The 144179-nt window shown below is 40.6% G+C and overlaps 1 protein-coding gene across 1 annotated transcript; it reads left to right on the plus strand.

Moving 5' to 3' along the window:
• Positions 1 to 4650: 4650 nt before the first annotated feature.
• Positions 4651 to 102809, plus strand: LOC124613384. Its single transcript, XM_047142087.1, has 3 exons — positions 4651 to 4755; positions 86238 to 86681; positions 101970 to 102809. The coding sequence occupies exons 1-3, from the start codon at positions 4651 to 4653 to the stop codon at positions 102807 to 102809; spliced, it is 1389 nt and encodes a 462-aa protein (XP_046998043.1).
• The last annotated feature ends 41370 nt before the right edge of the window (positions 102810 to 144179 follow it).

A 144179-nucleotide genomic window follows, 5' to 3' on the forward strand; every position in this document is an offset into this window, starting at 1 on the left:
TCTCAAGAAATCTGAAAGGATCTTAAATGATGCACCACATGAATGTATTGGTGTAGCTCTGAGAGAGACTGTGGCAGAGAAAATTAGGAGACAGGACACAAGATAAAACTGAATAATACCCTCCCCATTGTGACATTACAGCCTTTATCACTGCGATTTTTAACATGTAAAAGTTTTTTTTTCTGTATTTGCGTCAGTATGTGCGAACTTCTAACACATACCAATGAATGTTGTAACCAGATATCTTTGCCGCACTCCTGAAAAGTGCAGAATATCACGATAGCTATAAACTGTTATACGCTGCTATCGATCAGTAAAAAAAACGATGCACTTATGTTTCAAAATAACAATTGCCAATTTTTTCTTCTGCAGGGAGCCGCGCCGCTCTCTAGCTGTTCTGTGAATGTGTTGCGAGTTGGACGCAAAAGTATTGTGCTCCATACTGATATAATCATTTTATTGTAACTTTGAGAGTTTAAGTGATTAAAAAATATATGTAGCCACAAACAAGCGAGAATGTATATCATGAAAATTCGCTCCACCGCCACAATGGGTGGCCATGTTAATGTAAGTTTCCGTTTCATAATATAATACTTGAAGCCTTGAAGTTTATTTAATTTCAAAGAAAATCTCTCAACCTTATTTTAATTAATTATACTTTTGATAATCTTTCCTGTTTAAAAGATTTATGCAGCTTATGATCCAGCGTGCGTTCTGTCGGAACAGGAGGCTGTCGTGACGACATCGTTATAGTATTTATTCCAAGTTCTTTCAGTTCCGTTTATATGTTCGTACAAATCCAATTAGTTGGTCCCTTAGGTTTCTTTCATGTAACTTCCGTCTGTTTTCTCCGCGCGATCTTCCTCCGATATAAAATTTCTGTTCATTTTTTTTTAGTAATTTTCGATATCGCGAATGAGAAAAGACAGCCGCCTCCTGCTCCGAGCGGACCACCACGACTTTTCTAACGTCGGAGAGTACCGCACGAATTTTCCGCTAAAAGGTAATAGAATTTCTTACAGCTGGATCAATTACACATGTTGCTGCTGTTCTCCGACAAATCTGGTGTGATTAATAGTAATTTATTCTGTCACGACAAAAAGAACCAATTTTATTTTCACCAAAGCAAGAAAGCTTTCAATTAAATTACTAGAAAAAAAAATCATACCAGATCTGGCGCCCGAACAGGGACCTGACTAAAATATTGAAAGTGTCACGGTACTAATATATGATTGTCTTATTTCATGTATCGCTCTTTGGAACCCAATGCTGCATAAAATTACGGATGAGCAATAAATATACGCAATCTTGAAGGACGCGGTATTTACACAAATATCTTGGGATTTAATGAGACGCAGATTTGCAGTTTTGAAGACAACGCCGAGTGAGTACCAAATTTTCGTTTGCCATAGTTCTGTCTAAAGAGTAGCTCATTGACCTTCAAATTCGACCTCACTCTATCCTTTCTGTAGCTTAACGTAAAAAACCATTTTTTTTTCTACATAAATATTTGAACATTTTCTGTAACCTTTTGCTTGGCCTATTTGTTTTATACTGTAGTTAGTATTCTCGTGTAAGTTCAAGATGGATGCCATTTCAGTCTTTTCTGTGTAACAGCGTTGGCAATCAATTGTTTCAACGGCGTTGACTCCATCTTGTCTTTTTTCTACAGACGTGTGTCAGTTATTACCCACGTAACATTAGACATTTGACGAACGCGCCGCGACTTTAACTTGCGCGGCAAGAATAATTGACAATCAGAATTTCAGTTGGCAGTACCCATTTTAAGTTGGCAATAGTTGAATTTCATTATGGCGGACGGACAATCTAGCGCGAACTCTGCAGACGAAAGCGACGGCACTGTTAACAAACATTACCGACTCCGCTCACGCGGAACAACGGCCAGGACAGACGACAGACAAGAGGTAGCTAACGTGGACGACACTCAGCAGGAAACACCCACCTCCCCGATAACGGTATCAGTTGACATTGTCAAAATGTTACAGGAATTGATATTAGACAGACAGGAGAGGGAACAGCGCGAACGTGATCGCGAACAACGTGAGAAAGACAGAGACAAGTTTTTATCAGAGTGAAAACGGATATGACAACACAGATTGACTCAGTTAGGAATGACGTAAATACCATAATTGATACGAAAGTAGGTACCCTCACTACGCAAGTAGGCTCTCTCACAGCACAGATAGATTCGGTTAAGGGTGACGTCACGGCACAGATAGATTCGGTTAAGGGTGACGTCACGGCACAGATAGAGTCGGTTAAGGGTGACGTCACGGCACAGATAGATTCGGTTAAGGGTGACGTCACGGCACAGATAGATTCGGTTAAGGGTGACGTCACGGAGCAAGTAACCACTTTGACAACCCAGATAAGCACTCTGAATAACAAAATTGAGAACATCGGTCGGAATCTCACAACTCAAATCGAAGCGTGTCGCAAAGAAACCGATTCGGTAAAACTTGCGTATAAAACAGTTGCACGACAGGTAGACGAGTTAGCGACAGCGGTAGCCACTGTAGAATCAAAAGTAAGTGCAATGGCGAATGACATTTTGGACCGAACTATTGACGAAAGAGTTAACAGTAGTGTTGCTTCGCTCACTAAAGCACTTACCGAACATTACAAAGAATGGATTGATGTACAAGAGAAGCTAGTTGAGGAGAAGGTTACACGTGACTTGAAAGATGTTGTTAAATCCGCAACCTTAGACATATTATCTGCACCCGGCAGTTCAGGAGACACTGTTTGTACTGAACTAGGCCAAATTAGACGAGTGTTTACCCGGGATTTGCCGGAATGGCGGAAGCAAGTAACAGATGAGATATCCGACTTGAAACAGCAAATTCAAACACTACAGTATGATAACCAGAGTGACGGGAAACACTCACTACCTTCTGAGCCAGATGAACATCAATACCAGACAACACAACAACACAACACACCACAGTACATTCCGCGACTGAAAAATGAATTTAACGATTCACACAACAACAACACTGAACAATTGATACTCACAACCCTCATGAAAGAGGAGAGTGTATTGAAACACAGAGTTTTTCAACCATTCCAACCGGAAAAGCGAAATATTCATCCAGTCGTTTTCCTAAAGAACTTTTCAGGAGTCTTTCCAGCTGCCTGGAATGACAAACAGAGAATACAATTCATTACCGGATACATACAAGGAGAAAGTGCTATATGGGGAACCGAGATGGTTGATAAGTGCAAAACATTTAGCGAGTTTGAGAAAAACATTTTAAGCAAATTTTGGAGCGCAGGTGTTCAGCAACGCCTACGCAAAGAGGTCTATAACGCCGAACCTTCCCATTCGAACAGTGGCGGACTTCGCCGGTACTTTGAAAAGTACTTGGGAAAGATACAATATTGGGACACTCCCATAACAACAAAAGATGTTATTATGATCCTTAAGTCAAAACTACCCATTTCCATACGCGAAAAATTAGTGAACGTGTCAGAGGAAGATCAGGACGCATTTTTATCCGTCCTTGATTCGCTCGATCTTATACACGAAGACGCGCGTGCGAATGCTAACCGTAAGAACAACAACGCAGGCACGTATTCGAATGGAAACGGTAGTAATGGAAATGGTTCACACGAAACACAATACGGAAACAAACAGTACAATAACCGCAATAGAGGCCGAAACAATGGTTACCGTAATGGTAAACACAAAAACAAGCATTACGGCAACCAACGGTACAATCCAATATACAACACGCAACAACAGTATTACGGGAATGCCCCATACCAATCAAACAATAACGGTAGTAACTTCTACGAGAATGGGAACAAATACAAGGGTAAACGTTGCAACAATCAAAATTGCGGAGGTCAGCTACCTCCACCACAACCCTATGGGCAGCCACAACACCAGCAACAACAGCAATACACGCCTCAGCAACAACCATTCATGCAACAACAACAGTACACGCCACCACAACAGGACTTTAGATACAATAACAATAAACCAAGAAAACAATATAATCCACCGGTATATTTTACGCAGGCAAGTAATGTACCGATTTTTCAGCCTGGTAATCAAGTGCATTACCAACAAGGGTTTGATACAAATCAACAAACACAATGGGCAAAAAACCAGCGAGAATGGTCAAGTGATGTGACAGAAGAATCAAATCAGTCGCATCACAAGAAAGCGGAAAACTAAAGGCAGCACCTTTTCGCCTCCTTGGGGATGCTGCGGGACATAATGGGGGCAAACTCGACCTTGAACGACTTAACGTAATACGTTATGATCGCGACACTGACTTGAGAGACGATTTGTTGCAGGAAAATATTGAGACAGACTTGAATGACGTATGGGAAGACGAAGTACAAGCAATGACTAAAATTTACATAGCCAATACACCAATAGATGCTATTATTGATACTGGTGCAAACGTAAATGCTTTATCACTATGTATGTTTAAGAAAGTTTCTGCAGGGATGAAAATTTTAACGTTACCAGTACAAGGTTGTTCAGTAACAGGAGCGGTAGGATCTTTATCACAGCGAGTCAATTTGCAAGCTCAGGTACCGATAAGGATTAATTCTACTTCTTTCATGTGTGTATTTCTAGTAGTTAAGAATTTGTCAGTGTCATGCTTATTAGGAATGGAGTTCCTGAGGAAGAATAAGGCAGTGATTGATATAGAAAAGGGTATCTGTACAATCCGAGTAGGTGAACAGGAGGTAACGCTGCAATTGTTGCGCGCCAAGGTAAAAAGAGTTAACACTGAGCACAAAGTTAAGGTACGCAGACTGGTACAGCGAATGTTTTTGAACCAAGCACACATGACAAGACAGGGTAACAGTTGGACGGATTTTGATACTGATGACGGACTTCCGACTAGAGAAGAGATTTTGAATAAAGTAAGCGAATCAAGTGAACTTGATTACATACAAAGGCAAGATTTGCTGCACTTACTTATGAGGTATCTTCATGTCTTTTCTTCGAAACCTGGAGTAATACGTGACTACGAATATGACATGAAGGTCGCTCCCCATTCTACTTTTTGCAAGACAACGTACTCTGTCCCGTATGCAAGGCGCGAGGCTGTGAAAAATGAAATACGTAAAATGCTTAAGTGGGAGATCATTGAACCGTAGCCGGCCGAAGTGGCCGCGCGGTTCTGGCGCTGCAGTCTGGAACCGCGAGACCGCTACGGTCGCAGGTTCGAATCCTGCCTCGGGCATGGATGTGTGTGATGTCCTTAGGTTAGTTAGGTTTAACTAGTTCTAAGTTCTAGGGGACTAATGACCTCAGCAGTTGAGTCCCATAGTGCTCAGAGCCATTTGAACCATTTGAACCATTGAACCGTCAGACTCACCTTACAGTAGTCCGTTATTGCCAGTTTTGAAGCAGGATGGTAGTGTACGTATAGTTTTGGATGCAAGAAACATAAATAAAATAATTATTCCAGTAAGAACTCGATCTGAGGCTATGGATGAACAATTACAAAGGTTTCATGGAGTAAAATTCCTCACATCGGTAGACTTGAGATCGAGCTACTGGCAGGTCAAGATGACATCACAGTCTCGAAAATATACAGCGTTTATATTTGCAGGTAGATCATACCAATTCAAAGTAGTTCCATTTGGTTTGAATGTGAGTTCAGGCGTATTCATAGCTGCACTTGATCATGTATTAGGACCTGAACTGTTGGATCGAGTAACAGTGTATGTTGATGACTTACTGATTGCTACGAAATCTTGGGAAGAACATTTAGACATAATAAGCAAAGTTTTCCAGAGGTTTGTTGACTATGGAGTCACAGCTAATCTACATAAGTCTAAATTTGGTAAAAGCAAGATTAAATTTTTAGGACATCTTGTATCATCACAGGGAATTACCCCAGATCCAGACAAACTAGCAGCTATTAAAAACTTTCCTGTGCCCTCTTCTAAACGCCAGTTGAAAGGCTTCCTCGGAATGACTTCCTTTTTCAGAAAGTTTATTTCGGACCAGTCGATGAACAGTCAAGCATTGCATGATCTTTTAAAGAAAAATACTCACTGGCATTGGACGCCAGAGTGTCAGGCAGATTTTGATCGCATTAAACAAGCACTTCTTAACAGCAATATTTTGTTCCATCCAGACATGGATAAAGAATTCTGTATTTCGTCAGATGCTTCATTTCAGGGGCTTGGTTCTTGTTTGTTTCAAATAGAAGTAATTGATGGAAAAGAAGAGATAAGAGTTATCAGCTTTGCAAGTAGGGTTCTCACAGAATGTGAGAGGTCATACTCGGTGACAGAGTTGGAGGCTCTGGTCGTTGTATGGTCCTTTAAAAGGTTCAATTACTACATCCATGGTCGGAAAATTAAGGTCTTTTCTGATCACCAAGCTCTTAGTTTCTTGCTCTCGTGTAAACTTCTTCATCCTCGTCTTACACGATAGAGTCTCTTCTTGCAAGAGTATGATTTCGAAATAGTATACATCAAGGGTAAAAACAACATTATCGCGGATGCTTTGTCACGCATGCCGCAAGGACTTCCCGAGTCCAGTGAACTTATCGAGCAGACGTCTAACTACCGAATTCTTCTAATGAAAGACCCACTACATAGAAAGTATTTCCTTCAGCTCTGCAAGCAGATGCGCATACTCCAAGAAACAGATCCCAAATGGCGTAAGATCAAACAACTTCTTCTAACAAAACCCGATCACCACTTGTCCAAATTTTATAAACTAGACAACGATGTTTTATTCCATCGAACGTCCCTCCTCTCTGGTAGATGGTGTGTGTGTATACCACACGCATACGTTGAACACCTTATCTGGTACACACATCTTTCCTGGGGTCATTATGGACCTGAAAAATGCAAACGAAAGATTTCTGCCTATTGCTATGTACCAAACTTGCACCATCGAATCCATAAGTTGTTAAGTACATGTCTTATCTGCCAGAAGGCAAAACCCTTCAACCATTCGAACCTAATTCCTCTGAATCCAATTATTACTGAGAGACCAAATCAAGTTCTGACCCTTGATCTCGCCGGCCCCCTGCCGCAAGGGAGGGGAGGGGTGAAATACCTAGTCGCATTGTTGGATCTTTTCACAAAACATGTGAGACTTTATGCAGTGAAATCATCCAGTGCACTTCCGATCATCCGTCGAATCGAACAAGACTATTTTCCTCGATTTGGCAAGTCGGAGGCCATTCTATCAGATAATGCATCGAATTTCACTGGCAGACAATGGCGCAATTTTCTTGCCAGACATGGCATCAAACAAATACTTATATCTCGTTTCAGACCGCAATCTAATCCCACCGAACGTATCTTCAAAGAGTTCAATAGATTCATTCGAACCTACATACCTAATAGACAAACCCGTTGGATTGACTTTGTATCTTCATTCGAGCAGATTGTCAACAATCTTCCACACTTCTCAACTGGATTTACACCTGCGGAATTAATGACGAGTCATCGGGAAAGAAATGAATGGTTAGATCCCATACCTAAAATTGTAGAACCAGAATTAGATTTAGATGCAAAACTTAGGCAAGCATTGGTATCCTTAGCTGTACAGGCGAATCTACGCAAGAAGTCTTATGACAAGAAAGTATCTAAGGCTCTTACATATGATATTAATGAAAAGGTGCTTTTACGGACACATTTTAAGCCATCGAAGTTGTTGAAAAGAAATCGGAAATGGAGGCTATTGTACGACGGACCATTTGTAGTAATTAGAAAACCACATACAGGATGTTATCTAATGGCGGATCCAGCATCTGGCAGAATTAAAGGATTGTATCACCACCAGGATCTCAAGAAGTATAACGAGGCAAAGTAACGAGCAAAGGAACATTAGCCTAAGGTTTAACCTGCGAAACACCTCGGTATTCAAACACACCAATACGAGTACTCACACTTTGGCGAAAAACTATGGAGGTAATTGAAGATTTGATTTATTATGGCGTACGAAAAAGAAAGCACATTCCATTTGAGAGGACAGATTCTCAGTTAGTTTTAAGTTAGTCATAGGTGTAAGCAGTCCAAGTTGGCTGTTGGCATTGAGGAATGCCGTTATTGGTGAAAGGAGATACGGAAGGAAGTAGCAGATTGCCACCTTCCAACTCCAATGAATATATATGTATGTGAAATATTAGGTTAAGCAATTTCTTTTTTAGCCCTCAAGATGGAATGTTAGTCTTTAAGTGTACAGAGTACAGCCTATTGCGTGTAAACTGTGCGTTATTGTAACACCGCCATGAACTATACCTTTTGTTAGCGCGATCTTTAGAATTAAACAGATTTGTGTAGCCAAGTGTTTGAACTGTCAAAAGCAGTAAATAACAGAGAGAGTATCACGTAGTATTTGATAGTTTTCAGGAGATTCAATCTCAGATTCAAAGTATCATCTACGAACAGTAAGCCTCATAAAGATTTAATAGCTAAGCAACAAAGCATTTCTTTATTGTGTTTTACAACAACTGTTAGGTCATGTAGTCGAGAGTGCCACTACATCGAAACATATACGTCGTACTGACAAGCCTGGAGTATTCCTGATGGTAAATGTTTCTTCTTTAAACATGTAAGATGCACTAAAGTAATTAGCTATTTCACAGCCAAGCCCGACAATCGCCCAGAAGGAAGCGTGAGAAACTAGAAAGCTGTCACCAGATATGACTCACATTATAATATAATAAAACTAAGATCTGATATTAGATTAAAGAATAGCCACTTGAAGGCACACGTGACGCATGTCATGCATCTAAGGTCACAAAAATATCCTAGTGTAGTTGTGCTAGAATTTGTATATGTATACAGTGTATTTATGTTCATATTTGATCCTCTCTTCTTCCACTTCCCCATCCTATCCCATTAAAAAAAAAATTGAGGATTAGAATTTGACAGGCTCATCTGAGTGCTCTTTAGACGGTTGAAGTGGAAACGAAATTTGTGGGAGAGATCCGTTAGCGAAAGTTTTGTTCTAATCGCGTATCGCGAGTAGCAATGTTGAGAGATTATAATACATTCCGCGAGTAGCACTTGCAGCCAGTAACTTTATGAAGCATGAATCTTCCGGAGAGAAATGCATGAGTATGCTCGACCAGTAGAGACAGAATTTGTTCAATCTGTGCTCTACATAAACAGTGATACTAAATTTTGAAGAGAAACGAAATAACAAGCTGCTTAAAAGATTTGTTTTAAGAAAAATTTTACCTTTGTAAAAGGGAGAGAGAATAACCGAAATAATCGTGCCTTGATGCACAAGTAGTGGTATTCAATACGCTAATCCGGCGTGGCGTGACTGAAAAGGTTAACAGAATTTGTGACTGTAAGCAAACTTAAGAAATGTATGTATCTATGTATGTAATTTATGGACATTGTTTAATCTTGTAATGTATTTACCTGTGAGTAACTTGAACTGTGAACTTTGAAATCGCAATGTGAGATGGGAGATGTGAATTTGCAGACACTCTAAGACGTTCTAAACAAAATGCGAGTGATAAAGTGTACAAAATACGTGTGCAGTGACATGTGTGCACGCAAGTGCAGGTAGTGACAGCGATCACAGCAAAGCATTTTGCAAACTATATGTAAAACGTTGACTTCACTTACCTGTGTGTAAGCAGCATGGCGGGTCGCAGGGACTGTCGTGTGAAATCCTCGAAACAGACGGTGGTATTTTCTACCCAAGTTTTCGATACGCCGATCGACGATGGAGAAAGGACACTAGACGTGTGTTTTCCGCGTGTTCTCATTTTAGCAGAGCGCGAGTGACACACGTTAAACTTCATACGAGCATACACGAGCGCGTGTTGCACTGGACTAGTAACCGGCAACAGCGCGGAGCTGCTTGCAATTGGACTCAACAATTAACATTTGAAACACAACCGACGCGCGCGCTGTGGAGGCGTCTCATTGACCTTAGAATGTTTTCCGTCTCACAACTACGCAAGAGACATTGCTAAAGCTATCACAGTGAAACTTAATTATGAACTTTATTTATTCTGTAAAACGAGAAGTCTTAGCTTCAAATTAATTTCCATTTAATCAGTCACGTCGGATATTTTGCGATAGATAGTTAAATAAAGACAAGGCATTACTGAGCACTGAAACGTTAACTGGAGGGGAAGGTTATCAATCCTGTCCAGAATCCTATAAAACCTTTACCTGTAAGTCTACATTATAGCACGAACCTAACACAGGTTTCTTTCTGTTTATTTGCATGTAAACGACATGACGCTTGATGCGAGACACTAGAGAGGCAACACGAGCGAACACAAAAAAAAAGGACGCTACCCAGGGTCGTGACCTCTAGGACGACGCCGCTCACCGAACGAGAATAGACGTTGCAGACTCCGGTTAAGTGAGCGCGTGACAAATAAAAGTGTACAGTGTAGTGTCAAGTGAAACGTCCTGATTAACAACGACATTCTAAAAGAATCTAATGAAACGGATAAAAAAAACATTACGAGACCAAACAGGTCACAGACAATTTTAGAGGACTGTTTAAGTAATTATTTCAATGTATCTGTGTATGTTTGTCTACTGACATGTTTTGTTTTCTATATAGAGTATTATTCATTTATCTTTGTGTGTGTTAGACTTAAGATTGTTTTTCGTCATATTTTGTTTCACAGTAACAGCAATTAAGATGACAGTGCAAGGACACCTTACAATGAACTGAGAGAAGTGCCAAAGTGCACAAAAGACACTGAAAGACTTTATTTGTTTTCATAACTGTACTGGAAGCATAAAAAACCTAGATGACAAACTCATTCCAATTTTATGTTAGAACGAAAGTAAACAGATGATAAAACACAGTAATGTCTTGAAACTACATGTGAGTCCTGATGATCCTTCCGGAATCATCATGCCTCACATGGGAGGCATTGTGACATTACAGCCTTTATCACTGCGATTTTTAACATGTAAAAGTTTTTTTTCTGTATTTGCGTCAGTATGTACGAACTTCTAACACATACTAATGAATGTTGTAACCAGATATCTTTGCCGCGCTCCTGAAAAGCGCAGAATATAACTGTTATACGCTGCTATCGATCAGTAAAAAAAAAACGATGCACTTATATTTCAAAATAACAATTGCCAATTTTTTCTTCTGCAGGGAGCCGCGCCGCTCTCTAGCTGTTCTGTGAATGTGTTGCGAGTTGGACGCAAAAGTATTGTGCTCCATACTGATATAATCATTTTATTGTAACTTTGAAGTTTAAGTGATTAAAAAATATATGTAGCCACAAACAAGCGAGAATGTATATCATGAAAATTCGCTCCACCGCCACAATGGGTGGCCATGTTAATGTAAGTTTCCGTTTCATAATATAATACTTGAAGCCTTGAAGTTTATTTAATTTCAAAGAAAATCTCTCAACCTTATTTTAATTAATTATACTTTTGATAATCTTTCCTGTTTAAAAGATTTATGCAGCTTATGATCCAGCGTGTGTTCTGTCGGAACAGGAGGCTGTCGTGACGACATCGTTATAGTATTTATTCCAAGTTCTTTCAGTTCCGTTTATATGTTCGTACAAATCCAATTAGTTGGTCCCTTAGGTTTCTTTCATGTAACTTCCGTCTGTTTTCTCCGCGCGATCTTCCTCCGAAATAAAATTTCTGTTCATTTTTTTTAGTAATTTTCGATATCGCGAATGAGAAAAGACAGCCGCCTCCTGCTCCGAGCGGAACACCACGACTTTTCTAACGTCGGAGAGTACCGCACGAATTTTCCGCTAAAAGGTAATAGAATTTCTTACAGCTGGATCAATTACACATGTTGCTGCTGTTCTCCGACAAATCTGGTGTGATTAATAGTAATTTATTCTGTCACGACAAAAAGAACCAATTTTATTTTTACCAAAGCAAGAAACCTTTCAATTAAATTACTAAAAAAAAATCATACCAGATCATTATGGCCAGATTACATTAAAGCTTCAATCATACGAGAATGAAGTTGTTTGGGTGGAACATATTGTCATAACAAGCACTTCAAATGGATCATGTTTCTCAAGAAATCTGAAAGGATCTTAAATGATGCACCACATGAATGTATTGGTGTAGCTCTGAGAGAGACTGTGGCAGAGAAAATTAGGAGACAGGACACAAGATAAAACTGAATAATACCCTCCCCATGAAGGGTGGAAGAGAGAGATATCTACGTTGGTAGATATGAATCTGAAGAGAAGGATCTTAAGAAAGGGAATTTCAGCTCAATGAGGGTATTGTTCAGAGTCATTGTAGAGTAGGTGTTCAGAGGACTTAATAAAAACTGAAAAGGGTGATAAGCATATACAAAAATTGTTTCACCTTTATGAGGAACCTTCTGAAATAAGAGTGTTATCACAACCTTTTTGGTGATACTAAAAGAAGTGTATACTGACAGAGAAGTGGTAAAATATCATTTGAATGATATAAGGAAACATAGAAAAGCTATATGGAAATTATAGGTAAAAACAACCATTTGAAGAAACTGCATCATTGATTGTTGTGTTTTCTAATTGTTCTAATGCAAGGATGTCTAGGGATGTAACAGACACCAATGAGGATGCTATGAATATAGAAGATTTGAAGATAAGACAATACCATTTATTATCAAAGAATTAGGCACCAAACAGTTTTTGAAATCATTATGGCCAAGCACAAAGATGATAAGGCAGAAAACAGGTTATCTGGAGAAAGTATAGCATAGGAAGTATTTTATAAAAATGAAAACATAGTTGCTAATTTGAAATGGAGTATGGCTAAAATGTAGGAAGGAATATAAGAAAAATAAGTTTGAGGTATTAGAAAGATGATCAAGAGCATAACAAAAGTATTATAACTAATTGTGTTTCAGTGAAGAAGCAGTGTACATTGCTAGAGGTATTCATCGAAGCTACATGGCACAAGGGAAGAGTATTATATCAAATCTTAGTTACTGTAAGTAAGTTTATGGTTACTTTATTACAATGTTATAATTTTGTGTAGTGTAAACTTGTTATGTGACCTTGCTACACTTAATGTAGTACTGGCATTTAGTGCAAGGAGGCTTAAAGGTTTTAGATACTGCAATACTTTTCTTTATGTGCCTTTAATTTAGATTGTGTGTTGTTCTGAAATGGGTAGTCCTCTTGAAGTTGGCTCGATATGGAAACATTCAGGGGAAGATTTAGGTAATCTCAATAGCCTATTTCATACAACAAATTTACTCCCCATGGGGGTCTGAGGCTGAATAGTTTATGTCACTACAATCATTTAAGTTGTTGGTTAATTCAAAGGAAGAAGTAATGGAACTGAAAGGAAGTAGTACCTGATTAATAATAGTGGATTCTGATGTGGAGATAATTAATTACTGCCTGGGACAGTGTTATATCAGAGTGTATCAATTGTCCAGGAGGCATTTGTATGATGGCAGTATGCCCTGGAAAACTATTTAATGTTACTGACCATTTAGAGGAGACTAAGTTACCAATCTCCCTACATGCCTATCATCTTAATCAATTCAATAGGTTTAATCGAAGGAGGCAGAGAGAGGCGTGCTTCATCTACAGTGGATGTTAGTGAGGGACAGTTTTAGGAGAACATGGAGGTATGAAGGTAGATAATGTTTCATTTAGTGTGAGTATTTAAGTATTTCAAAGAACATCAAAGTTATTTTTTTTTACTACTGAGTTTAAGGAGAAACAGTAGTAAATATGACTAATGCTTTTTAAAATCAGTTTTTCAGACATTTAAATTATTTACTAGAAATGTTTAAGAGCACACTGAGCAACTTTCGTCTTACTGTTCATAATAATAATTTCAGACAGTATTGCATTATATAGGTTCTTTGAATATTATTTAAAACCACCAGTACTTGTATGTTATGAATGAGGGAAATCTTTGCGAAGCCCTCATCAAAGACTAAGGTGTTGCTACATTCTCTTTTCAGTTTATTTGTTCCTTGATGATTCATGTTATTACTAGTGAAAATTAGTTTTATGTTAACTGTTATTAATCCTGTGCAGCAAAATCAATAATGTGTGGTGTGCAGTTAGTTGTTATTGTTAACCTGAACTGGGCAGTATCTTTCATAGTGGGCAATCAATTGTCGATCCTATATTATGAATGTGCAGCGACGCTTTCTGTTGCATTTATGTTTGCAGTTAATTAGTGTGCTGATTGAGTTCTAATATTGCTTCACAACACAATGTAAGTTACACTGATGACATTAATTAATCAAAAACAAATGCATTAGAATGGGGCATTTGCCATTAATAATAAATGAAAAGGATTAGGTACACCAGCTGCAGGAATGTAATTACAGTATATTATAATAGCTTTTATTTCCACAAAATATGTAAGTTTTGGACCAAGGCTAAACTGATTTTAGCTTCCTCCAACAAATCTAATTTTGAAACAGTTAAAACACTTCCATCTCACACTAGTATTAAATGGATAATTACAATATTCCCAGTGTATTAACAACTATGTCGCAGTTGCTTTCTTGGAATTTGTCACTTTGAGACTAATGTAACAGTAACAAGCAGACTTTTACTTGGGGTGCATTAGTGACTTTCGTTACCAGACATTATGTGGATGGTGAGCTGACATAGAGAGTCATGTAGTGCTTCATTAATTTCCAGGAGTTGGGTGTTTTGTTTAAGCTCCAGTGGCTGTTGTATCCATTGCTGCATCCAGACAGGACCTCTAGCATTAGCAGTGATGACACCAACTGATGGTCATTGCTTACATAATATAACAGCAGACACTGAAGTGTCTCTTGTTAGGCCTAGCAGTGAAGCATCCCCAGTAAGAGACTAACACTCCCCTGGTACTGTACAATGATTTCTTCGATTGTATGCTTCCATCTGATTGGTCAACAGATTCCTCATCTCACTTATTTCCATTCTGGTAGTCTGAATCTATTGGCACTCCCCGAATTTGCCGCCTGAATGAATGACAGACTGTAAGAGTTCCCAACTCTTCTGGAAATACACAAAATGGGAAACATAGAGGTGGAAACCTCTTGGCCACTACAGTACTCTGGCAGCTTGTTGAAAAACTCACACATTAGTACAAGAAAACACTGTTTGTAAATTCGACTGGGAAGCACCCAAATACAGATTATGTTCTCTGGGTACCCATATGCCAACAGCTATTCACTGAAAAAAGTTGAGCAATGGCAGTCCTGAATTAGGCAGACAGGCAGGTCCATGTGCAAGCAAAGCAGCAGGTAGCAACAAAGTCCAAATCACACACTAAGAGAAAACTGCACAGTGCAGAGAGCTCAGTGTAAACATCAGCCAGTAGCGCCAAGTGATACAGCGAGAGTCTGTGGTAGCCCTTAAATCTGCCACAAGTCTTATGATCTGTGACCACATGATTGTGCCTGTATCCTTCAGGACTCGGAAATGTAACTTAACATATGCTTAATTATAGGGTTTGTTCTATTAATATTTCCTGCATGATTACAAGGGTAACTACATTTGTAATGTTGTAGTACCACAACTATCATAGAATCCACCAGTCTCACATCATACAATGTAAGTTTTCACGGCCGATACTGTCTTCACTTAAAACTTCCATGCTGACAGGCCGTGGTCGAAGTATAAAACTCTCCCCTAACGTTTCCTCTGCGACTGCGGGAAAAATCCTCGGAGGTACAGCGGCGAACTGCGAAGGTGACGTGAGGAAGCGCTGATTATATAGGCAGTACAGAGGGCGCCACTGTCAATCACGTGGCGTCCGGTATGAGATTGTCTCTGGTATTGCCAACATTCTCGATTGAAAGTAATCGATCGTCACACTTGCGGTGCAACGCTGACATCCAAATTTTATCCAGTTTAACACCTTCGTCTTTCCTGTTAAAATTATTACGGTGTTTATCAATCTCGATAGCCTCTCTATACATGGGTCCATAATAATGCGAGGTTTTTGATATGACGCTTGTCTCACTGAATTTTATTTCATTATCACCTTCCTGGTAAACATGTTCCGCTACGGCCGATTTATCCGAGTAACCCAGACGGCAATTCCTCTTATGTTCAACAAGACGGGTGTTCACACTTCTCTTTGTTGTACCGATGTAAACCTGTCCACAATCACAAGGAATTTTATATACCCCCAGTGTAGCCAGAGGGTGTCGTGCATCCTTTGCCGATCTTGAATATTCTTTTATTTTCCTGGTGGGTCTGAAAATAGTTTCCACCCCATACTTGCTTAAAACTTTCGCGATGCGATCTGTGACCTTACTAATGAACGGAAGAAAAACTTTGCCCTTGGACGACTGTTGTTCATCGTTGCTCTGCCTAGAGTGAAGTGTTCGATTTATATCCTTGCTGGAATAGCCATTCTTCATCAAAGTTGACTATAGATTTTCAGTCTCATGTTTTAAATAAACAGGTTCACAAATTTTGTACGCCCTGTCTTCACAGTTCTCATTAACCTCTTTTTTTGTCCAGGGTGGTGGTTTGAATCTTTATGTAGATAACAATCAGTATGTGTTGCCTTTCTATACACCTTAAGGCCCAACGTGCCGTGCCGTCGTTTAATCACAGACACATCCAGGAAATTCGATTTCCCATTCCTTTCCGTCTCCATAGTAAATTGGATTTTCGGATTAATGCTGTTTAAATGTGTCAGGAAGGCATCCAACTCCTCTGCTCCGTGTATTCGTACTACAAACGTGTCATGGACATAGCGATACCATTCGTCTCCAACTGACTACTGGAACACAACGACCCGGAAATACTACCGGTCGCTCCAGAGATGGTACGATGCTGCACTTATCGATTCACGCTGCTGCTGCTACTCATGGACAAGTAAGGCAGGAAGTTAGTGACCCCAAGTAAATGGAATAAGAAAATGAGGCGGCAATACCGTAAGAAAAGATGACAAGCAATAAACGGGATAAACACGAGCCTTGCACGGCTCAACCTCCCCCCTCAAACATCAACCCCGGGGGTGACATAGCAAAATGAAATTGACCGGCAGCTCCTTAACGAAAGCAAGACAATGGGCATGAGAAAGCCGCAAGCGAGACGTTCGCTTGTACCCGTCCATGCAGAGGGAACTCGCCCATTGGCTGATGACATCCCTGCACCACGAACGAACCGTCCCAAGTCCCTCAAGATAACTAGTTCAAGTCCCTTTGCTAGGTCAAAAGCGAAAGCGAGACACCCGCTCGAAACCAAAACACATGCCGACAGGCAACCCGACATCCCTGCACTGATGAAGGTACCGAGCTAAGTCTCGGAAAATGACAAGTAAAAGTACTATTCACAGTCGGGAACGAGAAGAGCTATCGGAAGTAATGCATTAACTATGCCCGCACCCTATCTAGCTGGCTGTCACTAGTTTGGGTTCCCCTCAAAACACACATAGTGTGCTCAAGGTCTCTAATAGCCGCAAACAAAATTCAATTGCTGCTTCTGTCTCACCCACCACAGCCGACATGACGTCAACAGGATGAAGAACGATAGTGCTCAAAAGGGATTCTAATTCCGGAACACTGCCCTCAATCGGCTAGTGCCTTATTGTCAACTCGTAAACAAGGTGGTCCTTTCTGAGCAGGCCAATCACTGGACACTGACTGCCATTACGATAAGCGCTTGAAACAAGTAACAGACAAAACAATTTGGTGCCACAGAACACAAACGAAACAAGAGTGAAACTAACAGCAACTACACTACTGGCCATTAAAATTGCTACACCACGAAGATGACGTGGTACAGACACGAAATTTAACCGACAGGAAGAAGATGCTGTGATATGCAAATTATTAGCTTTTCAGAGCATTCACACAAGACTGGCGCCGGTGGCGACACCTACAACGTGCTGACATGAGGAAAGTTTCCAACCGATTTCTCATACACAAACAGCAGTTGACCAGCGTTGCGTGATAAATGTTGTTGTAATACCTCGTGTAAGGAGGAGAAATGCCTATCATCACATTTCCGACTTTGATAAAGGTCGGATTGTAGCTTATCGCGATTGCGGTTTATCGTATCGTGACATTGCTGCTCGCGTTGGTCGAGATCCAATGACTGTTAGCAGAATATGGAATCGGTGGGTTCAGGAGGGTAATACGGAACTAGCAGTCGAGATGACAGGCATCTTATCCGCATGGCTGTAACGGATCGTGCAGCCACGTCTCGATCCCTGAGTCAACAGATGGGGACGTTTGCAAGACAACAACCATCTGCACGAACAGTTCGACGACGTTTGCAGCAGCATGGACTATCAGCTTGGAGACCATGGGTGCGGTTACCCTTGACGCTGCATGATAGACAGGAGCGCCTGCGATGGTGTTCTCAACGACGAACCTGGGAGCACGAATGGCAAAACGTCATTTTTTCGGATGAATACAGGTTCTGTTTACAGCATCATGATGGACGCATCCGTGTAAGGCGACATCGCGGTGAAAGCACAATGGAAGCGTGTATTCAAAATGCTTAGGGCTTTAAGTTCTACGGTTTAAGCTAGGCCTCGGGATTAAATTCTTCAAGTGATGTCCAAGTGATTGGCTAAACGCCAGAAGTTAGGCAAATGCCCATAAATTGAAAATCTGCAAACCAAATAAAAATTCCACACGTATAGACGTCAACATCCATATACATACTCCTCAAGCCACCGTACAGTGCGTGGCGGAGGGTACCATATACGACTATTCGTCATTTTCTTTCCTGTTGCAATCACAGAAATAGCGTGGACAAATGGCTGTTTGTATACTTCCTGTGTTGTTGTTGTGGTCTTCAATCCAAAGATTGGTTTGATGCAGCTCTCCACACTACTCTACACTGTGCAAGCCTCTTCATCTCCGAGTAACTACTGCAACACACGTCCTTCTGAATCTGCTTAGCGTATTCATCTCTTAACCTCCCTCTACAGTTTTTACACCCCACTCTTCCCTTCAGTAGTAAATTGGTGATCCCTTGAGGCCTCAGAATGTGCCCTACCAACCAATCTCTCCTTCTGGTCAGGTAGTGCTACACAATTCTTCTCTCCCTAATTCTATTCAGTACCTCCTGTTTAGTTACGTGAGCTACACATCTAATCTTGAGCATACATTTCAGCTTAGCACCACATTTCAACTTGCATTCTCTTCCTGTCTAAACTGTTTATCGCCCATGTTTCACGTTCATACATGGCTACATTGCATAAAAATACTTTCAGAAGGGACTTCCTGACTTTTAAATCCGTACTCGATGTTAGCAAATTTCACTTCATCATGAGCGCTTTTCTTCCCAATTACCATTTTACATTTTATATCCTCCCTACTTCGACCATGATCAGTTATTATGCTTCCCAAATAGCAAAACTCATCTACTACTTCAACTGTGTCGTTTCCTAATCTAATTCCCTCAGCATCACCTTATTTAATTCGGACAAACTGCATTATCCTCGTTTTCTTTTGTTGATGGTGATCTTATAACCTCTTTTCAAGGCCTTTTTCATTCCGTTTGACTGCTCTTTCAAGTCCTTTACTGTCTTTGAAAGAATTACAATGTCGTCGGCAAACCTGAAAGTTTTTATTTCTTCTTTCTGGACTTTAATTCCTTCTCCGTAAGAACAATCATTTTTCTTATTTCTGTATTCCTTACGCGAAGTGTACGTTGGTGGCAGTAGATATGTTCTGTAGTCAGCTTCAAATGACGGTCTTCTAAATTTTCTGAAAGTGAGTCCTCGAAAAGAACGTCGCCTTCCCTCCACAGATTCCTGTCTGTGTTCCGGAAGCATCTCCGTAATACTTGCATGTTATCCGAATCTACCAATAACAAATGTAGCAGCCCGCCTCTGAACTGCTTCGGTATCTTCCGACGTGATGCGGATCCAAAACACTCGATCAGTACTCAAGAATTGGTCATACTATGGTCCTAAATTCTGCCTCCTTTACAGATGAATCACTCTTTCCTAAATTTCTGATTACTAATAGAAGTCGACTCTTCACCTTCCCTACTACAGTCCTGATATACTAGTTCCATTTCATATGGCTTTGGAACCTTATGCAATGATAATTAATCGATGTGACACTCGAGCGACACACTACTAATGCTGTATTCGAACTTTACAGGTTGGTTTTTCCTAGTCATCTGCATTATTTTACATTTTGCTACATTTAGAACGAGCTGCTATTCATCACACTAACTAGAAATTTGTCTATCTTATATCCTCCTACAGTCAGTCAACGACATTACGATACACCACAACATCATCAGCAAACACGCACTGCGAAGGAATTATCCGAATGTGACGGATATCAGCAGATGTGATGTACAGGTACAGACAAACAAATGATTATAATTTCAGAAAAATTGTATGATTCCTTCAAGGGGAAGAGCTCCACAAATTTAGCATGTCAATAACACATTGGTTCACCTCTGGCCCTTATGCAAGCCGTTATTCGGCTTCACACTGATTGGTAAGAGTTTTTCGATGTAGAACTGAGGGATGTCGTGCCAAATTCTGTCAATTGGCGCTTTAGATCGTCAAAATGTTGAGTTTGTAGGAGGCTCTTGCCCCTAATGCTACAAACGTTCTCAGCTGGGGAAACATCCGGCTACCTTGTTGGCCAAGGCAGGGTTTGACAGGCACGAAGACAAGCGATAGAAAATCGCCGTGGGCGGGCTGGCATTATCTTGCTGGAATGTAAGCCCGGGACGGCTTTCCATGAAGGGCAACAAAACGGGGCGTAGGATGTCGTCGACGTACGGTTGTGCTGTAGTTGTAAATTTTTGTTAGTTACATATATACAGCTGCTTACAGAGGTAAGTTTCCATCTCGTGTGTTGGTACGCCAGTCGCTATGGGTTTATTTATAGACAACTAATTTGTTTTGTAAAGTTGTGTTTGAGTTTATGTAATTGAATTTTTCATTTCTGGTTGTCATTTGACTGCCAGTTCTATGTTTTCATTTAAGCTTGCCACACTATTTAGATATTCTGAGTATGCCAATATGGTATTGGTCTACGGCTATTGTACAGAAGATGCTTCTGCGATTTGTAGAGTATACGGTTATCGATTTCCTAACCGCAGGCTACGAGATTCAAGAGAGTCTGCTGCAATGAAGCGCCCTGCAATAATCTTTCATCTGAACTAGTAAAAGAAGAGAATATTGGTAAAGCAGAAGGCATTATGCAGTTTTTAGAATGGAGTCCTTCAACGATCACACTTATAATTTCTACATATATAGATGTTCCACATACAGAAATATGACAGACATCACGTATGCGCAGCCCTAACCTTATAATTTACAGCAGATACTCCGCCTTCACATTAGAGATGAAAGTATGTCACTAGAATGGTGTTGTTGACTAATTGCGAATAGCATAGTAGTCCCAGTAATACTGTTTACTTCTTAAGCGTGAAATACAGAAGAATCGAAAAGAAAATTGAGGAACAGACACATGAGTATCAGTTTCGCCTTAGGAAAGACAGTTTCAGCAGACACGCAAACCTTATTTTATGCTAGGTGATGTAAAAAATAAAAAAAAATTAAATAAAAAAATCTCTAAAAAAATTTAGTTTGATAGGATTTGTCGACCTAACGAACATTTTCGACGGCGTAAAATACTGTGAAATGCTTCATATTCTCAGCAACATAGCGATAAGCAATAGAGAATGTCAGATAATATGTAATATTTACGAGAAGCTAGAGGAAACAATAAGAAATCACTTGCAGAAATCAGTTATTGAACAACCGTAAATTTATGAAATAATTTTATTATGCTACAATTTTCGATGCCTCATTGGCACTTTCCTCAGGCTCTTATACACGATTAGAGATAAACTGTCCTCACGTTTGTATTTGCTAAAGGCTCTTCACAAAAGGCGCGAAAGCTTCTCACATCTAACGACAAATGAGCGCAGAACATGAACAGAAAATAAGGACTAAATTAGAAGCAGTAGCGGGTGTTTAGGTTCTTTAAATGACCTACGAATAAATAAATATTCAAGCCGTTTCCCTACGGCGAAGATATCGTAGAGACGCATGATTATGTTTACCCTGACAGAAAATTGAAGACCAAAGGTAGCACTTGTCCTATGTACCTCATTTGACATTTTTCACCGATCTTGGTGTCTGTCGGTCTTCTGAGTTGGTGTGAGAAAGACGCATGTGATTGAGTCTCTGTATTTTGTTAAGTAAAATTTCTAACATGCGGAAGTCGCAAGTTTTCATTGTACTACCGAGTTACGTCCTAATTCCCTTTTCCCGAAGCGACGAGAACTGCATTTTTACACGGACACATTTGGAGACGAGATTATTTACGGAGGGAGAATAACAACCGCAGCCACGCCAGTGTTGTTCTACATCGTTGGGGAGAAAAAGTAAATTACCAAGCTGCACACTAAAACTACAAGATTAACATTTATCTAATGTTTTAGAACGCATCTATGCATGCGCGCGTTTCTAGGCAGACAACTTTGGGTGCGGTTGCCGGTAATTACTGCATATCGTATATCTCTCCCAACCAATATACAGAAAAAAGATCGAAATCTTAACACCAGAATTGAGGGCCACGTGGAAAACGAAGTGAAGGCTTTATAATAGTACTCGTATTTAAAAAAAAAAGTAATATTATATTTATCACTTTTGCTGGTGGCAAAGCTTTTGAAATGATAAAATGTTGCATAGAAAATTTATACTTGTGGTTAATGAAATTATACACTGCGCCAACCAGCATCAGATTCCCATCTGACCGACGAGAACATTGACCGATGGCATTGCTTAGAGGCCAGTGACCGATCTAAAAATTACGCAGTTTGCGTAATTACAGTGCCCGGATACTTATAGAAAAGACCGGTATAAGACATCTGAGGGAAGGTGAAATAAAAGTTTCGTAAAGTAATAGCCGATTGAACACTAGTAGCGTTCGGCAATGGCCACCAAACAATTCGTCGGCAACTCTCCTTCGCTGTAACCTGAAAACGTTTTAAACTGCAGCATAGTAACTTGATATGTGGAATTAATGAAAAACGAAAGTAGGTACTTAAATAAAGCACGGCTTTTGTAATTCAATTAGCGTAATAATTTGACCAAAAGTTACAAATACGAGAGTGACAATTACATTTTGTGGAACAACCATCGAAAACAAACGATTGGCTCTGAGCACTATGGGACTTAACATCTTAGGTCATCAGTCCCCTAGAACTTAGAACTACTTAAACCTAACTAACCTAAGGACATCACACACATCCATGCCCGAGGCAGGATTCGAACCTGCGACCGTAGCAGTCCTGCGGTTCCGGACTGATGCGCCTAGAACCGCACGGCCACCACGGCCAAAACAAACGATTGAGAGAGAGAGAGAGAGAGAGAGAGAGAGAGAGAGAGAGCTCACAGCTTTAATATAATAGAAAAACAAATTACGATGACTGCCTTCAACTTGCTTTAGAGTTTCGATACATAAACATTTCTATGGAACATTCTTTATCGGAACAGCAAAAAAATACATTCCTTGCATTAAATCGTGACCTTTTCTCCTTACTTTACACAGAGAAAATTTACTCTCAATGTATTTTAGCCTTAATTAAAAGATTGGGGCATATTCTATTAATTATTCAAAAAAAGCAACATTTCAGCTTTCTGCTACGTTGGAAGCAAAATGTCCTTGACAAACTAAGGAAAACGAAAGTAGCGGAAATAGCATTTCTCACTAAAATAAGTCCACAAGTATAAAACAGAAGCAGTGATTTGAAGAACAAAATTCAAGGAATACACTATCAGAAGTCATTACAGCGAAATATGTCACGGAATGTGTGAAAGAAAGAGAGGTGTTATAAAGGATGTTGAAAATTAGGTGGTCTGATAAGAAATGAGAAATATTTTAGTTCAAGTATCAAGAAAGGAAATATGTGGAAAAAACCGCCTAGAACAAGCGTCAGGATGTGTGTTATGACACTCAGGAATAATCTCCGTAGAAGAAAAAATCTGTGGGACAGAACAGAGTTGGATGGAATACCGCCAACAAATAAATGAGGGCGTTGGGGTATGCACAACTCTGAGGTGAGGAAACTCCCACAGCTAAGGCGTCACACCGAGAGAATCACGTGAAGGATTATTTCACACAAGTATTTAGTAGAGATTATTGGAGAAAGATCCATCAAGAAATCTTGTGCCGGGTGTGGAACCAATAAAGTTTGTTTAAAATGTATGCAGATATGGTTACGATCGATTCTTCGCCTGTATTTGTACACTATATCTCAATCTTCTGCGTTTCGATATTTGACGTCCGCCTTCGCATTATTCTTCTGTAGAAAGAAACTTTATGTCTTACAGAATTCACTGTAGTAGCAGTCATAATTTTGAGTGTAGTTTTGTGAGTCCTTTTTTTCTTTAAATGTGTTAATAGATCATTGTGAGGTTAGTGCTTAAAGATAATGTTACATCGGTGATGTGAGTACGTCGCCTGATACTTGTTTTACAATGTGATATTCTTTTCACCCATTTGTAGTAATTTGCTCTTCTGGCCTGAGGCTTCATACGAGCAGGACAAAAATTTTGACCACACCTATTCTTCACATTTATAAGGGTAGAGAGAGTAAGTAATTTGTATTTGTGCGACGCATTTCCAACTTTGCAGAATAACTTTCATTGTAGCGTGTTAAATAGAAAATGCTACATACGGGCAGAGAGAGATGCAAGTCTTTGCCGCTACTACGATCAGCATTAGTAGTAATTATTTATTACCATTATATGCAACAGGCTATTGTCTTGTAATGGAACTCCACCTCGTCTAATATTTGTAACTGAGCGTGTTTTATCAGCCGTCTTCGTCAAGTCATAAGCTGTTTCAGAATGTTTAATGAACACGTGTCCCTTTATCCGCCGAATGTTTTCTTCTTCCAGATAACTTTATTTTACATTGTGGTTTTCGTAATGTCGATTACATGTGAATTTGTCTAAGGTTTGCATATCTTGGGGCAAAATGTGGAATTTATTATAATCATCTATTTTGTGCTGCATGTTTCTGTATGCAGTGTAAAACTACGAGTACAGCTGTGCAGTTTGTAAAATAAAAAATAAATAAATAAAACAGTGTAATCAAAGCTTGACACAGGAATATTCGACCCAATCAGTGTGGAACTCTAACTACTATGTGAAGTGATTAGTAATGGGGTTTCCCATGAATTGTTGAGATTGTGCGAATGTTTTTGTAGGAAAGCAGGGTGGTGTAATTCTTTCGTTATATTTTTACTCCTAACTACGATATATTCACGTTCATTGTAAATAAGCAACAATTTCCTTATACCTATGAAGCTCCAACATAATTTCTGTTTTTCAGCCCTGTGTGAGCAGTGTTCGTTGATTTACTTGTAAGACAACCTGTAGAGTACCAATAATATCAGGTGATCATTAGAGAATATCTCTCTAGGAGAATTACAGAATATTACGATCCACTCTCCACCATAATTCTGTAATAAAGCACATTGCTTGGAAAAGCCGATCGTGTAAACTTGTACGTATTAGAAGACACTTTCCTAGTGAATATGAAACAAACAAACTTTTGCCCTGCAGCTTCTCTCACATATGTGTTTGATTCATATGTTGCATATATCTCCCACTCTCCCCTCGCACTATGAACTTTCTCCTTCCCCCCTATTTCTGTCCATCTCATTCTCCCCCTCCACCTCCTCAGCACAGCTCCTACACCCTCGCATTCTCTCTCCGATCATCTTCTGTACACATATTTCTCTGTCCCGATCTGTTCTTCTCTCTCTATCTCCTTCTCGCCTTCCCCTTGTCTATTTCCACCTTCCCTCTGTCTGGCTATCTCTTACCTTCCCACCGCTCTGCCCATCTACTCCTGCCCCCCCCCCCTTCTCTCTGTCCATCTCCTCCACTCTCAGTCACTTTGCACATGTCTTCCTCCACCTCTCATTTTCCATCTTTTGTAGTCTCCTCCTTTGTCGATCTCTTCCTGGTTCCTCTTTTTCTGCCCATATCCTCCTGCTCATCTCCCTATCGACCTCCACTTGACCCCTCTTCCTATCCACCTCATACATACCATTTCTCTCTATTTGTCCCTTCCTCCCCACCTCTCCCAATTCACTGCCTCTTGCTTGTTCTTCCTATCCATCGTCCCCACCCCCACCCTCTCTCCCCACCTGCCTCCTCTTCATTGTCTCTCAGTGCCTCCCTTCCTTTGCCTCTCTCTCTCCTTCTCCTTCCTGCCCCCTCTGTATGTCCAACCCCTCCTGCCTCTTCCCCCTTCCTGCCCATCGCCATCCACACACACAATCTCTGCAAAACAGATCGATAAAACAAACAAGTATTACCTTCACAGTGCACCAATTATGAAGGGCAATCTTAACATTGCCCTAGAAAACCGTTTGTCGCTCCTGACATGTAGGCTGCATTGCAGAGTTAGTTGAGAAGACAGGCTGAAGCTATTCCCACGCAATATACTTCTCATGCAAGGCATCTAATATAGCAGGAGCCGAAAAAAGGTTTTTGGTGGTGTTCCTGCGTCTAACGGTGTTTGATGGTTATGAAACCCTCAGTGCTGATAATTGTGAAGTATGCTGTTTGTATACCACATTTGGTTGAAACATGAGAAGGCCATATCTTGGACACACACGCACACACACACACACACACACACACACACACACACATACATTCCTTCTGATCACCATAATTAGGGGTTGTTCCGCAACCTCTTGTGTCATTTGACGCCATACTTTATTTGCTGATTCTCTGCTCCTTGGTCGCATGCTATGAACACTTCCCCTTATTTTAATTACCGCTGATAACTCATCACACTACTAACCTTAACCTACCCATCCATAGCTCGTTTTGGAATCTCAACGCTTTCCGTCCCTTTCCATTTCTAGAAAGCTCTGGAAATCCATTTTACATCGATAGTACTTACTAAGAAAGTGTAATTAAGATATAACGCTTTTATATGGAGCAGTCAATGAAATTATTTCTCCGCTGACCCTTAAATTTTAAGTGAGAAATAGTACCCATATCGACAGTAATAATACGAGAAAAGAACCAGCCGTCCTCTAGTCTTTACTTTCTGGAGCCTAAACTCTTTATATCAAATCTGCACAAAATATTCTTGCACTGAATACAGAAAGCAGAATCGTATGGTATTGTTAGCTAGGGATCCAAGGGTTTTTAAACTGAATATCCAAAGAAAGGTTTCTTCCTCCACAAACAATGGCACCCCTCTATGCAGTGTGTGACAGTCGTGTCTTAAGTTTATCTGTTGCGTGTAAGAGACTATGACGGGCGTATGTAAGGTGTGGAGTCATGCTGTGTAGTATGATGATGAGATATGGAGAATACGTAACCTGGTGCTAGTATATAGCGCACTTCTCGCCGGTAGTATCAAGGTGATCTCCAGGCGCAATCGTCCACTTCGATGGATAGTAGTGATGCATGCCCTCTTTTCATGAGAGAGAGTGCGAAAAGGAACGTTGAATCACATCATCTCCACCTCTTCCTGATGAAATACTGGAGTTGAAAATTTGCCCAACACTAGGATTCAAACTGGCTGCCTTTGAGCAGAGCACAGGCGTGCGCCAGTATTCTCGGCTGCGGTCGATATTCCTAAAGTCGAGTACTTAACTAGTAGACCATAGTGGCATAGAAACACAGAATATTAATCTCAAAGATTTATTTACTGGAGATGTAAGGCACTGAATACATTCAATACCTTTTGCTTAGGAATTCTAAACGTTATTACAGCAACCAGGTTTAAGCGAAAGACCACGAATTCTTCAGCAGTAGAAACACCGTCGTACAAGCAGCCATCTAGTGTCGTTTCGTCTCCATCCCAGCCATCAAAAGGTAAGAACTCGAGCATCAGATCTATTTCCTCCTCGAGATCAGTTTCGAGTTCTTCAGCGTAAAAGTCCCATTCGCAATCCAAGTCCGTATACATAGCCAGTCTAAAAAGAAAAAAAAAGCTTTATATTGCTATGGATTCTATTAATAATAATCCGATTACATTCACACAATAATCTATGTCATTCGCGTTTGTAGTATTGTGAAACTAAAGTACTATAGAAACTGCGGAAATGATAACATTCGCCTAGTGCAAACTTCGCACAACGAAAATACGTAATATTCTTTGACTATAATATGAATGAGTCAACTCATACAAATACATGGATGTAACAGTTTTAGGGTAATGAAATGGAATTATTACGCAGTCTTATTGTTTGTCGTTGGTACAGCAGGTGGCTGATTTTAATTCGTAGGTAAGGTGGCAGGAAAATGCAATGAGTCTCAAAGGAAACGGGTTCAATACACTCGCACGACCCATCCTAAATATTGCTCAACTATGCAGTGCTCGCGGCAAACAGAGCACGTTGAGCATATGTGTGGAAGGACAGCAGAAATCATCACAGGTCTGTTTCGCCCATGGAAGAGAATCACAGTATGCTAGAGGACTTGAACTATCAGATGCTAGAAGGTAGACGCAAATATCCTGTAGACGCCTGCTTAGGGAGTTTCAAAAACCAATCTTAAGCGAGCATCTAGAAATATATCGGGTGTTTCAAAATGGATATCGTTGTTTTAAGGCTTTTTAGCACTTATTAAATTGAATTCAAAATTCTAAATAATTATCTAGACGTATCAGGGGGTCCTATATCACTCTAGCTGCACACGCCCCAGACCATTACACAGCCTCCACCAGCTTGAACAGCCGGCTGCTGACATGCGGGGTGCATGGATTCATGAGGTTGTCTCCATACCAGTACACGTTCATCCGCTCGACACAATTTGAAACGACTCTCGTCCGACCATACAACATGTTTCCAGACATCAGCAGTCCAATGTTGGTGTTGACGGGCCCAGGCGAGGCTTAAAGGATGTGCCGCGCAGTCATCAAGGCTACACGAGTGCGCCTTCGGCTCCGAAAAGACATATCGATTATGTTTCGTTGAATGGTTCGCACGCTGACACTTGTTGATGTCCCAGCATTGAAATCTGCGGAATGGTTGCACTTTTGTCACGTTGAACGATTCTCTTCAGTCGTCGTTGGTCCCTTTCTTGCAGGATCTTTTTCCACCTGCAGCGATTTTGGAGATTTGATGTTTTACCGGATTCTTGATATTCACGGTACACTCGTGAGGTGGACGTACGGGAAATTTCCACTTCATCACTACCTCAGAGGTGCTACGTGCCATCGCTCCTGCACTGACTATAACGCAACGTTCAAACTTGCTTAAATCTTGATAAAATGCCACTGTAGCAGCAGTAACCGAAATAACTGTGCCAGACACTTGGTGTCTTATATAGGCGTTGCCGATCGCAACACGATATTCTGCCTTTTAAATATCTATATTTTAGCAGTCATGCCTATACTAGTTTGTTTGGCACACTTCAGTGTAATAATCGCGTGACGTCTGGTCGGTGAACGTAGGGCCCAAGCTAAACAAGATATCATTTGGTCCCTTGTGGCCGATTCAGTAGTCGGATACAGCGTCGTTTAATGAACTAAACATATGTATATGGAATATCAGACCTGTAAGACTGGACTGCAGAGCTTTTATCAGAGAGAGCTAAGCATGACGTTCTGATTGGACAGAAGTTTACAGACGTAAAAGCAGCATCGGGCGTGCCCCAAGGGACTGCCATAAAACCATTACTTTTCACAATACCTATAAATGACCTAGTAGATGACGTCGTATGTTCCATGAGACTTTTCAGGAACGATTCTGTCGCTAGAAATTTGTAGTGAAATGCGGGAAGACTTGCTGGGGATCGACGTTTGGTTCAGTGAGGGCAATGGAGCCTCATTATAAACCAAGGTTATGAATTTCGAATACATAAACTGCAAGGCTTCTTATTGTGTGATTACAAAATCGCAGAACAAAGACTGTTACCCCCTTCAAATATCTAGGAATATACGTACAGAGCGATCTGATGTGGAACGGCCACTTAAAAATCACGAGTAAGGCAGATACCTGGCGGACATTTATCGGAAGAATGTTCATAAATACCTATCAAGCAATGAAAATACACTACTGGCCAATAAAATTGCTACACCAAGAAAAAAAGCAGATGATAAACGGGTATTCATTGGACAAATATATTATACTAGTACTGACATGTGATTACATTTTCACGCAATTTGGGTGCATAGATCCTGAGAAATCAGTACCCAGAACAACCATCTCTAACCGTAATAACGGCCTTGATACGCCAGGGCATAGGGTCAAACAGAGCTTGGATGGCGTGTACAGGTACAGCTGCCCATACAGCTTCAACACGATACCACCGTTCATCAAGAGTAGCGACTGGCGTATTGTGAGGAGCCAGTTGCTCGGCCACCATTGACCTGATGTTGACAATTGGTGAGAAATCTGGAGGATATGCTGGCCAGAGCAGCAGTCGAACATTTTCTGTATCCAGAAACGCCCGTACAGGACCTGCAATATGCGGTCGTGCATTATCCTGCTGAAATGTAGGGTTTCGCAGGGATCGAATGAACGGTAGAGCCAAGGGTCGTAACACATCTGAAATGCAACGGCCACTGTTCAAAGTGCCGTCAATGCGAAAAAGAGGTGACCGAGACGTGTAACCAATGGCATCCCATGCCATCAAGCCGGGTGATACGCCAGTATGGCGATGACGAATACACGCATCCAACGTGCGTTCACCGCGATGTCGCCAAACACGGATGCGACCATCATGGTGCTGCAAACAGAACCTGGTTTCATCCGAAAAAATGACGTTTTGCCATTCGTGAACCCAGGTTCGTCGTTGAGTACACCATCGCAGGCCCTCCTGTCTGTGATGTAGCGTCAAGGGTAACCGCAGCCATGGTCTCCGAGCTGATAGTCCATGCTGCTGCAAACGTCGTCGAACTGTTCGTGCAGATGGTTGTTGTCTTGCAAACGTCCCCATCTGTTGACTCAGGGATCGCACGCTGCTGCACATCCGTTACAGCCATGCGAATAAGATGCCTGTCATCTCGACTGCTAGTGATACTAGGCCGTTGGGATCCAGCACGGCGTTCCGTATTACCCTCCTGAACCCACCGATTCCATATTCTGCTAACAGTCATTGGATCTCGACCAAAGCGAGCAGCAATGTCGCGATATGATAAACCGCAATCGCGATAGGCTACAATCCGATCTTTATCAAAGTCGGAAACGTGATGATAGGCATTTCTCCTCCTTACACGAGGCATCACAACAACGTTTCACCAGGTAACGCCGGTCAACTGCTGTTTGTGTATGAGAAATCGGTTGGAAACTTTCCTCATGGCAGCAAGTTTGAGGTGTCGCCACCGGCGCCAACCTTGTGTGAATGCTCTGAAAAGCTAATCATTTGCATATCCCAGCATCTTCTTCCTGTCGGTTAAATTTCGGGTCTGTAGAACGTCATCTTCACGGTGTAGCAATTTTAATGGCCAGTAGTGTAGTAAGCACGTAAGGATCATGGAGATTCTCAGCTAAATTCAGTAGTAGACGTTGTAAGATAGGAGCTTTGCATCACGTTGTGGTCTACTGGTAATGTTCGAAGACCGAATATTGATAGAAAGGCCAACCAGCATAATGTTTCATCCCTATGTATACCTCTGCGAAAACCATGAAGATAAAATGAGAGAGATTCGAGGCCACACCAGGCATAACAGTTTCGTGAGCCACATGTGACTGGAAATGAAAAGGAAGATGTGACAGTGATAAATAAAGTACCCTTCACCAGCAACCCTAAGGCTGATTGTGGAGTATAAGTGTGGATATAGATATAGTAGAACCAAATGCGTAATGAGTTATGCCAGTGAGGCGGCGCACCATCTTGCTGCCAAAAAAGTTCTTTGGTTCAGCTTTTGACAATTCATGAAGTAGCCATAGTTCCAGCGCATCAAGAAGAGAAACATCAGTTACAATTGACTCGCCGAAAAAGAGAGGCTCATGAAGGTTCTGCCAGCACATGCCACAAAAAATATTCAATTTAGGAGACCCTCGTTGCAGATGTATTATATCTTGGCGATGTGCTGACCCCCGGATGTGCACATTGTGTGTGCTCCCATTTCTGCTTTACTGAACTGTCGATTCATCACTGATGACGGCTGGATTCAGAAAATTTTCGTTATGCAGCACCATTCGTTTGCAATGTTGGCGCGTAAACCGTAGTACGTAGGCTTTAGAGCTTGCAACAACAACAAAGGATAAAGACGCAGTGGTAAGCATCTCCTTAAAAGTCTCCACACAGACGTCAATGGAATTCCTAATTCCCGACTGGCCTTCCGAAGGGTTTACACGTGGAAAAGTGTCTCACTTACCAACACGTTCTTCTGTCTCTCCTGATCGCGCCCTGTTCTTCAGTTTGCGAAAACAGCCGTTGTCTTTATATTGGTGATGGATGATCACAATGCTAGGTAATGCGGAATGCACATTGCACCGTGACAATACATTCAGCCGTTCAAACTGTAAAACACGAAATACTTTCTGTTCACGAGTCACCATCTTTGCTACTACCGCTTTCTAACGGAAGATACAGGAAAACTGACCATGCGCATGCAAATAGGTACATAAACAAAACGGTTTAACTTGGTCTTTCATTCGACATATTATTGATAATTCAAAGTTGAAAGTAGTAAATGCAACAAAGCCTTAAAACCTCGATATTCACATTGAAACATTCAGTACTACAACACCCTGTGTATCGCTGTCCTAGGCAGGTTAGTCTAGTTACAGCGCGCACAGAGGCGTCTAAACAGTAATTTTTTCCCGAGCTCTATACGGGAAGAAGCCGCAGCAACTGGTTCAGTGGGAAGTACTGGCTGGTTGTAACTAAAGTGCAGCTACTCACAGAGTTCCAGTGTCGTCTGTAACTATTGTATGGCAGCGAGACGTGGTAGATGCTCTAATGCATTAATCCGGAACCGTTTTACGCTCAAAAAATTGTTCTCGTTTCGGCCACCAAGTGCAAATCTGGCGCTGTGATTGCAAGAAAGACGTATAGAAATGTTTCTATACGCAATGGGCTAAGAATGATATATGGTCAGAAAAGGACAAACAATCGGAAAGACATGATCTTGGTATTATTATTAACCGCCACTTACACAACTTGTTCAATACGAGGACTGGAGACGTCGACGAGATGCTGTATCCGTAAACAAGCGTGATCAACAGTTTCTCACAGCAGTTCTGGTGGAATATGAGCAATGTGTTTCTATGCGAGTATACTGGCCTTCAGATCAGGTAGAGGTCGACATATTCCTGGAAATGCATTCTTTTAGATAGCCTCAGACCCAAAAGTCACATGGATCCGGAGATAACAGGTTCGTGGGAGGCTGCATTAAGCACATCTTTCACTGGGCGAGCGATATGTGGTTGTTGCCCCATCCTGCATGAAAACAATGGTTTCCATACTGTTGCGCTCTTCCAAACAGGAATCGGTTGCTATATACGGTGGTCTTGATAACGTGCATACATCACGATACACCAGTCAGATCCACTGGGTGTAGTATCTACAAAGAAAGGACCGAGAAGAAATGCGGTTGTGAATCCACATCACACAGCCACATGCGTCAAGTACAGTGTTTCTTCCTGTACAACACGCAGATTAACATTACTCCGATTTCGGCCGATATGTGTATTCACTGCGCTCTGTAGTACAAAACGTACCTCGTCACTCCTTAAAATATAGTCCAGCCACATGTCATCATATTCGATGTGTGCTAGAAACCGACGAACAAATTCACAATGTTGTTGCCGATCGTAAGTTTGCAGCTGCTGCACCTGGTGGATCTTGTACGGGTATCAGTGGAAAACAACCCACAAAACGTTCCGTACTTTTGACCACGGGTTGGACAATTCTTGACACTTCACGAGCACTAACCCAGCACTACACGAGGCCAGTTACTGGAGCGGAAACCTCGTCAACAATTTCCATCTGGATAGGACGCTTTCCTCTTCAAGATGCCACACCAAACTCAGCCGTGTTTTCGAATTTCATTTGATCTTCTTCAAAACATTTCATGAAACTACGCCTCTCGTCTATCCTTTCAGTCGGCACACTAACTGCTGCCGTTCACATAAAAACTCTTACTAACACTGCACGGTTTCTTCTCTAGACAGCCATACTATTCACTCACGTTATGGCTTGTCAACCGGCAGCGTTGATATCACACCGGCATACAGACAGTGTACAGCGCCAGATTTGCGCCTGGTGGACACAACAGTAGATAATTTGTTTTTCCTCACTAACGAATTACCATGTCTACCAAATTTCGCTGCCACATGATAATTACAGTCGAAATCGGACCTCCTTTAGTGGCTGCACTTTAATTATAGTCGCCCAGTACCCTCTCTCATGCACTACACAGTGGTCTGCAGAATATGGATGTGGCACTACAGAAAATATCGAATTTCACTTTTCCTCGTTCTTGGATAAAGTAAATTCTCACAGAATTTTATTTCGAGCAAATATCTTTAACAGCTTTTGAGTTACGAGTTTTTGAGATTTGATGTTGGAGTATACGTGTCTGAAAGAGAAAGTCTATGCCGTTTTCTGCATTGGAGACGTGACTGTCGGTCGTTTTGAAGATTGAATATAATGTTTTTGATTATTGGATGACATTAATCCTTACCAAATACAAGCAGTTTCGTCACTGCAGTAGGTCCCCAAAAACAAATTCCTTTTGCATTCATTGTCTTTATATATAAATCTCTCCTTCTAATGAATTAATCCTGGAGGGCACAGCCGTGGTAGAACAGTGTTGGTGGACTGTAACTGTGCAAAACGTCGATGTTATAGGACGCCCCAGCTCTGTGAATAAACCGACTGCGGAAAGGAAGGGGATCTACAGTTAAACGTGGAATCCAAACCATGACTCGTTACTGAGGAGTCATCACATCACTGGGAGGTGAAGTCTAAGTAAAAACGAACAAAAACTTCGTGTGGCTCGATCTGGGGGATTCGATCTCGCGACCTATCGATTTTTAGGCACGCGTATCACAACTACACCACCAGGACAGACTTGACGTTTGCCAAACCACTGTTGCAGGACGCACTATGAAATAAGTGCACTTCTGCCTGTGAGGCACCTATGCGCTCTACACAATGAGGTGGTATGGCATGGGATAGCGGTGTGCGCACATACAGATGGCAGTAGTATCGCGTACACAAGGTATAAAAGCCAGTACATAGGCGGAGCTGCCATTTGTTCTGAGGTGATTCATGTGAAAAAGTTTCCAATGTGATTGTGGCCTCCCGGCAGGAGTTAACAGACACTGAACGTGGACTTTTAGTTGGAGTTACACATATGAGACACTCCATTTCGGATATCGTTATATTCCAAGATATACAGTGGTAAGAGTGTGACGAGAATACTACATTTCAGTAATTACCTCTCACTATGTACAAAGAAGTGTCCAGCGGCCTTCACTTAACGACAGACAACAGCGGCCTTTGCGTAGAGTCGTCAGTGCTAACAGACAAGCAACACTGCGTGAAATGACAGGAGAAGTTAATGTTGGATGTACGATTTATCCGTTAGGACAGTACGGCGACATTTGGAGTTAATGGGCTATGGCAGCAGATGACCAACGCGAGTGCCTTTGCTAACAGCACATCACGTGCAGCGACTCTCCTGGGCTCGAGACCGTATCGGTTGGATCCTGGTCAGGCAAGTCCCTATTTCTGTTGGCAAGAGCTGATGGAAGGATTCGAGAACACGATGACCCCACGAAGCAACGGACCCAAGTTGTCAACGAGGCACTGTGCAACCTGGTGGTAGCTCCACAATGGTGTGAGCTGTGTTTACATGGATTGGACTGGGTGTCCTGGCCTAACACAACCGATCATTAGATGGAAATGGTTAAGTGTGGCTATTTGGAGACCGTTTTCAGCCATTCATGGATTTCACGTTCCCATACGACGATGGGCCACAATCGTGCGCGATTGGTTTGGTGAACGTTCTGGAGAATTTGGGCGAATGATTTGACTAGGCAGATCGCCCGACGTGCAACCCATGGAACATAATGGGACATAATCAAGAGGTCAGTTCGTGCACAAAATCCTGCATCGGCATCACTTTTGCAATTATGGACGGCTGTAGAGGCTGCTTGGCTCAATATTTTTGCATGGGACTCCTAACGATTTGTTGAGTACATGCAACGTCGACCTAGTGCACTACGCAGGGCAAATGTAGGTCTGACATGATATAATGAGGTATTCCACAACTACTGTCACCTCGGAGTACATAAGTAGCATAAATCTGAAAAAGCAGCTTAACTGTACTATACATTCGGTGGCAGAAGTCGCCACAACAGCAGTATTCTTCAGTTGGCATCACGAGGCTAAGTGCCTCCCATTCCAGTACCGCCATGGAGAAGATCCAAAACAGTACCCAGAACTGAATTGAAGTCCTCCTCATGGCAGTCAGGCATTTTGATCTCTCAGCTAAGTTGGTGCTTCGTTCAAATTTCACATGGTTTCCGTTTATCACTTCTGGGGTATACCGCGATAATTTATTTGCGAAAATTATGACCTTTTTCTCCTGAGTCCATCATTGCCATACTGCACAAGCTCTTTGTATGTAATAAACACACCACAGATACCATGCATCGGTCTTTTTCTGTTAATGTTAGATATGGAGTTCTTCTAGAAGTCTTACTAGGGATCATGGCCACTCTCGCAAAGTTCAATACGACAAGGAAACAGCGAAAAAGTTAGGGCCCATCGTATGTGAAATTTACGCAACTAACAAAATCTGCTACTTCACATTACTTACTACAGAAAAAAGGAACTCTTGTTACTTACTTCATCATCCATGGAAGCAGTAATTGCCACACCAGCCTGAAAAAGGAGAGGAAAGAACATTCATTTTTGTAACGATTGACAAAAGAAATATTATTTAAGCGGTTATTGTGACTAAAAATAAATACTATGTGGCAGTGATTACAAAATTTATTCCGTTATGGCTTCAATATCGCAAATCATTAGCACAACTGATTTATAATAACAATTACTAACTAAATCATTTTCAGACTTCAGATGGACAAGTTTAGAATAAAATACAGTAAAATACATAAATTAACGAGATTTAAGATCCTGCATTTGTTCCAATTTATATCGAGTATTTAGTTTCGTATGATGATTCCGAAGCACACTAACACAATCACTGACGTAAATGATGTAACAAGGTAATGGCAACAGGAGATCATGTAGTGAAATTATAGAGAATTCCAATGCACTTATGGTAGTATTTCTATAAGAAAACTTGAAACATACTTGACTTACAGACCGAAGTCCCTTACATAAGAAGTTGTTTTTTCTAAAGCATATTGCAGATGATACACTTTACGTCTTTGTGGCATTGGAGGAATAGAGGATAATACAGGGTGCGGCAAATAAAATAGGCCCCGACGAGTAGATAAGCTTGGACGTGAATATATGCATATAACCACACCCAGTGTGGTTATATGCATTGGATGGAGCAACTGCCCATACAGCCGGCCGAATCTTGGAGCACATTTGTACAATCTTCACCTCTGATGGAGTTCTAGGCAGAGGTCAGTCTGGTCACAGCCCTAGCTGGTCACCCAGATCACCTGATATGTCAGTGTGCGATTAATTTGGGTGGAAAGCCCTCAAGTCTAAGGAATATCGCAAAAACCCTCATAGCTTAGTATTTTTTCCGTTTTCATCAACTGTAGTCGTGTATAATGATATAAGAAGCAATCACCTGCATAAAATAAATGAAATGTAATTTCTTTCATGCAATGGGTTTTTATTATTTCATTATACAGGGTGTTACAAAAAGGTACTGCCAAATTTTCAGGAAACATTCCTCACACACAAAGAAAGAAAATATGTTATGTGGACATGTGTCCGGAAACGCTTACTTTCCATGTTAGAGCTCATTTTATTACTTCTCTTCAAATCACATTAATCATTGAATGGAAACACACAGCAACAGAACTTACCAGCGTGACTTCAAACACTTTGTTACAGGAAATGTTCAAAATGTCCTCCGTTAGCAAGGATACATGCATCCACCCTCCGTCGCATGGAATCCCTGATGCGCTGATGCAGCCCTGGAGAATGGCGTATTGTATCACAGCCGTCCACAATACGAGCACGAATAGTCTCTACATTTGGTACCGGGGTTGCGTAGACAAGAGCTTTCAAATGCCCCCATAAATGAAAGTCAAGAGGGTTGAGGACAGGGCAGCGTGGAGGCCATGGAATTGGTCTGCGTCTACCAATCCATTGGTCACCGAATCTGTTGTTGAGAAGCGTACGAACACTTCGACTGTAATGTGCAGGAGCTCCATCGTGCATGAACCACATGTTGTGTCGCACTTGTAAAGGCACATGTTCTAGCAGCACAGGTAGAGTATCCCGTATGAAATCATGGCGGTGAATCGAGGAAGTACTCTACATACTGACGAAACTAAAATGAGCTCTAACATGGAAATTAAGCGTTTCAGGACACATGTCCACATAACATCTTTTCTTTATTTGTGTGTGAGGAATGTTTCCTGAAAGTTTGGCCGTACCTTTTTGTAACACCCTGTATAACCCTCGTAGTCTTAAAGAACAGCAGCAGACCATTTCGCATGAGATTGCAGCAATTCCAGCAGCTCAGCTTCGATCCGCCTTCTGCAACTTGCTGACCAGCACGCAAAAGTGCCAAGCTATGAATAATGGTCACATTGAACTTAGTCAGGTTAGCACTATATTTCCTGTCCTCTGCTGTGTATCTTTGTACCCTTGAACTCTGTTTTCTAGGCCAATTTTATTTCCCCCAGTCCCCCTTTATTACGCCGTACGGTGCTATTACACGGGATGCACGTCAACGAACTGAGAAACTGATGCTACAAATGCTGCCACATACTTGGTGAATATTGTGATGGACAGGTTTTTTGTTGGCAATGAAAGTGACCCCTCCTGCCTCCTCTTCTCATCAAATATATGTTTTCTTTTGAGAACTCTATATATTATAAAGATACACCAAAACTCTTATAAGTCTTTGTTGTGTGTAATCAGTCTTTTGAATGGTTTGATACGAGCCGGTACAATTTCCTCTCCTGATCATTCATATCAGAGTTGCATTTGCACCTAAAGTCCTCATATTATTTGTTGGACGTATTATAGTCTCTTTCTTTCCTTAAGGTTTTTACCCTCTCATGATCCCTCGAGCAGCATGGAAGTAATTCCTTGATGTCTTAACACTAATTCCACCATCGTATTCCTTCTTGTTGTCAGTGTTACGCATATGTTCTTTTCTTCACCGATTCTCCAGAGAATCTTCTCATTCCTTATCCTATCAGTCCGCCTGGTTTTCAACAGTCTGCACCACATCTCAGATGTTTCGATTCTCTTCTTTTTTGGTTTCGCCACAGTCCATACAATGTAGTGCTATAAACGAATATTCACAAAAATTCCTCCTTCAAATTAAGGCTTGTATTTGAGCAAGTTTTGGTCTCTTTTGCCCAAGAATGTTTATTTAGCCTGCGATAGTATGATCTTTACGTACTTCTTGCTTCGTACGTCATGTGTGTTTTTGCTTCAAAGACAGCATATTTCGTTCACTTCGGCTGCTTCGTGGTCCCCAGTTTTCATTTTTAGTTTACGGCTTATCTCAATTATGTGTGGTCATTAGACTGTTAACTCATTTCAGCAAATCCTGAAATACTTTTGCACATTCATTGAGGACTGCAGCGTCGTCAGCGAATCTTATCATTGATATCCCACTTTTGAACCTTTCTTATATTTCAGTCATTGCTTCTTCCATGAAATGAGTGTGCAGTAGTGGCGAAAGACTTCATCCCTGTCTTCCACCCTTTTTAATCAGGGAACTTCGTTCCCAGTCTTCCATACTTCTCGTTCCCGCTTGACTTTTGCACAAGTTGTATATTAGCTGTCTTTCCCTAAGGCTTACTCCTATTTTCCTTAGAATGTCGAACATCTTGCACCATTTTACACTGTCGAACTCTTTTTCTAGGTCAACAAAGGCTGTGAACGTGACTTGATTTTTCAAACTGCGTCTGTAGTACCTTCAACTTTCAGAAAGTCAAGCTGATCATCATATAACAGTCCCCCGAATCTTTTTTCCGTTTTTCTGAGTATTATTCGTGTCTTCAACTTGGATGCATGACCTGTTAAGTTGATTGTGCGATGGTTCGGGCTCTATTCTTACCCTTGCTACCTCATGATTCAGCGGATGATATTTTTTTCTAGTCTCAAATATTCTACACACAAACTTGTGAGACAACCGTTATTATATATACACAACAGGCCATTAAAATTGCTACACCACGATGATGACGTGCTACAGACGCGAAATTTAACTGACAGCAAGAAGATGCTGTGATATGCAAATGATTAGCTTTTCAGAGCATTCACACAAGGTTAGCGCCGGTGGCGACACCTACAACGTGCTGACATGAGGAAAGTCTGCAACCGATTTCTCATACATAAACAGTACTTGACCGGCGTTGCCTGGTGAAACGTTATTGTGATACCTCGTTAAGGAGGAGAAATGCGTACCATCACGTTTCCGACTTTGGTAAAGGCCGGATTGTGGCCTATCGCGATTGCGGTTTATCGTATCGCGACATTGCTGCTCGCGTTGGGCCAGATCCAATGACTGTTAGCAGAATATGGAATCGGTGGGTTCAGGAGGGTAATACGGAACGCCGGGCTGGATCCCAACGGCCTCGTATCAGTAGCAATCGAGATGACAGGTATCTAATCCTCATGGATGTAACGGATCGTGCAGCCACGTCTCGATCCCTGAGTCAACAGATGGGGACATACGCAAAACAACAACCATCTGCACGAACAGTTCGATGACGTCTGCAGCAGCATGGACTAATAGCTCGGAGACCATGGCTGCGGTTACCCTTGACGCTGCATCACAGACAGGAGCGCCTGCGATGGTGTACTCAACGACGAACCTGGGTGCACGAATGGCAAAACATCATTTTTTCGGATGAATCCTGGTTCTGTTTACAGTATCATGATGGTCGCATCGATGTTTGGCGACATCGTCGAGAACGCACATTGGAAGCGTATATTCGTCATTGTCAAACTGGCGTATCATCCGGCGTGATGGTATGGGGTGCCATTGGTTACACGTCTCGGTCACATCTTGTTCGGATTGACTGCTCTTTGAACAGTGGACGTTACATTTGAGATGTGGTACGATCCGTGGTTCTACCCTTCATTCGATCCCTGCGGAACCCCACTTTTGAGCAGGATAATGCACGACCGCATGTTGCAGGTTCTGTACGAGCCTTTCTGGACACAGAAAATGTTCGACTGCTGCCCTGGGCAGCACTTTCTCCAGATCTCTCATCAATTGAAGACGTCTGGTCAATGGTGGCCGAGCAAGTCACTCGTGACAATACGCCAGTCACTACTCTTGATGAACTGCGGTATCGTGTTGAAGCTGCATGGGCAGCTGTACCTGTACACGCCATCCAAGCTCTGTTTGACTCAAAGCCCAGGTGTATCAAGGCCGTTATTACTGCCAGAGGTGGTTGTTCTGGATACTGATTTCTCAGGATCTATGCACCCAAATTGCGTGAAAATGTAATCACATGTCAGTACTAGTATAATATATTTGTGCAATGAACACCCGTTTATCATGTGCATTTCTTCTTGATGTAACAATTTTAATGGCCGGTAGTGTATTTACGTCGCCAGTGACGTCGGTACAAGAAATACCGTACGGAGGACGGGAACACGATAAGAAGTGCGTCAATCTGCCGTCACCATTGCCGTCTAGCATGTTGCTGCACATTCGTCAAAGGCAGGCGGAGAAGTGGACAACGCGCGCGTAACCCGCCGCAATAAACGGCAACCGACTGTCAGACCTGATAGTGCGCGATGTGTTACGCTATCCCACTGTTGCGCCAGTTTCGAGCAGGACGCAGATCTGCCCTGCAGTGCCATTCGGATGAGGTGTAGATCTTCTCAGGGTGTGCTCTGGGTCAGCAATTTCCCGGATGGATGCATCACATTCTCTCATGCTAATAATGCGCCCTCTTTCAAACTCACTGATCTGACAGTAAGGTCCGCGCATACGTCTGTGAGGAATCCTGCACCTCTGCCCAAGTCACACTGATCCATTGCCTTCGGTTTATAGCGACAACGAGAGCCGCAGACGTATTTTACAAGTACAGTCGAGCGTCGATTATCCAATGTAATTGCGGGACATGGGTGTTTGGAAAACTGGTTTGTTTGGATAATCGAACTGTACAGAATGGAACCTGAGATAGGGTCTTACGATCTCTTTTGTTTAAACCACTTGTAAACAGCATCATCTAGATCTGTGTTAGTGGCGAGCTTCATAGTTTTACGGCTTGTTGATCCATCAGTAGAATCAAGCATAGCTATAAAATTTGCTATGCTCGTCTTTTGTTTTTTTTGTATCCGTAATTGTCGACTTCCCCACCTTGTACTCTTTGGATAAAGTGGTTGCAGATTCACCGTCTTCCAACCTTTTAGTAATCTCGTACGTGTCCCTCATAGAAAGGACAACACATTTACATTTAAGCATTTTGTATCGTCAAGTTCACTTCTCCACGCAGCAGCACATAAGTGGTCGTAACAGAGAACAGAAGGTGACTGAGAATCTCTTATTGGGGGCGCACAATCCTTCAAACTGCGTGGAGCCGCACGCCTCAACTCTAAGCTGGCGCAGCTGTTGCTGTGAACTGCTTTGATACTGCCGCTACTTCTACTGCCAGTGCCAAGCCGACAGAAGTGTGCTGATTGTTGAAACCCAGCGACTGGCGGCTTGGTCAGTCAGCAGCGCCTTGTGAAGGCCCCATTAGAAGCAATGTTCCGCCAGCCGTGGCCCAGTGCGGTGAGGCGACTACTGTGGGAAACTTGGTTTGGGAGTGAGGGGGATGATGGACGGTAGGGTGGGAGGGTAAGAGGTGCGAGCGAGTACACGGTTCGGTTAAGCGGTCGTTCGGTTGACCAACGTTCGGATAATCGACACTCTACTGTAGGTGGTTTTGCGCCGCGATATCGCTGTCGAACTTGAACCAGCGGGCCAACATAGTTCAAATGCTACCCATTTCTGCAGAACATTCTAATGTACGTATCCTGTGAACATGAACGTCCAATCTATACTCGTTTAAGGTGATCTCTTTTTTTGAACGTGGTCCATTGGTCCATAGAAAGTGACCGGGCCACATATATCACGAAATAAGCATCAAACGAAAAAACTACATAGAACGAAACTCGTCTAGCTTGAACGGGCAAACCAGATGGCGCTATGATTGCCCCGCTAGATGGCGCTGTCATAGGTCAAACGGATATCGACTACGTTTTTTTAAGTAGGAACCCTCATTTTTTATTACAAATTCGTGTAGTACGTAAAGACATGTGAATGTTTTAGTTGGAACACTTGTTTCTCATGTGATAGATGGCGCTGTAATAGTCACAAACGTATAAGTACGTGGTATCACGTAACATTCCACCAGTGCGGACGGTATTTGCTTTGTGATACATTACCCGTGTTAAAATGGACCGTTTACCAATTGCGGAAAAAGTCGATTTCGTGTTGATGTATGGCTATTCTGATCAAAATGCCCAATGGGCGTGTGCTATGTATGCTGCTAGGTATCCTGGACGACATTATCCACGAGTCCGGAGCGTTCGCCGGATAGTTACGTTATTTAAGGAAACACGAAGTGTTCAGCCACATGTGAAACGTCAACCACGACCTGCAACAAATGATCGTGCACAAGTAGGTGTTTTAGCTGCTGGCGCGGCTAATCCGCACATCACATCAGTAGCAGACAAACTGCTCCAGAATCGGGAATCTCAAAAACGTCACTGTTGAGAATGCTACATCAACATCGATTGCACCCGTACCATATTTCTATGCACCAGAAATTGCATGGCGACAACTTTGAACGTCGTGTACAGTTCTGCCACTGGGCATAAGAGAAATTATGGGACGATGACAGATTTTTTGCACGCGTTCTATTTAGCGACCAAGCCTCATTCACCGACAGGGGTAACGTAAAGCTGCATAATATGCACTATTAGGCAACGGAAAATCCACGATGGCTGCAAAAAGTGGAACATCAGCAACCTTGGCGGGCTAATGTATGGTGCAGCATTATGGGAGGAAGGATAATTGGCCCCCATTTTAACGATGGCAATCTAGATGGTACAATGTATGCTGATTTCCTACGTAATGTGCTACCGATGTTACTACAAGATGCTTCACTGCATGACAGAATGGCGATGTATTTCCAAGATGATGGATGTCGGGCACATAGCTCGCGTGCGGTTGATGTGGTATTGAATAGCATATTTCGTGACAGGTGGATTGGTGGTCGATGCACCATACAATGGCCTGCACGATCACCGGATCTGATGTCCCCGGATTTCTTTCTGTAGGGAAAGTTGAAGGATATATGCTATCGTGATCCACCGACAACGCCTGACAACATGAGTCAGCACATTGTCAATGCATGTGCGAACATTACGGAAGCCGAACTACTCACTGTTGAGAGGACATCATATTGAGGTTGACGGACATCATTTTGAGCATTTAATTCATTAATGTGGTATTTACAGGTAACCACGCGGTAACAGCATGCGTTCTCAGAAATGATATATTCACAAAGGTACATGTATGACATTCGAACAACCGAAATAAAATGTTCAAACGTACATACGTTCTGTATTTTAATTTAAAAAACCTACCTGTTACCATTTTTCGTCTAAAATTGTGAGCCATATGTGATTATTACAGCGTCATCTAACATAAAGCGAAAAAAGTGGTCCACTTAAAACGTTCGTATTTCTTCACTTGCTACAGAGATATGTAATAAAAAATGGGAGGTCTTTTGGAATCATCTAGATGACATTCAGAAAATACCAGATAAAACATCATCATTCTTCTTGGAGACTTTAATGCACAGATTGGCAAAGAAAAAAGATATAAGAAAATATTTGAAGACTATCCTGCACACAAGGGAACAAACAGAAATGGTGTAAGGCTAGTAGAACTTCGCCAAGCACACAATTTAATTCTTAAATCCATAGCTTTCAAGAAACTACCACGAAGACAAAGGACGTGGATATCCCCAAATCCTAGCGTTGGGGAATTTCAACTTGATCATGTGGCAATCAAGAAGATTTATAGCAAAGAAATCATGAATGTTAGGATACTCAGGGGTGCAAACTTGGATTCAGACCACTACCTTTCTAAAATTAAGTTCAAAGTCATTTCAAACAGGAAAAGCAACATGAAACTAATTAAGGGCCGGAAGTACAACATGGGAGAGATATAAAAATGAGATGAATCCACAAAAGCAATAGAAACCGTTCAGACACTAAGCTGGGAGTATATCAACGAAAACCTCATTACTACAGCCGAACGGATAGCACCTGACATAAAAAGTAAAGTGTTCGCTGGAATGTGATGCCCTCATTGAAACAAGAAAACAGGCATGGCAAAACTGACAATCACAGAAAACAGAAGAAAGGAGATTGAATTTCATTACAGTTAGAAAACTGGTAGATTAAGATATAAAAAGGATTAAGAAGACCCATGAAAACAAAACTCTCCTCCAAATTTATGAAGAATTTGCTAAAAACAACACAAGACGCTTTTACAGAGCCTTCAAACAAAGGTTATCAAGATACAAAGCACCCACCTTCCAAATTCGAGATGTAAATGGGACCATCACTCACAATAACACGGAAAATTTCAAAATACTAGCAGGCTAGAATGAGATTTTCACTCTGCAGCGGAGTGTGCGCTGATATGAAACTTCCTGGAAGATTAAAACTGTGTGCCGGACTGAGACTCGAATTCGGGATCTTTGCCTTTCGCGGGCAAGTGCTCTACCAACTGAGCTACCCAAGCACGACTCAGGCCCCGTCCTCACACCTGTGATCCATTACAGTTCCATTAATATACTGGCAATAAATCACAGGAAACAGTAATAGGCGAAAGTACTTAGGGTTAACCGTCTGAAGCGGCCTAAACTAGAACAATGGCGTATAGCTAACAGTAGGAAAAAGCGGGTAACACACAGAGGTTAATTGAAAGAAACTTAAGAAACTTTAATTCATCTACGAAAGAAGTGGCATAAGAGACAAGCTTTCGACGGAATATTGAGTATTGATCAATGGGGGTTGGGTTGTTTGGGGGAAGAGACCAAACAGCGAGGTCACCGATCTTATCGGATTGGGGAAGGATGCGGAAGGAAATCAGCAGTGCCCTTTCAAAGGAACCATCCCGGCATTTGCTAGGAGCGATTTTAGGGAAATCATGGAAAACCTAAATCAGGATGGACTGACGCTGGATTGAACCGTGCTAACCACTGCGCCACCTCGCTCGGTTGATTATTGGGCTGAGAACCTTATCAGGGTGGGTGTAGAAGAAGGTGATACAGAAGCTTCAACGAGAGCGGCTCATGCCATTAGGACTCTCATGTGGGAGGTCGACGGTTCAAATCTCCTTCCACCCATTCAGATTTAGATTATAGGAGATTTCTCTAAATCGCTCCAGGCAAATACGTTTCCCTCGAGAAGGACACCACCAATTTGCTTCCCCATCCTTTCGTAATCCGTCTGCATTGTTGACAGGACGTTAAACACTAATCTTCCTCGTTTCGTTAGGTTAGGATTCATTGACCAAGCCGTAAGCGTTACGGAGATGCTTAACAAACACCAACAGGTGTGTCTTGCAAAATGGATAATTTTAAATTTGAAATTCCGAGAGCTTACGTTCCAAGAAGAAGACATCTCGCAAAATGACCACTAAGAGAGCTCAAACGGAGGTTTGCAGACAATTTCCCCACACTCAACATGGGAACAGAACTCGTTAGGGGTGGGAGAGAGGGTGAAGGGTGAAGTTTGATAGTGTTACCAGAAGCCCCCTCCTCCACTGTCTGCCAGGTAGGTTTGCGGATTTGGTTTAGGTATAGAAGCGGAAACAACTACCTCTGGTTGTTACCGTTACGTATCATTTTATTTCGAATAATTTATACGTGGTTTCTGTATCTTCGATACTCGATCGAATTAGATTCCAGGGACACTTTAACTCGTACTTTAACCATCGCTGTAGTTATTTTAGTTCTACTCGCTGGCTATAAGAAATTGTAGAACGAGCGAAGGCTATTATAGAACCCCACTCAAGCCTTGGTCAACTTCTGCTTGGGCAAAACTTCAGCATTAGCGTTCATTGTGTCCATTAATTAGAATAAAGCCTGAGAAATATTTCATGCGAGAGTTGCTGGTAAGTTTTCAGGGTTGTACGGACGTGATCTAAGAAACTTTTCGGTTCCTGACGTTTCGTCCAGAGCTGCGTTCAACGTCTTCGGAGGGGTCCCTGGCGATACACAGTCTTGCCGACTGTGAGCTTAGTTGTGCGGAATGCATTCCAAAACCATCAAAAGAATGTATAGTGTGAGCGTATTTATAATTATGAATTATTCACCATTTCACCACTATTCACTCACTAACCGTAATTTTATAGCAGTGGATTCCATGTGCTATTATAGCATTACTCGTGAACGACGACGTCTCACTGAGCATTCCAGAATGATTCTCCCTTAAATCGAAACTATAGACACCCAACATATTTTAGGGCTTTCCAACGATATTTCCAACTCCGTACAGTGTATGATAAGACTTTCATCAATCAGAATACGGCTAAACACATCGCCGAAATGTAGCATCAAATTTGACGTGGAGCGCACATAATGAAGCATCCGAAGTTGTCAGTAACGTGTCTATGTTTGCGAAACGGCGTTTTGTGTCTAAACTACATTTTTAGTGCACGCGGAGGCGATGTTGGCACGATTTACCGGGGAACTGTTAGGTTGTCCTTGAGTTGCGATCTTACGGAAAAGCTTAAATTGAAAATAATATAACTATTAACAATGAAATGGGGTAGCTGTGTATCTATTACTGATATTGAATATGTAGCGTCCCAAGTATCTGAAAAATCGTTTGATTGCAGATCAGCTAAACATTCGTATTATAATTTCTTTATAATCATGTTTGTACTTGTGACCAATACACAGCGAATTTTTGACATCGGAAAAGCTGTTTTGCTTTGAGTAATCATAATCGATTACAATCATTCCAACTGTACATATGTACCGTATCGATGTAGTTTCACAGCAAGTGCTGGATTTATCTTTGTTTTTCTTTTGTTCTTTTTTTGGGTCTTATGGGAGCAAACTACTGAGGTCATCGGTCCCTAAGCTTACGGACTACTTAATCAAACTTCAACTAACTTATGCGAAGAACAACACACACACCCGTGCCCGAGGGAGGACTCGAACCTCCGACGGGGGGAGCCGTGTCGACCGTGACAAGGCGCCTGAGACCGCGCGACTAAGTGGTGGATTGATAAAGCAGGTTGACACACTACTTCTTTACGTGTTGCCGTCCTACGCAGTGTACTCTTTGTAGTGTCAGAATGTCGAGCTTGATCGTTTAACTGGTGTGATTGGAGTAAATGCTTCCTGTGCATTTCCCGCTCATCCTATAAAGTAGAGCATAGGAGCAAAAGTACGAGGGCCGTTCAGAAAGTAACCTCCGGTTGATTAAAAAAAATACACCAAGTTAAATAAAAATATTTTAATATATACATCTTACAACTACATCTTTGCACTATTTTTCTACATAGTCTCCATAGCGATTGAGGCACTTATCGTATCTCTTCACAAGCTTTGAAATTCCTTCTGCATAAAAATCACCCGCTTGTGCCTGAAGCCAGCCTGTGACCGCATCTTTGAGCTCTTCGTCGTCATCAAACCGCTGTGACCCGAGCCATTTCTTCAAATGCATGAAGAGGTGATAATCACTTGGCGCCAGGTCTGGGCTGTAAGGTGGATGGTTGATAACGTCCCACTTGAAGGACTCAAGAAGGGCCGTTGTTCTGCGAGCAGAGTGAGGACGGGCGTTATCGTGCAAAAAAACGATACCGGAAGTCAGCATACCACGGCGTTTGTTCTGTATAGCCCGTCGTAACTTTTTTATTGTTTCACAGTACACGTCTTGATTAATGGTCGTACCACGTTCCATGAATTCAACCAACAACACCCCTTTGGCATCCCAAAACACCGTTGCCATCAGTTTTCTGGCAGAAAAATCTTGCGAGGCTTTTCTTGGTTTGGTAGGCGAATTTGAATGTGCCCACATCTTTGATTGTTCTTTTGTCTCAGGATTCACGTACTTAATCCAGGTTTCGTCACCGGTCACGATTCTGTTTAACAATGGTTCTCCTTCGTCCTCATAACGTGACAGAAAGTCTAATGCAGAGGCCATTCTTTGAGTTTTGTGGTGGTCGGTAAGAATTTTGGGCACCCATCGTGCACAGAACTTACGGTAACCTAATCTTGCTGTCACTATCTCGTACAAGAGAGTCTTAGAAATCTGTGGAAAACCAGTAGACAACTCCGACATTGAGAAACGTCGATTTTCACGAACTTTTGCATCAACTGTCTGAACGAGTTCGTCAGTCACCAATGATGGTCTACCACTCCTCTCTTCATCATGAACGTTTTCTCGTCCACTTTTAAATAAACGTACCCATTCACGGACAACTCCTTCACTCATAACTCTTGGTCCGTACACGGCACAAAGCTCACGATGAATAGCTGCTGCAGAATATCCTTTGGCTGTAAAAAACCTTATGACAGCACGCACTTCACATTTGGCGGGGTTTTCTATTGCAGCACACATTTCAAACTGCCACAAAAACTAAACTAGCGCAGGTACGACGTTCACTCGACCACGGCTTGATGCCGACTGACGTGTTGAGTGCGTGAACGCACAGATGGCGTCGCTACTCCCCCCACAACCCGCACTGTGACCAATCGGAGGTTACTTTCTGAACCGCCCTCGTATGTACCCTTCACTTATGTTCTCAAAAACGTAATGTGAGAGCCTTTATATACATAGAGACAAAAAGCTCTGTTTTTTCACCAGACAGTAAGTATCAAGCTGATGTCGCCGAATAATGCTGAGCGGGGGGAATAATATGCATATCTACAGAAATATTCTCGAAATTACACAGAAGAAACTTCGAAATGAGTCATTTGTGACCGTTAAAGAAGTTACTCATATTACCCTTTGAAATTTCGCTGTAACTGCTGTAAGCAGTTGAAAGCATTTCTTAGTGGCTGCTATTTACGTCCGCGCGTTTTCAGCAAATTCTGATTCGGCGCATCTCAAAATTTCCCTAAGTTCCAGCTCTCAATGCAAGATCCTTACACGGTCAGAAATTTATCGTAAACATTTACCAATATTTTCGCATTGGGTACGAGACATGAGCGCTGTTCCTCTCGCACGCTAGGGAAGCCTAGTCAGCTGAGGATTAGCCCATGGTCCGATTTCACCCGTCAAGATGTCGAGCGCGAGGTAGACCAGCGCGGACGTAAACAATCATAAGAAACACTTGAAATACACTCATGCTCATGAATTAAGGATAATTGCAGAATGTGGTGCCACACAACGCGGCAGGACACAAAACTGTCGCCAATAGCACAGGCACATAGGGAAGACACACGACACGGATCTGTAAGTCCACGGTATTGGTGATAAGTTGAGAAAACAGTCCCGAAAGACATGTGTTATAAAACGCCACTGTTTCCTGCGCATGTACCCCCGACATCAGTATGGGATATGATCACTATGCACACGTACACAGGACGCACAACGGGTTGGCATACTCAGGATCAGGTGGTCGAGCAGCTGCTGGGGTATAACCTCCCATTCTTGCACCAGTGCCTGTCAGAGCTCCTGAAGTGTCTAGGGGTTTGAAGACGTGCACCGATACTTCGATCGAGAGCATCCCAGACGTGCTCAATGGGGTGTAGGTATGGAGAACGGGCAGCCCACTCCATTCGCCTGATATCTTCTGTTTCAAGGTACTCCTCCACTATGGCAGCTCGGTGGGGCCGTGCGTTATGATCCATCAGGACAAAGGTGGGACTCACTGCACCCCTGAAAAGTCGGACATAATGCAAAATGACGTCCCTATACACCTGACCTGTTACAGTTCCTCTGTCGAAGACACGCATGGGTGTATGTGCACCAATCATAATCCCACCCCACACCTGCAAACCACGACCTCCATAGAGGTCCCTTTCAAGGACATTAAGGGGTTGGTATCTGGTTCCTGGTTCACACCAGATGAAAACACCGCGAGAATCACTGTTCAGGCTATACCTGGACTCGCCCGTGAACATAACCTGGGACCCCTGTTCCATTGACCGTGTACTGTGTTCTTGACACCGGGCTTTACGGGCTTTCCTGTGACCAGAGGTCAGTGTAATGCACCTTGCAGGTCTCTGGGAGAGTAAACCATGCCTGTTCAGACGTCTGTAGACTGTGTGTCTGGAGACAACTGTTGCTGTGGCTGCGGTAAGGTCTCGAGCAAGGCCACCTGCAGTACCCTGTGACCGTCTGCGGGCACTGATGGTGAGATATCGTTGTGTTGTACACTGTCGACGTCCCATACTGTAGCGCATGGACACGTTTCTGTCTGCTGGAATCGTTGCCATAATCCTGAGATCACACTTTGTGGCACACGGAGGGCCAGTGCAACGACCTGCTGTGTGTGACCAGCCTCCAGTCGTCCAAGTTTTCTACCCTTCACAAAGTCATCAATATGTGTTCTTTGAGCCATTAGCACGTCTGAAAACGTTTGTACACTTACTCGCTGCACCGTACTCTGACATGCACCAACACACCTCTGCGTAAGTGGACTGCTGCCAGCACCACTGTGCGACAACTGCAGGTCAAATGCACCGCATGGCCACTCCCCGAGGTGATTTAAAGCCACAAACCGCCCACCAGAGCGTTGTTTCACCAAGTATCAGCATTATCCTTAATTTATGAGCATGAGTGTTCAAAATGGTTCAAATGGCTCTGAGCACTATGGGACTTAACTTCTTTGGTCATCAGTCCCCTAGAACTTAGAACTACTTAAACCTAACTAACCTAAGGACAACACACACATCTATGCCCGAGGCAGGATTCGAACCTGCGACCGTAGCGCCTAGAACCGCATGGCCACTGCGGCCCGCTAGCATGAGTGTATTTCAGTCACGTAATGAAATAAAATTACCGGCTAATCGTGGGAATTAGAGGTTTTTGGGCTGGGACTAAGTGGAAGTACTATAATAAGACGAACAGCTTTTTGAGACAACCACAGAATCGAATTTAACGCAGAGGAATTCCTGCAGAATAAACCGAACAAAATATCCGATAAAGAGACAAGTGGAATCGATAATTTCACACTACCTATATAGCTGAAACAAAGATAGCGAAACCTGACAACCCTCCTCCCCCACCCCCCTCCCCCTTCTACAAAAAGAAATCATAATAATTAGTATCACTTTACTGACTTCGCCTATCTAGCGCAAACGGAGACAGAGATACCAGACAAATGATCCCGCTCCTCCCCTCCCCCCCCCCTCCCTCCCACACACACACACACACACACACACAAAACAATAATAATCAGTATAGCGATTTTCACTGGACGTATATAGCTCAGACTCAGACATCAATACCAATTTTCAGAATCCCTGATCTAAAACTAACCAAATACAAATTTCAAAACTCAATTCAAAGATATTTCCCTTCCATTTACCAACTACAATCTCTCAATGAATAAAGAAAAGTCATAAAACGTACTTACCAACCATATTAATCAAGGCCTCACAAACAAAACACACACACACACACACACACACACACACACACACGCACAAACCGCACTACTAACAACAAAATATTCAGATACAACTCCGAGGCAAAACTCCATACAAAGCAACGACAAACATCATCCAATCTAAAAAAAAAAAAATTGGCCATGTGCGTGTGGGACTAGCGCACTGAAGGTTCGGTACAAACTTAATTATGTATATAGACAGTTAGTCAAATCCGAGAATCGAGGATCTTGATGATATTTGCCCGTTGCCGACATTGACAGTGACAAAACTTTCAGTCATGTTTAAATTTCAATATTCGAGTTGGATACGAAATGATCAAAGAGATTTTTTTTTCGTGTGATATAGTTATAAACTCGCAATTTTTGGATTTTTCCCTTTAGTTGTACTGCGAAACTTTATTTCTTGCCAAATTTCGTGATTCTAGGTCGACTCGAAATGCCTTGTAGTTTTTGATGAGTGAGACTGCGAGTATCAAAATACACTAAGGTGACCAAAAGTCATGGGATCCCTCCTAATACCGTGCCGGACGTCCTTTTGCCTGGAGTAGTGCAGTAGCTTAAATGGCATGGACTCAACAAGCTGTTAGAAGACCCTGGAGAAATTCCGAGCAATGCTCCCTCTAGAACCGCCCATAATTGCGAAGCTGTTGTCGGAAGAGGGATTCTGTGCTCAAGATTATGTCCCGCAAATATTTGATAGGTTTCACGACGGGCGATCTGGTTGGCCAAATCATCCGCTCTCGAATTGTCCAGAAAGTCCTTCAAACCTATCGCGAACAGTAATGACAATGTGTAGGTTAAGCTATAAAAATTTCATTGTCGTTAGGGAACGTGAAGTCGATGAATGGCTGCAGATGGTCTCCAAGTAGCCGATCATAACCATTTATAGTCAATAATTTGGGTCTAGTGAAGTAGGGCATACAACCCGTCGGCTTTGACCAATGACGTCACATGTTAGTCATAGATAGTAATGTCTTCACTTCGAGGCATAGATAATAAAACAGTTCTGTGTTCCGGATAAGCGGTATCATTGTACATTAAAATAATTGAATGTGATTCTAAAAGCTATCGCTTCGTATTGCTTAAAATATTCTTCGTGTGATCTAATTAAAGTAATTGGTTGTTTCTTATTCATTCGGTACTTAATTTCATTCGTAGTGATATTGAGGTAATCTGGACTATTAGTTTCTTATTTCAGAATAATTTTTAGTGTCTTATTTTCGTTTGTAGGAATGAATTTGTCTGTTGCAATGAACCTTGATGAATTACGACAAGCTATGGGCGAAGACATGTTGACCATAATTTGTATCTTGCAGATGTGTGGTCTTATTGCTGAATACGTTCGATGTCGTGAGTGCGGCGAACATATGCGCCTCACCAGTGTATCTCGTCACTGTACTCACGACTTATTTGTATGGAGGTGCAGCAGAGATAAGTTGTGGCGATCCATTAGGAGGGGAACGTGGTTCGAGAGATCTAAGCTCGCCCCAAGAGACATTATGAAAATCGGTCACTTTTGGGGTTTAAGATATCCTGTGTGGCTCTGTGGGCATGAATGTCGTGTGAGTAAGCGTACGGCAGTGGACTAGTACTCTTTTTGAAGGGAAGTTTGTGGGGAATACATGAAATATAGGCGGTTGGCGGTCGTTTGGGGGGGGGGGGGGGGAGGGGAGTGTTATGGTTGAAATTGACGAATCACATTTTGGCAAAACGAAGTACAACAGGGGGGAACCTCCGGTGGGATTATGGGTTTGGGGGGCAGTAGTTTCAGGTCAGCATTGTGACGATGTAGTGTTCAAAGTAGCACTGAATAGAAGTCAGGAAGTTTTGGTTAGCTTAATTGAAGATCTCGTTGCAGAGGTTTCTATTGTTGTTTCAGACGGGTTTTCTTCATATAGGGATTTAGGGGACAGGGGTTATCAACATCTTGTAGTAAACCACAACAATGAGTTTGGATCATTATCCACAGGGGCTTGCACAAATAGTATAGAGGGTTATTTGTCAGCGGTGAAATCTCTTGTAGGGAAAGGGAAACGTCAGATTTCGACACTTCAAAGCCACCTAGACGACTATTCGTGGAAGCACGGTATTCCGCGGGCATATTGCCCGTTTAAATATTTTATTAAACATGATGGCAAAATGTACCATCCCAAATATCTGAACTAATTTCACATTGTCTGTGTGTGTGTGTGTGTGTGTGTGTGTGTGTGTGTGTGTTTGTGTGTGTGTTTTTGTAATGTTGTGTTTGTTGTGAATGTGGGTATAGAAATTTCTCAGCTGTCGATCTTCTTTCGTTTTCCAGCACTAGTATCAGTACAATATTTTCGAATCTGTACTTGCTATATTAAAGGCGAAACCCCCGACACAACTAAAATTTGTATCCCGTCCTTCACCTCTACACCGACACTATATAGGTCAATTGGAGAGCAAGGTACAAATGTTGCGTATAGCTATATAGCTCAAGTAAACAATGGGATACTATTAGCGTCTAAGGTGACAAAAGAAAATTACCCCATAGTGAAGTACGGGATATAAATTGTATATGTGTCGTCTTATTGCCTCATCGCGTAGTTCAACTGAGGTACAGGTTGCAAATGTAACGTATGTCTATTTCCACCTTTTCGTTGGCAGTGTACATATATAGAGGTCAACGGAAGTATGGTATACAAATATTACGTACGAAGCTCCTTCTGTCATCAGTAGTACTGATATGTACATAAGACTAGACTGTTAGTAATAGCGGAGACGAAATGAACAACCCAATTACAATTTGTATCCCGTATTCCATTTAGGTTTTACTTAATCAGAGGAGACATCGTTCAAGTGAACAACAGGACAGTAATGCTAGTCGAAACGAAGAAATCGACGTACGCCAAACTTGTATTCCGTACTGTACTTAAGCAATACAGTTCGAATGAGCTTCGATATACAACTCATATACATGTGACGTGATGTATTCTTTGATACTAATATATATCATTAATTTTTTTCCATTTTATTATCCGGAGAAATAATAAGATACAAACACGCGATATCGTTAACATGAAAATACCACTGGCCCTTATATATGTCAACTATAGCTTTCGTTTCTCGCATTCCTTTGTTTCTGAACATTCTACTCAGCTCTTTCATCTTTGTCGTAAATGCTCTCTGGCAAATTCTGACGTCATTTTTCAAAGCCAACGGGTTGTATCCCCTGCTTCATTAGACCCAATAATTGACAACTTGGGTCCACGTTTTCGTGGGGTCTGCGCTACACTCTAATCCTACCGTCAGGCCTTACCAACAGAAATCGGGACAGATATGACCGTGCACGGTATTCCGTTCGTCTAGGGTCCAACCGCTACGGTCACGAGCCAAGGAAAGGAGCTGTAGGCGACGTCGTACTTTTGCCAAGGGCACTCGCGTCGGTCGTTTGTTGCCATAGAGAAATACCGCCAAAATTCGCCGCACTGTGCTGAAGGGTACGCTCGTTGTACGTCCTACATTTATTTCTGCGGTTCTTTTACTCAGTGATGGTTGTGTATTAGCAATGACAAATCTACGCAAAAGCTGCTGATCTCGGTAGTTAAATGAAGGCCGTCGGCCACTGCGTTGTCCATGGTGAGAGATAATGCCTCAAATTTAGTATTCTCGGCACGATCTTGACAATGCGGGATACTGAATTCAAAAATGGTTCAAAAGGCTCTGAGCACTATGGGACTTAACTGCTGTGGTCATCAGTCCCCTAGAACTTGGCACTGCTTAAACCTAACTAACCTAAGGACATCACACACATCCATGCCCGAGGCAGGATTCGAACCTGCGACCGTTGCGGTGGCGCCGTTCCAGACTGTAGCGCCTAGAACCGCTCGGCCACTCCGGCCGCCGATACTGAATTCCCTAAAGATTTCCGAAATGGAATTTCCAACACGTCTAGCTCCCACTGACATTCCCCTTTCAAAGTCAGTTAATTCCCGTCGTGCGGCCATAGTCACGTCGGAAATCTTTTCACATGAATCACCTGAGTACAAATGAGAGCTCCGTCGATGCATTGCCCTTTTAAAACTTGTGTACGCGATACTACTGCCATCTTTGTTTCTGCGTATCGCTATTCCATGACTTTTGTCGCCTCAGTGTTTGTGACATAATGGGAGGTATCTTTTGTCTGCTTTGACTAAGAAGCTTCACTTTTTTACGGCCCCAAGGGGCCGGATACCTTAATAAATTGCAACTTCATACGTCCGCCCGCTCCCGAGAAGAAAGGTTTTGATAGTCGGATGGACAGACAGACAGCATGACGAACGGACGACAGAGTGATCCTATAGGGGTTCCGTTTGTACGGACTTTGTTTGTACCTAAAAAATTGCAAATGAAAACTAACACGAAAAAGAAAAACCACGACTGCCCAAGACGCCCGGGTTCCCGGATTCAATTCCCGACGGGGTCAGGGATTTTCTCTGCCTCGTGATGACTGGGTGTTGTGTGATGTCCTCAGGTTAGTTAGGTTTAAGTAGTTCTAAGTTCTAGGGGACTGATGACGATAGACGTTAAGTCCCATAGTGCTCAGAGCCATTTTAACCATTTTTGAACTGCCAAAGACTTGATCCCATTCAACTAAACCTTTACTGTAAACCAAATCATAAACACAAACATCCACCGCAAGAGTCCGCCACCGCTAACAATAAAAGGCCCGCTACAAATCAGTCCACTTCAAATACGCTTTGATACCATTCAACGGAACCGTTACTATAAACCAAATTCCGCCATAAGAGTTCGCCACCGCTAGCAATAAATCGCCCCCTAGAAATCAATCCATTGCAAATATTCAGCGCCTTCATCACGTCACATTCTGAGAAAAGCTACAAAACTTGTAAGTAGCAAGATTACTACTTTGATCACTACTCGTTTCACTCGCAATAATTTGAGCTGTGTTCTGAGGTTCCTACCTAACCTCACCCTCGAAGAAACCTACCACATTCGAAAAACAACCAAATATGTGTGAGAAACATGATTGTTCCTAGCTTCACTAATCGTTTCATTCTCAATAATTTCAGCTATGGTATTAGGTTACTGATCAACTTCACCCTCGGAAATCGTGCATTATCCTGGAAGGAACAGCCAAATATTTGTGGAACAAAGATAATAAGTACCATTGCTAGTTGTTTCTGTAGGAACAGTTTCATTGGTGCTTTCATTTTCCTGCCTAACTACACCGTTCCAACTCACTACATGTTTGGAATAAACAGTACAGTTCGCACCAGTTACTAAGGCAACTACAGATAAGATTTACTAGCAGACTGCTCACGTCCTTCACAACGTAAATTCATGACCTCACACAGAATGTCACTGGTCGAAGCCAACGAGTGGAATAAAAAAAAAAAAGAAAATGGTTCATATGGCTCTGAGCACTATGGTATTTGAATTCTTAGGTCATCAGTCCCCTAGAACTTAGAACTACTTAAGCCTAACTAACCTATGGACATCACAGACATCCATGCCAGAGGCAGGATTCGAGCCTGCGACCGTAGCGGTCGCGTGGTTGCAGAATGTAGCGCCTAAAGCTACTCGGCCACCCCGGCCGGCGAGTGGAATCGGACCGTGCCCCTGACCCATCAGTTATACTATTAAAGAGCTGCAGCCACATCGCACGACTGCGAGAACGCAATGTGCTGAGTGTGAATGTCGTGTGACTAGGGCCTCCCGTCGGGTAGACCGTCCGCCGGGTGCAAGTATTTTGATTTGACGCCACTTCGGCGACTTGCGCGCCGATGGGGATGAAATGATGATGATTAGGACAACACAACACCGAGTCCCTGAGCGGAGAAAAATCTCCGGCCCAGCCGGGAATCGAACCTGGATCCTTAGGCTTGACATTCTGTCGCGCTGACCACTCAACTACCGGGGGGCGGACGGCACGCTGTGCTGACAGTGTGGGACTGCAAATCGTGCGGCTCTGCAGGCGCTCGCGGCGACTTACCAGAAGAGAAGGCCGGCGGCTAAATCACGAAGCGCAGCGCTGAGCAGGGCGAACATAGCGGTTCACAGGCTTAGCACCAAGTGTTTCCGTGGTTACCGCGGCTGCATCTCCATTGTTGGAACAGAAGACGGCAGCGACGACCGCGAGTGTTTGGAGCCAGCCAGCTCGTTTCCTGGCAATCATGTCCGCTGCACGGAGCTACTGTACGGTGTCCTAATACGTATTACAGAAGAATGATGTCTGTCAATTCGTGAGTCATAGGTATCTCCTTTTCTCGTGATTACGTAACATGGCTTACCGAAGCCCAAACCAAGAAGCTTCGTGCATCTTGAACCAAGTCAGGACGAGGACCCAAAGCAGCAAGTGCCGTACCGAGGTGAAAAAGTGCAGAAGATTTCAATAGTGGAAGCAATGAAACAGAGAATGCGAAATGACAGAGAAGTATCACCCATCCCCAAAGATCGAGGCTACTACAGAAATTGTTATAAATAGATGCATAAAGTATTAAACAGCTATACATTAACAAAAGTATAACACACAGTAACTCACCGTTACACCTTTTTATATATTAGTTTCGTCGTCCTGTCCCTTTTTTTGGCCGTAAACATCGATAACACGAGATATGAACTCCTGATATTTGGTTGAAACTTTCACAGTTTCTTCCTGTGCTACCAAAATCGCCAAGTTTGACAGTACGTCATTTGTCAATATGTTGCGAAGGTAGGTTTTACCGCGTTTTAATGTATTCATGCTACTTTTGCAAGACGTAGTGGTTGCAGCAATTGCAAGAAGCAACGACAGTAATTTCACATATTCAGAGAACACGTTTCTTAATCCATTGTTTGTAATGGATTAAGGAGGTCCTTAGGCTGTAGACATTTATCATGTAAACAAACGAAAGTTCTCCTTTCAATTTTTCAGAGTCATAGAAACGATATATTTTAAGCTCTTTTTAAACTTCTCATATCGGGCAATATTTTGGCCTACTATAATCTGAGAACTTTTTCTCATTTACAAGTTCTGTAAGATATGCTTCATGAAAGTCCTGGAATCTATTTTACATATTTACTACTACTGTGCAAATTATGTATTTCGAATGCTAGCCTTCTCAATTTCTGAATTCTTTCTTCTGTTTCGTTAAAATTAATTTCGCGTTATCCTGCTGAAATTATAAGTCTCCACTATGCATTTCAGAATAATTACGTCATATCTTAATCGTTCAACAGCCGTAATGCAGTTTCCAATGTTTTACTTTGCAATATGTCAAACACTGTACTTGTATGCTGGAAAATCGAATAGTACGGCTGCAGCAGAAAAAGTTTGATCATCCAGCATACTATTTAGCCCTATTGCTCGTGTAACGAATTATCATCCCACCCTTCACTGTTCACCACATCATTAAGTGCAGCTCGCAGGAATGTGTAATGAAGAATAATGGTTTGTACAGGGCATGAAGAAGAGAAATTTGTTAACATCGAGTATATATTTATGTGTCAGGAAGTCGTTTCTGAAAGTATTTGTATGGCGTGTAGCCATGTATGGAAGTGAAACATGGACAATAAATAGTTTAGACAAGAAGAGAATAGAAGCTTTCGAAATGTGCTGCAGATGAATGCTGAAGATTAGATGTGTAGATCACATAACTAATGAGGTGGTATTGAATAGAATTGGGGAGAAGAGGAATTTGTGGCACAACTTGACTAGAGGAAGGGATCGGTTGGTAGGACATGTTCTGAGCCATCAAGGAATCACCGATTTGGTATTGGAGGGCAGTGTGGAGGGTAAAAATCGTACAGGGATACCAAGAGATGAATACACTAAGCAGATGCAGAAGGATGTAGCTTGCAGTAGGTACTGGGATATGAAGAAGCTTAGACAGTATAGAGTAGCATGGAGAGCTGCATCAAACCAGTCTCAGTACTGAGGACCACAACATCAACAACAACAACAGGGCATGAATGAAAATTCCATCTACTTTCACAAAGGCTTGGTTGTTTACATCCCCTTTCCCGCAGAAGTTCATTTCTTTTACTAGAACGACTAAAATGCGTGAAATTCTGATAGATTCGCCACAAAAATTTTTACTTGCGTTATTTTTGCAAGTATAGAGGAGGACTAGGTTCAGTTGATGTGCGTAGCAATAAGTAAAGAGAGCATGACGATATGCTTGTTTCCCAGTAGAATACACAGTAACTTTTCGCTGCCATTTCACTGCAGCTGCTACATGGTGGGACACTAATCTGTTTTAATCGATATTTCAACTACTTAGCACTTGCAATAAAACAGTGACTATGCCTTGTGCACTCTGGTCTTTGGATAGATCATAAAAACCTAAGAATTTCTCTTGTATTTATCTTGATACGTTATTTGCAAAAACCAAAAATTACACTCATTTGACCTTTAGGTGAGACTACCGTTGTTTCGTAGGATGGTACCGATATAAAGGTACTATATTTAACTTCACTTGGAATTTGTTCTTTAATAACATCCGTAATACAAGCTATTACTTCATTCTGTGTGTACCTTACTCCATCGAATGCAAAATGATATTTCTTGTATGGATCTCCTTCTGCCAAGAAATTCAAAAGTTCTAAATAATTTTCTTTATTTACAGATACCTCAGATCCTTCATGACATCGAAGAGCTAACTCTAGCCCTGCTAAAAGGCATATAGCCGAAATAAGCCTCTTCATTATACGTGTGTTTCGGTCAAACTTCTCGCAGTGTTTCAAACCTTCCAGTCCCGTTGCATCTAAAAGAACATTGTCAGTTCTTACTGCACGTAGCTGACAGTATTTGACAGCCGCTGTAATAAGTGAAATGCAACATTCATGCTTTATAGCTTTCGAAAGTAAAGTTTGAATATTCTCTTCACCTGCTCCTCACTTACGCCATTCAAAACGGTTTTTCCTTACAAGGCTGACACTTAGCCACTTTTTTGAATTGTACCATTGTGCTTGGAAGCGTCTTACAAATTTTCCGTAAGGTTTTTCAATAGACAGACATGGCGTCGGGTTTCGTTTTTTCTCCAGGAGATTATCTTCCAACGAAAGATGTGAGAAGAATTCAGTGCTTACAATTAAAAAATTTAGTGGATCTTATGAAATAAACGCGAACATGACTGTTAGAGGTAGTCAGAAATTCTGTGCGTTACAAGGTATTAATTTAAATACACTACTGGCCATTGAAATTGCTACACATATAAGAAAAGCAGATGATAATCGGATATTCATTGGACAAATATATTATACTACAACTGACATGTGATTACATTTTCAAGCAATTTGGGTGCATAGATCCTGAGAAATCAGTACCCACAACAACCACCTCTGGCTTTTTGGCTCTGAGCACTATAGGACTTCACATCTATGGTCATCAGTCCCCTATAACTTAGAACTACTTCGACCTAACTAACCTAAGGACATCACACAATACCCACTCATCACGAGGCAGAGAAAATCCCTGATCCCGCCGGGAATCGAACCCGGGAACCCGGGCGTGGGAAGCGAGAACGCTACCGCACGACCACGAGCTGCGGACAACCACCTCTGGCCGTAATAACTGACTTGATACGCCAGGGCACTGAGTCAAACAGAGCTTGGCTGCGGCTTCAACATGATACCACAGTTCATCAAGAGTAGTGACTGGCGTATTGTGACGAGCCAGTTGCTCGCCCACCATTGACCAGACGTATTCAGTTGCCGAGAGATGTGGAGAATGTGCTGGCCAGGGTAGCAGTCGAACATTTTCTGTATCTATAAAGGCCCGTAGAGGATCTGCAACATGTGTTCGTGCATTATCCTGCTGAAATGTAGGGTATCGTAGGGATCAAATGAGGGTGGAGCCACCGGTCTGAGATGTAACGTGCACTGTTAAAAGTGCCGTCAATGCGAACAAGATGTGACCGAGACGTGTAACCAATGGCACACCATACCATCACGCCGGGTGATACGCCTGTATGTCGATGACGAATACACCCTTCCAATTTCCGTTCACCGCGATGTCGCCAAACACGGATGCGACCATCACGATGGTGTAAACAGAACCTGGATTAATCCGAAAAACTGATGTTTTGCCATTCGTGCACCCAGGTTCGTCGTTGAGTACACCATCGCAGGCGCTCCTTTCTGTGATGCAGCATCAAGAGTAACCATAGCCATAGTCTCCGAGTTAATAGTGCATGCTGCTGCTAACGTCGTCGAACTCTTCGTGCAGATGGTTGCTGTCTTGCAAAGGTCCCCATCTGTTGACTCAGGGAGCGAGTCGTGGCTGCACGACCCGTTACAGCTATGCTGTTTAGATGACTGTCATCTCGACTGTTAGTGATACGAGGCAGTTGGGATCCAGCACGGAGTTCCGTATTATCCTCCTGAACCCACCGATTCCATATTCTACGAACAGTCATTGGATCTCGACCAACGTGAGCAGCAATGTCGCGATACGATAATCCGCAATCGCGATAGGCTAAAATCCGACATTTATCAAAGTCGGAAACATGATGGTACGCATTTCTCTTCGTTTCACGGGGCATCACAACAACGTTTCACCAGGCAACGCCGGTCATCTGCTGTTTGTGTATGAGAAATCGGTTGGAAACTTTCCTCATGTCAGCACGTTGTAGGTGTCGCCACCGGCGCCAACCTTTTGTGAATGCTCTGAAAAGCTAATCATTTGCATATCACAGCATCTTCTTCCTGTCGGTTAAATTTCGCGTCTGTAGCATGTTATCTCTTGGTGTAGCAATTTTAATGGCCGGTAGTGTATTAGTCGGTCATTGTCCATCTTCATGAAATGTCTGAAAAAATGAGAATCGTCTCTTGTTAATGGTTGAGGTCGACGAGGTAGACCTCGTTGGCCTCCTGCAGGGCCATGACGGCGGAGCTCTGGAAGAGTAGGTCGGTCTTTGAAGTCCTGGGCGATCTCGCGCACTAGGCGCTGGAAGGACAGCTTGCGGATGAGCAGCTCTGTGCTCTTTCGGTGGCGGCGGTTTTCTCGCAGGGCGACGGTGCCCGGCCTGTAGCCGTGGGGCTCCTTGACGCCGCCGGTGGCGTGCGCGCTCTTCCTCGCCGCCTTGGTGGCGAGCTGTTTGAGCGGCGCCTTTCCGCCGGTGGACTTGTGGGCGGCTTGCGTTGTGCGGGACATGACGACAGCGGTAGCGAGACGGAGCGGAGCGGCGTTGAGATGCGTGCGTGACGCCGTCTGTTACTTACTCCTTTTTAACTACAAAATTCCATTACAGGTACCACCAGGAGCATGTACACTATTGTTGATACGAAAACCTACAGACACAGTACGGAACTACCAATGTTTGAAATAAGTAACACTGCTAAATTTTAATCTGAGGAACAGTGAAAATACATACGGTATTCCCTATCATCCTGAAACCACATACAGCGATGCATTCACATTTATTTGCTATGAACTGTGAATGCCTTCTTGTTATTTGTGTTTAAAATAAACACTTAAATTAAAAGTTGATGCCTTCTCACTCTGCCCGGCTTGCTGCTACCGTGCTAGATAATGCGAAGCAGAGCTATCTGTTAGGGAATTGCTGAACGACTTGTCATTGCACTTAGGTGTGTATCCACCTACTGGCGAGAATTTGAAACAACTCAGACGTCAGCTTTTAAGAACCATAATCACGCTGTAGATACCCCATGCCGCCCCGTGAAAGAAACGGTCTTACTACGCATTCTCGTAACAAGCACGGGATTCCGAGTTGCTATTGGTTGCAAAGCTGGAGGACTGATGCATTATACTGGTGGGAGCATATGCCAAATTCAAACGTAAAATGTTTGAAAACATTTACGAGGGTATGTGATCAGACCGGATTAAATTCAAAAAATGGTTCAAATGGCTCTGAGCACTATGGGACTTAACAGCTGTGGTCATCAGTCCCCCAGAACTTAGAACTACTTAAACCTAACATAAGGACATGACACACATCCATGCCCGAGGCAGGAATCGAACCTGCGACCGCAGCAGTCGCACGGTTCCGGACTGCGCGCCTAGAACCGCGAGACCACCGCGGCCGGCAGATTAAATTCAGTGTGGAGGAATTATATTGGAATTTTTTGGGTAACCTGAGCCTTAGAGCCTTAGTGGACGCTTCGCCATTGCTGTTAATAAACTTGTAACGTGTTATATTTTTTATAGGTGTCTGCCTTAATAAGCCACCTGTATTACCGACACATCGCAAGTTTCTGTCGTTTTGTATCTGGCCCTCACCAAACAACAGCCCTCTTGTAGATCTTAAATAACACAGGCCAATGTTGCTAAAGTTTCTTTTATGGAAATAGTTTGTTTTCGTCCTTTTTGGTGAGCTGAATCATAATACGTTAGGAAATAAACCATATCACCCTTCGCCAGGCACCTAATTATTAATTGCAGAGTAATCTTGTGGATGTAGATGTAGATTTTTTCCGCTTGACACTCAATATTTACAAATTCAAGTGATAGTAACTGGAAAAGTTGATATTTCGGTTACAAGGTTGCTCATGTTGTTATACATCGTAACTATCATGACATGCTCTATGGTTCTTCTTGGTTGGACCTGACGTTAGAAAAATGAATTTCGATTCCAAATTTGAAGAAGACATTACCTTGAGTGAGAGGGATGCTTAGATATCATTCAAGGACGTTGTTGCTCAGTTCTTACGCAACGCAAGAAAGTAAGATTATATTTCTGTTGTAAAAGAAAGAAGTTTTGTCGTCTGAGGACCTCAATATTTACTTTTGCTATCTTCTTGTCGGAGAATCTGTACCAAGCGACACGATACGAGAAATAAATACGTGACATCTGCACGAACCATCTGAAGATTAGCCTAAAATGGCTAGAAGACTAGTTTATGGATATAAACAACTAGTTCAAAAGTGAGTGGTCACAATTATCTGCTCTGATATTCAACTATCTCAATACTTCGCGTTGCTCAGGTATATATTTATTCCAATTTTCTGTTAATCAATCACCTTCTTCTCCCCTCTCAGACCATCTCATATTCCACCCCCTCTCTGTCCATTTCTTCGGCCGGCCGCGGTGGTCTCGCGGTTCTAGGCGCGCAGTCCGGAACCGCGCGGCCGCTACGGTCGCAGGTTCGAATCCTGCCTCGGGCATGGATGTGTGTGATGTCCTTAGGTTAGTTAGGTTTAAGTAGTTCTAAGTTCTAGGGGACTGATGACCACAGCTGTTAAGTCCCATAATGCTCAGAGCCATTTGAACCATTTGAACCATTTCTTCTTCCCCTCTCTCTGTCGATTCCCTCCCCCCTCCTCTCCTTGTTCATCTCCTCCTCTTTCCTCTCTCTATACATCTCCTCCTCTCCCCCTCTCTGTCCACCCTTCCCTCTTCCTTTCTCTGTCCATTTTCTCCTCCCTCTGCCTGTTCATCTACTCCACCCCTCTCTCTGCTTATCTCTTCCTCCACCTGTCTCTGTTAATCTCCTGCTCTTTCCTCCCTCTGTCCATTCCCCCTCCTCTTCCTTTTATATGTTCCTTCCCCCCTCAACCTGTTTTCATCTCCTCCTTCCCCTCTCTAGTGCCCAATTACTCCTCTCTCCATCTGTCTCCAAGCTATCACTCTTACCCCAATAGGAGGCTGGAGGTTCTTACTGCCATGGTTTTTCTTTTCACGTCGTAACTTATATGTGTACTAAATTTGGTTGAAATACCTCCAAGGATTTAGAATGAGCTCTGTACCAATGGCTTTGTGTGCATACGCAAATGTCAAATATATTTCACTTACGTTTTACAAATTTCACACGTAATTGTACACATAGTTCACTCGTATCTCTAGCGAATTTCATCCTGAATTTTCATTTTCATACAGCTTAAAGTTTATAACTTCGCACCTTAGGAACTATATACTGTACAATGACATTGTTTTACAGGTGCTATGTATGGCTACTGTCTCCCAAATGTGTTGCGAATATAATTAGTGGTATAAATGTAATAAATGAAAATTCATGCACGAAGCCGCAGTTTTTTCAAACTTTCAGTACTTGACGTCATATCTCCTGAACTACGTGTCGTAAATAATACATTTTTCTAGCTACGATTCAGCGGCGTATTTGAATGCTGTCTGCGAAATCTGTTGTGGATAGAGTTAACAGTAAAGAAGTTATGCCTCGCGGTATAGCCGCGCTGTCTGAGGCGACTTGTCACGGTCAGTGCGGCTCCCCCCGTAGAAGGTTCGAGTTCTCCCTCGGGCATGGGTGTGTGTGTTGTCCATAGCGTAAGATAGTTTCAGTTAGATTAAGTAGTGTGTAGGCTTAGGTACCGATGACCTCAGCACTTTGTTCCCGTAAAACCTTACCAAAAATTTAAAAAGAAGTTATAAATTAAAATATCATTTATGATGCTGCAGTTTTTCATGAATCTCAGTATTTGACGTAATGTCTACTAAGCTAAGGTGTCACACACCGGTATAATTTTGCTAGGACATTCAGTGGCATAAGTGAATACTGTCTGCAGAAAGTGTCGCAAATAAAGTTAGTAGCAAAGAAGTAATAAATTAAAATTTCATGACTAATGCGGCAGTTTTACTGCATGAACATCGAAAATGACGTAAGCAATAAACATTTACACTTTCCTGGCAGTTGTAAATGGGAAAAAGCTTTGGAAAGGTTTGAAATAATGTCTGAAGTTTGTTGCAGTCACTAAGTGCTCTCATTCTCATATACTGGATGATTAAATTATGGCTATTCGCACGTTGTGGGACCCCACGGCTTCGATGATTCCCAGTAAGTAACACGTGTACCTACTTTAGTGTAAATCGGTCCATTGGTTTAAGGGGAGATGTGGAACGTGTACAGGGTGTTACAAAAAAGTACGGCCAAACTTTCAGGAAACATTCCTCACACACAAGGAAAGAAAATATGTTATGTGGACATGTGTCCGGAAACACTTACTTTCCATGTTAGAGCTCATTTTATTACTTCTCTTCAAATCACATTAATCATGGAATGGAAACACACAGCAACAGAACGTACCAGCGTGACTTCAAACACTTTGTTACAGGAAATGTTCAAAATGTCCTCCGTTAGCGAGGATACATGCATCCACCCTCCGTCGCATGGAATTCCTGATGCGCTGATGCAGCCCTGGAGAATGGCGTATTGTATCACAGCCGTCCACAGTACGAGCACGAAGAGTCTCTACATTTGGTACCGGTGTTGCGTAGACAGGAGATTTCAAATGCCCCCGTAAATGAAAGTCAAGAGGGTTGAGGTCAGGGCAGCGTGGAGGCCATGGAATTGGTCCGCCTCTAACCAATCCATCGGTCACCTGATCCGTTGTTGAGAAGCGTACGAACACTTCGACTGAAATGTGCAGGAGCTCCATCGTGCATGAACCACATGTTGTGTCGTACTTGTAAAGGCACATGTTCTAGCAGCACAGGTAGAGTATCCCGTATGAAATCATGATAACGTGCTCCATTGAGCGTAGGTGGAAGAACATGGGCCCAATCAAGACATCACCAACAATGCCTGCCCAAACTTTCACAGAAAATCTGTGTTGATGACGTGATTGCACAATTGCGTGCGGATTCTCGTCAGCCCACACATGTTGATTGTGAAAATTTACAATTTGTTCACGTTGGAATGAAGCCTCATCCGTAAAGAGAACACCTGCACTGAATGAGGACTGACACATTGTTGGATGAACCATTCGCAGAAGTGTACCCGTGGGGGCCAATCAGCTGCTGATAGTGCCTGCACACGCTGTACATGGTACGGAAACAACTGGTTCTCCCGTAGCACTCTCCATACAGTGACGTGGTCAACGTTACCTTGTACAGCAGCAACTTCTCTGACGCTGGCTTTAGGGTTATCGTCAACTACACGAAGAATTGCCTTGTCCATTGCAGGTGTCCTCGTCGTTCTAGGTTTTCCCCAGTCGCGAGTCATAGGCTAGAATGTTCCGTGCTCCATAAAACGCCGATCAATTGCTTCGAACGTCTTCCTGTCGGGACACCTTCGTTCTGGAAATCTGTCTCGATACAAACGTACCGCGCCACGGCTATTGCCCCGTGCTAACCCATACATCAAATGGGCATCTGTCAACTCCGCATTTGTAAACATTGCACTGACTGCAAAACCACGTTCGTGATGAACACTAACCTGTTGATGCTACGTACTGATGTGCTTGATACTAGTACTGTAGAGCAATGAGTCGCATGTCAACACAAGCACCGAAGTCAACATTACCTTCCTTCAATTGGGCCAACTGGCGGTGAATCGAGGAAGTACACTACATACTGACGAAAGTAAAATGAGCTCTAACATGGAAATTAAGCGTTTCCGGACACATGTCCACATAACATCTTTTCTTTATTTGTGTGTGAGGAATGTTTCCTTAAAGTTTGGCCGTACTTTTTGTAACACCATATATATATATGATGGTCCATCATAAGTTTCGGATGAGATTATCTCGAAAACTATACATCCGGTAAAAATGGTGGGTAAGGCGAGTTCGTAAGCTCAAAAGAGGACATCAAATGATAATACACGTGACCTCCGGCCCCCACCCCCTTGGGTGGAGCGGGTTGGCAACTTTTAAATCTTAAATGAAAACACCCATTTTTTGTTGCAGGTTCGGATTATCCATAAAAAAATAATCAAGTTTTGTCTGAAACATTTTTTTAAATCATTGACAAATGGCGCTGAAATCGAGAAAAAAGGTAAAATTGGGGAATAACTCTGATTTATTTAGAATTATCCGAGAAAGACGCATCAAATCGATAAAAATGTGCACCAATTCTTTCGTTACGCCAAATTAAGCTATTTTTGTACAAAATGTACTGTATCCTACTTTTAGCGTTACCCAGGAGCAACGACACGGACGTAGTAGAATAATGTTCCCAGGGGGTGCTTCATTAGTGTGAATCCCTTGCCTCTCACACGTTGAGGTGCTTCATTAGTGTGTCCCCCCTTACCTGTCACAATTTGGGGTGCTTAATTAATGAAATTAGCCACGAAGAAATTGATCAAAATTATCCCCATTTGCTTCAATGCATAAAGTCAATCGTCTGCGAAAGTTGTCCACAGTTTTGAGCAGCACATCCCGTGGTATGGCTGTACACGCTCTGCGAATGCGTTGCTCCATATCGTTTCTGGTTGCGGGCTGTCTTTTATAATCCCAGTAACATTTCGGTCAAAAAAAATACCGTCCTATCAAGTGACCGTTTAAAATTCCACACCAGACCATTAACGACCATTTGTGTTGATTGTTAATGGGTCTGTGCCAGTGTGGATTGACAGCGGACCAATAATGACAACCATGATGATTTAATTCGCCATTATTTTGAATGTGGCTTCATAGGTGAACATAACGTATCTAAGAAAATCATTGTCTCCTCTTATTATTTCCAACGCCCAATGACAGAAGTCTACGCGTATTTGCATATCTTTCGGCGTTAATGCCTGTGTCAGTGCGATATGATACGCATGATATTTATGTGCCTTCAAAATCCTCAAAATAGATGATTTCGGCATTTTATTTTGTCTCTGAATCGCACGATTGCTAATTTCGGGATCCAGTTGAACACAGGCGAGAACGGGATGGGCACGAGCGTCACTTTCGTTGTATTCGCGATGACGAGGTGGACGGTGCATGTATCCATTTAGAGCTCGATGAGTGCAATTTCGAATAATGTTTTCGCTTGGATGTCATCTGTTTGGGACACGATCCGCATACAATTGCGCAGCTGCAGCGTAAGTGTTATGGCATTCACCTGAAAATTAACATCACAGGAACAGTCTCTGCAGGAGGATAGTGAGCCATGTTGCGCTAATGAATAATTTACTTTCGTCAGTTGATGTTTATGATTCACAATCTGAAAGTGAAGTGACGTCTGATCGCATTGCATCGACCTTTATACTGAGCCATAGTTAGCTGTTTGGCCACGGAATCGCCACAGTCGGGTGAGTAATGCAATTGTGAAGAGTTCCCTAACGACATTTTGATACTATTCCGCCTCCCTCCATCAAAAACAGTGGTGGGTAGGATACATTTTGTAAAAAAAAAATAAAAAAAGAACAACCTGGCGTAATGAAAGAATTAGTGCATTTTGTATCGATTTGATGCGTTCTTCCCGGATCATTCTAAATAAATCGGAGTTCTTCCCCATTTTAATTTTTCTTGATTTCAGCGCCATCTGTCAATGGTTTAAAAAATGTTTCAGACAAAACTTGATTGTTTTTTTGTGGAGAATCGGAATCTGCATTAAAAAAGGGGGTTTCCGTTTAAAATTTCAAAGTTGCCCTGCGCTCACCCAAGGGGGCGGGGGCTGGGGGTCATGTGTAGTAAATTTGATGTCCCCTTTTAGCTTACAAACGTGTCTTCTTTTCTTACCCACTATTTCTACCCAATGTATAGTTTTCGGTCAACTGCTGTTTCTGTATGAGGAACCGGTTGGAATATTTCCTCATGTCAGCACGTCGTAGGTGTCGCCACCGGAACCAACCTTGTGTGAATGCTCTGAACAGCTAATCATTTAGCATATCACAGCATCTTCTTGCTGTCGGTTAAATTTCGCTCTGTAGCACGTTATATTCCTGGTACAGCAATTTTAATGGCCAGTAATATTGGCCATTCCTCCTCGGACGCCCTGTACACAAAACCCTTCTTTGTGAATATGTTTATTTATTATGAAAAACTATGTCAACATCGCTACGCTCGTTTCCCAGACTAGCCTTCACATGTGACAGAAGAAATGTTGCAGTGGACCTTAACTTATAATACGTGTAGATGGATAGTGTATAAAACCATACTGTTGATTATATATATATATATATATATTACTTAATAAACAGTTACTTTTTGTACACTATCCATCTACATGCATTATAAATTAAAGTCCACTGCAACTTTTCTTCTGTCACATGCGAATGCTAATCTGGGAAACAAACGTATTGACGTTGACATAGCTTTTCATAATAAATAGATTCCCGAAGAAGGGTTTTGTGTACAGGGTGTCCGAGGAGGAATGGCCAATATTCTAAGAAATAATGCGAACGGTCATCCGAAGCAAAAAAGTCTAGTAAACATGGGCTGTAAAATGCATACCCTAAGAACTACGAGCCCTTCTTCGTCTTCAACACTGAAACAGATCTCGTCTAGTGCAAGCTCTTTTCTTTACATATTTTGAGAGGAGGCAGTATGGACTAAAACAAGAAAAAAATCCACTACACATGGGCTCTGAAGTGTATACCTGAATAGCAATCGGCTCTTGTTCATTTTCACGTCTGTGGAACACATCTCTTCCATTGAACAAGTGTGCGTAGCTCTTAATCGGTGCGCTTTAAACCCCATGTTTGCAAGACTTTTTTTGCATTGCAAGACCGTTTCTGCCATATATCTGAATATTTATTACCGGTACGCCAGACATGTAGTCCGGCTGCAGCTAGTTAGCGTTACCCATGCGGAGGCGGGGTGGATCGCTAACTGTGGGTAAGTTTAATTTTTATTAAAATTATTAGTCAAGATGCTTTAGCGCCACTGTTATTGCCAGCCAACTTATCTGTTCATAACACCTCATTTCGTAGCTTATTATGAAATTGAAAAAGCACTTGTCGGAGGCAACATTTTTACTTGCATATTTCATATGCAAACAATATTCCTACACTCCACCTTGCTTAAATGATCGCAGTCTCGTTAAATACTAGATCTGGACGGAATATAGTAGTCATCTGTTATCTACGGACAACTGAAATGGGTTTCTATGCAATTTCTTATTCTAAAAGTCTAGATTGTTAGTTTTGAAAGTTCCCATCTTTGTAATGCGTTATTTTGCGCCACATACAAAGAACAAAAACAGGATTTGAAATAGCGTCACCTTACCTGCTGCTGTATTCGCCTCTTATTGAAAGAAAGTGTAAGGAATTAAAAATAGTTTCAAAGTTAGAGTTACTCACACTGATCTCGGTTTAGTCAACATTCTAATTTATAATCTACCGTTTGATGATCCTAACGACATTCTACGGAGCACTATAGAACCATACGGAACAACCCTACAGACTGCCAAAGAGAAATGGCAAGGGAAAAGGTCTTTTAATGTGCAAAACAGCGTGAAACTGGTGCGCGAGGACCTCTGCAAACACATTCCATCCTATCACGCATGTTATGAAAAATGTGTAGGAGAAGATTTTACCCGCAAATACAACAAGCTTTTGACTAGCCACCACCAATTTTTTGACTAGCCATCACCAACTCTTGCTAAGAAATACAAAATCAAGCTAAGTCACTCATACTTCAAGCGAACTGTATACTGTTGAAGCGAATATGGAGTACACATAGTTATGCAAGAAATCGATTACCATTGGTAAGGACGAAAAAAATCTCTAACATCACTAGAACCGCCATAAATATGATATACGTCGAGCACCCTTTTACGGCTAGATAGGAAATATTTGCCCGACGCTAAAAACAACGACTTTGGCTGACTTGCAAGGTGTTTGATATTTGAAATTAATTCTCTCCAAAATCAAGGGCACTAGTATGCAGGAATTTATCGACTTTTTGTCATTAGAGCACTGGAGTCTCCAACGACATTTAAGAGCCAGGCCGTTTTGACTATATTACCCACTTCACTGTTAACCCGTTTACTCGTTTGTGCACACAGAATGTGGTACAAAGGTGCGAAAAATAACACTGCGAGACTTGATGCAGACATTGAATTTATTGTGTTGCTAACGAGCCGGCCGGGGTGGCCGAGCGATTCTAGGCGCCACAGTCTGGAACCGCGCAACTGCTACGGTCGCAGGTTCGAGTCCTGCCTCGGGCATGGATGTGTGTGATGTCCTTAGGTTAGTTAGGTTTAAGTACTTCTAAGTTCTAGGGGACTGCTGACCTCAGAAGTTGAGTACCATAGTGCTCCGAGTCATTTGAACCATTTTGTTGCTAACGTTTTTGTCAGGCATTTTAGACATAGAAAGAACATTGTGTCACTTTGCGAGCATCATAGAGCCATTTAGAAGTGGAAAATAATTAATTTGAGCGCAGCTTTGTCTTGCTCCACGAGGGCTCATAGATCGAAGTATGAGCATGTACAATTGCTACCATCTGTTGGGATGACAAGCAAGAGGAGCCTAATGGAGCAGGTGATATTACTTCGAATTTTCTAGTTTTGCGGAATAGCGGTTGAAGTAAAACTCACCTTCAGCAACTACATATTTCTAATCTGTTAGTTACATTGCATAAGCAAACATTGATTTTTAATTGTTACGGAGAGCATGTTTTACACTCGTTCTCATTTAAGAGAAACACAATATCACAAATTTTATTATATGCTTGAGGCGATAAATGCAAAAAAAAAAGTCATGATATACATTTCCAAGCAATAAATAGTTTGATATAGTCACAACTGTGTTCCTACAGCTCATCTTCTCCTCGAAACTTCTCTGACTTTGATTTCGTATATATGTTGTCGGCAAGATAAGTACAAGAGAAAATTGTTAAAAACGTTTTTGGTTAAAACACACACACACCTCTAATAGTGTCTGTATTTAATGCTGTGGCATCAAAAAATAATGCCTTAACACAGGAGTGAAAACTCCAACCAGCGAGAATTTTGTAGTCAACTTTGCGTATTGATTTGCATAGTAAGTTCAATGTCCAAAACATTCGTAAAATTGCGAGTGTATAGTGAGTAATGAGAGATGAGGTTTTGACATGAGAATAACGTTGTTTACTCACATCGGCAAGTGCACCTTAAGCTGTAAATTAATGCAGCAGTACTGTACTTGTGTGTTTTACAGTGCGGAATGTCTATCGTAGTATGCCAAGCTAAAAGAGTCAAATGCGTCGGATGCTGAGTAGCTATGTTAAGAACTGTACGCTGAGGCAAAACACGCTTGAGGAAGTGAACCACTTAACCAGTTAACAATTAAACAGGTAGAGTAGTACATCTACTTCTACATCTACATGGATACTCTGCAAATCACATTTAAGTGCCTGGCAGAGGGTTCATCAAACCACCTTCACAATTCTCTATTATTCCAATCTCGTATAGCGCACGGAAAGAATGAACATCTATATCTTTCCGTACGAGCTCTGATTTCCCTTATTTATCTTGGTGATCGTTCCCCCCTCCGTATGTAGATCGGTGTGAACAAAATATTTTAGCATTCAGAGGAGAAAGTTGGTGATTGGAATTTCGCTAGAAGATTCCGTCGCAACGAAAAACGCCTTTCTTTTAATGATGTTCAGCCCAAATCCTGTATCATTTCTGTGACACTCTATCCCATATTTCGCGATAATACAAAACGTGCTGCCTTTCTTCGAACTTTTTCGATGTGCTCCGTCAGTCCTATCTGGTAAGGATCCCACACCCCTTAGCAGTATTCTAAAGTTGGTCGTAACTAAATACACCTATGTATTTAGTTGAATTTACGGCTTCTAGATTAGACTGATTTATCATGTAACCGAAGTTTAACGAGTTCGTTTTAGCACTCATGTGGATGACCTCATACTTCTCATTATTTAGCGTCAACTGTCACTTTTCGCACCGTTCAGATATTTTTTCTAAATCGTTTTGCAGTTTGTTTTGGTCTTCTGATGACTTTATTAGTCGATAAACGACAGCGTCATCTGCAAACAACCGAAGACGACTGCTCAGATTGTCTACAAAATCGTTATTATAGGTAAAGAGCAGCAAAGGGCTTATAACACAACCTTGGGGAACGCCAGAAATCAGTTCCGTTTTACTCGATGACTTTCCGTCAATTACTACGAACTGTGACCACTCTGACAGGAAATCACAAAACCAGTCACATAACTGAGACGATAATCCATAAGCACGCAATTTCACTACGAGCCGCTTGTGTGGTACAGTGTCAAAAGCCTTCCGGAAATTCAGAAATACGGAATCGATCTGAAATCTCTTGTTAATAGCACTCAACACTTCATGTGAATAAAGAGATAGTTGTGTTTCACATGAACGATGTTTTGTAAACCCATGTTGACTGTGTGTCAGTAGACCGTTTTCTTCGAGGTAATTCATTATGTTCGAACACAATACATGTTCTAACATCCTGCTGCATATCGACGTAACGATGTGGGCATGTCATTTATTGGAGTACTCCTACTATCTTTCTTGAATATTGGTGTGACCTGTGCAACTTTCCAGTCTTTGGGTACGGATCTTTCGTCGAGCGAACGGTCGTATATGATTGTTAAGTATGGAGCTAATGCATCAGGATACTCCGACAGTAGCCTAATAGGTATTCAGTCTGGACCAGAAGACTTGCTTTTATTAAATGGTTTAAGTTGCTTTACTACGCCGAGGATATTTACTTCTACGTTACTCATACTGGCAGCTGTTCTCGATTCGAATTCTGGAATATTAACCTCGTCTTCTTTTGTGAAGGCATTTCGGAAGGCTGTGTTTAGTAAATCTGCTTTGGCAGCACTGTCTTCGATAGTATCTCCATTGCTACCGTGCAGAGAAGGTATTCATTGTTTTTTGCCGCTAACATACTTCACATAGCACCAGAATCTCTTTGGAATGTGAGAAAGAAGTGCTTAAGAGGGGAGAACATTTTTAAGCTGTATTAACTTAAAAAGTTATGCAGCATGAATAGCAGTTTAAAAACGTGAGGGAAGAATTAAATTCTTCGGCAGCGAATCAGTCTACTATCGTAATGGGTGTTCCATGGGGTAAACCAGGAACGACGAAGTGCTTTGCATACGATGGAAAATATCACCAGTTTATTTTGTTGCTGTATAGAGAGATGGTTTTGTGAGAGAAATGTCAGAAGAGACAAAAATTAAATTCGTGAAAAGACATCTTGAGGGCAACGCACAGTCATGGGCAAATTCAATGAATGCTTCATTTACTACCTATAAACTGTTAGAGAGTTGTTTCCAGAACAAATTATGGATTGAAGTGAAGCAAATGCGACTCTGAATGAGTTCCTAAAGAGACCAAGTTTCGTCCACTGAAATCGATAGGTGTGGGTTTTTGTGTCCGTGAAATGGCTAACTTGACGCAAATAAATCATCAGCTGGGAGTGTTGACGGAGGTTACGACGCTGAAGAGACGCTTACCTGAATTTTTACTGTGGAATATGGTCTACAGTCCGATAAATTCCAAAGATGAGTTTTTAGATTATACTAAGAAACCTGAACAGGCATTGAAATTCAAGCCATATAATTGGAACAGTGGAAATGGGTACCAGAACGGGAACTATAGTAACATCCACAATAATTGTAATGATCATAACAGAAATAATAATCACCATAGCAATAATTTTCAAAGGGGAAATGGAAATGAGAACTCTCACACCAGAAATAACAACCGAGAAAGAAAATTTTGGGCGGGGGAAGACGGCAGGAGCCTCACGAAATTCAGCGCCAGAATACGAGGTCAGGAAATTAGAGTTCGCGGGATCTTAGGTCGGGAAGTGTCGAAATAAACTGACATTTTAAAGAACACGTTATTTCAAAAATTCTGTGGGTGTCGAAAATTCGGAAAAGAAGCCACAAATGTTGGAGATGAAGGTTGTAATAAATAAAAAAAAAGGGACATCATTTTAAGCAGCGTAGCCGCAAAGAGGGTGCAAGAAAGATTGTACAATGTGTAGAGTAATTTGATACTGAGGATAAGGGGGTTGTGAAAGAGAAGTGAATGACGGAATGAATGTATGCCTGTTGAAAGATTCTGTGAGCAAAAGAGAGGCTGAGGTGGATCTGAATTTGATTTAGGTGGAATGTATGACGAATTCTAATGAAGCACTAGTCTGTAGTAACAGTTGTATGAATGTATCTAATTTTGTATCAGAGCAAGTAGGTGAAGCTGCCTGTGAAGGCGGCGAAGATGTAGTCCCGGCAGCTGGAGATGATTTTTGTGGTATATTAATGGAAGGGAATGAAGGTATTTGCGAAGGCCATGTAGCAATGGTCTCCTCAGCTGGCGATGCATTTTATTATGTATCAGCGAATGTGGGTGAGTTATTGTTAAAGGGAGGTAAATTTGATGTTTTCGGTGCTGAGTGTTGCGAAAGTTGAAGCTACTAATCTAGATATCTCGGAGGAAGGAATTTGTGCATATATTTCTATTGCTGGAATGAACCGATGGCTCTTGGTGAAAACATGAATTATGAGTGAATGTGAAAGGATGAATATGGAAGTAATGTGTTAGGGAGTAGATCAGAATGCAGACTGGCGGAGCAGCCTGAGAGTGGAGAAAATGAAATGGAGACAAATCCGAATTTGGTGTAATTCGAGACCAGTGTGAATTCTGGAACGGCGCAGTAGCAACAATTTAGATGTCTGAATTAAAGATTCTTATGAGTTATCGGTGGATATTAATGAAGTTAACTGTACTGAAGTTTGTAGTGTTTCGGGGGGAAAAAGTGAGGATTTGTTTAAGAGAGATGAAGTTTTAAGTTTTGTGGTTAGCTGTGAGAATGTTGTAGCTACTGATAGCATTACTTCAGAGGAAGGGAACAATAGATTTGATGCTTACGAGGATAATAAAACGAAGGACTCTGAGAGCGATTTAAAGCCTACAAATGATTAGGAATGGATAGGGAGAATATAGAAGTTGATACCGGGGAAAGTATTTGTTTCAGGGGATGATGTTTATACTGAATGGTACGCCAAGAAAGAAGGCGACTAATCCATAAATGGCTGGAGATGCTATGGCCAAATATTGAGGTCGTTACTGCCTCACTGGTGGGCACAACAGTAATATAAAGTTCGAGTAGCAAGAGGTCTTGAACAGAGGAAAGTCGAAACTGGGGTGGAGGAAGTGTTTAATGAATTGTTTGATGGTCATAATGAATTTCAGGTTTGAACTGAAGTTATAATGTGTACCATAAATATGGAAGAAAAGGAAGGGACGATAAAAATGATCCTATGAGGAAGAATGTTTCGAGACGGTGAATTTTAAAATGTTGATCCTGTAAGTTGATTAAGAAAGAAACTGTGCGTTTTTCCAACCAAAAAGCGGTGTTCCAACAGAAGTCACAAATTTTGACGGTAAACGTAATATTTCTTTGGTGAACGAGGAAAGTGGGTACGAATGAGAGCAGGCGAAAAAACGCAAAAAAGTGAGATTCAGGAGATACAAGAGGCTACAGTGGCAGAACTGGAGCTGGTAAAAGAAGAACGGCATGCGTATGATTATAAGTGTGTAAATAAATATATTTCGTGTGTAGTTTTAAGAATTTTGGGGGGTTATTTCAGTTTTGTGTAAGAGGGAATTTTGTAAATTTAAGATGTATTTAATAAAGTATGGATGCATAATTTCGTGCAAGAAGGAAGTGAATATAGGCCACACGACCCTTGATGCGCGGAGGTCAGCAGAACACAGTTAACTTGGTTATTTGCGAAAGAGAGGAAAGACTGTACTGTACGCTAAGTTTGGAGGCGAAATTTCAAGGGGTTGTTTAAATGTGTTACTTATAGTATTCTGGATTCGTTTCTAATGTAATATGCGTAGTTTATCTGTAATTATTCTTCGCACAAAATCTGGTGCATAGAGGCCGTCACACCTAATAAAAATATTAGCTGGTTGTGGAGGTAGAACATGGGCTTACGTGCAAAGTATAAATCACGTTTCTGGGGATATAGTATTACGTAGGACAATTATATAATGTATATTATTTTGGAGATTTATGTGTGTAAAGCTATGGGGATAAGTTCGTAATATGGTTATGAGAATGAGATCTCGGGACAAATCGTATTGTAATGCACATAAGAATGAACATGGGCTGACTTTATGTTCCAGCTATCCATTCAGATAAAAAGTGGAAGTTAAAGAGCGATTTCTGCGCAGGGTGGTATTAGTTTTAAGGTTTCTAATTACACACGGTAAACTTGTAGACAAAATATTAAAATGTTAGTTGATTTATTCGAAGAGCACCAGGACGAGTTCACCGCACTCCTCTGGCCACCAAATTTCCCAGTTTTCAACCAGCCGAGAATTTATGGAACCACCTCGATCTACCTTTCCGCGCCATGAGTCCTCAACCGAGAACTCCAGCGCAGTTGGTGGTGGCATGGGATCGGAGTGGCCCCGCATCACTATCGGTCCATCTAGACCCTCACTGACTGTCTTCATGCAAGGGTAGCAGTGGTCCGTGCTGCTAAATGTGATTATTCAGGCTTTGGACAGGCGGTCACATTAATGCGATAGGTTACTGTGTGTCAAAGTAATACTTCCAAGTTTCTTTAATCGTATTATCATCTGTAATGAGGTTTCCATTATTGTCCGTTAGGTAATTAGATGGTCCCCAATCTTTTTTCCCATTTTTCATCATTTCTTATGGAGTTTAATCATTTTCATGAACGTCCCTGGACTGTGCGGCTGGTCCCGGCGGAGGTTCGAGCCCTCCCTCGGGCATGGGTGTGTATGTTTGTCCTTAGGATAATTTAGGTTAAGTAGTGTGTAAGCTTAGGGACTGATGACCTTAGCAGTTAAGTCCTATAAGATTTCACACACATTTGAACATTTTGAACGTGAACGCCCTCTCTCAATTCGTCACTCCATTTGTTAAACTATTTCTCTCGTTCTTGCATAATAACTAGTCTTGCCTGATTCTTATTGATTCCGTGTAATTCCTTATTGTAGTCAGTCCGGTCTCGTCAGAATTTTCTAAACGTGTTGCTCTTGTTCAGGACTGCCAGTATTGCTCTCTCATTCCATTGTGGAGATTTCTTCCCTTTTCTTGCGCCGCTGATTCGCCTGCAGATCTCAGTTATTATAAGAATTTCACTACTTTATCACTGACCTTCAGTTTGCATGTCCTGAGGTTTTTCTCCTGTCCCCTACTCACTTTTTTTATCTTATTGAACCTGAAGCAGATAGTGGGCTGTTTTGATCGCTTTCCAAGGAAACATTAGACAGCACTTAAACATCCATTCTAAGAGTCTATTTTGCAGTTATTTTTCAATCAAAATACAGTCTATAAGAGATACACTTTTTGCATGCCATCCAGACCTTGTGTGATGTTTAGGCTTTTTGGTTTTGTTACCAAATGCTCCTTACCACAGAGCCGTTTCTCATACAGACTTCAAGGAGTATCATCTTCTGGGCTACGTGGACTCTGTACATGTAAGCCTAAGATACTCTCGTGCCCATCTCTTGCACTCCTCACTCTAGCATTCATACCATCCGTGATAATGTTTCTTTCCCCTCTTGCTCATTCCTTAGGTTAGTTAGGTTTAAGTAGTTCTAAGTTCAAGGGGACTGATGACCTCAGATGTTAAGTCCCATAGTGCTCAGAGCCATTTGAACCATTTTTGAACCCAGCGGGTACACGCCTTTGAGTGCGCCAACTGGTAGACAAGTGCGTCAACACTACCAATAGAGACATCCAGCTGAGCAGTGAGGGGTCTGATGTGATCCGTCGATCACCTCGACGAAATTAATGGAGACCGCTTATAAAACATTAATACGACCTATTCTTGAGTACTACTCGAGCGTTTGGGATCCCTATCAGGTCGGATTGAGGGAGGACATAGAAGCAATTCAAAGGCGGGCTGCTAGATTTGTTACTGGTAGGTTTGATCATCACGCGAGTGTTTCGAAAATGCTTCAGGAACTCGGGTGAGAGTCTTTGGAGGAAAGGAGGCGTTCTTTTCGTGAAACGCTACTGAGGAAATTTAGAGACCCAACATTTGAGGCTGACTGCAGTACCGTTTTACAGCCGTCAACTTCTATTTCGCGGAAAGATCACAAAGATAAGAGAGATTAGGGCTCGTACAGAGGCATACAGGCAGTTATTTTTCCCTCGTTCTGTTTGGGAGTGGAACAGGGAGAGAAGATGCTAGTTGTGGTACGAGGTACCCCCCGCCACGCACCGTATTGTGGATTGCGGAGTATATATGTAGATGTAGATGTAGAAGTGTCCATATGTATCAATATTGCAGGAGTCAGCTGTATGCGGCCAGCCAGCACGCTGGAGACAGAACAGGTTTGTGCAACCTTGTTGTGATGATGACAAACGCCTCGCCGCAGGTCTCCGCAGACATTCTGCAAGCGCCAATGAATATCTGCGATTCTCTGGTTTTCCACCAAAAGAAACTCAATGACAGCTCTCTGCTTGGGACGCACCTCTGTTACAGACAACAGTCTGAAGGCTACATATAGCGCCGCCATTTATCGAAACTTTACGAAACTGTAGGCGCTGAAGTGGGAATTTTCCACTATGTCCCACAACAACTTCAGCATTTTTTTCAACCGAAACTGGCCGACAAGAACGTTACGTTGCGATGCGTTACTTACTGAAAACCCCTCGTACTTTTTAAGCATTCTACTATAACACCGCTATCACATACACTATATATCAATGTTTCATTTTCCAGCGTTGTCAAACATAGCGGAATACATATTTCACCGCGAGGTGACATGATACTGATTGACAAGTGAGATATTTCACAGTCATATATCAAGCTGTCGGGCCACTATAGTGTCACAACTGCACTTATCAATGTGTCCGACAGCGTTAAACTGGCTGAAGATAGACTACGTCAATCCTTCTTGATACGCTGACTGAAAAACTGGAAATTTAAGGTGTCTCTATCACAGATGACAAGTAATTTGAATCGTTTTACACTGTGCTTTCCAGTATAACGGAGGGGACGCGAAAGGCTCTATAGAGAAACATGACGTCATTTGTACCTCAAGGTTCAGTGTAGGAGTATTACTCATAATAATGGAATATGTTTATGTTTCCACTTTGTGCATGTAGATGAGCGATCTTAAATTACACCTTAGCGCTACGCTACACCAGGAAATCGAACCGCTTCTTTTGATTCGATTAACGAAGGTGTTCAACTTGTGTATGAAGACCAACAAAACAATGCTTAAGATGAAGTCTGCTGACTCAAAGGCATACCCAAAGTCCCTCAATAAAACAGCAATTAACAACTGGTAGAATCATTTCCTTACGTTGTTCTAACTAGTGCAATAAGCTCTTCCAGTGACTCGTTTCAAGATTTTCTTTTATAGAGTGAACTGATGAGTAGGTGTAACCGTCAATTTACGGTTACTGTAAGCATGTATATCTATTATTTTACTAAAAAGTAGAAGAAATATAGGGAGGGATGTGGAGCAAATTATACACTGAAGTGGCAAAGCAACTGGTATTGTCATGCGTATTCAAATATAGAGGTATGTAAACAGGCAGAATAAGGCGCTGCGGTCGGCAACGCCTATGTAAGACAAGTGTCTGGCTCAGTTGTTATATCGGTTACTGCTGCTACAATGGCAGGTTAGCAAGATTTAAGTGACTTTCAACGTGGTGTTATAGTCGGCGCACGAGCGATGGGACACAGAATGTACGTGGAAACGAGAAATAGATATTTTCCGGTACGACCATATCACGAGTGTAGCGTGAATATGAGGAATCCGGTGTAACATCAAATCTCCGACATCGCTGCGGCCGGAAAAAGATCCTACAACAACGGAACAACTAAGGAGAATCGTTTAACATGACAGAAAAGCAACTCTTCCACAAATTTCTGCTGATTTCAATGCTGGGCCGTCGACAAGTGTCAACGAAACATCACCGATATGGGCTTTCGGAGCCGAAGGCCCACTCGTGTACCCTTGATGACTGCACGACACAAAGCTTTACACCTCGCCTGGGCCCGTCAACACCGACATTGGACTGTTGATGACTGGAAACATATTGCCTGGTTGGACGAGTCTCGCTTCAAATTGTATCGAGAGTATGGGAGTGTACTGGTATGGAGACCACTTCATGAACCCATGGACACAGCACGTCTGCAGGTGATTGTTCAAGCTGATGGAGGCTCTGTTATGGTGTGAGATGTGTGCAGTTGAAGTGATATGGGACCCCTCATACGTCTAGATACGACCCTGACACGTGACACGTACGTAAGCATTCTGTCTAATCACCTGCATCCATTCATGTCCATTGTGCATTCCGGCGGACTTGGGAAATTCCAGCAGGACAATGTGACATCCCACACGTCCAGAATTGCTGCAGAGTGACTCCAGAAACACTCTTCTGAGTTTAAACACTTCCTTTGGCCACCAAACTCCCCAGACATTAACATTATTGAGCATAACTGTGATGCTTTGTAACGTGCTGTTCAGAAGAGATCTTCACCCCCTCGTACTGCTACGGATTTAAGGACAGTTCTGCAGGATTCGTGGTGTCAGTTCCCTCCAGCACAGCTTTAGACATTAGTCGGGTCCATGCCGCGTCGTGTTGCGGCACTTTTGCATGCTCTCTGGGGCTCTACACGATATTAGGCAGGTGCACCAGTTTCTTCGGTTCTTCAACGTATTTGTATGATGGTATTGCTGCAATGACAATGTTGTCGTACAATGGCAAATTTCAGTTTCACGATTGGAACAACATTTCATTTTAAAGAGAAAACAGGCACTGCATTACTTTTGAATCTGAGAGTGTGATCTGATTTAGCAGTCTTTCAAGAATCTCTGCATTGCTTACACTTCACTTTGTTGCAGGATTTCGATATGTGTTATGTATTTGCAACAGGCAAAAATAAAGATCCTGTGCGGTTGTAGCTGTCGTCGTAAGCTTGATGTAGAGAAATTGTAGTTCAAGAATGTGCTGGATTTTGAAATACGCGGCACTGACGTGTTTATGGAATATATTCTTATGTACTACGTATTACTCCGTGGCACTTGTAACACAGTTCCAGATCAGTAATTGGCTGATACGAAGCATTTCAAAGCTTATTCAGATGAAAGCAAATGATCAAACCTAATATCGTGCTCACGCATTTTTTCACCAGTGACCCATCGGTTTGTTTCTATCACACGGGGGAAAACTGTGTTAGTTCATCGACGCATAAAAGTAGAGTGCACAGTTTACACAGCTTATTCTTTTCTTTCTGCAGTTCAAACGATACAGTGCACAGATTGTTTATTTTTATTAGCGAGTAAGCCCATTATGACTACGCAAAGTACTTAGAATTAGTCAATGCCTTCTTTGGTGACATATTTCTTTCGTTCTCTTCCTGTGTGCTCCCTTTCTCTTCAGACCAAGTCTTTTACTTTGGATTTTCCTCTCGGTAACTTGTCACGTGTGAATTCTGGGCATGAAGATTTCACCGCTTGGCCGTCTTCTGGAGTAATTCTTCGCAATTGTAGATCAGTTTTGATCTCGCCAACCTACTTCATCCCGTTGTGGCTTTGCTTCTACTGTAAAAACAAAATAGACCATTGCCGGCCGATGTGGCCGAGCGGTTATAGGCGCTTCAGTCCGGAACCGCGCTGCTGCTACGGTCGCAGGTTCGAGTCCTTCCTCAAGCATGGATATGTGTGATGTCCTTAGGTTAGTTAGGTTTAAGTTGTTCTAAGTCTATGGGACGTCGACCTCAGATGTTAAGTCTCATAGTGCTTAGGGCCATTTGAACCATTTGAAAATAGGCCATTTGTAAGTTAGTCTGGGTTCATTTTTGTGATCTTAGCCTGCGTTGCAAATGTCTCTATGGATATTTGTGTACTTTTTTATTTTCTAACGGCTTCTCAGTGGGCATGTTTCGTTTATATAAGTTTTAGACCTAGAATTTTTCTTACGATTTTTCGTTCTTTTTTCTCACTGTTTTCAGTGTCTGTTTCCCTTTTTAGAGTAAGTGTTTCTAATCCATAGAGGCATTCTGAATTAATTTCTGTTTAGTAATGTGTTAATTTTGTGCCTGAAGATACAGATATTTTAGCTGAGTCGATATGCAGATTTCATCTTTTGGCAGTTTACTATTGTTTCAGTTTCATTTTCTTAATGGCTACACTGAGATATTTAAACTGTGGAAGCTTCATCACCTGCCTAAAGCATCATTCGACGGCAGCAAGGAGCCATTTGCTCTCCCTGCTATTCATGTCAACCTGCAATACGGGGAAGCGCTAATAATCTTTCCTCGCATGTCATAACGTGGCGAATTAATTACTCCCTTCTCCCCGATCTCCTCTTTCCTTATCGATTCTCTCTCTAATAGTAGCTGTAATCGAAATAGGATTTGCTGTGTACCAATAACGCGCTAGCGACGTAACCCCAGAGGTTCACTAGTCATAAAAGAGTGCAGGTATTCCAGCCAAATTATGTAGAACATTTCAGTTTTCAGGCTATTTAAACATGGTTGGCTTGTGTGTGGCTGGCCTTTTACTGATTATTAAACAGCACAGCAGCTGAAATTTAATTAAAACTAACATAATAGTCTTCGCAATTTCCCATGTTACTACTGAAGCGTACTTAAATTTAGCTTGAAAGTTAACATGTCGGTCTGCTACACTACGCTTTTTACTGGTTCTTAATGAAACATTCATTTATAGTGGAAGGAATATCCAGAAGTAAAGTGATCATACGATCTACTACCAGATTCGTTCAGTTGAGGTCGTTACCTTCATTGTATATAGAGAGGCACAGAAATTTCTGTATGTTGCAAAAAACTTCATTTTTTGCTATATTTTCTCGTCGATAGCTAAAATTTTGGCTCTGACTGTGGTATCATTGAAAGAATGTATTCGTAAATTCAGTTTTTTCCCCAATCTCTTCAAAAATTATGTTACTGAATCTATAGTCTCCAGATGTATATAATATATCAAGACAGTAGAAAGGTAATACCTGCATTGTTTATTTCTTAGTTTAGAACTTACATACTAAATGGAAAATTAATATAGCAAATACAGTATTTCATCTGTTGTTTCAGATGGTTATAGCGACGGTGGCATGGTTTGCCACCACCTCAAACGCACATTTTGGAGGAGGTAAACGACCTCTAGACCCCGGATTTAGCAAGCCTGTCAAAGATCCAAACTATGACAGACCAGCCAGTGTAGGAGATCCAGGTTTCACCAGGCCTGCCAAGTACCCAGAATACAACACACCAGCCAGTATTGGAGACCCAGGTTTCACCAGGCCTATCAAAGATCCAAACTATGACAGACCAGCCAGTGTAGGAGATCCAGGTTTCACCACGCCTATCAAGGACCCAGCCAGTATTGGGGACACAGGTTTCACCAGGTCTGTCAAGGATACAGAATACAACAGACCAGCCAGTGTAGGGGACCCAAGCTTCACCAGGCCAATCAAGGACCCAGAATACAACAGACCAGCCAGTGTAGGAGACCCAGGCTTCACCAGACCTGGAAATGTAAACTCTGGACTCTTGCGACCAATTGGTCAATGATCTGGCAGGCAGCAGTTAGCTCATCATTGACTTTCTTCGCCTGCCTGCGACTAAATAATGCATATTATGTCAATTAACTGCAACTTTCATTATGTACAATAACATAATAAATATTTTGCAAAATCACTTAGTCTAAATGTTTGTTTCACAGTGGTTACTTTAATCGAACTAGAAGCTCAAAAGGGTAAATTATACTCTAATCTCATAGCAGACATACTATATTTTATAATTAAATGAAACAATACTACAAAACCTGCTTATCAAATTATTATAGTTTCTCCCTTTTCCTTTCCCCACTCAATACACGCATTCTACTTTAGAGCTAATAGAAACTATTTGAAAGGAATCCTGATGGAACGAATATGGAGCCTCTCCATAAAATATGCTTGAAAGCTACCAGTCACGCAATAGTAGTAATGAAAACACACTGAAACTCAGGACAGATCGATCCCATTATATGTTGTACCTCAGTGTAAACAGCTCTGAACATAGTTTGTTCATACATAATGTAAAATACTGTTTACTGTCAGGCTGGATAGCACTTTTGCTTTTCTTCGTGGACAGTTTTAGTAAAGGATAGTAATCATCAGATATATATTACATCAGTCACACTGTAAGTCGTCAATTTTTCATGTCATATGCATTTAATCGCTGAACTCATCGTCTCGTGTGTTATACAAAAGTCTTAATACAAAACTCGTTACTAAACACAATGAAATTTCTAGTTTCCTGTTTAATTTCTTGTTGATAAGTTACAGTATCTGCAAAAGTTTTCCAGGATGGTTTCTGTTACCTGAAAAGTTACTTGATTAGTTTGCTGTAATAAAGTAATGCCTCCTTGTTTGCTGGAACAAGCTTTTTATTTTTTATATGCAGTTGCTAATTATTTGTCACAGAATTTTGTTAGCATTTGTTAAGTATGGACACCTATGTAGTGACCCATTAACTAAGCAGATACGAGAACAAAGAAAATGAGAATATAAAATCCTGGATCCCTAGAAACGTAGTTAAGGTATGCCGTAGGCTACACATCTAATATTTGCACTAACTTAATAGTTTTTGCTAGGAGTCTGTTGTAATTCTGGGGTTAATAAATGATCCCACAAGAAAATTGCTTTTTATTAAAAAAGTGAAGCACAGTAATAAAGTGTTGTAGCAGTTAACAAAATACTGACGAAATAGTAGATAAAGTGACTTCTTTTTGAGACTACAACTACTTAGGTCCCCCGAACTGTTCCATAGTTGATTACTTGCAACCTCTGAAACTACCTGATGGATAGAGGTCGTTTTCTAGTAATTGGCTGTCTTCTCATGCTCTCTCTCGCTCTCTCTTTCTCTTCCACACACACACACACACACACACACACACATGTAGTCTATAACGGGGGCCTACATCTGTATCATGACGAATTACCAACTATTCAGTTGCATAAGGGAAATAAAGTAATTTTTTGGCGTTCTGCTTTCCAAGTGTCACGAGTTGCTGCAAAGCTGTTTCGTTCAACAGGGGACCACTCTATACAGCGATAATCGAGAATACGATATAGCAATAACGAACACGCATCTCTTTCTCAATTTTCTCCGCCCAAGGACTGGATGTTGTGCTGTCCTCATCATCATCTTATCATCCTCATCGACTGCAGGTCGACGACGTGGCGTCAAATTGAAAGACCGGCACCTGGCGAACGGTCTGCCCGACGGGGGACCCTAGCCATACGATTAAGTAAATGAATCAATTTCTCAGATTGAAATGGTGATTGCGTTCATCTCCGCCTCATATGGGTCCAACACCGAAAACGACTCAGCTGGTGTAACCAGTGTTTCAACTGGTCAGTGAGAACTGGTTAAAGTGCTGTTCATGCGATGGATCAAGGTTTTTACTCCACCACAGGGGCAGACGTTTATAACCCTCAGCATTCAACAGAGCCGTACTGTCGAGAACCTGTGCCCTTTGCAGAACTGCCAAGGCTGCACCTCCTCCTCCCCCTCCACCCTCAGAAAAACAACGTCTATTAGAATTTTTCTACATACCTTTACGAAATATTGTGGTTTGTAGGGAAGGTTTAATAAAAATGAAGCATTATTTGAAAATATTACCTAAATGAGCTATGCTGATTAAAAGATACAGATAGCCACGACATTAGTGCAACCACAGCGAAGGAGTGTCTGTGAAGAGGCAGCACTAATTCGTGGTTCCCGAAGAGGGGCAGCAGCCTTTTGAGTATTTGCCGGGGTAAAAGTCAATATGATTGATCTGACCTTGCAACATCAGCCAACATTGTCTTGTTGTAATGCGAAAGGCTGAAAGCAAGGCAAAACTATGGGCCTGACTTTATTCTCCCAAGGACAGGCTGCTGCACTTACGATTAAATGATGATGGCATCCTCTTGCGCAAAGTATTCTAGAGGTAGTGATTTCTCATTTGGATCTCTGGACTGGGACTATTCAGAAGGATGTCTTCCTCAGGAAAAGCCAAGGGCTGCGCGGGGTTAGCCGAGCGGTCTAGGCGCTGCAGTCATGAACTGTGCGGCTAGTCCCGGCGGACGTTCGAGTCCTCCCTTGGGCATGGGTGTGTGTGTGCTTGTTCTTAGGATAATTTAGGTTAAGTAGTGTGTAAGCTTAGGGACTGATGATCCTAGCAGTTAAGTCCCATAAGATTTCACACACATTTGAACATTTTTTGAAATGCCAAGGAATTCGATGGGTCGGAATGTAGGATATTCGTTCTCTTAATAAGGCAGGTAGGTTAGGGGATTTAAAAAGGAGAACGGGAGGTTGAAGCTAGATATAGTAAGAGTAAAGTGCAGCAGCTGGAAGATCAGGACTTCTGGTCATTTTAGTACAAAGATATTGAAACGTCCCCTTAGAAAAATTACAAATGACTGTGCTTAAACTGACACACAATATTTTTTTAGCGCAACGCAATCTGACTTTCAAAAATCCCTACAAAAGAATGGCCCTGACTAACATTAACCTATACGTTTCACAAATCACTTACCTCACAAAAATCTTCGTTACTCGAACTACTGCAGTACAGCGAGCGCCACTACTGCCAGCTAAATAAAAGATTCAAACTATAGAAGGCACTAACTACTGATAGGGATAGTTAGCAAATGAAAGATATTAATAGAGAACAAACAATAATGTATTTACCTTGATATCATCATATATAAATATAGCAGTTCATGACAAATTTCAAAACTCCCTCTCTCTCTCCCCACATCCACCACTGCTGGCGGCTCACCTCCAACTGCGCAACGCTACGCGCTGTTCACATCCAGCTGCCGCTGCCCAACACTACAATGGCAGACAACAATGCAAACTAGCCACAGACTGCACACAGCACAGCCAGTGATTTTCATACAGAGGTGGCGTTACCAATAAAAAAACCCTAAACAGCCTACTTACAATATCAACACAAAATCGGACAGGAGTACCTAAGTCTCAAGTAGGCGTAAAAATAAATAAGAAAACAGAAGTGCCGATTAGCTACTATGAACAGCATACCGAATGCATTATTGTAGCCAAGACAGTCATCAAGCCAACAGCCACCACAGAAATACAAGTTTATATGGGTGCTAGTTCTGCAGATGGTTAAGAAAGTTACACAACGTACTATGAGACAAAAGAAATATGGAAGAATGGTAGGAGAACATGGACCAAGGACTGGGGAGGGGGAAGGGATGAAAGACGTGGTTGCCTTTAGAATTCGGCACAGAGCATAAATGGATCAACGCTAAGGTTTAAGAATTATGTAAAAGGTCGTGTAAGTGGAAGACACTTGAGGACATCGAAACGTTTCTGAAATATATAATGGAATGACGGAGATTTCAGAACCAGATTTTGAAATGTAAAACACTTTCAGGGGCAGAACTGGACTCCAATCATTGTATTGTATGTATTGTATGATAACCGGGTTCCTAGAAACGACAGAGAGGCTCCGTCCCCGCCGCAGCCACAGTGGTCCACAGCCTCACGACGACTGTTGCAGTCCACTTCACCCCTCCGCCACCCCAAACTGAACCAATCTTTCAGCGGACTCCAACCATAATTTATCGGTTATAAACTGCAGTGTAAAATTGAGGAATTTGCAGAAAGGTGGGAAATTAAAGAGATGGAACCTGGCTAAGCTGAAAGAACCACAGGTTGTTAAGGGTATCAGAAGGAGCATTAGGCAACGTTTGATAGAAACAGGGGAAAGGAAGACAACAAAAAACGACTGGGTAGCTTTGAGAGATGAAATAGGGATGGCATCAAGGAATTACATAGGTGAAAAGACAAGACAGTAGAAAACTTTGGATAACACGTGAGATACTGAATTTAACTGACGTAAGGGGAAAATATAAAATGGTAGCAAATGAAGCAAAAGGGAATAAATAGAGTGTAAAAAATGGGATTGAAAGACAATGCGAAAAGATTAAGCGGGAAGGTCTAGGGGATAAATGAAAGGCTGTAGAATCACACATAACTAGACGAGAGATAGATGCTGCCTATAGGAAAATTGGAGAAAACAGAAGCAACTTTATGAATCTCATAAGCTCAGATAGCAAGCCAGTGCTATGCAAAGAAGGGAAAGCTAGAAGGTGGGAGGAAGATATATAGGGCCTCTACAGGGGATATTAACTTTAAGACTATATCATACAAGGGGCGAACAAAAAGTTTCCGTTTGAGAGCGTTACTGCAGTGTGTATGCAACGTAGAGCGACTCTGATGGGGGTTTATATGCACCGACACGTATGCAAGGGATCGGTGTGGTATTCGGTTCTTTCCAAGATGCGTGCGATAAACGCGAAAACGTGAACTAGGTGACATCATTACCAAATAGGTCCAAACAGAACCAACGTTATGTTATTCTTTTCTTGGCTGGCGAAGGACAAACACTGGTAGACATCTATCGGATAATGAAGAATGTGTATGGGGGAGGGGCTGGGGCAGCATGTCTACCGAAAACCGCCATTGTGGGATGGTGAGTGACAAGGGGTGCTGCTGCTCCATGCCAACTCACTGCCCCACATCGCAATTGTCGTAACGCGTTAAGTTAGGCCAACTTCAGTGTGAGACACTCGAACACCAGCGCTGCAGTCCTGTTCTCTCCCCATTCGATAATCGCGCCCTTGGCTTCTTAGAAAAGGCTTTGAAAGGTCGACGATTCCTGTTTGACGAGGATGTGCAACAGGCAGTTACAGACTTATTCACTCAGCAGAACACCCTGTTTTACCTGACGGATATTATTGGGAAAGCCACCCATGACAAAATTATTCTACCTGGGACTCAGACTTCAGACATGTGTGTAGTTATCAGTTTTCAAATTTTCACTCGAGGTTTTGTCTTGTGAAGTTGCGGGCATTTATCTGTAAGTTTTATGATTTGAAGAGATGAAATTGAAGGTGAATATGTTTTTAAAGTTTTTCAAAGGTCTGAATTATTATTTTTGCTTTGATGGCAGAGACACAAAAAAGGTTTCGTAAAGGTGAGAGGAGCGAAAATGTATGCAGAGAAAGAAATTTCGAATTTAAATGTTGTGAAAACGCGTCAAAATAGTTGGGATTAAGATAAAAGATAAACGAATGGATAAAAATTTTTTGATGGTTATTTATTAACCAGTCGTGGATAGCTACAGATAGTGAGAGTGATTTGTTCCAGTGTTACTTAAGGTTTGGCAATACAGATAAGAGCAATATAAGCAGTATTTTTTAACTTTCAACAAACACCAATCCACGGCGTACATTTTGCCCGAAATGTTCCGAGAAAGGATATGGTTCTCACAAGGCATTTTTGAATAGAGGAACTAGCATCCAAAAGCAGTGAAGACGACCAACAAACATGTTTTTCAAAATATAAGTGATGTAAAACGATTCGGCGACGCAGCAACAAACAGGGGGGGGGGGGGGGGGGGGAGGGGGTTAAGAGTTATGGATCGGGAATGGTGTTGACGATAACACTTCTTATAAGAAGATCAGCAGTGATTTTCTCTACAAATAATAAGTAAAGCTTGAATGCAGGAGCGAGAAGATGGAAGGAAAAAAGGAAGAGAACGTGGGTTAGGATGAAGTAACTGAAGTTGCTGGACTGTTCTGATGCTATTTGAATTGTTTGAACTCTTGTACATAGCCTCTTGAGTTTCCCGTAACTTTGATTTGCATTGCTTCAAGCACACTTTAATCCGGAACAACTAGTAACAGGGAGCTAGCAATCTGAGTGCTACTTAACCCAGCGACTTACTTTATAATGGACAGAACAATTTATTATTATTATTTTCAGCTTTTCCTCATTACAGAGGCTTATCTCCAACATAATAATTTACCTGGAAATAACAATACAAACAATAAACGTTCTTAAACTATACTCTCAAAATATTTCTCCATGTGTTTCGATCTTGCGTGTCCTCTTCCTCTGCGCCCATTCTCCTCATTGTGTGCTGTACATTTTGGAGCCAGGTGGTCACAGATCGTCCTCTTCTTCTTCTCCCCTCCGGTTCCCACTCCAGTATCAATTTTGGTATTCTGGCTTCCTCCATTCGTCGTACATGCCCGTACCATTGTAATTTCTTCCTATCCATTACGTCATATATTCTTTCTTTTATTTCCATTCTTCTTATTACTTCGGTGTTCCTTATCTTTTCTTTCCTGGAGATTCTTGCCGATCTTCTCCAAAAGTCCATCTCTAGAGCTTGTAATTTTTTAATGTGCTTCATGTTAATTGTCCAGGTCTCCGTTCCATACAGAACCACACTCTCTAATATGGATTTGTATATTAATTTTTTAGTTCTGCTCATTACATTCCTGCTCCATAAGACTGAGTTAAGCATCCCAATGACCCTCCGTCCGCTACTAATTCTTTTATTGATTTCTGACTCTGATTTTCCCTCGATTTCTAAAATGGATCCCAAATAACAGAAAGTGTTTATCTTTTTGATTTTCTTTCCTTCAATGTATAGCTCATCTGAATCATTAGTCAAGTATTCTGTATTTTGGTAATTAATCTTCAAACCACAAGTTTTGTATGCTACTGCTAGTTGATTGCACATATAGTTAGCATCCTCCCCATCTTGTGCTACGACTACTTGATCATCAGCAAATAATAAATGATGTAGGTAAACTCCATCTCTTATTTCTAATCCCATACTATTACATTTACGAGACCATTTTCTAAGGCTAATATCTATATAGATTTTAAATAATGATGGTGACATGGGACAGCCCTGTAAAAGGCCTTTGCTTGTTCTAAATTTCGGTGAAAGTTTATTACCAACTTTCACTTGGCAAATGTTATCTTTATACATCTGTTGTATTATTTTAATCAAGGAAGGGTTTATGTTTGCCATATGTAGTGCTCTCCAAAGTAATTTTCTTGGAACAGTATCATACGCTTTTTCTAGATCTATGAAAATTAATCCTATACTTTTTGATTTTTCCCTATGTTTCTCCAAAATCTGTCGTAATGTGAAAATATGGTCTACACATGATCTCCCAGCCGTGAATCCACATTGTTCTTCTTGGGTTCTAAAATTTTTTTCCAGTTTGTTTTTAATTACTTTCGCAAAAATTCTCATTAATGTGTTTGTAACACAAATTCCTCGATAGTTTGAACAAATTTTGCGATCCCCTTTCTTAAATATTGTATTAATGTAACCTAGCTTCATTTCGTTGGGTATTGAATCTCCATGTATCATTTTGTTGAAGAGCTGTGTTATCAGTTTCACAATTTTGTCACCACCATATTTCAGACACCCCAGATTGATATTGCCTGGTCCCGGTGATTTACCATTCTTTCCTGTTCTCAACGCCTGAAGTACTTCACTTTCTAAAATATGGATCTCATCATCTTCATGTCCTTTTTGTTCCCCTGTTCCTTCTTCTAGATATTCTTCTCTGTCCTCATTTAATAATTTTTGGAAATACTCTTCCCATTCCTTTTGTGTTATCAGTTGGAGATTAGTTTTGCTTTTTGTATCCTGTCGAAGCCCTTTCAATACTGACCATGCTTCTTTTGCTCTCCCAAATCCTAATTTGCTATTCACCTTGGCACATGTTCTTTCCCATGCTTCATTTTTTGCCATCCTTATTTTTTCGTCACTTCATTCTTCTTTTCCTTGTATATTGACCTTGTTTCATCCGATTTATCATTCAACCACTGAAGGAACGCATTTCGTTTTTCTCCAATGAGGACCTCTAGTTCCTCTGACCACCACTCTGCTGCACGGTTGTGATTGCTATCTTTTTTACCCAACACCTCTGTTGCTATGATTTTCACATTAGCTTTTATATAGTCATATATTTCCTCTGTACTTCCTTCAAATGATTCAACCAGTTTCCTTTCCATACTGGCCGCAAAGAGTGTTCTGATACTTTCGTCTTGTAGGCTGTCAATATTAAAAGGTAAATTTTCATCTTTCTCAGTCTGGTTCGTTTTATTTATGTTACTTGTATCACTCCTTGCATTCTTCCATGGCCAGAAAGACTTCATTTTAAATAGATAGTGGTCTGATCCACACTGGGCTCCTCTATAAGATCTGACGTCTACTGCCTTGAAACTACTTGTTTGCCTAATGATAATATAATCTATTATAGAACGAAGTTCTTTGGTGTTCTGTTGCCAAGTATATTTATGAATGTCCTTATGTTTGAAAAATGTGTTGGTAATTTTTAGATCAAATTGTTCACAAACTGCAATCAATCGTTCTCCATTGTCATTATATTCGTCCTCTCCATGTTTTCCTACTATTCTACAAGATTCTCTAGTTCCTACCCTTCCATTCAGATCTCCCATGATAATCAGTTGCTTTCTTCTTGGGATTTTTTCAATAGTCTCCCTGAGGGTGTCCCAAAATGTATCTTTCTCCTTATCTTTTGTGTCGTTCGTGGGTGCATATACGCCAATAATCACAACTTCCCTAGCAAATAATGTCATTTCAACAGTTATTATACGTTGATTGATGAATGTCCAATTTGTGATTCTTTCTTTCCATGATTTTTTTATCATAATGGAGACTCCTGCTTTGGCTCTTACTGCTTTTGATACCCCACTCCAGATATGTACATAATTATCCAGTTCTTCTTCTCCTTGGCCTTTCTTGGCCTTTTCCTTAAATATTTCAAAAGTGGAAAATACTGAAAAATTCCAAACATTTGGAGAATTTTTACATGTGATACGTACTTCATTCTTTTCGCATTACGGACATAAATAAATAGTAAATATTGCCCTCATTTCATTGGTGATTATGTTTTTATTACATTACAAGCCCCCCCCCCCCCCCACTAACCATGGACCTTGCCGTTGGTGGGGAGGCTAGCGGGCCTCAGCGATACAGATAGCCATACCGTAGGTGCAACCACAATGGAGGGGTATCTGTTGAGAGGCCAGACAAACGTGTGGTTCATGAAGAGGGGCAGCAGCCTTTTCAGTAGTTGCAAGGGCAACAGTCTGGATGATTGACCAATCTGGCCTTGTAACACTAACCAAAACGGCCTTGCTGTGCTGGTACGTCGAACGGATGAAAGCAAGGGGAAACTACGGCCGTAATTTTTTCCGAGGGCATGCAGCTTTACTGTATGGTTAAATGATGATGGCGTCCTCTTGGGTAAAATATTCTGGAGGTAAAATAGTCCCCCATTCAGATCTCCGGGCAGGGACTACTCAAGAGGATGTCGTTATCAGGAGAAAGAAAACTGGCGTTCTACGGATCGGAGTGAGGAATGTCAGATCCCTTAATTGGGCAGATATGTTAGAAAATTTAAAAAGGGAAATGGGTAGGTTTAAGTTAGATATAGTGGGAATTAGTGAAGTTCGGTGGCAGGAGGAACAAGATTCTGGTGAGGTGACTACAGGGTTATAAACACAAAATCAAATAAGGGTAATGCAGGAGTAGGTTTAATAATGAATAGGAAAATAGGGATAAGGGTAAGCTAATACAAACAGCATAGTGAACGCACTATTGTGGCCAAGTTAGATACGAAGCCCACGCCTACTACAGTAGTACAAGTTTATATGCCAACTAGCTCTGCAAATGACGAAGAAATTGAAGAAATATATGATGAAATAAAAGGAATTATTGAGATAGTGAAGGGTGACGAAAACGTATTAGTCATGGGTGACTGGAATTCGGTAGTAGGAAAAGGGACAGAAGGAAACGTAGTAGGTGCATATGGATTGGGGCTAAGAAATGAAAGAGGAATCCGCCTAGTTGAATTTTGCACAGAGCACAACTTAACCATAGCTAACACTTGGTTCAAGAATCATAAAAGAAGGCTGTATACATGGAAGAAGCCTAGAGATACTGACAGGTTTCAGATAGATTATCTAATGGTAAGACAGAGATTTAGGAACCAGGGTTTAAATTGTAAGACATTTCCAGTGGCAGATGTGGACTCTGACCACAATCTATTGATTATGACCTGTAGATTAAAACTGAAGAAACTGCAAAAAGGTGGGAATTTAAGGAGATGGGACCTGGATAAACTGAAAGAACCAGAAGTTGTACAGAGTTTCAGGGAGAGCATAAGGGGAAAATTGACAGGAATGGGGGAAAGAAATACAGTAGAAGAAGAATGGGTAGCTTTGAGGGATGAAGTAGTGAAGGCAGCAGAGGATCAAGTACGTAAAAAGACGAGGGCTAGTAGAAATCCTTGGGTAACAGAAGATATATTGAATTTAATTGATGAAAGGAGAACATATAAAAATGCAGTAAATGAAGCAGGCAAAAAGGAATACAAACGTCTCAAAAATGAGATCGACAGGAAGTGCAAAATGGCTAAGCAGGGATGGCTAGAGGACAAATGTAAGGATGTAGAGGCTTATCTCACTAGGGATAAGATAGATACTGCCTACAGGAAAATTAAAGAGACCTTTGGATATAAGAGAACCACTTGCATGAATATCAAGAGCTCAGATGGAAAGAAGAGAAAGCAGAAAGGTGGAAGGACTATATAGAATGTCTATACAAGGGCGATCTACTTGAGGACAATATTTTGGAAATTGAAGAGGATGTAGATGAAGATGAAATGGGAGATAAGATACTGCGTGAAGATTTTGACAGAGCACTGAAAGACCTCAGTCGAAACAAGGCCCCCACAGTAGACAACATTCCATTGGAACTACTGACGGCCTTGGGAGAGCCAGTCCTGACAAAACTCTACCATCTGGTGAGCAAGATGTATGAAACAGGCGAAATACCCTCAGACTTCAAGAAGAATATAATAATTCCAATCCCAAAGAAAGCAGGTGTTGACAGATGTGAAAATTACCGAACTATCAGTTTAATAAGTCACAGCTGCAAAATACTAACGCGAATTCTTTACAGATGAATGGAAAAACTAGTAGAAGCCGACCTCGGGGAAGATCAGTTTGGATTCCGTAGAAATGTTGGAACACGTGAGGCAATACTGACCCTACGACTCATCTTAGAAGCTAGATTAAGGAAGGGCAAACCTACGTTTATAGCATTTGTATACTTAGAGAAAGCTTTTGACAATGTTGACTGGAATACTCTCTTTCAAATTCTGAAGGTGGCAGGGGTAAAAAACAGGGAGCGAAAGGCTATTTACAATTTGTAGAGAAACCAGATGGCAGTAATAAGAATCGAGGGGCATGAAAGGGAAGCAGTGGTTGGGAAGGGAGTGAGACAGGGGTGTAGCCTATCCCTGATGTTGTTCAATCTGTATATTGAGCAAGCAGTGAAGGAAACAAAAGAAAAATTCGGAGTAGGTATTAAAATCCATGGAGAAGAAGTAAAAACTTTGAGGTTCACCGATGACATTGTAATTCTGTCAGAGACAGCAAAGGACTTGGAAGAGCAGTTGAACCGAATGGATAGTATCTTGAAGGGGGGATATAGGATGAGCATCAACAAAGGCAAAACGAGGCTAATGGAATGTAGTGGAATTAAGTCGGGTGATGCTGAGGGAATTAGATTAGGAAATGAGACACTTAAAGTAGTAAAGGAGTTTTGCTATTTGGGGAGCAAAATAACTGATGATGGTCGAAGTAGAGAGGATATTAAATGTAGACTGACAATGGCAAGGAAAGCGTTTCTGATGAAGAGAAATTTTTTAACATCGAGTATAGATTTAAGTGTGAGGAAGTCATTTCTGCAAGTATTTGTATGGAGTGTAGCCATGTATGGTAGTGAAACATGGACGATAAATAGTTTCGACAAGAAGAGAATAGAAGCTTTCGAAATGTGGTGCTACAGATGAATACTGAAGATTAGATGGTTAGTTCACGTAAATAATGAGAAGGTATTGAATAGGATTGGGGAGAAGAGAAGTTTGTGGCACAACTTAACTAGAAGAAGGGATCGGTTGCTAGGACTTGTTCTGAGGCATCAAGGGATCACCAATTTAGTATAGGAGCGCAGCGTGGAGGGTAAAAATCGTAGAGGGAGACCAAGAGATGAATACACTAAGCAGATTCAGAAGGATGTAGGTTGCAGTAGGTACTGGGAGATGAAGAGGCTTGTACAGGATACAGTAGCATGGAGAGCTGCATCAAACCAGTCTCAGGACTGAAGACCACAACAACAACAAAATGGAAGTATCTCTTGTAAAGTGAAGCGAAATCGACTCTTGCACTAGAAAAAATTAATAATTCCAGCTAAAGTGCGTGAGGACAATTTGAACTACATAATTTTTCATTGTTTCTGCACCATCTAAACACAGTACATGACGTTTTGTACAAAGCATTTGCCTCTAAGTTGGATAGAAATGAAGAAAACGTGTTCTGTGTAACGTTTCACAAACAGAAAGCTACAATAATCAGTCTCTTAAGGCAGCTGCCCGGATATTTCCTTTCGAAAGGAAATGGCTAATTTCCATCCCCATTCTTCTTCAATACGTTTGTGCTAAGTCTCCAACAATCCCCTCAACGATGGGACGTTAAACTCGAATTTCCTTTTAGTACCCTGAGTAGCTATTGCTAGATCAGGAAGTGACGTAGTCAGGTGCTTATAGATGTGCACAAATACGAGTATCAAAATCCACGCTGTATGGAATGTGTTCCGCAGCCGTTAAATAGCGCATCGCGGAGAATTCTTACAGGTATCATGATCTTCTTTAAGGTTACACTCCGAGGCATTCTACATCCAGGAAAACAGTTTGAATTCTTGAACTTTTTCATCCAGACACACGAAGCCAATTCTATGGATGTTGCAAACTGTAATATCTTCCTAAGATTGCCTATCCTTTCCAAGACAGATAATTATTATTTCGTGCCGAACGTGAACTCCGAGAACGGCTTCGTAAACAAAAGAGTGGTGTAGTCATAAAATGAACGAATAATCCTAGTGGAGGCCACTAGAGCATGCGCTAGACCTCTCTCCATCAGATATTTTCGCGTAATAATTTAAAATAGTAATGTTTCTTCACTGTCATGAGCATGGGTCCATAGCACATACTTCGAAGACCTCTTTTGCTTACTTGTTATCCTGGATCCAAGTGAGGTTGTTCCATGTGTTACTTGGGCTGTGGTATGTTCCAATGTAGGAAGACAGTTAGCCTTCATGTCCTATAGTAGCTGACGTTCAATTCGAACGTCAGAAGTACGTTTAGCTCTACAGCGTCACAGTACTGTCATTGTGCGACGGGCGTTCATTAACTAATGCAACACACTTTTTCTGAAAGTAGGTTGGTTTTATTGGGGATTCCATTACACTACGTTATTCCCAACTCTATTGGCTACAAAACTCCATTTTTCAACATAATCAGCGCTCAATATGGCGGCGTTACGTCATCTTTCCTGGAGGGCCTGTATGTACCACCTGCTGGTCGACCTCGGTGCCAACAACTTGCTGAATCAATAACCTCCCCATCATCCATGTACTGCTTCACGCGAAGTGCATACTCTATTGGGTCAAACAGATACAAGTCGGAAGGTACGAAATCCGGGTTGTAAGGAAGATGACGAGGACCGGTCCATTGTTGAGATAATGACAGACGCCTTGCACGCCGTATCACCGTGCTTTTGTTCACTGCCAGGTCTCCGTAGACATCCTGCAAGCGCCTATGAGTATCTGTGATTCTGTGGTTTACCACCAAAAGAAACTCAATGACTGCTCTTTGCTTGGAAGGCACCTCCGTTACAAAATCATTTCGAAGGCTACGTATAGCGCCGTCACCCATCGAAACCTCATGAAACTATAGGGGCTGAAGCGGAAATAATCCACAAAGTCCCAAAATAAGTTCTGCATTTTTTCAACGGGAATTGGCCGAGTAAAAGGAAAATGTGTTGGGTTACGTACTGAACGCCCCTCTTACATTCACGACATTCTTCTATGGTACAGTGAATGCTTTCACACTTGGTTATTTCGAAATATACTGCTCCATTAGCCCCCAGGCCCAAGATTTCTGTTACAAACTCAGACAAATCACTTAGTTAATCCAGCAGTGGACAAGATGTGCACAGGCAGTCCCATTGTACATCACGTAACGTTACCCTGGAATGTGAGTAAGCAGTGTACATTTTGTGAGCCTCCATTATATGCTCATAAATTTGGTTGAAGGCCATGGAGGCACTTCACACTTTGTAACTATTTTGCTACGTATACATGTGCCTCGATACTGATTGAGTATTCACCTACAATCGAACTATATTTCCATCAAATGTTCCTTTCCAAAATAAAATGAGTTACGATATCCATTGAACATTTGTAATATATGCAAACAATTGATGTGAATCGGACCTTTATGTTATAAATATTTAGTTGTTAAACTCCTCCTAACTGTTATAGAGTGAAAGATTGAAATAAATTTTCTCTGCTCCTGTCTGTAGTTTTCATAGGTGAGTTCAGTGGTTGACGCAAAACTCCAGATACGAGCTTGAAGTTGCTTTTGATTTTTCCTCGAAGTTGTTGAGCCATTATAACAATAATAAATGAACGTCCTGCATATCTGATGACTACATAACGTTAGTAAATATCTTCACAGTTTCTCATTTGGATTAGAAAACAGTAGTATCGCAGTGATGTAATGCCTGTTTCGAGCCATGTTTAAGAGCAGAATATAATCGTTTCGCAAGTGTTTGTTCATGCGTTTCTAATAACGTTGCACTATTTTTTTCACAATTAGTGACAATGTAACCCTTTAGCAGAGCATACAGCTACAACTTTGCCACGGAGTCATATTCACTCATGGAGCTATTGTAGTTGTCAGCTAGAAAACGTGTAATTTGTTCCTAGAATTTTGTTTAAAGCTAAACAGAAACTTTGTTAACATACTTGTGTGCATTAACAAAGACTAACAAATTTTTCTGTCATTCCAGATAATCGCAGAGGTGTTCGCATTCTGTATCATTAAAGTGCGTGCACAACATAATGAAGGTGATCGCCACGGAGTTTCAGAGCCAAGCGACTTTGCCACTGGAAGTGATTCGGGCTTTAGACGACACAGTGAAAAAGTACCTGAAGACTATTACATTTCTAAGCACATCAATCAACAAGATCTCCAGGGAGCAAGTGATGATATAGCTCCCCATTTCATCAACCATATTGTCAAAACTTCGCACTCCAGTTCATATGGCCCATCTGTAATCTTAGACAGGAGTGCTAGATTGGTTCCTATAGCACCAAACGTACGGCCCCTTCCTGACAATCCCAATCTGAGACCTGTACCCTCTAACCCTAACCTTCATCCCATACCCTCAAGTCCCATTGGTAGTGTGATCCCTTCAGACCCAAACTTAAAAGCAATACCTTCAGATCCAAATCTTAGGCCTATACCCTCTGACCCTAGCTTGCATCCCATACCCTCAGATCCCAATGTCCAGCCAATCCCCTCAGATCCAAATTTAAAACCTGTTCCTTCAGATGACAATCTTAGACCTATACCTACTGACCCTAATCTCCGCCCCATACCGTCAGATCCGAATTTAAAACCCATACCTTCAGGTCCCAACCTTAGACCTATACCCTCTGACCCTAACCTCCATCCCTTACCATCAAATCCCAATGTCCGTCCGATCCCTTCAGATCCAAACCTAAAACCGATACTTTCAGACCACAATCTTAGACTTATACCATCTGACCCTAATCTTCGTCCAATACCCTCAGATCTCAATGCCCAGCCTCTACCTTCAGATCCAAACTTAAGGCCCATCAGTTGAGGTCCTTATGTATGACTAGTTTTTTCAGATTCAAATGTAAAATTAGTCGTCCCCTATCCCAGTGACTTATTAATCTCTAAATATCCAAATTCAAAGTTCATGTCCTTCCACTGTAATATTATAAATATACCTTTGCCCTCATCGCTCCACATCCCATATTGAGGCCTGTAGCCACAATTCTTACGAAGGACCAAGTTCATTAGCTCCCTGCGTCCATTCTACACCCTCAAGCCAGTATACCTGATCATTACACTCTATTGCCCATGTTCGTCCATGATTTAGTGACTTCAAAAATTACTGCTATATATGTGGAATATTTTGAACTGTGTGACACTTTGAATATTTTCAGAAATGTTGTGTAATGTACCACATAAATAATTTTAACTTTATGCCGTTTAAACAATGCTTGTGTAAATATTTTATTACACACCTCACCTTGAGGACAATATTGTGGAAATGGAAGAGGATGTAGATGAAGATGAAATGGGAGATAAGATACTGCGTGAAGAGTTTGACAGAGCACTGAAAGACCTGAGTCGAAACAAGGCCCCAGGAGTAGACAACATTCCATTAGAACTACTGATGGCCTTGGGAGAGCCAGTCATGACAAAACTCTACCATCTGCTGAGCAAGATGTATGAGACAGGCGAAATACCCACAGACTTCAAGAAGAATATAATAATTCAAATCCCAAAGAAAGCAGGTGTTGCCAGGTGTGAAAATTACCGAACTATCAGTTTAATAAGTCACAGCTGCAAAATACTAACACGAATTCTTTACAGACGAATGGAAAAACTGGTAGAAGCGGACCTCGGGGAAGATCAGTTTGGATTCCGTAGAAATGTTGGAACACGTGAGGCAATACTAACCTTACGACTTATCTTAGAAGAAAGATTAAGAAAAGGCAAACCTACATTTCTAGCATTTGTAGACTTAGAGAAAGCTTTTGACAACGTTAACTGGAATACTCTCTTTCAAATTCTGAAGGTGGCAGGGGTAAAATACAGGGAGCGAAAGGCTATTTACAATTTGTAGAGAAACCAAATGGCAGTTATAAGGGTCGAGGGGCATGAAAGGGAAGCAGTGGTTGGGAAAGGAGTGAGACAGGGTTGTAGCCTCTCCCCGATGTTATTCAATCTGTATATTGAGCACGCAGTAAAGGAAACAAAAGAAAAATTTGGAGTACATATTAAAATTCATGGAGAAGAAGTAAAAACTTTGAGGTTCGCCGATGACATTGTAATTCTGTCAGAGACAGCAAAGGACTTGGAAGAGCAGTTGAACGGAATGGACAGTGTCTTGAAAGGAGGATATAAGATGAACATCAACAAAAGCAAAACGAGGATAATGGAATGTAGTCAAATTAAATCGGGTGATGCTGAGGGTATTAGATTAGGAAATGAGACACTTAAAGTAGTAAAGCAGTTTTGCTATTTAGGGAGTAAAATAACTGATGATGGGCGAAGTAGAGAGGATATAAAATGTAGACTGGCAATGGCAAGGAAATCGTTTCTGAAGAAGAGAAATTTGTTAACATCGAGTATAGATTTAAGTGTCAGGAAGTCGTTTCTTTTCCTTGAATACAGTTTAAGGTATTAGTGCAGGCCTGCCAAATAACGCTCTACGAGCGCGAGTGCTCCGAATGTGCTCCCAGGCACAACAGTGACTTAGGCTGAGGAGGAAGAACAAAATGAAGGCTGCTGCCAGTCGCTATTTGAGCAAAACATTCGCCTTCTCAGACGCCAATCAGTTTTCTGACAATACTACTTACGTTAAATTTCATTTACGTTCTACTCCAGGAATACTGCGGCATCTATGCACTTGTCTAAAAATGAAATGTGGAGAAGCCACATCGTTCAGTGCCGAATGGGAATTGCCTTACTTTTTGTATCGTTTAAAGACCATGAAAAGTGCTTTAATATTCCATCCCACTGCTATAGGCTGGATAAACACTTACTAGAACATTATGACACCAACCAGAAAGTCGATACGATGCACTTGTCTTCTGACTGAAACCTCACCTTAGAAAAATTTATGAATGACGCTGCTGGAAAAACTCTTATGTTATTAGCTCAGATGGTAGAGCACTTGCCCGCGAAAGGCAAAGGTCCCGAGCTTGAGTCTCGGTCGGGCACACAGTTTTAATCTGCCAGGAAGTTTCTTACGTTATTTGATTTTCAAACAGCTGAGCAAAACTGAACGTACTCAGACATTTCTCTCTTTACTTATTCTGATCATCACTAAACTGATACACAATATTTTTGGCGCAACGCAATCTGACTTTCAATAATCCCTACAAATGAATGGCCCTGACTAACAACAATAACCTATACCTTTCATGAATCACTAACCTCACAAAAATCTTCGTAACTCGAATTACTCAATACAGCGAGCGCCACTACTGCCAGCTAAATAAAGGTTTCTGACTACTGAAGGTTCTAACTACTGATAGACATAGCTAGCAAATGAAAGATTTTGATAGAGAGCAAACAATGTATTTACCTTAATAGTGTTCAAAAGTCATAATATATATATATATCAGTCCATGATATCCAATATTACAAATTTACTCTTTCTGATGGACACACGTCCAGATCTTCCGCTCTCAAAATTCCACCATCTCTCTCCCCACATCCACCACTGCTGGCGGCTCACCTCCAACTGCGCAACGCTACGCGCTGTTAACAGCCAACTGCCCAACACTACAATAGCCAACAACAACGCAAACCAGCCACAGACTGCACACAGCACAGCCAGTGATTTTCAAACAGAGCGCTACGTGGCGTTACCAATTAAAAAAACCTATACAGCCTACTTACAGTGTTTAAAAGACAGTGATAAAATGTCACCTTAAGACCAATATCTTCGACTGCACAAAGACAAGTCACTGAAGTTATTTCAATGTTTGGTTCAATACAGGTGTTTTTCCCCCATGAAATTGACAACGTCTCACCAGCGTTCAGGTTTAGCAGATTTTAATCTGCGTAACTCCATGTGTTTGACCACATCACGAACCATAGTCCACGACATATTACACATTATAAACGAAAATTTATAAACGTAATAACTTGATATTAAATGCCTATAGGTAAAGCTTTTTGTAGTTCCTCTCACTGTATTAGCACTACCTAATGTATACTTCTTTAATCAAGTAATAAAAGTTATTGTTTTGGCAGAAAAGAAAAAGTTGAAATTAAATACGTGTGATAAAATCTGCTTGTGAAAGTATGATGCAGATTTCGCTCTTAGAAACTGTTGTACCATGTAGAAAACACGTCTTCCTAAGTTTCCTGCGTGTGCAGCCTTCAGCATATAGGCGTCTCAACGCACACCCGCTAGGAATAGCACAGTGGCGAGGAAAGCCGGAGTGCTGACCAGAATTGGCTGCGTTCGTGGAGCGCAAATCTTGGTCTGTCATAGTGTATTTCCCTGAACACTTGCACCACATTTGAATCAGAATCAGTAACATTCCTGTGCTCTTTCTCGTGTCTTGAAGTGCAACCCTCCTACGGTTGTAAAAATCGTCAAACACTATGATTATATTTTTTCGCTCTATATTATATCATTCCATCCTTTTCAGTCACCACGTTATTAGTGGGACAGGATGCTTTGTTCCTAAGATAATGATCTCCTCTCAACATCACGGTGCAAGCTGGCACCCCACCCACGTCTCTGAGGCAATTGCGTGTGGTACACTGAAGGTCAGGATGCAACCCAAAACATGTCAACTGTCCCCTCCTTGGTCACCCATCCACTGTGCAGGTTCTAAGACCAAAACGAAGGTCACCTTTCCCCCACTGACCTAGGTCAATAGGAAGATTTACAAGAGGCAAGAAATCATATCTTCCTTATCTTTTTATGCCAATAAGATTAGTTATAACAAATTTCCCGTCTTCCCCTTTCATTTATATTCCAGTCAAGTGGATTTTTGTCATTCTTTGTCTGTTCACTGTAGTGGACGGATCATTGCAGAGATTTGCCACTGTCCCCTAGGCACAATAAAAATAATCTTCACAGTTAAATGCAAACATTATTAAAGCCTTGCTCTCATTACTACAATTTACTGCTACTTACAGTTTTGTGAGTGTTTGCTCTAATTTGTTACAATAGTGCCGATTTGCTCCCAATATTCAAAAAACCCACTTTTAACGTATTTTCAAGAATAATATTATGTAATTTACACAGATGTACCCTGTTTAAGAAATATCACAGTGTAACATTTAAACAAATACACTCTTGCCGCTTTCAGCCACCCCCATGAACCCACTCATGCTCCTAAGCTATATTTAGATAAGTCTGTTGCTGCAGTTTGTTGTAAATTAACCCATTTTCCCCAGAATTCCACAAATACCCACTTTTTAAGAAGGCACCCATAGATATAAAGCTTTTAATGTTTAACAATTACCACCACTGTGCATTATATAAACAAATAATCAATTTCTGCATGCCAAGTCCACGAGGGACTTATCCATGCATCATTAATGTGTTAAAAAGCAATAACATCACTATAAGGTTGCCTTACAAAGATATGACACCAAAGGATAAGGTAGACTCATTAAAAACAGTAGAAAAAATCCTAGTAGTATTATTTCTACAGGCACAACACATTGATAAATTGCACAGTAAACCATTTTCCCATCATTGAATGGGGATGGTAGATAAATCCTCTTTATTTAAAATACCTCGTTAAAAAATAGCATGCTCCAAATAGCAAGGGTGAAGTTAGGGTCAAATGGGCTTCATAGGTCCACAACATGTCAGACAACCAATTGTCCTTTTCCCCCATTTTTTGAAGTGCTCACACAGCATACATTCTCTGCATCACAGAACTGATGGATAACAGTTTATGAGGAAACGGGACTTTGAGGATACACCTTAATGATCTCTAAACAGTAGTGCAATAGTGGTGGTGTGATATGTGACTTCACAAGCACTACCTTACCATGTGGGCATGAGCCTGCTAAAGTCTCCATTCCTTCCAGAACTGTCCAAGTAGCAGTAGCACTTCTGTCTCATTGTCCACTATAGGGCTGCTCTTCTGAACATTCCATGGCTTCAGAATTTGCGATAATTTTTTTCACAGTGATCCTTATTGCATGAGCTTTACACACTGGACTACCCTTCTTTTGCTAATATTAAGCTTAAGTGATTGATTCTCTATTCTGATGATAAAGCTTTGGTAACCATGCCTTTTCTGGCAAAGTCTACATGACATGATTGCTGGTACATGTGACTCCCTCTCTCACTATAGCTCATAAAAAACAATTCTCATTCAGTGTCACTGATCTGTTGCTGTCCAGTACCATATGTTGGTCAGTTTTTACACTTGTTTTTAGTTTCAGTAAAACCTTACATCATTTCAGGCATTGTATCAAGTATCACCTCTCTACTTACACTATTCAGTGAATTTGTGCATTTTCATATGTTAACATGACTTTTTGGTCATCCTGTATATTAATGTATGGGTGAAATCAGCAATAACATCCTAAGCCTTCTGAGCACTTTTGGTGTGTCACAAATGGTAAGCACTGCTACTAGGGTATCAAAAGTTCAGTGTCAGTTTTAGACCAGATAGCACAGGGAAAACTGTAAAGTATTTATAAGAGACCTTGGCCATTCTGATCATTACTGTCAAATGATAAAGATAAAGGCACCCTTTATAAAACCTTTAAAACAGCAGGCCTACAAAAAGATTATCTTTGAATGTAAAATACATACTTTTCATAGGGCACTAGCAACTAAAACCTGGAATGAAGTATATATGGAAAACATTGTAGGTGTTAAGTTCTTTAATTTTTCACACTGTCTAAATTAATTGATGAGGAGGCTTTTTGAAAAGTAGCCACTTCTGCAGCAGAAGCTAAAGAAAACAGACTTACAGCTGCAGGTTTTAGAAAGTCCTCCCAGACACTTAAATTTCTCAGTTCTCTACAAAGTCACTACATTAATCCACAGTTCCTTGGTTATTATCAAAGGTACATAAAAATATATAGGAGATTACTGCTTGCTCCCAAACAATAATGCCAAATCAAAGCAAAGTAGTGTGGGATGACATAAAACAAGAATCTGGGAAATGCAGACACAACTATAACAACATACAAACCGAAGATGGTCGTAGAGTAATGGAACACATTCATGGATTGGCAAATTTTGTAAATGATTATTTCTCTGGCGTTGTAGTGAAGCTGCAACAAAATCTTTTTAAAACACGTGTAGCATCCACAATGGCTTACATGGTACAATGATGCTGCTTCCTACAACAGAGTTTGGATGTCAGGAAGACTACACAGAAATTAAAAAATAAGGAGTTGGCAGATATATGTGAAGTTAAAGTCTCTGTTCTAAAGGCATGCATAGAGAGCAAACAGCTCCCATTAACAACTGAAGCAAATGAGCCCTGCAGTTCAGATATTTCACCAGAGTATCTAGAGCATGCACAAGTTGAGCTCTTCCTAAAGGAAGGTAATGCAAAGAGTATTGAAATCAACATGCCAGATTCGTAAATGACATGAATAGATACAACCTTATAATGAAGCACAGTTAAATTTCCAAAGAGGAGAAGTATAGTATCAATCACTACAGGTTTCACAAAAATGTTACGTGAAACTCTTGGCAAGGATGACTGTTTTACAGACACGTCTGTAGCATTGTCCAAGGCTTTTGACACCACTGTTTATCATAATATACTGTCAAACATGCTAGAAACCCTACGTGTAATGGGAATAGCAAATGAGTATTTCCAGTCTTGCATAGAGTGACTTCAAACATCTGACGAAAATTTTTTAGTAAAGCATTTGCCAGGTTACAAGCATATAGGTGCCCCTCAGTGTAGTGCATTGGCTCCAACTCTATTCATAATATATATAAATAATTTTACAGACAATATCAGATACAGATAAAAATTTCTCCTTGCGGATGAAAGCAACATCACAGTCACTGTTAAAACACCAAAGCTCCTATTAGAGAAAGTTAATGAAATGCACAGGGATAGCTACAATTGCACAGGATGTAGTAAATTAATATTGGACATAAAGAAAACAAACAGTATGCACTTCAGCGCAAAGAGTGAACACAATTCTGTCACATTACACACAGATGAAAAATTTATAGACTGTGCAACAAATACCAAATTTTTGGGGCATTATTGATTGTCAATTAACATGGACTGAACATACAAAGATGCAGGTAAGAAGCAAGTCATTATAATCTTTTGCTCTTACAGTTCTAGCATTAGTTTGCAACAGCTGATGTCCTAATACTACATACACTCATTTACGAGTCACAGTATTCTTTTCTGGAGATCCAAGGCTCAAAACATGGGTAAAATTTTTAAGTGCAGAATAGGGGAAATAAGAGTAATAACCAGAAGCAGTTGTCAGCCCTACCTTAAGGAACTGTTACAAAATATTGGTATCCTTACTCAGCAGGTGAGTACATCTACTAACTGTATTATATGTCAGGGAAAATATTACTAAGCATTTTACGAATACTTCTATGCATAAATACATAATCATGGATCAAGAGCCAATCAGGATTTAAATTTACAGAAAGGAAAAAAAAAGAAAAAAAAAAAAAAAACAAGAAGATCAAAATGACATTTTCTATCAGGGAATAAAACTGTATAATAAATTTCCTGATGAGTTGAAAAATTTAGTGACATACACTTTGTATAAATGAAGCACTTTTTTTCGCTTGTTCACAAAGCTCATTGCTATTATATGACCTAGGTTTCTGTTTATATATCCATTTTCTAGAGAATGGTGCTCCCAAAGATAGAGATAAACACATCAACTACCATATTTAATCTGTTGCTTCTTCCTCAAACTGTAAAAGTCACTTCTGTTAACAACTGAGACACAGCTATGTTTGTGTTCTAGAACATTCATTAGGACTCCATTTACAACAAGTATGAATAAACGTAAATGGGTGTAGACATACTTGCACAGGAGTGGGAACTTTTGTCATTATCTATTTATGAATGATGGCACCAAGGTTCTTGTCCTATGTTGAGGTTGTTACATTGTCTGAAAGAGTTGAATAATTGAACGGTTTCCTCATTCAGTAGTAAATGTGAGGACTGCACACTTGTTATTTAATTTCTAATGTTTCTAATTGGGTGAGCTTTGCACCCTTCCATTCCATGTGTAGGACTTGTGCATATTCTGGTATTACATACTAGCTGTACTCAGCCATGCTTTGCTGTGGCCCAATCTGCTTAAATGGAAAAGAAAGAAAAGAAAAAGCACACATTGCTAAAATGTGTGGAAATGGAATATATGTCCTAACCTCCTTTTCTCCCTTGTTACCATCCATCTCTGCGTTTCCCTTTCCATCTCCTCCTCTTTCCCCCTTTTCTGTCCACCACCTCCTCCCCCTCACTCTGTCCACCTTCTCCTCCCCCCCTCTCTCTCTCATTCCACCACCACCTTCCCCCCCCCCCCCCCATCTCCATCTGTCCTCTACTGGTCCCCTCTCCATCTTCTCCTGCCCCCTCCCTCTGTTCATCTCCTCCTTCCCATTTTCTTTGTCCATTTCTTCCCATCCCTCCGTCCATACCCTCTTCCCCCTCTCCCTGACCTTGAGCCTTGTTTATTGTTTTTGGGAATTGAGATTCTGTAGTGGTATTCTAACCGTAAAACAGTAATCCATGACTGCAACTATTGTGCATGTAATTGATTATCACAGTAACATACAAAAATTTGAAGTAAGTCACAAAGGTATAGTTGGGATCTTTTGTAACCATATTTCCCTATTATATATTACATGTATATATTTAGCAACGAAAACAATCAATATTTGACAAAGTAATTTAATTGGATGGATAAAAAATCTACTCGCAAAGCGGCAGCAGAACACACACATAGAAGGTGGTTGTAATTAGGCAAGCTTTTAGAGCCAGTCACTCTTTCTTCAGGCAGAAGGTTTGAAGGGAAGGAAGAGGGGTGAAGGAAAAGGACTGGAGAGGCCTGGGAAAAGAGGTAGATTTTGGGAAAGTCACCCAGAAATTTTTTTAAGAAATAGGTACCACATTTTGTCACAGTCTCAAAGCAATCCATGGAAAACTTTTGAAGATTTGAGAGTTTTTCCTTCAAAGCAATCCCTGCGATAAGTCTCCCCTGACCCCCAGTTCTGGGTGACTTTCCTGAAATCTACCCCTTTTCCTAGATCTCTCCAGTCCTTTTCCTTCACCCCTCTTCCTTTCCCTTCAATTCTTCTGCTTGAAGTAGGAGCCAGTGACTCTGAAAGCTTGCCTGCTCAGTGAGCAGATATATATATGGGGTGTACATAAAGTCCAGGAACACATTAAATTATTTATTGCAAAAGAAATAAACATTGTAGAGATGGCATAAATATTGCATTTTGAAGAGGAACTATGAAAGTTGGTTTTGCAAACATTCGATATGCAAACCATGAGTGACTTACCAGACCGCAATACGGTAACTGAATTCTTGCCATACCTGTCCCAGCATAGCATCGTCAACTGTGGCAGTCACTTCCCGTATTTTCTCCCAGAGCTCTGCTACATTGCATGGTAGAGGCAGTACATACACCAGATCTTTAATGTGCCCCCATAGAAAAAAGTCACACGTAGTGAGATCTGGTGATCGGGGAGGCCATTTCATGAAATAGCTGTCCCTTTCTGTAGCACAGCCCATCCATTGTTGTGGCAGCTCCATGTTCAGGTACACACAAACTTCATGATGAAAATGGGTGCAGCTCCATCTTGCTGAAAGATGAACAGAGAGTGCAAATGCATTTGAGGCATCAGCCATTACTGTAACATGTCCAAGTAGGAATATCCAGTGACGTGGTTAAAAAAAAAAAAAAAAAAAAAAAAAAAAAAAAAAAAAAAAAAAAAAAAAAAAAAAAAATCTATCAAGGTTTCTCTTCAAAATTGCATATGTACGGTATCCGTACAGTGTTTGGTTCTTGTGCAATAAATAATTGAAAGTGTTCTCGGACTTCATGTACACCCTGTATTTCAATATTATACGTATAAAAGTATACATCCCACATGGGAAAAATATATCTAAAAACAAAGATGATGCAACTTACCAAACGAAAGCGTTGGTATGTTGATAGAGAAACTAACAAACACAAACACACACACAAAATTCAAGCTTTCGCAACCCATGGTTGCTTCATCAGGAAAGAGGGAAGGAGAGGGAAAGACAAAAGGATGTGGGTTTTAAGGGGGAGGGTAAGGAGTCATTCCATTCCAATCCGGGAGCGGAAAGACTTAACTTAGGGGGAAAAAAGGGCAGGTATACACACACACACACACACACACACACATATCCATCCGAGCATATACAGACACAAACAGACATATATGATGTATGTCTGCTTGTGTCTGTATATGTGTGGATGGATATGTGTGTGTGTGTGTGTGTGCGTGTGTATACCTGCCCTTTTTTCCCCCTAAGGGAGAAAAAGGGACAGGTAACCACTTGCACACACACACACACACACACACACACACACACACACACATATCCATCCGCACATATACAGACACAAACAGACATATATGATGTATGTCTGCTTGTGTCTGGATATGTGCGGATGGATATGTGTGTGTGTGTGTGTGTGTGTGTGTGTGTGTGTGTGTGTGCAAGTGTATACCTGTCCCTTTTTCTCCCTAAGGTAAGTCTTTCCGCTCCCGGGATTGGAATGACTCCTTACCCTCTCCCTTAAAACCCACATCCTTTCATCTTTCCCTCTCCTTCCCTCTTTACTGATGAAGCAACCATGGGTTGTGAAAGCTTGAATTTTGTGTGTGTGTTTTGTGTTTGTTAGTGTCTCTATCAACATACCAACTCTTTCGTTTTGTAAGTTACATCATCTTTGTTTATAGATGTATAAACGTATACACATATTGAAGAAATAGGTACCACACTGTGACATTTTCAATGCAATACATGCAAAACTTTTGGAGATTTGAGATAATGAACGTCTACATTTGTACTTATACAGAAACTGTGAATGCCAATAACCATAAATCTCTAAAAGTTTTGGACTGAATGTTTTAAAATTTTGACACAATATTGTTGTATTGGAACACATGTGATTTTATATACCAGTTTCTTACCATATGAAATATATAATTTCATATAAATTTAATAATACAGAACATTATTACATAAAATCTTAAAAAGTTTTATTTAAAGAAATAGGTACTTAAACACATGCCTCTATTAGAACCCAACATGTGTCAAAGTTCCAAAGCAACTGGTCAACACCTTTCAGACATTAATGATTTTGAACAAACTGACATCTACATTTTTATGTATATGGATTTGTGATTTCATTATAAGCAGTATTTGCCCAATACAGCATGCCTGACATTCTTGGAAAATAATCTAAGAAAGCCCACTTTTCATGATTGGTTGTTTATCTTTTGACCTGAAGAAACATCTATCTGATGTTTGCAGTACACAAAAAACACAGAGAAACCTTTTGTCTTTGAAATTTTGCTTATCCTATTAGAAATTTTACCTATAAATGGTAAACTGCACCATTTCCTTTCCGGTCTATGTACATTGCTTACTTGATACAGTAGGGATATGGCTTGCTTTTTTGGCTTTTTATTGAGACTGTTGTCAATCATGTTGGATTTAAATTCATTATTCGTAGCTATTGCTTTTGTTGTTTTAGGTTCCTGGTCATAGTCTTCTTGTAATATAGGCATAGAAAAGAGATGGTAGCTCCTGAGGTGGAGTGCTGAATGTATGTAGGCTATTAAATGTTGAGAGGAAGCTCAGATGCATGTGTCAGTAAAGGAGTCTTTCTGGTAAAGTTTAAATTTGTAGCTACTGTTTTCTATGTGTAAGTCAGTGTCTAGGAAATTAATGGAGGAATCCCATAACTCCATACTGATCTTTATGTTAGTATGCCACTGGTTTATGCTTTCCAAGAACTTCTGGAGTTTTCTAGTGGTACCTTTCCAAATACAGAGAATATCACTGATATCTGTGCACCAATACACAACATGTTTTGCCAGTGTTTCACCCTTAAGAATATCAGTCTCCACCTTTTCCCTTAATATAAAGGTGAACCCATTTTGAGACCATCTGCTTGCTTATAATGGTTCCCTAGAAAGCAGAAACAGTTTTGATTTGAATCACATTTTACTGTATGATATACAGCTGTTGTTCTAGATTGATGTTGAGTAAACAGAATGATTGTGACACAATATGTATACAGTCTTTCACATGAATGCTTGACAAAAAGCTGTGTACATTAAGAGAGACTAATTTGCTTTTGTTGAGATGTTAACAACTGGTAACTTGTTTACCAAATCTAAACTGTTCTTAATGCTGTATTTCTCTTTGAAGTATTCTTCAAAGGAATCTTAGGGTCCCATAGCAGTATGGCGTACCCAAACTTGTCATGATACTAAGTACAGGAACTTAAAAGACACCCTCCAGAATATTAGCTCAGGAGCACAGTCAAATATAAGTTGCAGTGTGACCTATTAGAGTAGGTTTCAAATCTGTTACAGTGATACTCATTTTTAGTATGTTTTGTGGGTGCTGCAATAATTGTATGAAACTGAAGTTAACATATGGCATAACATTGATCACTCAGATTGTTTTGTTGATGGAGATTGGTTAGGTGATTGCACAGATCATAAGTATACATCAGACCATATGATTAAGTAATTTGTAAATGCAGTATTTTGGAAGTCTAAGAAACAAGAAAGTGTTACCAAATGATCTACTTTTGCTTAGTATGTAACATTGTCAGAAGTTGTCACTCAGATTAAGAGAATTCTAGACAGTTTTGAGTACTTTTTATGCAAAGTCAGATGAGCCACTTAAAGTACATGAAGAAAATTCAGGAGCAGTCAGTATTGCTAGACATGTTAACTTTGTCCGCAGCTCATGGTCGTGCGGTAGCGTTCTCACTTCCCACGCCTGGGTTCCCGGGTTCGACTTCCGGCGGGGTCAGGGATTTTCTCTGCCTCGTGATGACTGGGTGTTGTGTGATGTCCTTAGGTTAGTTAGGTTTAAGTAGTTCTAAGTTCTAGGGGACTGATGACCATAGCTGTTAAGTCCCATAGTGCTCAGAGCCATTTTTTATGTTAACTTTACTAAAATTTCAAAGTATATTGAAGTATATCACCATTTTGTGAATGAAATTACAGACATTTATAAAGTACATTCAGAAAACAATGTAGCAGCCATTCTAACAAATATTTGAGCAAGGATAAATTTATAAAATTTCAAGAAATACTTAATGTAATTTGACTGCAACATAAATATGTTGGAATGTGGCACAATTATATCAGTAGCATCTACAGGGTTGAGAGGACTCTCAACAGTGAGTACATATGTGTGTACAACAGTCGGGCAGTTCTGTTATGTGTGTATGTTCACTACGTAAAGATAAATGTACATTTTGTTTGCCTAGTCACTAATAAATAGTTTAAACAATAACGTCCTGTTACTCTCCTGAGTACGACATCTCACTCACAATATGGGGGAGGATGCTACCTAGGTATTCCAGGCAGACTGAAGGGAGGATCTGAAGTTGCGTATGACACATGGTACACATGTTGTGGTCCTGGAATCAGTTTTCTATATGTACTAAAGGGAGCAGAAAGGGCGTAGCAGCATGTTCATCATCCTGCAGTCAGAAGCACATGTTCATAGTGTGAGCAGTGACAGTGCAGAGAGATGTGATGAAACTATTTCTCATATTACAAATTATCTAGTGGAAACTGTGTATGAACTAAAGAATATTGTACAATAGGGGTAGGGTAAATGGATGAGACAGTACAGTTGTTACGACACAGTTTCTTGTAATCGGGAGAATGGTGTTTTTTCTCTGTCTGGCCATCCTGATTGTAGATCTCCAAAGTTTTCCTAACCAACTTCAGGAAAATGTTGAGATGGTTCCTTCATCAAGGACATGGCTGACCACCTGTTTTCTCCTCATAAAGTTCACTTATGTATTCTGTGTGTATGTGAATTTTCTTGAGTTATTTATTTTTATGGTATTATGGTGGCTACTTATTTATAAATATTTATGAGTGCATTTGTACTGCATTACAGGGACCATATGAACAACAAACATGGACAGAGACTTTTTTTATTAGCTCTCATGCAATCAATGTAATAAACCTCATTTGGTAATTTCAGTAAGTACTAATCGAATATTTCCTTTGTATGTCTTACGTTGAAGTAAATGCTTGTTAGCCTCTAAATGTAACTATCAAATCTGAAATGAAAAATTTAAAAATGTTCCTCATATGACAAACTTTGGTTCTAGTCTTTATCATTCAAGTTGATTGGAATGTAAAATGGTTTTTGCACCTGTCTTTCTTCTAAATGGAAACTTTGTCTTATTTTGTACAAACAACTGCAAGTATTGTTAACATGAGTGTAATCCTTAATTTTTAAAACAATTTGTATGCATCTGAAAATAATTCTGATATTTTTCTGACATGTTTTGTGCATTTTTTTTTCTAATTCAATTTATGAACATGCATTTTTGTCATTTTATGTATGTTTTGCGAATAGTTATATGGTAATATTACTTCTTTTCCTGTGCAATAAGATCTAGGAAAAACTTATACTGCTTTAAACAAAATTGTTGTTGTAGTTGTTGTTGTTGTGGTCTTCAGTAGAGAGAGCCTGGTTTGATACAGCTCTCCATGGTACACTATCCTGTGCAAGCTTCATCATCTCCCAGTACCTACTGCAACCTACATCCTTATCAATCTCTTTAGTGTATTCATCTCTTGGCCTCCCTCTACAATTTTTACCCTCCATGCTGCAATCCAATACTAAATTGGTGATCCCTTGATGCCTCAGAATATGTCCTATCATGTGGTCCCTCCTTCTGGGTCAAGCTGTGCCACAAATTTCTCTTCTCCACAATTCTATTCAATACCTCCTCATTAGTTATGTGATCTACCCATCTAATCTTGAGCATTCTTCTATAACACCACATTTCAAATGCCTCTATTCTCTTCTTGACTAAGCCATTTATCTTACACATTTCACTTCCATACATGGCTACACTCCATACAAATACTCTCAGAAACGACTTCCTGACACTTAAATCTATACTCGATGTTAACAAATTTCTCTTCTTCTGAAATGCTTTCCTTGCCATTGCCAGTCTACATTTTATATCCTCTCTACTTCAACAATCATCAGTTAGTTTGCCCCCTAAATAGCAAAACTCCTTTACTACTTTAAGCGTCTCATTTCCTAATCTAATTACCTCAGCATCACCCGATTTAATTTGACTACATTCCATTATCCTTGTTTTGCGTTTGTTGATGTTCATCTTTGTATTCTCCTCTCAAGACACTACCCATTCCATTCAGCTGCTCTTCCAGGTCCTTTGCTGTCTCTGACACAATTTCAATGTCATCGACGAACATTAAAGTTTTTACTTCTTCTCCATGAATTTTAATTCCTACTCCGAATTTTTCTTTTGTTTCCTTTACTGCTTGCTCAGTATACAAATTGAATAACATGGGGGATAGGCAATAACCCTGTCTCTCTCCCTTCCCAACCACTGCTTCCCGTTCATGCCCTTTGACTCTTGTAACTGCCATTTGGTTTCTGTACAAATTGTAAATAGTCTTTCACTCCCTGTATTTTACCCCCATCACCTTCTGAATTTGAATGAGTATTCCAGTCAACATTGTCAAAAGCTTTCTCTAAGTCTGCAAGTGCTAGAAATTATAACATCCACGGTATATATATATATTTTTATTACGAGTGGAATACGAACGTGTGGATAATATTCATTACATTATGTAATTATTTCTTAAAAAGATGATAATTATGTAAAACAGAGACAATATTTGTCTCACATTCTTTGTTAATCTATGTCATTCTTTTCTTTTGTGTTGTACCTTTTTGTCGTCTTCTTCTGATGAACATCGACGACGCAAGACGCGAATCGATTTCAGGTCTGTTAAATGAAAAAAGTTTAATGTAAAATTATTGTACTGCTGGTAAAAACAAATAGAGCCAAATGCATTAAAACTTTTTATGAATAATTATTGAAAGTTCACTTCCTTCTTTAATTATAATTTTGTATTAATTTTTTTATCATAGCTGCAAGAAGTGCAGCCATTGTTAGTTGAGATTATATAGCAACTTCGTCTGTACTTCTAGTTGAAAATAGCATGGGTTTGTGTTAAACTAATTTTCAAAACAATTCAATAATTTTTTTATTGGTGTCATCAATTTAAATGATTTAAATGATTTATTGGGAAAAGGAAAATCTTAATTAAAAAGGAAATCCTCTATCTTTTGTTGGCCGCCATATAACATTTATCACAGCGGCAAATTTAAATTACTTGAAACTGCAAACTTTCAATATTCTGATGTGTAAGAAATAAATGTGCACTGGTGGTACTGAACTCTATTTATAAAAGAGAAAATTAATCAAATCAGACTGCATTTTCTAAGAACTGTGCTGATGGTATTTATTGTTGAACAAGATTTCATTGCTGATGTATGTGGCCAAAATTAAACTATGCACGAATCATGGAGAAAAATATTCCTGGTAGCATACGTCAGTGTTGCGTGCGGGTGGTATTCTGTGGTTCCCTTTCATGATCAATTTGCTTAAAATAATTAAATCCATCGAAGACAAAAATTATAAAAGCTCTGATGTACGATCTGTAATTTTAGTGGTATGAACACAGCTTACAGTCAACATATTTACACTATGTCAGGTGGAATTCTTGTGCTATTTGATCAAAATAATTATCTGGGAGAAGTTGTAGTATGGATAATGCATTATACATGTGTATAATAATTTCAGTATCATTTACAAAAAGAAATCAATGCAACTGCTAAAAAAAATTGAGTGAATTCAAACCGCAGAATACCATAGAGTATCTTATCATCCATATTCATTGGACTTGTCCATGTTGATGATACACAAAAACTGCCGCAAAATGTAGGTTTGCCTTTCCTTAATCTATTTTCTAAGATAAGTCATAGGGTCAGTATTGCTTCACATGTTCCAACATTTCTACAGAATCCAAACTGATCTTCCCCAAGGTCAGCTTCAACCAGATTTTCCAGTCATCTGTAAAGAATTCTTATTTACTATTTTGCAGCTGTGACTTATTAAACTGATAGTTCAGTAATTTTCACATCTGCTTTCTTTGGGATTGGAATTATTATATTCTTCTTGAAGTCTGAGGGTATTTCACCTGCCTCATACATCTTGCTCACCAGATGGTAGAGTTTTGTCAGGACTGGCTCTCCTAAGGCTGTCAGTAGTCCTAATGAAATGTTGTCTACTCCCAGGCCTTGTTTCGACTCAGGTTTTTCAGTGCTCTGTCAAACTCTTCTCGCAGTATCGTATCTCCCATTTCATCTTCATCTACATCCTCGTCCATTTCCATAATAGTGTCCTCAAGAACATTGCCTTGTATAGACCCTCTACATACTCCTTCCACCTTTCTGCTTTCCCTTCTTTGTTTAGAATTGAGTTTCCATCTGAGCTCTTGATATTCATGCAAGTAGTTCTCTTTTCTCCAAAGGTCTCTTTAATTTTCCTGTTGGCAGTATCTATCTTACTCCTAGTGCGGTAAGCCTCTACATCCTTACATTTGCCCTCTAGCCATACCTGCTTAGCCATTTTGCACTTCCTGTGGATCTCATTTTTGAGACGTTTGTATCCCTTTTTGCCCGCTTCATTTACTGCATTTTTGTATTTTCTCCTTTAATCAATTAAATTCAATATCTCTTATGTTACCCAAGGATTTCTATTAGCCCTGTTTTTTTTTTTTCCTACTTGATCCTCTGCTGCCTTCACTATTTCATCTCTCAAAGCTACTCATTCTTCTTCTACTGTATTTCTTTCCCCCATTCTTGTCAATCGTCCCCTTATACTTTCCCAGAAAATCTCTACAAACCTCTGGTTCTGTCAGTTTGTACAGGTCCCATCTCCTTAAATTCCCACCTTTTTGTAGTGTCTTCCGTTTTAATCTACAGTTGTATGGATGCTAAATTCCCAACTTAGTAATCATTGTAATAATCTTGACAGAACACTCACATACACTGTATTAATAAAACCTTTTTGTCATCTTTTTATGAACATCACAGGTTTTCATATTCAAGTAGTTATGTTTGGCTTATAGTTTTGTAAGTTATCTTGCACACAATTACATTCCTACTCAATGAAAACTTCAAATAAAATTTTTATATAAATGTTTATTTCTGTCTTGCTTCTTAATGGTTCTCCTAGCTTTTTTTACAGATGTTTCTTAATGCATTCTTAGTCACCTTTTCGTTTTTGTAAAATTATTTCACTATAACATAGAGAACTGGTTGCTTAGAAGAACCAGATAGGTGCAAATTTTGTGTTATGATTTTTTTCTTTTATGAAATATGGGACAATTAAATGTTTAGGGATAGTACATTCCATAGGGTCACAAAATCTCATATGTATGCTATGCATGACATTTTGTGAGAGGGCACTCCAAATAACTAAGATTTAACCCAGATTGCACAATTAACTGTTTGACACAACTTTTGAATTTGAAGTTATAGATAGCATTTTAGTTTTGATAGGTATAATACTTAGCTTTGATTGAGCACATTATACAATGGAGCTTTTTCAGCAATAATAATTGTATTTAGTTTGCTTTTGCTTTTGCTTACGCCTTTGTCCCGCAGTTTTCACAGGGTTGGCATGGTTACAATAGGATTTGGCAAGATTAATTTGAAAGGGTGGCTGGTGCCCTTACTGCCACCGCCCCGTACCCCCCAGGATGGAATCAGTGTACGCCAGATGTCTGCATCTAGCGTAAATCATGAAATAATGCAAACATGGTTCAAATGGCTGTGAGTCATGTAACTGTGGCAGAATGTGGGAACCAGCCCGTTAGTCACCTAGTGTGATGTGGAAAACCGCCCAAAAACCACATCCAGGCTGGCCAGCACACAGGCCCTCATTGTGCCAGATTCGATCCGGGGCTGGCATGCCTACCCATGTCAAGGAAGCTGCACATTAGTGCTCTCGGCTGACCTGTCGGGTCAATAATTTAGTGTTTATGATTAATATCAACATTCCTGTTGGTCCCAGTACATAAACATACCATTCCACTTAGTCATAGCTGGGGACATAATTTTTAAGATAAATGTATCTCAAGAACACCATAACTTCCCAACATTTAATTTATTCATGTAATAGCAAGTGCCATTAAAAATGACAAAAACGTGTAATTTTATTTAAGGTGTTCCAGGCTACAATTTGTAATTATTTAAATGGTCGCCTTTTGGTTAGGAAAATGTAATTACCAATTTTATTTAACTATTTTATTTAACATCAAATCACAAAATGGCAAAATATAAACACTGTCTCATAAGCATCCCATTCTGGAACAGTCCATCTTTAAGCTATAGTTGTTTTGTGTATATATTATTACTATTTTAGTTCTTTAAATTTTCCAACATGAAAATAAATAATTTTATTTATATTTGTACAAATGTGAAAACCTGACATAAGTAAAATAATTAAAATCACTTTAGAGTTATCCAGAAAGTTATGGTGGGCATCTGTATGTTACATATACCAGTCAAATGCATGCTGGGACACAGTGTACTTTCTTACTTCTTAACAAGCACCTCAGTGCAGTTTAATTTGGTCCTAGATGTTAAACATGCAAAATGTGTGTCACTTGTCTTTTAAATGTGTGCTAGAACTGTGTTCTTTGTGTTTCCGCTTTATTTCATTCAGGTTGTATGCTGAAGTGAGTATTCAGTATTGTTTGGTGTACAATTGTGAAATATTTTATAATTTTATCTGCTGTTATTATGAAAAATGTGACTTTGTTTAAGATGATCATTATTTTGAGGAAATATGCAACTGAAAATCAGCCAAGGTATGAGGGACAATAAATTCATGATCAATGTTATTGCAGGAGTCTACTTCTGTTCAGTAAATGTTGTTGGTCCTAAAGTGAGGAGCCCAGCAATGCTACTGAATAGAAGCAGTTCAAAATTTCAATTCAATTTATTAGCATCCTTGTAGTACATCATCAAAATGACATAGGACTTGTCAATAAACATTGCAATTTAAAATACATGTACATGAAAATTTATAATTGAATTTACTTGTCACTTAGACATTACAATTTTAATAGAACTATAAGAACATTAACATAAAAATATACAAGTAGGATAACAATGTACAAAAAAAAGCTAGTGATTCTCACATCAAAGATTATTTCCATTCTTACATGAACACTGTTTCACACTTTCATAAAAAGAGCAAATATTTAAATGTGAGCAAGTACACATATTTATTATGTCAGGGAAATATTAACTCCACTTTTATTGTCAACGGTTCATAAACTCTTCAATACTGTAAAAACTATTGCTCAATAACATGTTTTTTAATTCTCTTTTAAATATGTGCAGTTTTGGTATTATTTTTAGTTGTTTGGGGAGAGAACTGTAGAGGATTTTGGGATGGTATAGTACACTTTTGGGATACATAGCTGTTTTATGAATTTATCTGTGGAAATCATTCCTATTCCTTGTTTCATAGTTGTGAAATTCCCTGTTTAATGTAGAAAATTCCTCGTGTTCTTTTAAGAAACATATGCTTTCATATATGTATAAGGATGGTAGTGTCATGATTTTTAATTCTTTGAAAGCATGCCTACAAGAATCTCTGCATCCTATACCTTTTATTATTCTGACTGCCTTCTTTTGTAGTCTAAATGAATGTTTTGTTAGACTGATGTTCCCCCAAAACTGTACACAATATCTTAATAAACTGTGTATGAATGAGAAATAAACACGTAACACTGTTTTAATATTACATGAGCTTTTAAGCATTCTAAGTATATAACATGTTTGACTTAATTTTTTGTTCAATGATATTACATGCTTTTCCCATCTTAAGTGTTCATCAAACCATACCCCCAATAATTTTGTGTATGATGCTTGTTCAATCTTACACTTGCCCAGTTCTACTGTAAGGTTAGTTTTTATTTTATTTGTAATATGTCTGAAGTTGATCCGCGTTGTTTTTTAGGCATTCACAATCAGTCTGTTTTCATTAAACCATCTATCTGCTTCGTCTGTTGCTAATGTGACTTTTTCCTGTAAGTCAGCTTCACTATTTGCTTTAACAAACAAACTTGTATCATCAGGAAACAGTACTGCCTCTGCTTCAGATAGTTGACTTGGTAGGTCATTGATAAATATTAAAAACAGTAATGGCGCTAATACAGATCCCTGAGGTACTCCATACAAAACTCTCTCGAATCTTGATGAATATGTCCTATCTGCATGGCTTATCTCCACCTTCTGATACCTGTCTGACAGATATGATTCAAATCATGTGTGGGCAACTCCACGTATCCCAAGCAGTAACTTATGGTTGATGACATCAAAGGCCTTTGATAAGTCTAAAAACAATCCACAATTTAATTCCTTTCTATTTATGGAATTTACAATAAGTTGCAAAAAATTGAAGATAGCTGTTTCAGATGATTTATTTTTACAGAAACCATTTTGCACATTAACCAATGTTCTATTCTTAATAAAAAAATTTGTATAGTCTCTGATACATTATCCTTTCTATTATTTTTGAGAAACCTGACAACATTGATAAACGCCTAAAGTTACTAACATCATATTTATCACTGTTCTTGTGAAGTGGCTTTATAGTTGACATTTTAAGTTTTGATGGAAACACCCCTGTCTTAAAAGATTCATTTATAATTTCAGTGAGATGTGAGGCTATGTTTCTTGCACTTTGCTTAATGACTTTGTCAGGAAACCCATCACACCCATATGACATTTTATTTTTTAACTTATTTATGGCATTTAGTACCTCTGATTCAGTTACTGGATAAAGGAACATTGTCATGTCATTCATGGGGATGTTTACCTTGCTGTTGGAATTGCATTTAGCTTTAATTAAATTTATGGCTATATTTGTGAAATGTTCATTGAATATGTTGGCAATCTGAAGTGGGTCCTTAACAGTTTTCCCCCACTTTTAATGACAAAGCTGTTATGTTTTCTTTTGTGTCTACCTATATTTTTATTTATCACCTACCAAGTTGACTTCATTTGGTTGTTACCTTTCTCAATATATGAATCGTTATCAAGCTTCTTAGCTGCAATTATTACTTTCTTGTACAGGCTTCTATAACATTTCACCTGTGCTTTCAGTGCTACATTCTTCCTGGCTGATTTATTTAACTTTCTGAGAGTGTCTGATGACTTTCTAATCCCCTGAGTATCCCATGTTTTGGTTTTATGTTTAGTTTTGACTCCTTTTATAGGAAAGGCAACATCGAAGCAGTGTTTGTAGCTTTCAAGGAATGAGTCAAATCTAGTGTTGACATCAATCACCACTTGATTCACTACCCCAGTTGTTATTTTTCAGAATGTAATTAAAAATTCTTATGTTGTCATCATTTATAAATCTCCTTTCTCTGTAATTGTTATTGAAAACAGGGTCCTTGAAAGATGTGACATTTAAACTCAATTTGATGCCCTTGTCATCCGAGAAACCAGTGTCAATTACTTCAGTGTTATATTCACACTTGTCCTTGTTTATAAATACTTGATCTATTATAGTTTCAGACATATTTCCGCATCTGGAAACTTCATTTACATATTATGACACAAAAACAGATTGCACGGTTGCTGTTGTTTACTACAATCATTCTTAAAGTTAACATTAAAATCACCAAGAACAATTACGTTGTGTTTAAGTTCATTCAGTAGTCCCCCAAGGTTTTCCATCAAAATGGCAAAGTTGTCCAATGGTGATTGGTACAAACACACAACAGTAAATTTTAATTTCATTAGCTCACATATACTGTATTGAAAATCTTTTTCTATGCATTTTAGTTTACATTTAATTTCTTTTGATTCTACAACTGTCCTAACATAAATACATGTCCCACCCCTTTATGGTTGATTCTACAAAATTTCCTAATCATTTCAAAATTTGGAATTATTATGCTAGACGCTTGCATTTCTTTTACCCAGTTACCTGATAAAGTTAATCTTAGGATCTTATTTGATAGTGAGAATGATAGAACAGCTTTTATTTTATGTGGGATACTATTGTATGTCTATATTTTAGTGGACCTTTTAAAAGCTGATGTCTTTATCAGTTGAATGTGGAATTTTTACTTTTACTTTGTATTGCGGTATATTTTAGTGGACCTTTTAAAAGCTGATGTCTTTATCATTTGAATGTGGAATTTTTACTTTTACTTTGTATTGCAGGTTATAAAGTTTTTTATATGCCTTTAAATTCTTTCACACATATTTACAAGTTTTTAGTATACAGATACAGAATAGTGGGGCTTGGGGGGTGGGGGGCTAAATTTATTTGAAAGAGGAGCTTGCAATAATCTATTTGTCAAGCATGTTTCATTGTCATTAAAGGTTTTTTCTTACCAAAGAAAATGAACTAGATGTCATGTTACTCCAGAACACAGTTCTGTACTGAAAAATGCTCAATAACTGGGTATAGTAAGTATCTAAATCAATATGAAAAATGTTTTTATTAGAGGGTAAACATAGGGTGAAATTTTATTGTTCGGTATTGCATTTGTTTTGCTTATTTGTGTATCCCATTTGAGTGTTAGACTGTTTATGCCAGAGCCAACAAAGGAGAAGTGGGACACAATAAAAAATAATGAAGACAACTTCTGTACATGTCAGTCTCCAACTACAGCAAAGCTTCAACAACTCAGCAATCATCAAAGGAAAATAACATTGCCTAGGCAACAAAGAACAAGAAACTGCACAACAGAATTGAAGGGTCACTTTTTTGAAAACCCATAATTCTGCCCTATTGGGATGCAGCAGTTTTAAATTGGGCTCAAAAGTGCCTGCTACCTTCCTTTATAATGGCACAAAGGTGTGGCACCCTGTGACATCACCCTCTTCAAACTGCAATGTGTAGACGCTTGTGAAATTAGGTCAGGTGGAAGGTGGGTTCTTGATAGCACAGTGACACCAAACTTCACCACAATACTGTCCTATACCACTGTAGACATTTCACACAATTGGCAGGCAACCAAAGGCCCCCTTATCCCCAGCTCACTCAACTGAAGGGTGTTGAAGGGATTGCCTGCCTGCAGGCACCTAGGAATTGGTGATGTGTTGTCTCTGTACAGGTAAATTCTTAAAGTGCTCAACAAAGGTGTGCAGGTGCCACTGAATGTGTTGCCAAACTGGTGGTGGTGGTGGGGGGGGTGGGGGAGGGGGGGGGGGGGGGTTGTCTTAGAGGGATCCTCTATCCTCTGCCATTTCATTCACGTATGTCTCAATGTCACACCACTCCACAATCATGCCACAGGAGGACATGAAACAGGAGGACTGAAAAAATATAAACACACTTTGCTGCCCAGATCATCATGTTCAATGGGGTTGCAGCTCCACAATGTCCTTAGAGAAGAGTTAAATTGTCCAGGCATTACAGTAGTGTAAAAGTTTCTCAAGAACCTTCAGCCTTCCTTTGCAATGATACAGAAGCATTGCATCCTGTCACATCATCCTCAGGCTTGATGATGATTCAAACAGTGAGATGCATACACAAGCGAAAAAAGAACAGAGACCTCAAGTTCATGTGAGATAGAAGATGGGTTAATGATGTCACATTGGCACCAAATTTCACCACGATTCTGCTCAACACCACAGTGCAAATGTCACACAATTGTAAAGTTGCCAAAAGCCCCCATACCCATATATCTCTCCTTCTCTCGGCAGCTCTGTTATGGAGGTCAGCCTTAAAATCATATGGTTTTGTTTTGGGTGGTTGAGGAAAAGATTTCACAAATTTACAAGCACTTGGTGATCAAAAATGACAGTTTTCAGTCACAGAGCAATAACAAATGCACCTACAAGAGAGACCAACCAAAGCCATATAACCACTGATAACATTTACACGAACACTGATATACTGATTGTGAAGCAAAGGTTCTACAGACAGCAATGTCTGATCATTATAGGTTAATGTGCTATATCCACAAATAAAACACGATCTGCACAGCAGAAATAATGCAAGACAAGAAGGAAGTCAGAATTATCAATTAATAAGACATGAATATTTTTAAAATCACACTGAGAAAAGGAAGTCAGAATGAATAAGCACAGGGCACAAATAAGTATGATGCATTTCTTACTGCACTGGTGCACCATTTTTGTGAAGTGTTCCTCATAGTGATCTGTTAAAACAACATGGTCATCATAGGCAATGGGTTGTCAAGACATATTCTAAGTCTGTACTAGACTAAAATCTTTTGTCCAGCCTCGTCATCAACCATGTTGTGCCTAGGAAGCCCGCATACTTGGTTCACTAGCAAAAAATCAAACAACTTGTAATTGCCAAAACGATTGTTATTATTGTAATAAAACTCATTAACAAGATGTGTCACAAGCAAAGGGTGACATACAAAATAATCAGTCATTGCAGTGACTGCTGATCTCTAACTGACAAAAGTCTGTCCTGAACTGCTATTGAAGTGGCTAATCTTGAAGCTGCTATCCAAGTCACTACTCTTGACACTGCTATCAAACAGGACTGCACCAGTCAGGTGTGGCACTTATGTCTTCTTCACATAGGGGCCTCTGCTGTCGCGTTGTCATCCTGTAAGGGAGGTCGGTCAGCCTGTGATTGGCTGACTTCTCACAGTCACTTCTTTCCTGTTGTTCAACTACATCTACATCTACATTTATACAACACAAGCCACCCAACAGTATGTGGTGGAGGGCACTTTACATGCCACGGTCATTACCTCCGTTTTCTGTTCCAGCCATGTATGGTTCGCGGGAAGAACGACTGTCTGAAAGCCTCCGTATGCGCTCGAATCTCTCTAATTTTACATTCGTGATCTCCTCGGGAGGGATAAGTAGGGGGAAGCAATATATTCGATACCTCATCCGGAAATGCAACCTCTCGAAACCTGGTGAGCAAGCTACACCATGATGCAGAGCGCCTCTCTTGCAGAGTCTGCCACTTGAGTTTGCTAAACATCTCCGTAATGCTATCACGGTTACCAAATAACCCTGTGACGTAACGCGCCACTCTTCTTTGGATCTTCTCTATCTCCTCCATCAACCCGATCTGGTATGGATCCCGCACTGATGAGCAATACTCAAGTATAGGTTGAACAAGTGTTTTGTAAGCTTGTAAGCCACCTCCTTTGTTGATGGACTACATTTTCTAAGGACTCTCCCAATGAATCTCAACCTGGCACCTGCCTTACCAACAATTAATTTTATATGATCATTCCACTTCAAATCGTTCCGCACGCATACTCCCAGATATTTTACAGAAGTAACTGCTACCAGTGTTTGTTCCGCTATCATATAATCATAGAATAAAGGATCTTTCTTTCTATGTACTCGCAATATATTACATTTGTCTATGTTAAGGGTCAAGTTGCCACTCCCTGCACCAAGTGCCTATCCGCTGCATATCTTCCTGCATTTCGCTACAATTTTCTAATGCTGCAACTTCTCTGTATACTACAGCATCATCCACGAAAAGCCGCATGGAACTTCCGACACAATCTACTAGGTCATTTATATATATTGTGAAAAGCAGTGGTCCCATAACACTCCCCTGTGGCACGCCAGAGGTTACTTTAATGTCTGTAGACATCTCCCCATTGATAACAACTGCAACTAGCATGCCGGCACTTGACTCTACACTGTAAAATTCCTCCCCCCCCCCCCCCCCCCCACCCAAAATGATCATAAATGGAGTATGACAATGGGAGTGGGGGGAGTGGGAGGCAGAAGCATGGATGCTCTGATGGAGTGGTAGCTATGGCTGCAGGGGATGTCAGACTTCTGGTCGTACCCTACCATCCATCATTCGCTCAGGTGGAAACTTCCCCCAGAATATGCACAGAGGGTACATGTCCACCTCCTAAGGCCCATACAATGATGTAAAAGTTGTTGGCCACGGTAGTGTTGGTGGGTGCAGCTCCATCAGTAGGATGAGAGCAGGCAGAGGAGGTAAAGGTTCTGTCTCAATGGGGCTGTCCCATGGCATCTGTTGTGGCTGCGCTGTCCTCGGGATCTGTGAATCTGGGGGAGGAGATACAGAAGGACCACCATGCACATGACTGGAGAAATTAATTGTGATATTGCCACAGCAGTCTGTCTGGGCCTGAAATAACATACTTGCATGTACCGAGTTGGTGTAGGATCTCACCTCATGCCCACCATGTGCTGCTGCTAAAAACCCTGAAAAACACAACATCATGGAGCACGAAGCAATACTTCATTTGGTGCTGGATGCTGAGGAGGGTAAAGCAGGTGGAGCAGTGTCCGATGGCATTGGCCATGAAGCAACTCTGCTGGTGATGGTCCATCTTGTGGATGCGAACGATAGGTGGCAATAAACAGTTGCAATGCTTCATCCTTGGTGTTTGTGGTATGAAGTTTGGCCATCTGCTGCTTGAAGGTTCTGACAAAATGTTCTGCTTTGCCATTGGTCTGTGGATGGAATGGTGTACTAGTTAGATGCTGTACACCATTTTGTTCACAGAATGTTTCAAATTCATCTGACTTTAACTGAGGGCCATTGTCTAACACTATGACTTCATGCAAACCTTTGAGGCAAAAAATGGAGGACAACACTTGAAAGGTGCTGCATGACACTGTCAAGTTCACTGGCACTGCAGAAGGAAACTTGCTATAAGAGTCTAGCCCAATCAACCAACGAATGTTCCAAAAAGGACCTGCAAAGTCTATGTGCACACATTGCCATTGTGATTGCAACTTAAGCCAAGCAGAGAATTTTTGTGGCAAAGCAGACTGATATTCCACACATGCGTGACACTGTGACATCATTTGTTCTTTTTGGGTGTCCATAACCTAATAAGTACACTGTCTATGTGCTAACTGTTTCATATGAACAATCCCCCAGTGTCCTTGGTGAAGTAACTGTAACACTTCATTTTGCAATGCTTTGGGGATCAACAAACATGATGGTCCACTGCCATTCTGAACAAGAATCACACCTTGCTATATATTGAGGCTACGCAGCATCGACACAGCATCGACGTGCAACAGAGTTCTTTACGCTATGCAATAAGTGAGGCCAAGCTGTGTGAATGTATTTTAATAAAATGTTCAAATCTGAATCAGCTTCCGTGGCCTGTGCAATTTTCCTATAGTTTCAAGAAAACTATTGAAGCAATTCAGAATCATGAGCATCGATGTGACAACAAGATGATGTGGAAGCGCGAGAGCCTGTATCGGGGACAATCGAAAGAGATGAAAGTGTGTCCGCATTACTGTGTTCAGCTGTTAGATGATACATGATCTTGTACTGGTATTGAGACAACAACAAAGCCCAACTTTGCAATTTTTGGGCAGTTTGTACAGGAACTGGCTTCATTGCATGTAACTAGGACTGCAATGGCCTGAGATATGTTATTAAGTAGAATTTTCTGTCAGACAAGTAGCAGTAGAATTTGGTGACACCATTCACAATAGCTAATGCTTCTTTCTCTATTTGCACATAGTTACACAGAGCTTTGAACAACACTTTTGATGTGAAAGCAATAGGCCTGTCTATCACCTATTCCATATGAAAGCACTGCACCAATTCCATAAGAAGAAATGTCAACTTGCAACACAGTGGTTTGTCAGGATCAAAGTGAACAAAACATTGATCACTGTGCTCAGTGATCGATGCTTCATTCACTTTGATCTTAAAATTTTTGAAAAGCTTCTTGGCACTCATCTGTCCAAACAAAGGGGATATTCTTGTGATGAAATGGAGCTGCAATTTGTGCAGCATTCAGTATGAACCGAATATAATAGTTCATTTTCCCTAAAACAAACTGCAATTCTGTGACACTGTGAGGAACTGGCAGGTCATGTATGGCTAACAAACATGACTGAAGAGGATGTACATCTTGACTGTTTATGACACGACCAAGATACTGCAACTCAGATTTTAAAAGGTCACACTTGTCCAGTCTACACTTTAGTCCTGCATCAGATAACACACAAAACAAAGCATGCAAATTTGTATTGTGTTCTTCAGGTGTATGACCTGATATGACAATATTGTCCAAATAGTTAGAACAGTTTGGTACTTGAGCAGTCAGCTGTTCCAAATATCATTGGAAAATGGCAGGTGCAGAAACACTGCCAACAGGCAAACACAAATATTCAAACAAGCTCAAATGAGTGTTCACAACACACATGGTTTTAGATCCTTTATCTAGTGGTATTTGAAGATATGCCTCGTGCAAATCAGCACCTAATCTGTCCATGAAATCCTCTATGTGTTGCAATGGGTAAGCATCAGTCACAGTTGGTTGGTTGACTGTAGACAAAGTCAACAAAGAGGCGAATGCAACCTGATGTTCTGGAGAGCAAAACCAGTGTACTTGCCCATTGACTAGCTTGTATGGGTGCAATAGTTCTGCTGTCTTGCAATTCTTTGAGTTCAGGAGTGAATTTGTCCCGTATTGCAATGGAAACAGTTCTGGTGCTGCAAAATTTCGGCTGAGCATTGTCTTTCATAACAATATGCGCAACAACATTGTTAGTCTTGCCTAAGCCTTCAGAGAAGAGATGAGGAAATATTTCAGTAAGCTAGTTACACTGTTGTTGGCATTGAATGCAGTCACTGACAACACATTGTCCTGAATTTGAAAGCCAATTAAATCAAACAAATCAAGGCCAAATATGTTTTCACAATCAAGTGATTGTAGCACAGTGAAAGCTGCAGCTCATGTATACGAGTGATACATGGCAGACAAAATACATTTTCTGAGAATGGGAATGTCTTGCCCATTATAAGCCATCAAGGGCATGCTAGTTTTACACAGGCATGGGGAGTCTAACAGTTTATATGTGTTATGTCACGGAGGCACCCATGTCCAACTGAAATTTCACACATTTTCCATTAAGATGCAAATGAACAAAAAGTTTGTTGGACTGGCATACCACTGAAGAAATTGTTTGCTTTTGAATTTTGATAATGCCTGGAGAAGACTTTGAATACACGGCATTGATTACATGGCCTCATGACTAGATTTTTGTGAGTGGGCAGAATTCGTATGTTTGTTTCTTTTCAAGCATGTGGGTTGTACGTGATCTTTCTTGTCACAAGCATATCACTGTGCTTGTCTGGATGGGAAATATTGGCATTTGTGCTGTGAATGGCACCAAGGGCATGACGTAATTCTATTCACCTGTTTATAGAACAGTTTACGCGACTTGGTGCACATGTGATGTTGCTGCCCACTGGGCCAATCATGAGCAAAGGATGACTCACCTGACAAATTGGTGGCTGCTCAAATTTATCGGCCACTGTGGCACCTTAATCACACCGATCTAGAATTTACACAATGTGATAGAATGATGGATCTGACTGTTTCAAAATCTTTTCTCTAAGTTCGACATCAGTTACATTGTACACTACTGCATCACACAAAATAACTTCTGAATATAAAGCACCACAAGCACATTTGAATTAACATTTCCTCATCATACCCTGCAAATCTATTACCCACTCCTGATAAGTTTGTTGTGACCATTTCTTTTAACAAACTCATTGGTACCTAGCTGCCGCGACATTCACTTGTTGGTCATAATAGTTAGTTTGATAATGTATAACACAACCATAGGAAAGTTCACTCAGAGTGGTGTTAAGGAACAATTTCTGAATGTGGCAAAAGACTGCACTTCCTACCATTGACAAAACGTAATGTAATTTCATTGTCCCTTATACTTCGTGAGCAGTGATGTGGACTTCATAATGTCGCAACCACTCGAGCCATTTCTCTTCTTTTTCATTATACTGGTGAAAAGGTGGTATGACCCCTGTAGCTATAGTTATCGCATGTTGGATTGCATTTGTGGTTCGGTTTGTGAGTAACTGCTGTACCATATTGAGAAGGATTGCAATCTGCTGCATCTGAAACTGAAACATCTGTGTTAGCTGTACTGCATCTATTTCTTGTGGCTCAAGTGCCTGAAAAGAAGGTGGGAGAGGTGGGTTGCTCATTTTGGAATAGGCAAATTCAATAAACAGACAAGCAAAGAAAATCTCTGCAGCGCCCACCTGAAAACACTGAATAGAAAAAATACTATAAGAGAAACTATTAAAACATGTAAACACACCCATGCAAAGAAAAGACAAGGCAGATTTAAGGTGCCAGCAAAACACAAAAGCCCATGACAAAAAAAAAAAAAAAATCTGTGGCAGCCAGTTTGCTCTGGTAAGAGGTTGTCGTGATGGTATTTGTTCACCTCATCGCCAATCTTTCATCCAGCCTCGTTGTCAATCTTGTTGTGACTAGGAAGCCTGCTCACTTGGTTTGCTACACAAACAATCAAACAACTCATATTCATGAGTTTCATTACAATAAGAACAATTACAATACTTAACTTTGGCAACCACACAGATGTGTTGCAACCAATGGGTGACATATGAAATAATCAGGCTTTGCAGTTACCGCTGATCTCTAACTGATGAAAGTCTGTCCTGAACTGCTATTGAAGTGGCTAATCTTGAAGCTCCTATCCAAGTCACTAATCTTGAAGCTGCTATTGAAGTGGGCTGCACCAGTCGGGTATGGTGCTTATGTCCAATTCACATACTGGCCAGTGCTGTTGTATTGTCATCCCATCCCAGAAAGAAGGTCAGTCAGCATGTGACTGGCTGACTTCTTCTCACAACCTTCTCTTCCATGTTGCTCCTGACTGGAATGCTGGCATTTGACTTTACACTGTAACATAAAGGATCTCACACTAACAGAGAAATTGCAGACTTATCAGAGACAGTATCATAAGAAGTACTGTCCATTACCCAAATAACAAGGCTTAACAAATTCAAAACCTAGAAAATTTGAGCAACCATTCCATTCTTTGTTCCTGGAACCAGTGACAAAGCAGGAACTTATAAAAACTATTCAGAGACTAAAATACAAGGAATCTACAAGATATGATGAAATATCTAATCAGATAATAAAGCATGTGAGTGAGGAAATAACAGAAGGTCTTTTGAATGTAGCAAACTGCTCAGTCCAAAAAAAAAATTAAAAATAAGCAAAGTGGTGCCAATATACAAGAATGGCACCTACATCCCATTGTCTTTAATACTTGGTTTCTCAAAAATATTAGAAAAACTAATACAGTAGGTAAATCAAATTCCTTGAGAAACACAATATTGTTATTCTGACACAACACAGTTTTCAAAAGGTAGAATTCAACTTTTCAGACAAAAGAAACTCTGAATCTACTATATTTCTGGATTTGTCTACAGCTTTTGACACAATCACCCACATGGCTCTAACTGAAAAACTTACAAGCTGTGGCATACATCATATTATTATGATTATTTAGAGCAAAAAGATTTTTGTAGTTACAGGCAGTAATACATAAATAATGAGCAATGTTGTATTATCAATATATATTTAATTGCAATTATCTGTATGTAATGTGCATGAAAATAATGGTTTTGTACTACTGTGCTTTAGTCACGTGATTTAAACAGCATTTAAATACACTGCCTGATAAAAAGATGAAACATCCTTAAGTAAAGGAGGGAAAAAATCAAATTTCACCTTCTGAGAGAGTGTGTGATGTTATTTTAGTGATTACAATATCAAGTGAAACTTACAAAGAATATGACAGTACACCACTTAATAGTACATGTTACACTGCTCTCAGCCCTAGATGCATGCACTGATTCAATTGGAAACGGTGTCATAAAACAGTTTTATCCTTTTCTGAGACAAGCTGGCCCACACCTATTGTAAATGGTCCTTGATTCCCTACATAGCATTGGGATGGAGTTGACATCTGAGCTGGTAACACACATGTGCTATCAGGTACAGATTTGGGAATCTTACTGGCCATGGGAGCACCTCAATATGCTGCAGACAGTTCATACACATACATGCCCTATATGGGTGAGCATTGCATTAATAAAAAATTGCACCATATAACTGTCACTTGATAGGTAACACATAAAGATGCAGGATGTTTGTGATGTACCATTCCGACATCAGAGTCCCATCAATCATTACCAGCCATGACCTGAAGTCACATCTGATTGCTCCACACACCACAAAACCACATATTGTGATGCCATTTATCAGAAGTCCATGCTTCTAGGTCATGCCACCATGTCAGATGCAGCTGCTTATTTTGCAGTGTTAATGGCAGCCTATCCATGTGATGTTAATTCCCTAGTCCATTTACTGCTAGTCATTGACCAATGGTGTGGGATGATACAGAATGTTGCAGGTATTCTATTATTTATTCTCAGATGGTAGGCACAGAGGTGAATGTGTTACAATGTACTTGGTGCACAATAAGACAATCCTCCCTTATAGTGGTCAGACTACAAACTTGAACCTTGAACCTTGACGATGAGTATGCCTACTTTCAAATACCCCATCACACCACAGTTTCATCTGAAAGCCCCACTATTTTGGATATGCATGATTAGATCAGGTGATGAAATGGAGTCTCTCAGTAAGGCCAATTTCAAACTCTGTCTGGTGATAACAACACTGCCTCACATGAATATGTTTCATTTCCATTTGCTTTACAGTACTCTGTCAACATCTGATTTGTTCATATCCTTTATATACCCTACCAGGCTTGTTAACAACACTAAATATGAATGACACTAATGTACTCTGGTGGCCATTCTCTGTGTCATGGAGAACTGCAACTGTCATCATTGGCACACCAAGCAATTCTGTGTATGTGTACAATGTCACATTGACATCTGAGCATGTCTCAGGGGTGCTTCACTTTTTTGTAAAACAGTGTAGTTTTAAGAATTGATACAAACATTGTCATGTCATAACTAGAATCATGTCCAAATCTGAAAGTGGAGTCATCAGTGAAAACAGAACAACTATCACTGAAAGTACATTTATTACAAACACCAGTATTTGGCCAGAACAGAATTGAGCCATCAGTGAAGAGTGCAGCTATTTATAAAAACTTTGAATACTGGTATTTAGGCACACATTGAATATTCTAGAATATACAAACATTACAGACATAATATATTGCAAGAACCTTCCAGAACTTACCAATACTTAGTGACAAATAATTTCTTGTGGTAGGGTTTGAACTGGTGCCCTGCAGCATGCCAGCCAGCAATACTAATCACTACATCACTAGTGTGTGCATCGCAGTACATGGCAATATGGAGGCAAATGTATGTACAAAGTTATTGTCATATTTACCAAATTTTTGTTTTAAGCTCTAACATGTAGGTCAAATATTTTAAAACATTAGATTAAGCTGATATGTTATCTATTACAAGTACACACTGTACATGATGTAGTCAAATTGCACCAAATAAAAATCAGTCAATTAAGCCAAATGTCATTTGCCTTATACAGGTAACATTTCCAAAAAGATTAATCTTATTCTACAGAAAGATGGTGTGAAATGTGTTTTTTGACGACTGTCAAAGATTAGGGTACTTTTAGTGACTGTAAAGGATGATCTTTGTATGTGTAATGCAGATGTCTGCATATCCTATGCATCTGTGGCCTGTCATATTTTGATCAGACATTTGGGATCTTGGTGGACCGCTGTATAGAGCACATGAATTACACATGCTTATAACAGCCAAGTAAGTCTGCTATTGCACAACGTTGTCTCCCTATTGGTCATTCCAACTGATTATAACAACACACAGATTCTGATATTAACTTCCATCTGTTGGGACAGTGTTATTAAGGAATCATTCCAGATGAAAGTAGCAAAAGATCTTGTAAACAGAAACAGAAGTATTTGCTTCAGTTCTGCTTGGACTCTTGTTCTCTCCCTCTCAGCTGTTGGTAGTTAATATTCTCTCAGCTGTTGGTAATTAATATTCACTAACAATAACTTCTGACATTGGCCATATTTGGTTGTGTGGTGGCACAGGTGTTCATGAATCAGAAACTGTGCTTTAGAAGAAGATGAAGACTTTCAAGGAGCCTTATTAATAGGTCAAACTTAAATGCTAACTACTGGATTTACAGTTAAATCATTGCAGGTTTTTGAGACCTAAATAAATTGTCATTGGCTGCAGCACTATGGTACGTCTTTCAGTCTTCAAAGAGAATTTTCCAGTGCCAAGCAATTCAGGGTTGGACGTCAACAACTCTAGGTGTACTTAATCAAGACTATTTGACAGAAACTCAACATTAAAGACTTCACAAAGAACAATGCAGTAGTTAGTCTGAATAACCTTATTAAAACTGCTTTAAGTTACTTTATGAAGTTCAAAATACTTGCTGCTGGCAGCTTGTAAACTCAGCACTACAGCTTAAGTATTTCCAGACCTTCATTTGGGCTTACAGATAGAATTTTTAGCAGATTATTATATTCTTCTACAGTCATAGGCCTATATTATGAATACAGTATAACACTTCACTATGGAGGGTATTAACCCTGAAACATGTTCCATAGAATCTCATGAAATGTGTAAGAGCATACACAAGAAAAACCAAAAGGAAATGTGGGTAGTCTGAGAAATTTGTTGATAGGAATATACACACACATTACCTTCTCATTTAACAGTGCAAGTGAGAAACTTCAGAAAATAATGAAGACTCATGCAACTGTCATAAGAAAATAATGAATTATATTAAAGGTGTTGCAGACTGTGGGTTTTATTTTCCACAAAATAAATTCAGGCAAAGGTGCTGATTATGACAGTGACACAGAAACTAGGCAATCCACAACCAATCAGATGTTAAAGTAAGTGAACCAACTGTTACATGGAGTTCAACAAAATAGAGAGTAGTAGCCCTATCCGCAACTCAAGTCTTCTGTATTGCAGTCAGGCAGTTAAAGAGATTGTCTGACTAACAAGTCTGCTTACAGATTTCATTTTATTCCACTATCTTAAGGCAATTTTAACTACTGACAACTTGATCAGTATGAAAATTACTGAAAACCAGAGTACCACCGGAAAAGTAAGTGCACTGATATGAATTACCATTACATGTGTCAAAGATTCAAAGAACATGATCTTAGATTGAAATATCTTCCATGCAGTGATCCAACATTCTGATTAAGCAACATTTCCAAAGACTGAAAGAGTATCAGTGACATTAATTTAAAGCTACTTATTTACTAGTCACAAAAACATTACAGGTTCTCAGATACAGCATGGGTTGGTTGCTGTTCATAAGTAGATGGAAAATGCTCTGACTACTGCCAAGCAATGCATAACTGTAACAAATGTGTGTTCATTGAACTACTCATGGAAACTGTCTTCTCATAAGTAAATACACTGAAGAGCCAAACAAACTGGTACACCTGTCTAATACCATGCAGGGCCCCCTTGAGCATGTAGAAGTGCTGCAATATGATGACATGGACTTGACAAATGTCTGAATTAATGCAGGAAGGAACTGAAATCATGAATCCTGCAGGGCTGTCCATAAATCTGTGAAAGTATGAGAAGTGGAGATCTCTTCTGAAGAGCACGTTGCAAGGTATCCCAGATAATGAATAATGTTCATGTCTGGGGAGTTTGGTGGCCAGTGGAAGCATTTAAACTCTGACGAGTGTTCCTGGCGCCACTCTGTAGCAATTCTGGACGTGTGGGGTGTCGCACTGTCCTGCTGGAATTTCAGAAGTCTGTCAGAATGCACAATGGACATGAATGGATGCAGGTGATCAGTCAGGATGCTTATGTATGTATCACACTGATATTTAGACATCTCAGGGGTCCCATATCACTCCAACTGCACATGCCGCAAACCATTACAGAGCCTCCACCGACTTGAACAGTCCCCTGATAACATGCAGGGTCCATGGATTCATGAGGTTTCTCCATACCTGTACATGTCCATCTGCTCTATACAATTTGAAACAAGATTTGGCTAACCAGGCTTGTTTCCAGTCATCAACAGTCCAATGTCGGTGCTGATGGGCCCAGACGAGGCATAAAGCATTATGTCATGCAGTCATCAAGGGTACACAAGTGGCCCTTCAGCTTCAAAAGCCCATATCAATGATGTTTTGTTGAGAGGTTCACAGACTGACACTTGCTGATGGCTCAGCATTGAAATCTGCAGCAATCTGTGAAAGCATTGCACTTCTGTCATGTTGAATGATTCTCTTCAGTTGTCATTGGTGCCGTTCTTCCAGGTTCTTCTTCTGGCCGCAGCAGTGTTGGAGATTTGATGTTTTACTGGATTCCTGATATTCATGGTACACTTGTGAAAAGGTTGTATGAAGTCCCCACTTCATTGCTAACTTGGAGATGTGTTGCATCGCTCATGTGCTGACTGTAACACCATGTTCAAACTCACTTAAATCTTGATAATCTGCCATTGTAGCAGCAGCAACCAATCTAACAACTGTGGCAGACACTTGTTGTCTTATACAGGCGTTTCTGATCACAGTGCTGTATTCTGCTTGTTTACATATCTCTGTATGTGAATACACATGCCTACGTCAATTTCTTTGGTGCTTCAGTGTATATTTCCCATCAGTACTTGTCAACATGACTGTGAGTGGTGAGCCACTGGTAGGTCTGAGGTCCATTTACAGGGGAAACAGAGACCAGGGAGAATGAGATCAAGATGCTCTTTCCAACTGACACTGCAACTCAGACACTGAAACCCACTTCACCTGTTGAGAAGCCTGCTGTGGACTGAGGAAGGAAGTGCAACACCATAGGGGTCTGCTGATGGTTGGCAGTTAGAACATCCAGTGAAAAGTAGGACCCCTTCAGGAAACAATCATCTTGAGCACTCTTTGCGTATGCCTGGGGATTTCAGTCAACATGTTAAGAAACTGATCAGGCATCTCTTGACAGAATAAGCTGCAAGCACCTGCAGACTGTGGTGTATATTGGAACAATTGATACCTGCTGCCTGGGATTCAATATCATATTTGAGGTATTCCATTGACTAACATAGCAGATTGGTAAGACCAGCACTACATATTGGATTTCAATGAAACTCACAATCTGTAGCATTGTCACAAGAACCAATATAGGTCCCGTGGTTTGAAGCTGAGTAGATGGCTTGAACCATAGAATTTGAAGATTCTATGGCATGCTAGGCTGTGACTTTCTATATGTGTATCATATGACTGAGATCTCTAGGGTTTCTTTAAGAGCCTCAAGGATGTAGTATGCATTAGAGGCTGGTACGCTGGTGGCTGGCTGTGTGTGGGGCACATACAAAAGTTTTTCAAGTAGGTGGCTCTACCTAGTACCCATAATGATAGAGGTACAAGATCCTGAATTAATAGTCTAAGAACAACAAAAAGCCCCTCCACCCTCACTTTCAGTCAGATTCAGATACACTATTAGATTCATAGTTACCAAATGCATTCAGAATGAAGTTTCTATAAAGAAGCACTCCAAAAAGGTAGTGGAGCTCACATAATAGTAGGTACAGAAATCTGGCTGAAGGTTAGGCCAGAATTTGCAGTTGGGTTCTCTCATTGACCACTACACTCATTAATCAACACCTTTTCAGCTTGCTTGAGTGTATAGGGCACACAGAGCACAAAGGAATCAAGTCAATTTTTTGTCATTTTAAACTTATTCCACTTTTAACACTCCGTCGCTCAGACAGATGACACTCATCATCCACATGACTTTCCCACTCAATTTTGTCTGACAGGGCAGGATTGAGATCACGCCATTTTCGGTACCTTTCTGTTAACTCTCCAGCAGTTACCTCCAATCATTGTTGGTTTTCAGTTACAAAAGATACATTGTTTATGAAACATTATTATAGTCTGGAGGACACCAGTCATCTGTGTGAGGTCTGCTGCCACAGTCTGAAACAAAGTAAGTCTGTATTACTTTACTGATTTCCTAGATTCAATCGATCTTTCGTGTGCATAAATTTGGGCGTATTGAAACTGACTACAGTTACCTACCGTGTTACCTAGTATTCCCCTTATTTTTAGATTGTGGAAGAAATGTAAAAAAAAAAAAAAAACTCTGACAGAGTTTAATACAGATTCTAATGTGTGGTTGGAATGGTTCAATGAGCTGAGTGATGAAGATGCTCACTGTGATAGCGCTGACTCAGAGACTGAGGACTGTGTTCATGAAAGCGGATATGATTCAGGAACAGAACAAGAGGTGCCAGAGAATGATGAATATGAGTCACAGGGGGAAGTAACTCAAGAGGTGGCATTTCTTTTAGGGAAAGATGGAACAACTAAATGGAGAAAAATAAATATCCTACCATTGTTAGAAGCAAATCTTGTAATATTATTATGCATTTGCCTGGACCAAAAAATCAATCTCGTATAAAAAGAGACAGAAAAAGAAATTCTGAATTTGTTCTTGAATGAAAACATAATAAGCATTATTGCAAGATGCAGTAATATATCCGTCACTGAAGTTCATGGTAACTTCTCTAGGGAAAGGGATGCTAAAGAAACAGATGCAATAGAAATCAGAAATTTCATTGGTTTGTTGCATCTGTGTGGATCTTTGAAATGTTCTAGGAAGAGTATATCGAAATTGTGGGATAATTCAAAGGAAAATGGACTTGAATCATGTTATTTATGCACAAGTGATAACCGATTCAGGTTTCTGTTGAGATGTCTTAGGTTTGATAATATCCATGATAGAGGTGTTCGCAGAGAGGTACTTGAACTATTCACGAACAATTGCCAAAAATATTTTTCACCTAGTGAATATCTTACTGTTGACAAACAGCTTTTGGCATTTAGTGGAAACTGCCCATTCCATTCAGGCAATATATACCTAGCAAACTAGCAACGTATGGGGTAGAAGTGTTTGCTTTGGCTGACGTATAAACAGCTTACACTTTGAATTGAGAACCATACGTCATTAGGCAACAAGAGGGACCATGTAATGCCAGTGATTCAGCTGAAGATATTGTTCTTCGAGTGGTTGAACTGTTTCAAATGTTAGAATATATTATACTGTGAGTGAATATTAAGTGTATTATATTTAGATTTAATAAAAAACCATAAAATGAGTCATAAAGTGCGTTCAAAGTATAAAAATAGACCGCTTGCTTTGTGGATGACACCTGTCATCCATGCAAGTGACCATGTCACAAATTTTTGTGCAAGTAACGGAGGGTTAAGTACCATTTATGAAGCTGCTTTCAAATCATGAAATACTCATGTCCAGATATTGCAAATTGCCATCGGATTGGCAAAACTATTGAGCATAAAGGTAAGTGGTCTTTTGTTTGGAGGACAATGGGAATATGTCCATTGTCACAGTTTGCATGGTTTGTTTTGTCAGTATATGACCTCCGATTAAAGTGGAATGATGATTGTGAGTAATTTGTCTGAAGATACTGAAGTTAACACATCATAACATCAGCATTCTAGCACAGGTAAGCCAATAATTACTTTGTAGAGCTGGCAAATGAGAATTAACAAAAGAGCTAATCAACAGATTGGGGTTTTGAGATAAATGTGTGATAACATCACTTTATGATACTTACACAGTTATTGCATGTTATGTTAGTACATTTTTCTATTAATGCAGGAGAATACACAGCTGTTGAGGAAGGTAGGACTTTTGCAGCAGCTGAAACTAATGTCTGCAATGAAGGTGGAGCAGAGAACGTAGGAAGAAGATGTTCTAGACATCCTGAGTAGTGGAAGAGGAGTATTATACAATGGTAGTGGAACTGTGGGCATGAGTACACTACAAGAAAGTGCATAAGATTCCAACTAAAGGCCTTGTTGCTAACAGCCCTGCTCCAAGTTGCCATGCCACAATCAAATCAAAGAAGATGAGAGAAGAAAAACATGTTTCATTCCATCTGATTGATTACTTGAAATATTTATTCATCTGTAGAACAATATAAATTGTATGGATGTCATCAATTGTTGGTAATATTTGAAATATTGGGACTTAGTAATTACATTCGCAAAATGTGTACCTTTGGGAATTTTTTTAGTAAAGTCCAATTATGAGGTCTAAGAAGAGAACTGGTTCCAGAAATCCTAAAGGTGTAAGTGTTAGGTCCAAACATTTCTTAAGGACTGAAGAGACATCTGTAAGGGTGTGTAGCCTCAAAAAATAATGAAATAGTCTTATATTGAGACACTTGTATTGGCCAAAACAAGATCATTAAAATGTCATTGTCTCCCTTGAACTTTTGTCAAAATCTGAGGATGAAGTCTGAGTTGTTGATCCAAATTCTTAGTACCTGGAATTCTTACTTACATAATGAAGTGATTTTGGTTTTTGCCAGGGAAAGCCAGTATGGAAATTTTGCACATTTAAACAGCAAATGACTGGATGGTTATAATCAGACAAGGAAAAAAAAGTCAACCCCCAAAAATCTGATGTCAATGAAATGAATTTCTCAGACTTGTTATCGTCTAGAAGTCAGAGAATTCAGTAACTAACAGCAAA

The sequence above is a fragment of the Schistocerca americana genome, chromosome 4, assembly GCF_021461395.2.
Source record: "Schistocerca americana isolate TAMUIC-IGC-003095 chromosome 4, iqSchAmer2.1, whole genome shotgun sequence".
In the NCBI taxonomy this organism is placed as follows: Eukaryota; Metazoa; Arthropoda; class Insecta; order Orthoptera; family Acrididae; genus Schistocerca; species Schistocerca americana.

What these genes read in the sequence shown, in the direction of transcription:
- LOC124613384 (XM_047142087.1), top strand. Translation starts at nt 4,651, where the DNA reads ATGGAGTTCCTGAGGAAGAATAAGGCAGTGATTGATATAGAAAAGGGT. An exon ending in TGCAATTGTTGCGCGCCAAG is followed by an intron (nt 4,756 to 86,237) that starts GTAAAAAGAGTT and finishes CTGTTGTTTCAG; the next exon opens with ATGGTTATAGCGACGGTGGC. An exon ending in GCTTCACCAGACCTGGAAAT is followed by an intron (nt 86,682 to 101,969) that starts GTAAACTCTGGA and finishes CTGTCATTCCAG; the next exon opens with ATAATCGCAGAGGTGTTCGC.